Below are 144,179 nucleotides of genomic sequence, written 5' to 3'. Positions count from 1 at the left end.
TGATAACAGTGGAGAGTTATTTCGCTGTATTGCCGTCTGGCGCAGTGATAGTCAACTACCGCGCGGTATTTAGGACGACGGCGGGAAACATAAGACGACCCGCGTTATGAAAATTAACATTTTATTTATTTTAATCAAATTGTTCAGAATGTGATGACACGTGTAGTATTAACGGTAAGTTAATAACTTTAGCGACTATACAAAAATATCGATCTCGTTTTACTTTCCCATTTTAAAAACTAAAAGCCGTTTCGGAAAGGTGGTTCAGTATTAATGAGCAAAGCATATAAAATATATGGTATTCAGTTAATTTTCATAAAAGTAGTTGTCTGCTTGCCATTTGAGACACTCGTAGCTGACTATGCGAAACCACAGGGATCTGAGAATTAGTTACAGTTTATTTAATTATGGTCCCACCAGAGTGCCCACAGACCATTTTTAGATGTTTTAGGGGTCTGTTTATGTAACCGTAATCATATAAACTGTGACTAATTCTCAGATCCCTGTGTGCGAAACGAGAATCTCATAACCAATCATGGAACAATCGCATGAGTTACACAGAAAGCTCAAACCTTCCTAATATGTCGATTGTTGACACATGGGTTAGTGTAATCCAACCAGTTATAGAGCTTATTACTTTTGGGCATTCGTAACTCCTCTGCCAGATTCGCGCGATACATTCGGAACACAGATGGCTACTGTTCTCATTCATGTCCTGATATTAGAGTGCCTTACATTTGTCTGAGAGATGAAGTGACGTTAACGGATTTCAAATGGGTATGATCATTTATCAAGGATTTATAAGTGATATCTACGTCCTTGGTATGATAAATATCTTTTTATCCCTTTACGTTGGACAATTTTAAATTTCATTTAAGTGATATGTATATTAAATGTGGTCAGTAGTATGAATACAACTAAAAGATACAGGCGCAACCAATCATTATGTGGCGCAAGTTCAAGTTGGTGACAGAGAGAGTAATGTTTTTTATACCGAAAATCAGATAGAACAGGTGTCATATTGTTTCTGAGCAACCACGGCTGCCGAGTGGTTAAAGTGTGCCGACAATATCGACTACTAGCCATTCAAATCTGTGTTGCAATTGTGAAACCCACGTATGACAAGTTTCCAAGTACAGAACGTTGGTCGGAGGCTTTTCTCTTGTACTCCGAATATCTTTCCAAACTCAGGCGCGTCCTTAAACCGAATTGACACGAATAGACTATATTACAGTACATGTAATGACAGAATTACAGAAGTGAACTTTTTCATTGCTCTTCCACGGAGAACTTTAAGTTAAGGAACATTCATGAAATCGGGTCAAAAATATTACACATCCGCAAGTGTATATTTTCCATAAACATTCACCACAGTTAGATCCTGTATACAATAGCGGTAATCCCTCTTAACTGTTTTTATCATCCATAACAAAGTAATAAAATTTTATATTCCATATGTAAATTAAATTGTTTGTGAAAATCATTTGACCAGATGATTGGCGTGTAATTTTCCGGTCACCACCCCTGTCAGATAGACTATATAGATATGTATGTATAATGTACGTGTGTGCGGGCCGGATGTCACAGCAGGTCAGCGACAGTACAACCGCGCAGATAATTATCCTAGCTAGATGATGATAACGATGAATTACAATTCCATTAAAATATAATTAAACCTTGAGTCTATGTATAACTACGCCAGGTCGACTTTCACTTAAATAACAGTGAAGTTGTCACCATATATCACCGTCTGGGCCGGTATTTGAAATGAGATGCATTACATATTTAATCTAACTGGGTTTATTTGAGCTTGGCTGCATTCTTTGACATTTAATATACTGGTAATTCGACGGTATAAAGAGAGAGAGGAAACTCGAGTAGCCCTGCCTAACAGTAGTGTCAATAGCTATCATGAAACAGCAGATCTTCTTTATGGAATCTCGATTTCAAGTTCCAAGGTAGCGGATTCCATTTTACAGATCCGGTGAGGTGACACCTGCCGAATGTTAAGACATGATAAATCCTCGTACCTGATATCTCATACGTGATAATCTAGAGAGAGGCTGTTGATAGGGATACACGCTGCATTTTGTATAAAAATAGTTTTCAATGTTTTTGACTTAGATTAATTTCACAGCGAAAAATAAATAAAACATTTCGTGTATCTAGCCGAGGATGATAAGTTTTGCGTGTTACCGGGACTAGATCTATATTTAAACCCTATAGACAACAACCATTGCTTGTATTTCCATGTAGGTCGTTATTGTGATACATATTGTTTTACAGCAATATCGTGGGCAAAGGTGTCAGAAAATCAGACAAAAAGGAATTTGTTCGCTTTCTGCCATGCATCTAAATCATTTTATATACATGTATATTTTTTCTCTGTACATATACATGAGCTGATTTTTAGAAGAGTTCAAGGTTAAATTGAAAACATTTCTATCTGAAGATATCTTTTGATTTACGTTTACCAGTCAAAGATCTATAAAATGTATAAAAGAAATCCGGATATATTATTCACAGTTGTTTTTCACTATTACACACCAATTATCTTGACAGGAACCGGAAGCATAAAAGCAGGCTATTGAGAATGCTTTCAATTAAAACTCGCTGCAGGTTTCGCCAATTAGAAAAAGAATTTTAAATGGAAGACTGAAACAAACCATATCAATCTCAATTTGCTTTCTCGGTGGTAAAGTTAGACCCCTTTGAACATTCCAGGCATTCCAGAGGTATTTACTTCAATCCTTTCTTCTGACTGTAAAGATTTGGCGAGTTAGGATAAAAATAGAACAGACAATTTGGTTTTTTTTTTATCTAAAGCCTGGATATATACAGTGCGTTAAGCCCACTTTGTTGTTAACATAGGGGTGTTCCTTTTAGCTGTAGGAATAAACATGCAAGGTCTTAAGGCTTTGACACACAATACGCACATGAATTACACAATTAGTTAATATAAACACATGAAATGCTTGCATGATTAAATTGTTGCTACCCCAGTAACATCCGGCACGCGAAGGCCTACATATGAAATAACACCAAATATATGGGTAAACGGTAAGCGAGATCATCTACGAACAGAAAACGTCACAAAGCAAAACATAGCCTCACGAGAAATGAACGATATCTTGGCGAAAAAACAACACTCTTGATCAATAGGAAACTAAATATCAGAACAGGATCGTGATCAAAATATCAGAAAGATATATAAAACAAAGTTGAATTTTTCTAAACCAAACACTAACAATACATGACAAGGCAAGGGATACGAGCATGGTCAATGAGAACATGAAACAAGAGCAATGCTTAAGAGGACATGCCAATGCCAAATTCCAAAGAGGACGCGGAGTAAAAACCAAGGTCAATGAGAACATGGAACAACGCAAAAGAGAATATCGGACACGAACAATGCCATAGAGAACATGGAACACACGAACAATGCCATAAATAACATGGAACACATGAACAATGCCATAGAGAACATGGAACACATGAACAATGCAATAGAGAACATGAAACACACGAACAATGCCATAGAGAACATGGAACACATGAACAATGCCTTAGAGAACATGGAATACACAAATAATGCCATAGAGAACATGTAACACACGAAAAACGCCATAAAGAACATGGAACACACAAACGAACAATGCCATATAGAACATGGAACACACGAACAATGCCATAGAGAACATGGAACACACGAACAATGCCATAAAGAACATGTAACACACGAACGAACAATGCCATAGAGAACATGGAACACACGAACAATGCCATAAATAACATGGAACACATGAACAATGCCATAGAAAACATGGAACACACGAACAATGCCATAGAAAACATGGAACACACGAACAATGCCATAGAGAACATGGAACACACGAACAATGCCATAAAGAACATGTAACACACGAACGAACAATGCCATAGAGAACATGGAACACACGAACAATGCCATAAATAACATGGAACACATGAACAATGCCATAGAGAACATGGAACACACGGAAAATGCCATAAAGAACATGGAACGCACGAACGAACAATGCCATAGAAAACATGGAACACACGAACAATGCCATAAAGAACATGGAACACATGGACGAACAATGCCATAGAGAACATGGAACACACGAACAATGCCAAAAAGAACACTGAACACACGAACATTGCCTAGAGAACATGTAACACACGAACAATGCCATAGAGAACATGGAACACACGAACGAACAATGCCATAGAGAACATAGAACACACGAACAATGCCATAGGGGACATGGAACACATGAACAATGCCATAGAGAACATGGAACACACGGAAAATGCCATAAAGAACATGGAACACATGAACGAACAATGCCATAGAGAACATGGAACACACGAACAATGCCAAAAAGAACACTGAACACACTAACATTGCCTAGAGAACATGTAACACACGAACAATGCCATAGAGAACATGGAACACACGAACGAACAATGCCATAGAGAACATGGAACACACGAACAATGCCATAGAGAACATGGAACACACGAACAATGCCATAGAGAACATGGAACACACGAACAATGCCATAAAGAACATGGAACACATGAACGAACATCCCATAGAGAACATGGAACGCACGAACAATGCCAAAAAGAACATTGAACATACGAACAATGCCTAGAGAACATGTAACACACGAACAATGCCATAGAGAACATGGAACACACGAACGAACAATGCCATAGAGAACATGGAACACACGAACAATGCCATAGAGAACATGGAACACACGAACAATGCCAAAAAGAACATGGAACACAAGAACAATGCCAAAGAGAACATTGTACACACGAACAATGCCAAAGAGAACATGGAACACACGAACAATGCCATAGAGAACATGGAACACACGAACAATGCAATAGAGAACATGAAACACACGAACAATGCCAAAAAGAACATGGAACACACGAACAATGCCATAGAGAACATTGAACACACCAACAATGCCATAGAGAACATGGAACACACCAACAATGCCTAGAGAACATGGAGCACACGAACAATGCAATAGAAAACATGGAACACACCAACAATGCATAAGAGAACGCCATGGAATACGAACAAAAAGAAAATAGGACACGAAAAACGACATAAGACATGTATATTGTTAACAAAAACGCAGACCTGTCACCTGTTTACTCCAGGGGAACCCCTTGAATATCAAGGATGCTGCTTCTCGCTAAAATTTGGATTTGTCCTTTTTGTCGCTAGACATTTCCGTTTCTTAAGTAAATAACCTACAAATTATTGGAAGATAATAACATAGTTCAGCTGGGAAAATTTCATCACAAACTTTTGCTCTAGGGACTAGTGTTAACGAAACATGAAATATTTCCAACAAAATGAAAGCACGAATAGTAGTTGGCGGAACATAGCCATGGAAACCTTTGAAGAGAACACGAGTCAAACTGAACATGACGATCCATGCAACGAGCAACACCTGAATCTTTCCATCATCCCAGGTACAAAAGAAAGTGCATTTTATTGCCAGGTGGTCTTTATACACAGATTGGCCATTTATGAGCCCGGGAAAGTGGTTATATAAAGCAGGTGGTCTTTATATAGAGGTGGTCGTTCAGACAGATTTGACTAAATGATATATATAGCACAGATGCACATGATTCACTAGCCCAAGTACCCAACAGTTAAAGACTGAAAAAAAACATTCATACAATAATGCATCTGTATTATTCCTTACGTTACAGTGTATATAACACAACCTCGAAGAATTCATTTGAACAAATCAAACTGATGATGTCTGGGTCATATGTCATGAGATGTAAATGCCCCCTCCCCTCGCGCCATACGCCCGTCCCACCCGTTGCTAAGGCCATAAGTCACAAAGTGCTCGTGATTTCGCATGTGGGCGTAGTTATCATTATCCATGGTAAGTTTTACAGATAAACATTTAGGTTGTAGACGATTGTAGTGTTTGAGAAACCAAATGTTACACGGACAGCACGTGTCTGTTAGGGAGGGGGAGGGGGATGTCGGATTACAGGCTCTCGTCTGCTATCCTCATGTAGCCAGGTTGTTTACGGCGATTTTACATTGATAGTAAGAATAGTTATATTATTATCGGTATGATCAAACGTCATGACGTCAAATCCAAGAACCAAACCAGACACCATATGTGTGTTATTTAACAGACAGGCTTCTGTTTTAATGGTACTGTATGACGAAATTCACACGAATTGAGTTAAAAAAACATCCTGATACTAAACCAATCTAAACAGCTCAATATCTGTCAAATCCCCCCCCTCCGTAACTCCATTCTTTCTTAAATAAAACCCAGTAGCTTAATCAACCAAAAGTAAAGCTCCGTTGAATCTTTGCCAAGAGTGTCATTTCGAATTCTTCAAGTTATTTTGGCATTAAAAACAACGTTTTGATATTCCAACTAAGATATTGATACCAGCGATTCTCTACCAAGTGACGACAAAATCTGGTCATGAGCTTCGAGGAGGGGTCGGTCTATCCTTTCTGACGACACCATTTGTCTTATAGTCCTTTACACTAACAATGGACACATAAAAGTATACGTACAATCTGATGTTATAATTTTGGTTGATGCTTTCCTCCTTCAGAAGGCATCGATCACAGTATTAGACTAGAACATAGTAATTGACTAATAGAACACAGAACATAGTAATTGACTAATAGAACACAGAACATAGTAATTGACTAATAGAACACAGTATTAGACTAATACAAATAGAACATAGTAATTGACTAATAAACACAGTATTAGACTAATACAAATAGAACATAGTATTTGACTAATAGAACACAGTATTAGACTAATACAAATAGAACATAGTTTTTGACTAATAAAACACAGAACATAGTAATTGACTAATAGAACATAGTATTTGACTAATACAAATAGAACACAGAACATAGTAATTGACTAATAGAACACAGTATTAGACTAATACAAATAGAACATAGTATTTGACTAATAAACACAGTATTAGACTAATACAAATAGAACATAGTAATTGACTAATAGAACACAGTATTAGACTAATACAAATAGAACATAGTAATTGACTAATAGAACACAGAACATAGTAATTGACTAATAGAACACAGTATTAGACTAATACAAATAGAACACAGTATTAGACTAATACAAATAGAACATAGTAATTGACTAATAGAACACAGAACATAGTAATTGACTAATAGAACACAGTATTAGACTAATACAAATAGAACATAGTAATTGACTAATAGAACACAGAACATAGTAATTGACTAATAGAACACAGAACATAGTAATTGACTAATAGAACACAGTATTAGACTAATACAAATAGAACATAGTAATTGACTAATAGAACACAAAACATAGTTATTGACTAATAGAACACAGTATTAGACTAATACAAATAGAACATAGTAATTGACTAATAGAACACAGAACATAGTAATTGACTAATAGAACACAGAACATAGTAATTGACTAATAGAACACAGTATTAGACTAATACATGTAGAACATAGTATTTGACTAACAGAACACAGTATTAGACTAATACATGTAGAACATAGTAATTGACTAATAGAACACAGAACATAGTAATTGACTAATAGAACACAGAACATAGTAATTGACTAATAGAACACAGTATTAGACTAATACAAATAGAACATAGTAATTGACTAATAGAACACAGTATTAGACTAATACAAATAGAACACAGTATTAGACTAATACATGTAGAACATAGTAATTGACTAATAGAACACAGAACATAGTAATTGACTAATAGAACACAGAACATAGTAATTGACTAATAGAACACAGTATTAGACTAATACATGTAGAACATAGTAATTGACTAATAGAACACAGAACATAGTAATTGACTAATAGAACACAGAACATAGTAATTGACTAATAGAACACAGTATTAGACTAATACAAATAGAACATAGTAATTGACTAATAGAACACAGTATTAGACTAATACAAATAGAACATAGTATTTGACTAATAAACACAGTATTAGACTAATACAAATAGAACATAGTAATTGACTAATAGAACACAGTATTAGACTAATACAAATAGAACATAGTAATTGACTAATAGAACACAGAACATAGTAATTGACTAATAGAACACAGAACATAGTAATTGACTAATAGAACACAGTATTAGACTAATACATGTAGAACATAGTAATTGACTAATAGAACACAGAACATAGTAATTGACTAATAGAACACAGAACATAGTAATTGACTAATAGAACACAGTATTAGACTAATACATGTAGAACATAGTAATTGACTAATAGAACACAGTATTAGACTAATACATGTAGAACATAGTAATTGACTAATAGAACACAGAACATAGTAATTGACTAATAGAACACAGAACATAGTAATTGACTAATAGAACACAGTATTAGACTAATGCAAATAGAACATAGTAATTGACTAATAGAACACAGTATTAGACTAATACAAATAGAACACAGTATTAGACTAATACATGTAGAACATAGTAATTGACTAATAGAACACAGAACATAGTAATTGACTAATAGAACACAGAACATAGTAATTGACTAATAGAGCACAGTATTAGACTAATACATGTAGAACATAGTAATTGACTAATAGAACACAGAACATAGTAATTGACTAATAGAACACAGAACATAGTAATTGACTAATAGAACACAGTATTAGACTAATACAAATAGAACATAGTAGTTGACTAATAGAACACAGTATTAGACTAATACAAATAGAACACAGTATTTGACTAATAGAACACAGAACATAGTAATTGACTAATAGAACAGATAACATAGTAATTGACTAATAAACACAGTATTAGACTAATACAAATAGAACATAGTAATTGACTAATAGAACACAGAACATAGTAATTGACTAATAGAACACAGTATTAGACTAATACAAATAGAACATAGTAATTGACTAATAGAAGACAGTTTTAGACTAATACAAATAGAACATAGTAATTGACTAATAGAACACAGAACATAGTAATTGACAAATAGAACACAGAACATAGTAATTGACTTATAGAACACAGAACATAGTAATTGACTTATAGAACACAGTATTAGACTAATACAAATAGAACATAGTATTTGACTAATAAACACAGTATTAGACTAATACAAATAGAACATAGTAATTGACTAATAGAACACAGAACATAGTAATTGACTAATAGAAGACAGTATTAGACTAATACAAATAGAACATAGTAATTGACTAATAGAACACAGAACATAGTAATTGACTAATAGAACACAGTATTAGACTAATACAAATAGAACATAGTAATTGACTAATAGAAGACAGTTTTAGACTAATACAAATAGAACATAGTATTTGACTAATAAACACAGTATTAGACTAATACAAATAGAACATTAGTAATTGACTTATAGAACACAGTATTAGACTAATACAAATAGAACATAGTAATTGACTAATAGAAGACAGTATTAGACTAATACAAATAGAACATAGTAATTGACTAATAGAACACAGAACATAGTAATTGACAAATAGAACACAGAACATAGTAATTGACTTATAGAACACAGAACATAGTAATTGACTTATAGAACACAGTATTAGACTAATACAAATAGAACATAGTAATTGACTAATAGAACACAGAACATAGTAATTGACTAATAGAACACAGTATTAGACTAATACAAATAGAACATAGTAATTGACTAATAGAACACAGTATTAGACTAATACAAATAGAACACAGTATTTGACTAATAGAACACAGAACATAGTAATTGACTAATAGAACAGATAACATAGTAATTGACTAATAAACACAGTATTAGACTAATACAAATAGAACATAGTAATTGACTAATAGAACACAGAACATAGTAATTGACTAATAGAACACAGTATTAGACTAATACAAATAGAACATAGTAATTGACTAATAGAAGACAGTTTTAGACTAATACAAATAGAACATAGTAATTGACTAATAGAACACAGAACATAGTAATTGACAAATAGAACACAGAACATAGTAATTGACTTATAGAACACAGAACATAGTAATTGACTTATAGAACACAGTATTAGACTAATACAAATAGAACATAGTATTTGACTAATAAACACAGTATTAGACTAATACAAATAGAACATAGTAATTGACTAATAGAACACAGAACATAGTAATTGACTAATAGAAGACAGTATTAGACTAATACAAATAGAACATAGTAATTGACTAATAGAACACAGAACATAGTAATTGACAAATAGAACACAGAACATAGTAATTGACTTATAGAACACAGAACATAGTAATTGACTTATAGAACACAGTATTAGACTAATACAAATAGAACATAGTATTTGACTAATAAACACAGTATTAGACTAATACAAATAGAACATAGTAATTGACTAATAGAACACAGAACATAGTAATTGACTAATAGAAGACAGTATTAGACTAATACAAATAGAACATAGTAATTGACTAATAGAACACAGAACATAGTAATTGACAAATAGAACACAGAACATAGTAATTGACTTATAGAACACAGAACATAGTAATTGACTTATAGAACACAGTATTAGACTAATACAAATAGAACATAGTATTTGACTAATAAACACAGTATTAGACTAATACAAATAGAACATAGTAATTGACTAATAAACACAGTATTAGACTAATAGAACATAGTAATTGACTAATAGAACACAGAAACGCAGTATAATATAACATATAGTAATTGACTAATTGAAAATCATTACAGAGGAACGACGACTGTTTAATTATGTTTTTAATATGTCCTTGTTTGTTTTGAGACAGAAGGTCAAATTTACAGTCACATTTCATTGTTCTGAGTGCCGAGGATTTACTTCAGAATTGGTGGATGTATCATGATCTATATACAAGGTAAACATAGCTTTTCGTTTTCTGAAGTTCGCGAAACACAAACATTGCGATTAATAGTAAATTAACAGAATATGACGTTAAACAGCCATGTATTCTGGAGTAAACTGAGATTTCCAGACGTACGTAAACGAGGTCCTTTTACAAAACATTCTCCTCCAACTGTTTACGTGTTGTAGATCTTCAAAAAGAAATTCTCTATTTCGACTTTTATGGCCGAGGATGAGATGTGAAATGTTACAAACCATGTGTGGAACTCTGAGTACTGGGGCTGGGCCTTATCACTACGCCTTTAAAACTAATAAACCAAAACAAACCAGCATGTCACCGGAGTCAGTCGGTACATGTACTTGTAGAATGTTGGACTAAAAACTCGTGGTAGGACCACACAACCCGGGTTCAGTATACTAAGAATCTACCAGAAATTACGACCTATTTATAGCTATCTGTGACAGATGATAAGCAAGTGAAGTAACTACATGCATTGACAAATGTTTTGCAAAAAAAAGTAATTTCTAGACATTAATCATATTCGTCTAGATACCCCCGTCGCCTGTGAGAGATCGGCGTCAAAAATTAAGTTGCTAGAATCGATCCAATATAATTTGACGGAGTGTAATGCCATTTCGCGTTCGCGACGTGACTATTTTTTTGAGATTTATATAGTTTTTTACGAAATTAAACAGTCTCCTGTATACTGATTTGTTAACAATATTCAGTGTAGCACTTAATAAACGTATTTCGTAACTCTTTTCGCATTGAACATATTTTGTGTATCAGTTACTTCCCTTCGCTTCATGTACTGACGGAGCGAAACAAAGGGGAGTAACTCTGACAGATCAAATTGCACCTGACACAGAACGAAATGACTAGATGGTTCCTAGTAATTGAATTGTCGAGTATCGTCATGAACTAAATAAGATATAGAAGGTAATTAAAAAAATGAAGACTGTTGTATTTTTGGTACTGTATACATATTTATCATCTGTGTAGCTCTCCATCTGACTACATCTTCACAATTCCCAGCTGACCGAACAAACTCAAAATATGATCACTATATGACGGCATTAAAAGAAGGACAGTAGCTCTCGTTTATCAAATCACTCGGAGTATGGTATATTTTATTAGTTTAACGTCCTATTAACAGCCAGGGTCATGTAATGACGTGCCAGGTTTATTGGTGGAGGAAGCCAGAGCTTCCGGAGAAAAAACACCGACCAGCGGTGAGTACCTGGCAAATGCCCCACATGGGATTCAAACTTGCGACTCGGAGGTTGAGGGCTTGTGTTAATATGTCAAGACATCTTAACCCATCGGCCACCGCGGCCCCGTATGGTATAGACTAAAATGTTTTATGCTATGAAGTGAATATAAGCTACACATTTTACATAACTTACTTGCGTAAATATTACCTTATACAAAACATTCGTACTATACAGGGGAGTTTGAAGTGACGTTGATGATGAAGGAATGTCTTAAAAATAATACACTATTGTTTTACGGGGTAAATTTAGTACATATGCACACCCGGTGGTTAGGGTAGAAGTTGACCCTTTACCGTGAACTTTAACGTGTACATACTTATAAGGTGATTCAGAAAAACTCACGCGACATTCCCATGAAAGTGTTTTTTTTTATTATTAATATTATATAATATATGTTAACAATCGGTGATTAATCAACATATAGTATCGACGCTGTAGTTCCCATACGCCAAACAATAGAGTCTGTAAGAGATTATGATTTCCCCTACCTACATCGTATATGACTAATTTGTACAGAAAACAATAGAAACGTGTATTGGTTACGAGGGAAACAATCGGCCATTGACTGAGGTATGTCGGGGCATAGCTGTGTGGCGAGCTGTCCCCAAGTCGACGTCTCCCAGCCACCGTATCCACGACCTCGCTACTGTTGGGCATATGTTTACACTAACCTTGATAAATAACTTAAATCATCACATTCCTGTGGCCTTATTGTTTGTAACCCGTCGGAAACATCAACCCATGTAGAAATATTTAATAACGACATGGGAAATGAATCGCGAAGGGAAAGAGTTAGGGCCTCTTAAAATTAAATTGGTAATACATGTATGATAAGATAACCTAATTGCACTTGAGCCAAATTACATAAAATATGGCAAAAAGGACACATAGAAGAAATATAGGAAAGTCGTTCAAGTAGGATAATCTGACAGTAAGGATGGAGGATATGTATAATGATGGAATGTTCAGTGACAGCTCAGATTAAATAAATTCGTTTCAGCGCTCAATTGTGTAAAGATTCTGACTTAAACACATTTCAAAAACTTTACGCATTTTATTTGGTGTATTCAAAATTTAATGTAAGTGTAATACCTACTAAATAAAACGATTCCGGATCTTTTGGACCTATTCCTGAACGTCCGTGTTGTGGGTTAGAAAACCTTCTACCTGGAATTGGTCATAGATCGGTCACGAATATTATATTACATTTTAGAATTATTAAAAAAAAGAAGTAGAATTTTTGCTATTTACAATATATCTGATTCATTTAAACAAATCTAGGAGAACAATCTTAATGTAAAAACTTTTCGGTGCCAGACTATCAAACATGCGCACTTGCTAGCGAAACAGAATAAGAACAGTAATTTAAAAGTTTTGTAGACGGTTTTTGTAATGACTAAGGGTGCAGAATCGTTCCATGTCTGGATACATATATCGTGTCTCGTGCTTAAATGCACGTGCAGTGCGCATGTTATCGGGATGTAGCTAGGTTACAAACGGATTATATCTATCAAGTAGGGTAGAAACTTGAACATTATAATAGCTTTTTGAACATCCATTATACGAATTTCTAAGTCATGATGTTTTTTTAATCTCAAATCTGATTTAAAACAATGATGAACACTGTGAAATGAGGTATATATGGTTACGTTCTAACCTAGGCCGCGAGCAGCTCTTGCTTGAGTTTAAAATACGCTACAGGTAAAATGTCACGTGATGCATTATGAACCGTCCAGTTTCGAAATAGAACATCGTGATATATGTTTACGGCACACGAAACAAAAGCAAAATATCTAATTCTGAACAAAAATAAATAAGTTAAAGTTAATTTGATCCGTTTTGACTAGCTCTTAATTCCATTCCCAGGTTGACGTGCCGCATTGTTTACAATTTATCTTCAATAAACAATGTATTCGGAAAGATATACAAATGTTGTTTAATTACAAAGAAAGCTAACTGAAGCACCATTGAATAATTCATTTTACCTATATAATGCCAAATAAATTATGAATTTGCTTCCAAAGAGGTTGAAATAACTAAATGCTTTCATATCGATACCCTTGATTAGAACCACGGAGTAGAAACACGGATAGTGTGAGAAAATTTTCATTATCTCTTAAATATAAGATTCGATTAATTGAGACTATCATTTATGCATAGTGGAACTGTTTTTTCATACTAAATTGAGATTTGTATATATAATTGAACTTCAACCGAAAATGTCTAAGTACAAAATTAGCATAGATTTGTGGTCAGTTTAAAAGTTCGGCCACTTATTGGTCAGTATAGCCATTACACGGACTCCTGACTTTTTCACATCGAACGAATTTGCCAAGTCTCGCCAACAAACGTAAACATCGGAAAAATGGTCTGCATTCTCCTATCTGTATGTAAGTAGGGGTGACTTTGATTATAGAAAAGTATACAAGATAGAGAGACAGATAAGAAAGGAAAAGATAAGAGGAAGAGAGAAACTGGAATACGGTGAAGTTTAGATTATTTTACAACCAACCGACAGCTTCATCTTAAATATATCCAACTTGTTTAACGAAAAATTTAACCGCATTCCAAGACGAATTGGTATGGATCGTTTAATTTTAAGCGGGGCTGTACGAACTATACATGTTGTGATTTCGGTTTTGCTTGTTTGTTCGCAGTGAGTCTGATTTTTAAGTCGAGTCTGTAGGCAGTCCTACCACTTAGGTTCCTGACGAGTGAACGTGCCCTGTGCTATATTTAGAAAAGAGAAGATAATGCAAGGCACGTGCGTGTTGGAATATCTACATTCCGGAAAATGTACACTAGACAGGTTTCTACGACTGTGCTTAGTGTGTAACTGGTATATATATATATATATATATCTGAACCCCTAGACATAAAACCTAGATCAAAGTTTAGATGTAAAGCAACATAAAAGACACTGGGAGTTAGGAGCACAGAAACATCGAGCAGTATGTCACTGTTTATTATACAATACGATCATATAATATTTCCTGTTACCATGCAGCTAATTTATTGATAATCAGACATTAGTTCTGTATTATGCCACATCATCCAACTTAGAAAACCCAACCTTATCTGTTGATGCTATAGCTGAAGTCGTTCTGAATCACGGGAAGGGGGTAAAAAGTATATGATTGCTCCAACAGTACTGATCCCTGGAAAGTATGACTGCTTCAATAGTACTAAACCCCGTGGAAGTATGACTGTTATAACAATAAGTATGACTGCTCCTATAGTACTGAACCCTGGGAAGTATGACTGCTCTAACAGTTCTGAACCCAGAGATAGTGTGACTGCCTCAATAGTATTAAACCCTGGGAAGTGTGACTGCTCCAACAGTACAACACTTGGGAAGTATGACTGCTCCGCTCCAACAGTACTGAACCCTGGGGAAGTATAACTGTTTCAACAGTACTGAACTCTGAGTTAGTATGACTGCTCCAAAAGTACTGAACCCTCGGGAAGTATGACTGTTCCAATAGTACTGAACCCTCGGGAAGTATGACTGCTTCAACAGTACTGAACCCTGAAGAAGTATGACTGCTCCAACAATACTGAACCCTAGGGAAGTATGACGGCTCCAACAGTACTGAACCCTCAGGAAGTATGACTGCTCCAACTGTACTTAACCCTGAGAAAGTATGACTGCTCCAACTGTACTGAACCCTAAGGAAGTATGACTGCTCCAACTGTACTGAACCATGGGGAAGTATGACTGGTCCAACAGTAATGAACCCTGGGAAGTATTCACGACTGCTCCAACAACACTGAACCCTGGGGAAGTATGACTGCTTCAACAGTACTGAACCCTGGGGAAGTATATCTACTCCAAAAATACTGAACCATGGGGAAGTATGACTGCTTCAACAGTACTGAACCATGGGGAAGTATGACTGCTTCAACAGTACTGAACCCTGTGGAAGTATATCTGCTCCAACAATACTGAACCCGGGGGAAGTATGATTGATCCAACAGTGCTAAACCCTGGGGAAGTATGACTGCTCCAACCCTGCTGAACTGCGGGGAAGTATGACTTTTGACCCATCATAATGAACTTTGGTGAACTGGACCCAGAACTAATTGGATGTCAATCAGACGATCTGAAACTAGATGGTTATGTTACTTGGCTAAGGGGAGTATTATTACTCCAATTATTTCTACTTAAAACGTAAATAAAAGATAATTTGTCTTTTAATTATCATTGCATACCCGGGTAAGAAATCATTTGTTTCTATTTCGAGCCAAGAAGGAAAGCTGCATGTTTATGAACGCGCAATGAAGTAACGTTTCAATAGAATGACGTAATTCCATATGACTACAAGCAATTTTGATGACGTCACACAGCAATCAAGCTGACAAGCAAATAAGATTTACAAAGTGTTCGATGTATTTACACTGTTTTATATCAGATAGTAGTCAACAGACGAAACACTTGGCCTTACTATCAAAACCACCGACGGTTATAGTTCTATACACAGATATCTCTTGTTTAACACTTCACCAGCCCTGCCCCCTCCCAAACATCCAACATATGCCGGCCTTAAGTGATCTTTCGTTATCAAGATTTGGAAACTGATCAAAAACCCAAATAACTGTTTTCAATGTGTTTATAGACAGAGGCCGTAGCCATGGACAGAAATAACGGACGGAAACTCGTTAGTACTGCTTACTGATGATAATACCATATACATAATATCATTAATTATGTAAATAAGGTGACAGCTTTAAATTTATGATACTGATTAAAATAAGTTTTATAGTGGTATTTTAACACATATGTACTCTATCTGACAGATTTCATTTGTTCTTAGTCTGAATTTCCTTTGACCCATATAACAGAAATTATGACACTTTGACGGACACGTAACTTGGACTTGGACTTAACATTCGAGAATCACGCTTGACGAAAAGTTTTGATCCATTGGAAACAGATGAATCTGAATCGCTTTATCATAAAAGTGTGAATTCGTACCTAAAGAATTTCTTGAAACTCTGAAACCCGTCGGTTCCAACATAGGCGACCAAATAAATTGGCGAAGTGACTAACAAATTAATCGAAAACGTCATCAAACGATACGAAGAAAACAACAATATGTTTGCCAGTAATTTATTTTTTTATTTTTGTAAAGACATTCTACGGAACATTCACCGAATTACAACGTTTTTTATTCTTCAATGAAGCAATTTATGTTTTTGCTGTGGAGAACTTTAACCGAAGATGTCAGTCAAGATTCAAGGGAAGTGAAATAAAAACAGAGACTATCACTTGATCCCGATAACGAAAGAAAAGTAAACATTGGGCTACGATATGTTGTAAGTGTCGAGTAACGGGATTGAGTCATCCGTGATGGGGGAAGGTCTCTGTATGATGATAAACTCATGATATCTGTGTGTGTCACCTGTGGAAAGGGGAGATAACTAGCAGGGAGACGTGAACTGATGAGGGTCGAGTGTCCTGACCTGTCACTTTTCAAGTAGACGATTTCAGGCCCACCTCCTGTGTAAGCCGACCGGATCCCTAAGACCCCCCCCCCCCCCCCCTTCCGACCCCCTCCCCCCTTCCGACCCCCACCCCCTTCCAGGATCCTTCGATGATACTGCACACATCTGGTATAAGCAGTGGGAAGCAGTGGGATGGGATCAACATATGTTTGTAACATGACACTCTCAGATACACATCTTATAGATAACACTTTACATTCGCCCAGTTTTCAATGATAGTCATAGAGTATAGACGACTGCAGCCGGCTTCTTCTGATTATATAACATTATATATGTTTCTACTAATAGCGTTAAACTCATCATAAATATGCAACTTAAAAACAGTCAAGGCTGGCAAATGGATATATTTTTATTTTCGTAGGGGGCCTAAGTTATAACAATTTGCCGTCTACATGACTTTACTGATTGCTAGGTTTTGTCTCGCCGGATAAATATATAGTCAGTGTTCTGTCTGCGCACGAGGGCACGGGAAATATATATTACAGTCTCTCTACTTGAAGCTATCCAAGTATCTTTAGTACATCTTAAAGTCAGGCTACTTATAGATCTAGATTAATGCACAGTATACCTATTCTGGTTGATAGGATGGTTAAATTCTTGATTGACATCTGGAGTAAATTACTAAATACTTACCGACGAGAATTAGCCAATTTAATCATTTTTAATACAATATATTTGAATATATAATTCGTTTTACATGTTTATGGTCACAACTTTAATTGATCTGTAGTACAAAAATGAATACATAGGCACAGTAAAGTAAAGTGGTCTTAATGGACGGTGTTAAAACGCGATGAATCCTAGATATATATCGTGATAGTATATATGTACATATATTTTATTGCACTGATATATGAAAACAATAATGCTAAAACACTTTAATGCTTTGCCCCTAGTAGTGAAATATGTAAAATGTATTTAGATTTCACACAGATGTTTTTATTATTATAATTGTTGGCTGGCTTGCCTTTGTGTTTCCTTGTATAAATTGGATTACATGGGGTCTCTCGTGAATCTCAGTACTTCAACCACTTCCCTGTGTGTCGAAACCCACTTGGCTAATCTCCACATTAAATCTCAATATTTAGAAGGGAAAAGATTCCCCTACATCATCACACATATAAACAATGATTCCATATGCTAGTATTTAACACACGACTATACACACGTAAATACTGTACCCAGCATGTGCACTGCCATATATGGTCGTCAGCAGCTGTAGCACAAGGGACGTAACTCTAATACAAGCATAGGAGTCGGCGTCGCTACGCAAATAACTTTTTCTGAAATTAACTCATGTTAAACCCATCAGTGTTTATTTACACAATGTTATGGGTTTCATAAGCCCTGTTTCTGTATCAACATCACAGGACAAAGCCGGATATATGTTATGACTCAATCTACAACATATCGTTCAGGCTTCTTTACTTCAGAGAGTACGTGTATATTATAAATAACAACCAGCAAAACATGTTTTTTTTATCTTTTCGATAACATAAAGGAAGAGAAGAAAATGTTATATTTACCTTTGTGAAATGTTGATTGAATTTTTTTGTAAGAGTCCCGTCAGATTCTTGACAAAACGCAGAAATGTCCCGTTAGCGGTGAGCTCGGCTCTAATATAACGAGTACCTGTGTTGGTAGCTGATTAAACTAAACGGCCGTTCATGTTTAGTCAGCTTAACGTCTTAGATAAAAAATGAAATAAAAAAAGAAAACATACTTTGAAAAAAACCCACTTCAATTTAGGTTGATGGGAGTAAGTAAATGCATTTTGATAAGTGTAAATTTATCAATCATATTTATCAATTTTCACATACGTGAACGACAACAATTGATTGATGGTGTAGGGTTCAAAATGAAATCTAACTAGCAAATAATGACTGGGCTGTTAAAAGGGGATTTCCAGGTAGAACAAGACGAAATTGTAAGACTTTCTTCTCGCATTCCAACAGCTTAAAGTAATTTAAACTTTTAAATTGAGTGACACACGATAAGTGTTATTACGTGTTTGTGAAGGGACTAGACTTACATTGATATATTGTCGGAGTCTCATATTGATATAAAAGAACCATTAAAATTCAACAGGTATATGAGATATGTGTAGAAAAAGGCTTTTAATAGTCCTTAATTCGATATACCGTATATATGTTCCAGGTGTTAGAATAGATTGTATGGTATTTCGGTTTGTGTCCGCCCTTTTCTAGGTAATAACATTCAAAGTTCACTAAACGTTAGGAAAACGTAATTAGATCAATCAAACAGTCAATTAATTAATCAATACAGCCATCGAATCCATAAAAAAACCTGATGAACCAACCAGAAAAACACTAACCGACCAACCCATAGGGACTTGCATTTAGTTTTTTAAGTATAGAATTACCGTCCAACACCCATGTTCAATTAAATAAATTAAGAAAATATATCAATGCAAGTACCTGCAGTTTAGCATATAGAGTAAAGAATATCGTAGGTTTGAATGGGTCCCTGTGTTATTTTAATGACGTAATCCAACAAGTCTTCATTCATGTTTTTGAACTGTCATCATTCATATCAAAGCATCAAATTAACAGCATGCAATGTCTGGAATGTCATAAAAGGTGGCTAAAATACGTCAGTCGTTAAGATTCCTCTGTTGAATTGTTAAACATTTTATTTTAGTTTTTTTTCTTTCCAATAATACAGACGATCATATATACCGTAGAACGATAAGGTGTATGTAATCTGATAAATAGTTGTGGTTTTCCTGTTAGACAAATTTATAATTTAGAGGAAACAGCTGATAACCTTGTCTGTCTGATTTTACACATAGACCGTTCCTGGACACACTTGGCATTCATGGACGTATAAATAACATTTTGATATTCAATTACATTTGATAAAAATATAAGGGGGCTAATATTTTTCTCTTTCTCTCCATCGTTCCCTCTCTCTTTCCACCCCACTCTCCCTGTCTGACTGACTCTCTCTCTTTCCCTCTCTCTCTCCGTCCCTCTCTAACCCTCACTCTCTCTGACTGTCTGACCCCTCTCTCTCTCCTTCCCTCCCTCTCTCTCCTCCCCTCCCTCTCTCTCCTTCCCTCCCTCTCTCTCCTTCCCTCCCTCTCTCTCCTTCCCTCCCTCTCTCTCCTTCCCTCCCTCTCTCTCCTCCCCTCCCTCTCCTTCCCTCCCTCTCTCTCCTTCCCTCCCTCTCTCTCCCTCTCTCTCCCTCACTTTAATTCTAACACTGTATTTACGATGACATAACAGTGTTGAAAAAGCGATTTGTAAATTTTCAATCTGATAAAATATTAACAATAATCATAAATCGGGGCTGTGTATCATCACTAGTCTTTCACCTCGGGATTACCTAGATGCGTGGAAGATGTCAGATATTTCTCCGGATACTCCGGCTTCCCTCCGCCTCCTAAACCCTGTGTGTCCTTAAATAACCATGGTTGTTAATAGAAGTTTAAACAATTTCAAACCTCATTAATTTCATTTAAGAGCAATTAAGAGCAATGTTCTTTAAGGAGTGTTTAAGTAAATTCTAATCCCCGGTAAACCCCCGGATCTCCTAATCCGGACTGCAATCTGGCTACAGTGTTTTAGAAATTCTCGAAGGTGTCATAATCTTAGTCGTAACCATATATACACGTATGTGCCTATATGCATGTATGTGCCTATATTTGTCCACACTGTGGCTTGTTTACACCTGTGCTATACTAATTAGTGATATACACATGCGCACTTTGTTAATTACCTTATGTATATAATAACCGGAACCGACCGTCTTGTACGTGTACGGGTACAGATGTATCATACAAAGCCATAATGATTGCGATATGTTTGTCTTACGAGTTCGAGACCCATTACTGTACATATTCATTTACACGTACTCTGTAATAGCAATATTCTCTATTATCGGAGAGTAATCTGCTCTCGGGAGTAGATAGGAGCATAACGTCATTAACGACGTTTTATTTTCCGAAAAATAAGACAATGATTACGTTCATGTTCAGACAAACGAAAGAGTCGTAACAGTTAATATCTACTCACCAGGTACAAATAAGTTAATACCTCATATATAATTATTATGCAGTAACATGAAACACCAAGGCAGCTTTTTTTGGTATATCATAATACTCCAATTTAACATGAGCTATTCTGGCCCTGACACTCAACTTGTGGATGATGAATGGATCATATTTATAGAAAAAAATGTGTAAGTCTGGTGCCAGGACCTGTATAACTCGGTCTGCACACTAATATGGTGACATAACCAATTTATCATCATTATACAATCTTGTATCAATTGATTTTATGTCAGTCTTACCATGGTATTGGCACAGTGAAAGAAGGGAGATAACATTGAAATAAGAATCACAAAGTCTTTGCTTTGAATGCCAATCCTCTATGAATTTTTCTAGATCTTGCTTAATTGAATCTTTTGGATCTCTATGAATTTTTCTAGATCTTGCTTAATTGAATCTTTTGGATCTCTATGAATTTTTTCTAGATCTTGCTTAATTGAATCTTTTGGGTCTCAGGGACGTTTTCTAGATCTTGCGTTGAATCTTTTGGATCTCTTAAAACTTTTGTTCTAGACATTTCCTTTGAATGAAAATAGGAGGGGCGTTAAAGACCCAATACCTTTCCAGAGCAACATTTAAAAGTTTCTGAAAACATAAATAACATCAGAAAATACATATCGATGGCCTAAGATGAGGTAACAACACCAAACATATGTAAGATTTCCTGCGTAATATATGATATTGGGGATTCATTTTACTGTTTAGCCGTCTGGCGCAGTGATAGTCAACTACTGCGCGGTATTTTGGACGACAGCGGGAAACATAAGACGACCCGCGTTATGAAAATTAATATTTTATTTATCTTATTTTTTTCCCCAGAAGATGATGATGATGATGAATGTAGTGTTTAAAGGTAATTTAATAACCTTTGCGACTCTACAAAATTATCGATCTCGTTTTACATTCCCATTTTAAAAATCAAAAGTCGTTTCGGAAAGGTAGCGGGCCTTTATCGTTTGAGCTACATGTATTTACAATTGAAAACTGTTCAAAAAGACATTTGGAAACCAAACTATCAATTCGATCTGTCGACAGCACCAAAATATTTAAAGGATAAAAGATATCTCATTATATAATCCACAAGGTGAATAAGGTTCAAATGCATTACATGTAACACATTAATTAACAATGATACACACCAGTTGGTATCGCTCAACCTCGACATTCTAGGGGTTACTTTCACTGTCGTTATATTCACGACAGTAGAATTTACCCCTGGAGAATCGAGGAAGAAGGATGGATGTGACTTCAATCATTTGATAACACTTTAGAATAGAATAGAACATAGAAATTTCTAGTATAGGAACTACTTAGTTCTTCTACATCTTAAACTAAAACTTTATTTGGCGATCGAGCAAATTAAATTTATGATTTTTGTACTTGAGTGATACCATAATTACTTACTGAAATAAAAACGAAAAAATAATAGAGTCATTTAAAGATGCTCCACCGCCGACAGAACATAAATGATATTCATCATTTAAACAATAATTGGTGTTAAATCGTGTATTTATATGTCTAATTAATAAAAAAAATAATATTAAAATAATTTATTTCGCCTTTGGTGCATGCGCAATCAGTACTTCATCCCATATAGGATATAGTGACACGGAATTTTTTCGGGATGCAATTAATTATTTTTCATATTTTAAACGTGAAGTAAAATAAGAAGCTCAAACTTTTCAATGGTGGTAATGGTGTAAAGTATACTAAATCGTCTTCTTCTGTTTTTGAGAGTGAAAAAATACAATTTGTCAGCGATGGAGCATCTTTAATATATATAAATAAATAATTAAATATGTGGAAACATTGGCCTTTGAGTGTGCTCCTTTACCAAGAGTTTTGTAAACTACTAATACGCATACTTTTAATCATAATGCCTTATCAGTACGGTGTCCAGTACTTGTTTAGAGGAAATTGTATATGTAAACAACACGTTTTAGCATAAGACAGTCAAACCGGGTAAAGGGAGATAACCCATGATACGTTACAGTACACGCATGCTGAATTTATCTCTCTTGCTACAAGCCTCACAATATCTATAGTTGTTACAACAATTCGTTGTAAAATAGATGTAAACATGTGTATTTAATTATCTGTTTTCCCTTAGAAATCTAAGTTATATTTTTAAAAAATGAAAATCAAACATGACAGAGTTACTCCCCTTACACCGGTTCTGTAATATATTGATGTCCTGCGCGATTAAGTTTCAAGCATATTTCTGAGACAGTACGAGTATAAACATATAAGATACAATTGTTTACCAAAATATGTGTTCTGTCCGATTGATACCATCAGTCGTGTTTAAAAACGTTATTTAAAATACACACGCAATTAGGGTTAGGTGATGGATATTTACTTTGCATGTGTGTGGGAATACATGTGCATGCAATAAGTTATTGTTTGAACAGCTGTTTTCAACATTGCGAGTAATTAAAAAAGTAGATCCACAACTTCACTCTTTTGTTAAACTTATTTATCCCCAGTCTGACAAAATCCCTAACCCCACCACCCTCAGTCTATTTTTACTTTTATATGCCGATGATTTGGTTCTTTTCTCTAAATCTGTCGAAGGTTTACAAAGTTTGCTTAATTGTTTATGTGATTACACTAAAAAATGGAAGCTAACTGTTAACACTGAAAAGACCAAAATTGTAGTTTTTCGAAATGGTGGGAATATTAAGGAATCGGAATCATGGACATATGAAGGAAAAGGTATTTCAGATGTTAATGAATTTTGTTATTTAGGCGTTTTACTACGATTTAATAACAAGTTCAAAACCACTATTAAACACGTAGCTAGTCAAGCTCGCAAGGCCGTTTTTGCCTTGCGGGCAAAGTGCAATCAAGTAAATTTCAATATTAAAACTTTATTACATTTATTTGATACATATATTGTTAGCATCCTTCATTATGCTTGTGAAACATGGGCGGGATTTAAAGCTGATGAAGTTGAAAAGGTTCATATAGAATTTTGTAAAAATATTTTATGTGTAAAAAAATCAACTTGTAATGCAATGGTTTATTATGAACTTGGTCGTTTTCCCTTGGTAAATCAACAAATCTTCAAAGCCTTCAAGTATTGGTTTAAACTATTGAATAGTAATAACTGTATTTTGAAGGAAATATATCAGTTCTTTTTTAAGGAAACTGAAAAAGTACATCCAAAACTTTTTAGTGTTTATTAAACAGAAACTATCTGAACTTGGGTTAGGTTACATATGGTTAAGGCAGTCTCCTGCTGATATCATTTTACTTCCGTTAATTAAACAACGAATTGATGATCAGACAAAACAACTGTTGTTGGCAACAATAAGCACTTCCAGTAAATGTGATCTCTTTAGATATCTAGTAGATGACGTAACATTACAATTTTATTTAACGAAGTCTCTTTCAAAACAACGTAGAATTTCTGTATCCAAACTCCGTCTTTCAGCTCATAATCTTGCAATCGAGACAGGTAGATATAGAAATGTTGAAAGGAATAATAGATTATGTAGAAACTGTGAACTCTTCGAAATAGAAGATGAATATCATTTTTTATTTATTTGTCCAAAATTTTCAGATATTCGGAGAAAATACATTAAAAACTATTTTTGGGTAAAGCCATCTGTTTACAAAGTTATTGAATTGCTAAATACACATAACATAAAAGATCTTAATTTATTAGGCAAGTACATAATTGAGGCAAACAACAGCAGAATCACTTAATCACATATGTGCATTTCAATTTGTCTATGATAATTTAATGTTTACCCTTGTTGATTGTATATATGTATATTTTATGTTAATATTCCAATAAGTTGTATACTTACGGAAATAAAGAATTTCGAATTTCGAATTTCACCCCGCTCCCAATTCCCTCTCACCTTCCGTCCTCAACCAAATTGTACTTGACTTCATTTCACCCCTTCAGGTAACACATCACTGGTAAAAATTGTCATGCGTATACAGTATTTATTGTTTTCAGCCGTCATACACCTGGTATGGTAGTTTGTAGGGATATTGTGCCTTTCTTCCATAAAAACAGGAACACATAATTTGACATCAAACAGAGGGGAGACTTTACTGTCAACATTGTTAAAATTGTCTTCATAAATGTCTAAAACCACGAAATTCACAACTACTAACCTATTTGTGTTTCTTTATATAATTATATAACAAACCTGGTCTTACCATACCATCTAAGATATAGTTTCTATACATGTCTTCACGTCTTGTATGATAAGACATCATTTGGTCGATGGCAACATCATTAGTGTCTAACCATGAAGTCTAAAAGTCAGGAAACAGTCAAAATCAGATCTACCCTGAAGACGCATGTATACTTTTTTTTATGAAAAAGTAATCCTTACGGTGGAACGATAAGCTAAAACAAATGCAAATTAAAAAAATTGAATTATGATTAACTAAAATGAATGCTTTCATGCTTAACTAACTTGTACGATGTCTCAAATATCCTTTCATTATTGGAAGCATTTGTTCCTCCGTACACGATGGGCATTTGTTTACCCCAAATCGTGATAATTGTTGGACTTTTCGTATTCAACAGTGTCACCCATACTACGGAAACAATTGGTGCTAAATATGAAAAAAACATTGCGAAAATTGACATGTTGTGCAATTCGATCAGGAACTCTGTTTGATGCCCACGAAGTGAATTAATATGTTTTATACCGGGTTATCACGTGACGGAGCTAAAATAGCGACTACCGCTAGGCTTATTTCCGTAAAGAAATAATAGAGACCCCCCTTTCCCAGGCGAAACACTCTTATGAAACCTTGTTCCAATTGGAGCGGTTTGCTTCTCAATCTGTCAAAGTAGTGACAACACAGCGGACTCTTGGAGAGCACGTGCGGGTCATCAGATTCTTTGTAATACGGTCAGTGTCCTTTTATTCCGGCTTAAACGGTCAGTCAATCTCCGGTCTGTAGGAAGAATGTCCGTTATTTAATCGACGGGGACAAGATGTTTTGGTACCAAGAATCCAAAAATAATTTCGTGTCGTTCAGGATCGGTAGTTTCCGTTATTTTACCGATCGTTTCCGGAAACGGCATTCTGAAATATATGCCATAAAATAGCGCAAGTTTGCCGGTAGAATCATTTTTATAGCTTAAATAACTTAAAAATGATATTAGTTTGACATTATTACATGAAAATATTGCAGTTTGAAATAATGACCATTTTGAACCTGTCTGCATATAAGGACATTATTGTTAACAAGATATATTGATGGATGGTTCATAGCATATATATAAAAACGAAAATCTAAGGCTATCAGCGTCTGAATAAACGGGCTAGATAAAATTAATTCATACCTAAAAAAAACACGATTAGCAAAAGCAATTAAAACAACACGATTATTCACTAATAAATCTTACATTTTATTATGTAATAATAATGCAAGGAGATATTGTGTATAAATATTTTTGTTTAAAAAATGACTTTGCTTGTCTTTCTTTGTGATCGAAAATATTACTTTTAATATTTTGGTCAACTATCTTGAAGTCCAATTATTTGATGATGCCGTTTCCCACTACATTTACAAATACAATAATAACATTTGGATACATAGGTAAATGACTCATCAATAGCAGATAAGTAAAATAGTGTTTTACCTACATTTACGTATGCCATATAAGGCTAGATATCATTGTTTATATAAAGAAACGTAAGTGGATCTAGAACTGACCCCTGAGGCACACATTCTATAAAAGTGCTACTTTCTTTCTTATGCCTTCAATAGATAGCATCCGAGTCATGTTGTCAAGATAAAATTACATTGAATAAACTATAAAAATTTCTACGCATGGATGAATAAATATTTCCGGCTTTTCTTATCGACAGAATTATCCAATAATATTCCAACTGTATTCTATCGATTAATCCTCTAGTTATCTGTCAGTAAGGCGATGTTTCTTCTAATTCAAAGTCAATTTCAACAAAGTTATTCACTTATCACCTCATCTTACCTGTCAAATGCCTCAACATAAATGACCAACGTGTCCCCAGCATTAGTTCCTGTTGTGCGTCTTCCATATTGGCTGTTAATAGGACGTTAAAATAGTTAAAATTTCAAACAAACAAACAAACAAACAACAAAAAACAAACCATACGAAACATAATTCGCTGATTTTTTTTGTAATTTTAACAATTATTGATGAGGTGTTATACACCAACTGTGTAATGGTTATATAAGAAAGGAATCCTCTCCATATGTAGTTTTTGGATATTGCGGTATTGATGTGTTGTGTCTTCTTGCGATATTGAAATCTATCACCTACGATGCTATCTCCGACTAAAACAGGCTGTCATAAATACTACAACATGTGTAATTACAGTAGTTCCATACTGTTAATGTGCAGCAAGCAGAGGCAAACCTAATAATACCGGTAACTACAAGCATGGGACATAAGTATTCGTCACTGTCATTATTTGCCTAATATATAGTTCATGCATTTTCACATTTTTTCATTGAGCGTCCTTGCTTTATTTTTTAAGTTTTTATTATGCAATAATTTACTCAGATGACGAATTATCTGTTATTTACTTTGGAAAAAAAAAAATCTGTTCTATCATGAGACCAAAATGTCAGATTATTTTTCGGTAAGGATCTATACGAAACTGACTGCTCACACTAATAAACACTAATTTCCCAAATTTGTGGAAATTATGAATATTGCTGTCAAATGGTTGGTAATGTTTCAAATCTGAATAAAATACTGTACAGATACTTTATTATTAATACGTTTGATAAGATGATCTGACAACATCCCATTAGGGGTCACGTTCTGGTGACCTTTGAAAAATGGCCAATCAAATTGCTGCTGCCAGAATCTTGAAATTATTTTAAAAAGCTGTCAGATTTATGGTCGTGTACGTAGTCATCTCGTCCATAGAGCACAACAAAGCTAAATATATATGTATGCTGGAACGAAATGGCGTTTTCAATTGACGTAGCAATGTGTAGAAAATGTATGCGATCTGAAGTACACGTGGTAAAAAGGTCATCCGAACACGACCCTTATGGGATGTTGTCAGATCCTCTATTGAACGGAGTGGTTATAAGGATCTGCTTTTTAATCTTGTTGTGTGCAAATATTCATCAAATTGGACAGAAAAAAGATGACCTATTGATAAAAGATAGTGAAAAAAACACCAGTTGACGAATGCCAACTTATCTCCCGCCGACTTTACGACATTTATCGACTCTGCATGATTTCCGTTTTGACAGATGTTTTAAAACAGTAGAACCTGTGAAGCAATATATATACCATGTTTGAGTCAGATCATGAGATGTATTGTGACCTGGTGTACCTTACCTTTCACGAGTGTAAATTATATTCATTCAAGTAGATGCAACACAACAGCTTGAATGAATAAAACTACATCGACAGAAAAATGCTTCTGACCGCTAGGTCAACAACTTTATGCAGCCATTGTAGTAAACGTTATAGCGGAAATGTAAATAGATGTACTATATATATACATAAATCGTCATGCACAGCACGGCCAGACCAAATGAACGTTACATAAAATATCTCTCATCTGAGTCAAACATCAAACAACAAGTTCAATCTGTTTAGAGATACAGATCCTTATTATCACTACGTGGGATAAGATAATCTGACAACATCCCGTTAGGGGTCATGCCCAGGTGACCTTTGGAAATGGCCAATCAAATTGCTGCCTGCAAAATCTTGAAATTATTTTAAAAAGCTGTCAGATTTATGTTCGTAGTCATCTCGCCCAAAGAACACAACAAAGCTTATTGTATATTTATTTTGGGGCGAAATGGCGTTGTCAATTGATGTAGCAATGCGCTGAAAATGCATTTGATCTGAAGTACACATGGTATACAGGTCATCCGAACATGACCCCTTATGGGATGTTGTCAGATCCTCTATTGAACGGAGTGGTTATAAGGATCTGTATTCCTATCAGATTGACAACAAGATGTTCTATTTGTAACTATTATGAAGAACAGTAAATATTTTTCGATAAAATACCGACTTTCATTAAAGAGAATATTTTTATTTTGTTAAATCCATGGTAACAGTAACAAATTATTCGTCTGATAGTAATAATACTTTTTTTCTATGTTAAAAAAAATCTATCGGTCTTTTTCTCTATAGTTATATTTTGTACATAATCTGTCAGTAACAGTTATGGTTAGCATATATATAATATCACATCGTTCTGTGTAGAAAAGGGGTTGCTTAGTTGCGAAAATGTTATGATTGATACATTTGTAAATTCATGACAATAAAAATGTTGGAGCTGAAAACATGTTTTCGTGAACAACAACAAAAAAAAAAAGATGTGAACTTACCCTCATTGCTACCACTAACCATTAGGAATTATTGTTATAATGAACTCATTGTTGTTGTAAATTCGTAGAGGAAGCCAAGATTCAATAACGAGTGTAGAAGGTGGGCAAGTTGAGGTTACGCTAATGGTCACATGGTAAACAGTTTGATACCGTGGTATTAAAAAAGATATCAATAAACTCGAATCTGGAGTACAGTAATGAGAATGTATTTTTGATACTGTCTCATATAAGAAAAATCTCCCATGGAACTTATAAATATAACAATTTACTACGAGAAAACATCTTTATTTCTTTCATTTGTTTGTTTAAACAGTTTGAAGTATATTCTGTTGTTGCGAAGATGTCGCATCCCCCGAGTATCAAGATCGCTTTCGCTTCAAAGGTTGTCCAAATCAAATGTCATTGGCAAATAATCATGCATTTTTTTGAACGTGCATAATAAAACATTACGTTTCTTTGTCAATGAGGAAGTCGGCATCCTTTTAGTCAATCCATTTCAACTTTATTAGAACTTTTACAATTACATGTGCAATTCAATGGCTAAACAAATGACAGAAACATGAACAAAATACACTTTAAAAAAATCAATCCGGATGCATACCTGGCCTCCTCAGTTCAAATAACTGTTTGAGAAATAAACAGGTCTGAAGAATGATTTTGCAGTGTTTGGGAAAGTCTTCACACAATTCGTAATTTGCAATTGGTTTCATGGTAATAAAATCATATGATATACCTTATTTTTATATCATTTTATCTATCAAATCAGTCTACAATGACATTGTTTTGTTTGACTGTGCACATAAATAAATAAATAAATAAATACCGTTAAGTTAGTTCGTTGCTTTTAATAATAACAAGCAATAATGTATAACTATGTGAAATTCATTCTCTAAAAATATAATTTTCTGAAATAAATTGATAAACGACTGATCAATAAATACTAGATAAATAAAATGTGTATGGAATTAACTGTAGTAGTCTTATAAACAGATGTTCGGATGTTTAAGGTCCCTCAACTGATCTATCTACCGCAAATACTACTATCAAGGTTACAACGATTCTAACAAGGAATTATACTGTAGGTTTATCTGTAGACTGTTGATTATAATCCAGAGTATGATAAATATTTATCCAGGTTCCCAATTTTCAAGAATATTCGGTAATATTTGTGAGAGTTATTGAACAGAAACTGACAGAAATGACATTTTTCATTAATCAAAGGGCCATAGCTCCGCCAAATACGGTCCGATGTAAGTGCTGAGCAAATTCATTCAAGCCCTTGGTACATTTGACCATGTGACCAAGTTTGAAGAAAATCAGTTGATATTTATTACAGTTATTGTACCAAAGCGGCAGAAACTGACTTTTTTTATTTAAGCAAAGGGCCATAACTCCGCTAAATAAGGTCCATTGAAAGTCGCAATCGAACTTGGCCGAGCCCTTAAAGTACTAACCTTGTCACCTAGTTTGAAGAAAATTGGTTCACATTTGTTACAGTTATTGCACAGAAACAAAGTGTAACAGACAGACAGACAGACAAACCAAAATTAATATCCCCGTTTCGGAGAAAGTGGGGGATAAAAAAGTATCAATATATACCTTAAGCTGTGAATTAACCCTAGTGCTGATGAATCTTCTGATGAAATTTCCAATTTTATACCATACAAAGACACATAAGATGGTCTGAAGGTAGTCCCTTTGTCAGGTGTTGATATCATATTGGATGCAGGGGCCTGTCTCACTTTACTGTAGCTATCATAGCTAAAAGAAAAAACATACATGTACATGAACAGCTATAATAGTATTGTAACAGGCTGAGAGTAGTGTGCTGCAGCAGGACTTGAACCTGTGACCCCTGACTTACTGGTCCGCCGCTCTACCGACTGAGCTAAAGGGAATTTCCCCCTAACGCGAAGGTAGAAGGCAACCGTATCACTATCCATATGTACAATAAAATCTGCTACAGTATTAAATATGTACATATATATTGTATTAATGTAAATGAAAGATGTAGAAACACATGTAGCAAAATATATGACATTCAGTTGAAGTGATTATTACAGGGACACGCTAAAGATTTTAAGCATTCTATGGCTATATATATTACATCTAAGAAAGTGTCATATCAATCACATTCAAACTTTATTGACATCGCCATGCTCACTGTACGGTAGATTACCCCTAATCGAGCCCCACAATCTCTATCAATACACTGGTACTAGATGTTTTAATACACAATCTACATTGTCAGAGTCATTTCCACTCAAAAAGTAAATATATATCCACACTTATCGATACACGAGAGCGAAAAGCGATGATCACGTTATATATTTGCTGTAGTCATCTAGGATCTAAGTCACTGTTAACGATAACGATACTCACATGGCGAGGAAGAAAGCTGCTAACTTCATGGTGGAACTTGAGGTTTTCTCTTTCTTTCACCGAATTCCATTGCTAGATGTTTTCGCCGATAACCACTTTGCTTTCATGGCGCTGTTGTTGATATTCTAGTTTGATTTCCTTCTTCTCAGATGGCTATAGGTATGACGGCCTTCCACGCTTTCGTTTTGGAAGTGGGGGAAGCCATATTGTTTTTGTTTGTGACCTGCTGCTTTTGTCACGCATGCGCTGACAACATTAAGTGGGCGGAACCTATGAGTTTTAGCAGTACTGCCAAAAATCGAATTATTAATTTTGTAATTTAATTACTTTTAAACCAGTAACTTATTTGCATCGTAATTAACGAAAAGTTCACAACTTTTAATGTTTAATAATATATATAAAACTCTGCTATATTCGCGTCAGAGCTAGTTACGGCACATATACATGTAACTTTAAAGAAATCTAAGTTTATGTAAATGAAAATCAAACATGACAGAGTTACCTCCCTTACACACCATTTCTGTAATATATTGAATTGATGTCCTGCGCGATTAAGTTTCAAGCAAATTTCTGAGATAGTACGAGTATAAACATATAAAATACAATTGTTTACCAAAACATGTGTTCTGTCCGATTGCTACCATCAGTCGTGTTTAAAAACGTTATCTAAAATACACACGCAATTAGGGTTAGGTAATGGATATTTACTTTGCATGTGTGTGGCAATAAGTTAATGTTTGAACAGCTGTTTTCAACATTGCGAGTAATTAAAAAAGTAGATCCACAACTTCACTCTTTTGTTAAAGTTATTTATCCCCAGTCTGACAAAATCCCTAACCCCACCACCCCGCTTCCAATTCCCCCTCACCTTCCGTCCTCAACCAAAATGTACTTGACTTCATTTCATCCCCTCTAGGTAACCACATCAAACCGTTAAAAATTTAGTCAATGAGTAAACTGTTATTTATTGTTTTTTCAAGTTCGTCATATCATCCTGGTTAATGGAGTATGTGTATAGGGAATATGGTTTCCTTACTACCCATTAGTAAAAACATGAAGCAAGCATAAATTGACATCAAACAGAGGAGTAGACTTTACTCGTCTACATTGTATTAAAATTTGTCTTCATTTTATAAGAATAATGTTCTTAAACACCACGATAATCTTTAAATAGATTATATAACAAAACCTGGTCTCTAACCAAGTGTACTTCTTAAGATATTGCTTTCAATAGGCATGTCTTCTATGTCTCTGTATGCATAAGACATCAGTTTGGTGCCATGGCAAACATCAAAGTTAGTGTCATAACCATGAGCTCTAAAAGTCAGGAAACAGTCAAAATCAGATCTACCCTGAAGACGCATGTATACTTTTTTATGAAAAAGTAACCTTTTTTCCCTTACGGTGGAACGATACATAAATTAATAAGCTAATACAAATGCAAATAAAAAAATTGAATTATGATAAACTAAAGTGAATGCTTTTATGCTTAACTAACTTGTACGATATCTCAAATATCCTTTCACGATTGGAAGCATTTGTTCCTCCGTACACGATGGACATTTGTTTACCCCAAATCATGATAATTGTTGGACTTTTCGTATTCAACAGTGTCACCCATACTACGGAAACCAATTGGTGCTAAATATGAAAAAAAAACATTGCGAAAATTGACATGTTGTGCAATTCGATCAGAACTCTGTTTGATGCCCACGAAGTGAATTAATATGTTTTATACCGGTTTATCACGTGACGAGCTAAAATAGTGACTACCGCTAGGCTTATTTCCGTAAAGAAATAATAGAGACCCCCCTTTCCCAGGCGAAACACTCTTATGAAACCTTGTTCCAATTGGAGCGGTTTGCTTCTCAATCTGTCAAAGTAGTGACAACACAGCGGACTCTTGGAGAGCACGTGCGGGTCATCAGATTCTTTGTAATACGGTCAGTGTCCTTTTATTCCGGCTTAAACGGTCAGTCAATCTCCGGTCTGTAGGAAGAATGTCCGTTATTTAATCGACGGGGACAAGATGTTTTGGTACCAAGAATCCAAAAATAATTTCGTGTCGTTCAGGATCGGTAGTTTCCGTTATTTTACCGATCGTTTCCGGAAACGGCATTCTGAATATATGCCATAAAATAGCGCTAGTTTGCCGGTAGAACCATTTTTATAGCTTAAATAACTTAAAAATGATATTAGTTTGACATTATTACATGAAAATATTGCAGTTTGAAATAATGACCATTTTGAACCTGTCTGCATATAAGGACATTATTGTTAACAAGATATATTGATGGATGGTTCATAGCATATATATAAAACGAAAATCTAAGGCTATCAGCGTCTGAATAAACGGGCTAGATAAAATTAATTCATACCTAAAAAAACACGATTAGCAAAAGCAATTAAAACAACACGATTACTCACTAATAAATCTTACATTTTATTATGTAATAATAATGAAAGGAGATAATGTGTATAAATATTTTTGTTTAAAAATGACTTTGCTTGTCTTTCTTTGTGATCGAAAATATTACTTTTAATATTTTGGTCAACTATCTTGAAGTCCAATTATTTGATGATGCCGTTTCCCACTACATTTACAAATACAATAATAACATTTGGATACATAGGTAAATGACTCATCAACTGCAGATAAGCAAAATAGTGGCGTACATACATTTACGTATGCCATATAATACATTTATAGAGGCTAGATACATGTATCATTAATTATAAAGAAACGTAAGTAGATCTAGAACTGACCCCTGAGGCACACACTTTATAAAAAGTACTTTCTTTCTTATGCCTTCCATAGATAGCATTCGAGTCATGTTGTCCAGATAAGATTTAAATTGTAATGAACTGTTTAAATTTCTACGCATGGATGAATAAACATTTCCGGCTTTTCTTATCGACAGAATTATCCAATAATATTCCAACTGTATTCTATCGATTAATCCTCTAGTTATCTGTCAGTAAGGCGATGTTTTTTTCTAATTCAAAGTCAAAATCAACAAAGTTATTCACTTATCACCTCATATAACCTGTCAAATGCCTCAACATAAATGACCAACGTGTCCCAAACATTAATTCCTGTTGTGCGTCTTCCATATTGGCTGTTAATAGGACGTTAAAATAATCAAACAAACAAACAAACAAACAAACAAACAAACAAACAAACCATACGAAACATAATTCGCTGATTTTTTTTTGTAATTTTAACAATTATTGATGAGGTGTTATACACCAACTGTGTAATGGTTATATAAGAAAGGAATCCTCTCCATATGTAGTTTTTGGATATTGCGGTATTGATGTGTTGTGTCTTCTTGCGATATTGAAATCTATCACCTACGATGCTATCTCCGACTAAAACAGGCTGTCATAAATACTATAACATGTGTAATTACAGTAGTTCCACACTTTTAATGTGCAGTAAGCAGAGATAGACCTAATATTACCGGTAACTACAGGCATGGGACATAAATATTCGTCACTGTCATTATTTGCCTAATATATAGTTCATGCATTTTCACAATTTTTCATTGAGCGTCCTTGCTTTATTTTTTAAGTTTTTATTATGAAATAATTTACTCAGATGACGAATTATCTGTTATTTACTTTGGGAAAAAAATCTGTTCTATCATGAGACCAAAATGTCAGATTATTTTTCGGTAAGGATCTATACGAAACTGACTGCTCACACTAATAAACACTAATTTCCCAAAAAATATGGAAATTATGAATATTGCTGTCAAATGGTTAGTAATGTTTCCAATCTGAATAAAATACTGTACAGATACTTTATTATTAATACGTTTGATAGGATGATCTGACAACATTCCATTAGGGGTCACGTTCTGGTGACCTTTGAAATATGGCCAATCAAATTGCTGCTGCCAGAATCTTGACTGGGGACGAAAAAGTTTGAAAACGTTGTCCGAGTCATTTTCGTGTACGTAGTCATCTCGCCCATAGAGTACGGCAAAGCTAAATATATATGTATAGTGGAACGAAATGGCGTTTTCAATTGATGTAGCAATGTGCAGAAAATGTATACTATCTGAAGTACACGTGGTAAAAAGGTCATCCGAACACGACCCTTATGGGATGTTGTCAGATCCTCTATTGAACGAAGTGGTAATAAATAAGGATCTGTATGTTAATCTTGTTGTGTGCAAATATTCATCAAACAGAAAAAAAGATGACCTATTGATAAAAGATAGTGAAAAAACACCAGTTGACAAATACCAACTTATCTCCCGCCGACTTTACGACATTTATCGACTCTACATAATTTCCGTTTTGAACGATGTTTTAAAACAGTAGAACCTGTGAGGCAATATATACCATGTTTGAGTCAGATCATGAGATGTATGGTGACCTAGTGTACCATACCTTTCACGAGTGTAAATTATATTCATTCAAGCAGATGCAGCACAACAGCTTGAATGAATAAAACTACATCGAAAGTAAAATGTTTCTGACCGCCAGGTCAACAAATTTATCCCGCCATTGTAGTAAACGTCATAGCGGAAATGTATGTAATATATATATATATATATATATATATATATATATATATATATATACATTAATCGTCATGCACTGCACGGCCAGACCAAATGAACGTTATAGAAAATATCTCTCATCTGAGTCAAACATCAAACAACAAGGTCAATCTGTTTAGAGATACAGATCCTTATTATCACTACGTGGGATAAGATAATCTGACAACATCCCGTTAGGGGTCATGCCCAGGTGACCTTTGGAAATGGCCAATCAAATTGCTGCCTGCAAAATCTTGAAATTATTTTAAAAAGCTGTCAGATGTATGTTCTTGTATGTAGTCATCTCGCCCAAAGAACACAACAAAGCTTATTGTATATGTATTTTGGGGCGAAATGGAGTTGTCAATTGATGTAGCAATGCGCAGAATATGCATTTGATCTGAAGTACACATGGTATAAAGGTCATCCGAACACGACCCTTATGGGGTGTTGTCATATCCTCTATTGAACGGAGTGGTTATAAGGATATGTATTCCAATCAGATTGACAACAAGATGTTCTATTTGTAACGATTATGAAGAACAGTAAATATAGTGAACTTACCCTCATTGCTACCACTAACCATTAGGAATTATTGTTATAATGAACTCGTTGTAGTTGGAAATTCGTAGAGGAAGCCAAGATTCAATATTGATTTGACTTAAACATATTTCATTGCAAAATGTGCAATGGGATTGGGCACAAGTGGTACAACTTATATAAAGCCCATTCCCTAAAAAATAAAACATTCAAATTACATACACAAGATGGCATTTACAAGATAAGATATACATAATATATAAAGTCGTATTTGAGACAGAGAGAGAGGGAGAGAGTGAGGGAAGAGCGAGAAAGAGAGAGATGGGGGGAGAGAGGGAGAGAGCTATTTCATAACCAGTATGCTCCTCAAGGTGATAATTTCACTTCCTAATATACTATTATTTTAAAATCTACCCCTCCGATAAAGACGACACAAGTTCTAAACCAGTTTTCTTAACTTTCAACTTTTTTTCAACAAGATTCAATAACGGGTGTATTCAAAAGGGAACCAACTTCCCAAGAAGGTGGGCAAGTTGAGGTTACGCTAATGCTAATGGTCACATGGTAAACAGTTTGATACCGGAGTATATAAATATAACAATTTACTACGAGAAAACATCTTTATTTCTTTCATTTGTTTGTTTAAACAGTTTGAAGTATATTCTGTTGTTGCGAAGATGTCGCATCCCCCGAGTATCAAGATCGCTTTCGCTTCAAAGGTTGTCCAAATCAAATGTCATTGGCAAATAATCATGCATTTTTTTTGAACGTGCATAATAAAACATTGCGATTCTTTGTCAGTGAGGAAGTCGGCATCCTTTTAGTCAATTCATTTCAACTTTATTAGAACTTTTACAATTACATGTGCAATTCAACGGCTAAACAAATAACAGGAACATGAACAAAATACACATTCATTAAGTGATGCAGTTAAAATCAAACCGGATGCATACCTGGCCTCCTCAGTTCAAATAACTGTTTGAGAAATAAACAGGTCTGAAGAATGATTTTGTAGTGTTTGGGAAAGTCTGCACGCAATTCGTAATTTGCAATTGATTTCATGGTAATAAAATCACATGATATACATTATTTTTGTGCACATTGTGCAAATGAATAAACAAATAAATAAATAAATGAATAAATAAATAAATAAACCCATACCGTTAAGTTAGTTGGATGCTTTTGATAATGACAAGTAATTATGTACAACTGTGTGAAATTCATTCTCTAAAAATATAATTTTATGAAATAAATTGATAAACGACTGATCAATTAATACTAGATAAATAAAATGTGTATGAAATTAACTGTAGTAGTCTTATAAACAGATGTTCGGATGTTGAAGCTCCCTCAACTGTTCTATCTACCACAAATACTACTATTAAGGTTACAACGATTCGAACAAGGAATGATACTGCAGGTTCATCTGTAAACTACTGTTGATTATAATCCAGAGTCAATGTCTCGGCATGCTCCACATCTGTTTACTAGGCAAAACAAGCTTATCTTAGGGGTGTGATGTCTGATAATGGTCTATTAGACATTATTCTATAAACTGTGTATTCTCAATGTAAATTTATGTTATAAATTCGAGTGGGGAAAGCTATACCATTTGTCCCCGAGTTGACCTTTTCACCCTTCTGTTCAAGGTGATGGACTGAGGTCTTTACAATGCTACAATAGAACATGGCTCACGAAAAACATTTTCAAAACGATCAAAATGAGCAACTCTTTTTAGAAGGTATTTGTACTCCATGTGTCTTGATACATGTGTATGTATTAAAACTTTTGAAAAACAAAACAATTCAAAAATAAACCTTCTCTTTTGAAGGTGCAAAGAATTTGATAAAACGTAACATAGTGTTAATTAATTTACTCTTGACCTCTAAATTATCGATGACTTTGGCGAGCAAGAGCGAGTGAACGATTTGAATATGTTTATGTAAGTTGTTTATACCGTTATTCTGACAACTGTATCAAACAAACAAAAATCACAACGAAAAATAAGTCAAAGTGGATTAAAAAATATAAGGATGAAGGTAAAATGAAACAGGTGTTAGGACGAGATGGAAAATATTACACGGAAAATGAGACCCGAATGGTTAGCGTCGTCTGCTTCCACTAAGCTACACACGACACGAAATAATCTACACAACCACTGGACTGTGACAACAAAAGCAGTAGCAACAAAGCATCGACTACATTATTCTTACAATTATTGACCAGTTTTCAGGTAGATATGATGATTTATTAATCCAAAGAATTGTATAACCACGAGACTGTTAGGGAATGATAATACTGCCTGTTATCCAATCCTTTTGTTGACCAATACAATATTTTGAAATAAATTGAATGATAATACTTTATATAACAAAATATATAGTGTTATGAACATGATGACCGCATTTTTTTTTCATTGAACAAAATCAACCTCAATTCTGAATTTCCCACGATTTTCACAATGGAGACTGTCGTGTATCTCAGTCCAGAGCTCTAATAAACTATGGTACACGATACATTGTAACGGAGTTCTCAATAATGTACGATTGGATTTGATGACCACTTACGTACATCCACTGCCAGCTGGTAAGCGGTGGGATAACTGTACAGATTTATCAAGGGTGTCACTGTTAATGACTTTCTTTCTCACCTGCTGATGATGTTTATGACGCAGTATAGCACCATTAGTAAAATACCTCGGGGTAAAAGTCGACACTTCTTCTGTAAATCATACGTCCGTTTCATCTGTGACCTGTGCATCTTATGACATGGCACGCATGTACAATGGTTTATGACGAGAGTTCTTTTCCCTTTTCGTTTCATATCTCCATAACATGAAATTCAGTCTAGTTCCTTGAAATTACAAGGCATGTCGTGATAAGCAGATATCTTAATTATGGTCAGATGTTTACCGTATACTATTCAGAACACCTGGGGTTTTCTGGAAAACACGTATACTGCCAATTGGATCTTAAAATAAAAAGGTGACTTAATTTTGGATATTAATCTTTGTGGTTATCTAGATCAAAATGTATTAGATTTCTGTCTCATTTCAAACAAACATTATAAGATTTGGTTCTCAGACAAATTTTCCTGTTACTGCAAACCAGTTACACTCCCACACTATATGCCGTATTTGGTCGCGTTTGATGATCATGCAATGGGACAGTTGGCACAATTGTAATAACTCCAGTAGATTTTGCTTGATATTCTGTCACAAGACAAACTTACATAACTTAAAAACATGCTTTAAACACGAAAAAAAGAAGAAGAAAAATCATTTTCAGCAGATTATCTCAAGATCCACATATAGTGCTATACACCAATGTCAATTTAGTTGATTAGGTGCAATTCTAACATTTTATCTTCAGGATAGGTGTTGCTGAGGATTCTGTGACGAAACAAACTTAAAAGCATGCTTTGAATACCAAAATAAAGAAAAAAAAGACAATAAAAACAACAACAAAAAACAGGATGTAATTATCTTGAGCAAATCATGTCAAGATCAATATCCAGATGTAAAAAGAAAATTTTCAGCAAGATCAAGTAAGTTTTTAATGCTCAAATAGAATAAATGCTTAAATAGATCACTGTGATCTACTTCTTATTCAATGTTTCATTTGTTTTCTGAAATGAAATGAACAAAGTCATGATTTGCAGGCGAAAACTGATAACATATAATTTCTACTCTAATATATAATTAATAAGGGCTTAAACAATTGAAACATCAATTTTCAACTTTTGACTTTTGACCTCTCAAATTATAATGATTAAAAAAAGACGTTCTGAAAAGCATACACTGTACAGCTAATCCGAAAGTATCCTCATGAAAATATTGTGCTTATCGATGAGTGGCCATTAAACGGTCCACAGTGATACCTCGCCTTTCTTAGAGGACGAATTTGCCAATGAAATCATTACGCAATTTTATCCGACAATCTTAGACTACGTTACAAACAACGACGTCATATTTGCTACCCCTAATGCCTGATCGTAAAAGGCGACTAAATTTAGGATATTATCTTTTTTTTCTTCCTGCTTTACTTTCTTCTTAGTTACGTTTCCCTTGACACCACCTCACTTTTGGCCTTCTGTTGAGCGCTCGCTCCTATGAGGCTCTGGGTTCTGCCCCTTGACCAAGACACGCCGTAGTCTATAAAAGTGGTAGTTTCTGCGCCTGCTCAGCGTTCAAGATAAAGGTAGTGGGACGACTGGTTCGCCCGTTGTCAGTATAATGTAACCGGGTGAGGTGTGTTGCTTGGTGTCTTCGGCGGCATGCTTCAGTGATACAGCACTATAAAATGTCGAGAGTTCCACTATTCAAGAAGACACAACACACATATACCAAAAGCACACACCCACACTCCATACACGCAACACAACGCATACATTGGAGGCCAGGCATGACCCTGACTGTTAATAGTACGTAAACTAATCAAACAAACTAACAAATTGACGTTTTACGATGCTAGCATTAAATAATCAGTTAAACATGAATATACAGGCGAAATTGAATTATAACAAAAACCTTTTTTACAGTACATATGCAGACCTCAATATTCATATTTTGTGTCCTGAAATGACCACAAAGAAGTGTCTTACACTGTTGCATTCAACACACTTAAATCATGTTAAGGATTTATGGTGTAATTTTATTATATCTGGTTTCACTGTTCCATTGACTATGACCTATTGCCGACAAAATTCGGTTTACTGAAGTATATTAAATCGATCAATGATCAAAGCGATATGTATTAATATCTGTCGTACAAATCACTTAATCTATCCAAATAAACTACTTATACGTTATCTTTAATGACCCTTCAAAACGTCTATATGGCCAGACAAGAAATCTTGTTAGCACGGACACTGGTCATTTTACGTGTAGTATGGTCTGTATTTATATACATGTATGCGCTAGCCTTTTCAGATTTCCTGACCCCAGGCAAGCTATCCTTAACTCGCTCCATTCTCCGAGTTCAATGGTTTAAATGAAGAATGCGAGGAAATGAACCGATTATCAATAGCTAGGTCAAGTGTGTCTGTGTGTATATATAGGCCGAGCAGACTCCGGACAAATGTCATGTCCAGTAAGGTGAACGTGTACATGTATATATACATGTGTATAAACACTCATCAAAAGGATAAAACATACCCAAGGCATATAAACGTATCCACGAGCAGGATCACATTGTTTTAGACTATGTTCATAAGACTAGAAGTGAGATTCAACATAGATCAGTGTGGTGTGGACTCCGGGACAGTACCCCGTGACCGGAAGTAGTGGTGACGGGACAGTACCCCGGGACCGGAAGTAGTGGTGACTGGAGACTTATGGGATTTATCAGCAGCTGTATCTAAACGGATATTACAGGTGAGTTCTTTTTATATTACAATAGACAGTAAGGTGACTAGTGCATTTTCTCGTATGTAGCAAAGGTCAGTTGTAAAATATTCAATGTAATTAATGGTCATTAACAACAAGAAAAGATGGAGAAACATGTACAGTCAAACCTGTCCGTAAAACGTGTATCCAAGATGATAATAGAAGTATACCGATTGTCTCTTTAAATCAGTCACATTAAGTTTTTTTTATGAGCATATCAATAAACAAACAACTAAAAAATGAGCTTATCAATAAACAAACAACCAAAAAATGAGCATTTCAATAAACAAACAACTAAAAAAAGGCTCATTTGAGGAAACAAATGATTCGGTCTACAATGGAATAATGTGTTTATAACGAAAATGTCTTGATATAATATACAATAGATATACCGAATTGTGTTGAAATTTACGATTTTGGTCACCAAAGCATGTGGTCGTTTGTCTAGAACTTCTCAAATCAGTCTTACAGTAGTGTATTTACCTTTATACTGTAGCTGCAGCATCTTGTATGAAAAATGATTTTATCAACTTCTCGATGGTTATTAAATTTGTTTAACTTGTTTTACATGTCACCGACTCGGGTATGGGTATAGCATACACAATGGCACTAAGTCAACGGTATCAATAGTTAACATTGTTGTGGAATTTGTCATTTTTTTCATTCTATGTTTCATAAGGCATATATAGATCAATACATACATTTATATCATATTTTGCTTGGTGATTATGTAACAGAATAAGCCTCGCCGAATTGTGTCTTAAGTCGGTGACTGTTTACATATACAATGTAAGTACGTAGAAGCGATAGATGATGGAGCATCGCCTTTCCGCTCTGTTGAATATGCTGTGTATGCATCTCCATGCTGCAGGACATGCATGCCATTAAATGCCGTCAATAAACAAAAATACGTCGATTTCACTGACGACTCCGGTATTATCTGTGATATATAGGTGATGCGGAAAAGGGAATATATTAGAGATTACATTACGTAATGTTCATGAAGCAAAAATATCATCTTGGTGCTTTTAATTTTTTACAAAAATGTCTTATTCATAAAGAAAAAAATGTAACCTTCATATCGATTATCAATATAAACTTGAATTGCATAATTATTCAAATAGGAAACAGAATATTTATAATTATTTTTCTGTTTTCGACAAGTATGCTCATAGTCAGTCAGTTTAGCTCACAAATTCCTCAGTAAGGTGCAATTTAATGACGTCTATTTCGAATCTAATCCAGTTTATCTGATTGACAAAGTACATAGGTGAGCCTCTTTCTGTACGGATTTTCTTTTTGTCAGCCATTCTCTTTTTCGTTTTCATTATGATGGTATACGTATATCGTTAAAAGTGTTAGTATACGGCACCCCGCTATCATTCGTGTAAACAAACACTTATCGGTCTGTTGGAGGTATTTCATTTCAATTGTAAAAGTGTGAAATATAAAAACAGATTATCTGTGTTTGAAGTATTTACGCTTGGTTTTAGAAAGAGTCTGTTTTTCATGAATTTATCCAATGAATACGTATCAAGAGCCTCAAGCTGTATAGATTTACCTTCAATTTCACCAAACTAACGAAAAAAATACAATTTAGACATTATTATATTGAATGATTTAAAAAAAAATCCATAAATTAATGAATGAAAAGCGATGGGCAGTTCTTTTTAGCTACATTTTGATTATACTAACAATCATAGTTGATTCTATTACATGTACCAATTTATAAGTGACACATGGATAGTCCTAGTACTGTCTATACATAATTGTTCCAAAGGGAACATAATTTACACATCGTGTCGGACCTCGTAATAACAACAAACCGCGACAAATCATTGCTCGGTTGGCTAGTCGCGAGGCCAAACGGAATCTCATGGTTGCGAGGAAACAGTTCAAGGATATTCCAGATTGTAAGAACATTATGGTAAATGAGGATCTCACAAAGATGAGAAATTCCATATGTTTTCACGCTAGAAACTTAGTTAAATCCAAAAAGATCCTGCAAACCTGGACTATCGACGGGAAAATCTTCATAAAAAATCTCTCCGGTGAAAAAGTCTCTATCCGACGCGAGGGTGATCTTGTACCCTATGGACATGTCCACACAACTGTCCACAATGGTGTCTCGCTTACCAGTGAATGACAGGTAGGGTGAAATTCTATCTATGACACTGAATGTAGTCACTTACCTCATATAGAATTCTTATTGAATCCTGTTTCAACTCTCTACGGACATTGGAAGGGAGTTGAAACCAGTAATCTTCAAGCACGCTGAGTTCTGGCAGCGTCATTTGAGTGTTGCATCCAGTTGCCGTACCATGTTGTATAAGAACTAATTAAATATGATTGATATTATCAAATTGATTAAAAAATGTCCTTGCTAAAGTTGAATGTACAATAATATTACTTACCTTAATCACTCTATGGTGCAAAAATGTCTCCATATCTTTCCATTTATGTTTCTTTTTGTATATATATTTTGTTGTTGCTATTGCTGTTGTTGTTGGAATGCTAAACATCCGGGTACTGATCATCAATTCTTTTTTTGCATAACTTCTTATCACTCACATTTTTTTCCTGAATACTTTATTGCAGAGGGCGCGGTTTTTAATACTTACCTTTTCTACATGTCTGGTATTACCTGATGCCGACTGATGCAATATGCCATCGAATTAAAACCGGCGCCTTCTATGACAAATCCGTTACCACACCATTACATAAACGCGTAGATCCACTGACTGTATATGCGGTAAACCTAGTATTCCTCTATCAATGGAAAGCCTTACCTGTAATTATGTGCATTTTTCTTTATATTAATGGTATAATCATAAAAGGGTCAAATAATACTCATGTCCATGAACTACCTAAGTTATGGTATGTCTTCCTACTTTCTATTATATCATTAAACATCCTCTTAAGTCTGCTCGATCTTCTTGTACAATGTGGAGATATTGAACAAAATCCAGGTCCTCCTTCAGACGATGAACATATAAGTCTTGTGCACTACAACGTACAGAGCATCCTACCTAAAATTGATGTGTTATTTACAGAACTTAATGTGTTTGACGTGCTGGCATTCACTGAAACCTGGCTAAACCCTATGAACGAGTCGTTGAACGACCTAATTAATGACGATTTTTATCCTCCTTTTTGTCATAGCAGGCAAGATAGAATTGGCGGCGGCGTTGCGGTATACGTTCGGAAAAAAATAATTGTTAAACGGCGTACAGATCTCGAGGTAAGGAACATCGAAAGTGTTTGGCTAGAATTAAAGCTAGGATCACAGAAACTTTTACTCGGTACTTTTTATCGCCCACCAAACGCTACCGACCAATATTGGGATATGATCCACTATTCTCTAGAATTAGCATTTAATATCGGCATAACTAACATTATCATTACTGGAGATTTGAATGACAATATACTCTCAACGAGCAATAGTGCTCTTAAAAACATTATGCACCAATTTGACCTAAAGCAGTTAATTACTGAGCAAACACATTTTACCGAAACTTCAAGTTCCTTACTTGACGTGTTCCTCGTCAACAATTGTGATATTGTTGAACATTCGTATGTAGGTGATCCATTTCTAAATTGCAACCTGAGATATCACTGTCCCATATATGCCTATTTGAAATTTAAACGACCACCAAATAATAAATGTATTGAACCTCGTATATGGCTATATAAAGATTGCGATTTTTCCAATTATCGTGATAAATTGAGTAATGTCAACTGGAACGAAACAGAGGCATTATCAGTTGATAACACTGCAGATTGTCTTTCTATGACGATATCAAGAGTTGCCTTAGATACTATACCAAATAAAGTGATAATACTACGAAAACATGATCCTCCCTGGATACATAATAATATACGTAAATTAATCAGAGCTAGAAAAAGAATTCATGCTAAAGCTAAACATACACAAAATCCTCTACACTGGGAAAAATTCAGGAAAGTAAGAAATGCCTGTGTCGATGCTATCCGCAATGCAAAAAATAATTACTATAATAGAATATCCTCCCAGTTACAATCTACATCTAGTTCGTCCAGAAAATGGTGGAAAACCCTGAACTCCCTAACAAAGTTCTCATGCAAAACAACTGACATACCAACTTTGAATTAAAATAATATCGAATACACCACTGACAAAGAAAAGGCCAATATACTTAATGACTATTTCGTCCAACAAACTGAACTTGACGATTCACATCAAACCCTACCGAATATTAATGATAATCATACCTTTAAACTTGATGAAATCAATATCACACCCCAAGACGTGTCTGACGCCATTGATATGATAGATGCTTCTAAAGCAACCGGACCCGATATGATTAGTGGCAAATCATTAAAAGAAGGCAAACGACAATTACTAGGACCTCTTTGTAATCTTTTTAATAAATCATTAAGTAATCAATGTTATCCCGATGTATGGAAAAGGGAAAACGTAATCCCCATATTTAAAAAGGACGACCCAAGTACTCTCTCCAATTATCGTCCAATCTCACTAATAAGTATAATAGGTAAAGTTATGGAAAGGTGCATTTTTAAACATGTTCATAACTTTCTGCGTGATTCTTCCTTTTTCACTGAGCACCAATCAGGATTTAGAAGTGGTGATTCTGCTGTAAATCAACTGTTAAATATCACTAACGACATTGGTAGAGCATTAGATCACGGAAAGGAAGTACAAATTATTTTTCTAGATATAAGTAAAGCGTTTGATCGCGTTTGGCACAAGGGATTACTATATAAACTAAACAATGCAGGCATTACGGGAAACATTCTGGGGTGGTTTAAAAGTTATCTCTCTAGTAGAAAACAACGAGTTGTAATTAATGGAGAATTTTCAGATTATAGCACTATTAAATCTGGCGTTCCTCAAGGCTCCATATTAGGACCTTTACTGTTTTTAATATTTATTAATGATATAGTATCGGATATAAGCAGTATCATCAAACTATTCGCCGATGACACTACTCTTTATCTAGTGATAGATAATGCAATTAATGCAGCTAATGTTATAAATAACGATCTCTCCAAAATTCAATCATAGGCCACTCAGTGGTTAGTCACTTTTAATGCAAATAAAACAGAATCGTTATTAGTCAGTAAAAAGTTACAAAAAGTAATCTCCCGCAAATAAGTATGAACAATACTAACGTAAACCCAGTTATATCTCATAAGCATTTAGGTCTATATTTTAACACTGATTTGAGTTGGACTAATCATGTCGACAGTATTATTTCAAAAGCATCCAAAAGACTTGCAGTATTACGAAAACTTAAATTTTGTCTTGGACCGAAACACTTTAGAACGTATATATTTCTCATATATTATGCCTATACTTGAGTATGCTGACGTCGTATGGGACTCTCTTCCAACTTTTTTGAACAATAAATTAGAATCAATACACAAGGAATCAGCAAGAATAGTTACTGGGGCAACAAAATTAGTTAGTATTGACCTTTTATATAAAGATACAGGTTGGGACACACTAGCAGAACGTAGGAAAAAACACAAAATAATAAAGCTTCATAACATAGTTCATCATCATATTCCTCCTTTTCTTTCAAATTTACAACCTAGAAGAAATTCTGAAGTAAATGTACATAACCTAAGAACTAGGCAATCAAACCTTTTATACACTATAAAGACTAACACTAGTTCTTATAAAAATTCTTTCCTTCCTACCACTATTCACCTGTGGAACGAACTTCCAACTTCCATTAGAGATAACCCCTCCGTAATTGCCTTAAAAACATATCTTGATAGAAATAGAAGTAAACCGCCTAGTTATCGATTCTGCGGGAACCGTAAATCCCAAATATATCTTACCAGACTTCGATTACAATGTAGTAGCTTAAAAGCACATCTCTTTGATAAAAATCTTAACGATGATCCTTTTTGTACATGTGGATATATTGAGGACAACTTTCATTTTTTGTTTGCTTGTGAAAAATATATAAACTTAAGAGAACGATATATTTGGACGCTGAATTATGACTTAAATACCACTTGTTTACTATGGGGAAGTCCAAACCTTACTGTACAACAAAATGAAGAGATTATCTTGGCTGTGCAACAATTCATTATAAAGAGTGAGGGCTTTGGCTAATCATGTAATTACTCTAATTATTTTATGATGTAACTAAGTAAACTATGCCAAGCATATACCTTGTCAATATCCGTATTCATTAAGTCCTACATGTCATAATTATATTTTATTTATACATATGTGATTGCAACTAGTTGTAACCTGTTTACTATAAAGTAAATGCATGAATATATGACTCATATAAATATATGTATAGATTAATCTACCTTGGTCAATACTTGTGCTCTATTAAGGTCTTACATGCAATTTTTATATTTCATGTTTGCATACGAATGATTACAATGCTCTGTATTTACTGTACATAACTAAATGTAGTTTGTTTACTATAAAGATAATTTACACGAGTGAACTGTACTCTATGAAGGTCATAAGCTTAAAGTTTACAGTTTATTTCTTTATTGTATAAGTGTAATTGTAATGATTATAATTACATAAACATGTTGTATTTTGTGTATTATAAAGTCAAATACAATATTCCTATTGTTCCTTTACTAGGTTTACCCCCCCCCCCCCCTTTTTACATATGCATACGTACGCGTACGTACAGATGGTTCGAGATACAATGTATATATTCTCTGTCTATAACCATACCATTTACATGACATAGGATATGCTATTTCTGTACACAATTGTAAATAATTATGGAAATCTGGATCAGTACCCGGATAGTTACACTGTTGTTTATCCATAGCTTTCTTTTTTACTACTCTACTTTATAAGATATACGCCTACCACAAATAAGGAGATGGTTTTACATAAGCTTAAAGCTTGTTACCAAATCCTAATGTACATCATTGAATTGTATTCTACATGTATTGTCTTATCTTTGAATAAAATATTGTTTAAACTACAATTTACAAAAATCGTGTAATACAAACAACATCTACTCCAAATGTTCGGATACATAGCCTTTGTCAAATGAATGATTATGAATACATAAATATTATTAATACATAGAAATATGAAATTAAACACTCTAGTTTACGTTTCAAGTCGCCATCTTGCTTTTTTCATAATACTGTCAATCAATTCATTTTCGCGTGCGAAGCCATTAGAAATGAAAAAAAGCTAATCGCCTCAAAACTGTTCCAAACAAAGGTGTAGTGCTGCTAGAACAAAATGAGTTTAAATCGCAAAATGAAGTCGATGTAAAGCTGTCGTTTGACACGAAAATGCGAAATAAATTCGCCCCGAAATTAAGTTGATATATAGTAAATAAAGCCCACGTTGATAGATAATAAGTAAGTCAACATGAACGCATGCTTGTAAATAAGGTAGCCCATTTGTACCTCATTTTTCATGTAGGTTGTATCAATGAAAATCTAGACGCCGTAAAACTAACAAGTACAGGACGAACAATGAGAGTTTTCCGTGTAAACAGTACCTTCATAAGGAGAAAGAAAGGTGTTCTAATAATAAACAGATTCCATAAAACGATATATTTCAATTAATTCTTTATTTGCTGTCATAGTTAAGCTATTATTTCAAGAATATTGTTTGATTGTACACACGGAAAGCTATATGCCAAGCAGATCTCAATGTATGAATAAAGATTGCTGGTGTACCTGCATCATTAATGGAGTGCAAGAAAAAAAACAATTTTTCAAATACTATAGTAGTCAGAATATTCATCCGAAATCAGAAATACATTTAAGATCAGTTATTTTCACATAGAAAAGTCTGGTTTATTCCAACTTTATTGGTATTCATCAATCGTTTTGAAGTATCAAGATTTCTTTTCGCTATCGCTTCATACAAATGTACCGTGGTTTAAATGCTTTGTGGTATGTGCTTTTCCAGAGATAAAACAACATCTATTGTAAACTATAATTTTTTATCGCCTACTTTTGCACTCGGTATTTATCAAGTGAAACGACTGGTTCCCAAGTCGGCAGTATAATGATATTTTTACAACATTCACGGTGACTTCATTTAACATTTAAGCCAAACTAAATTTTCATACGAGATATTCTTTCAGTTCAGAACCGAGATTGGCTATGTACAGACTAGAGCAAAACATATCTTATCGATTAAGAAGCACTCCTTTGTGTTAGTGAGAAAAATAACATAAAGTTTGGAGAAAACCAAGTGAAATGTTTAAATTTTACCTTCGCTTTGAGAGGTGATTTAACGTAATTCTAAAATGGACAGAAAAAGGCGCGATCGTGAGAGGGATGCTATGTGGAATGACAGGATGGGGCATTAGAGTGGTATTACTCAATGTTACATTATTTTAACATAAAAATGGCATTCGTGTATTAATTATCTTCTAGGGATTGGTTGACACGTAAATCTCTCTTAATTAAAAGACGAGCTTTAAAAATCGAATTTTATTCTGGTAGTTTAAAATCTGCAATATCGGTTTTTCACGGCATGTGATTGAAAAAAATGGCCTTTTTAGAATGACAGAATTGTTGGTGTGATATCAAATTATATTTACATATGCCCCTATATAGTCAACGGGAGGGGAGTTGCGTTCAAATTAGCGTAAACGCAATGACGTATGAATACAAACGCAGTGCAGGTTCGGACTACTTCTAGTTCACGCTTCGATAAGATTTTGCGTCATAAGTTGACGGATTTTAAAATAACAATAAAGAGTTTTTATTAGATCCAATTAAATATGTATTTGACATCAAAACAAAACATGTGTTCAAGCATTGTAACGGTAATAAACTACAAAACGAATCGCTGGTCGGGGCTACAACCGGGGGGCTTTCCTCAGGAATGTTCGGGGAATCCCATAGTTACGTCAGATCTACATGTGTGTACGGTCACTCATCTCACCTAAATATACAGAACATCTGATTGTCGGTGAATAATTCTGGGAGCGTCTAAGCGAACAATAGGTTAACAGATCATATACAGGTTTCCAGAAAAAAAACATTACAGGTAGCCTATCCGAAACAGTATCATCAGCTTAAATGGCCCCGTCTTTGCATTCAAAATAGGCCTACACACACGCAAATACTTGTCTATCCTCCGTACAATAAAATAAAAGTCATGACTGCGAAGAATTTAGTGTATATCGCATTCTTAGAACGATACATACATGACAAACATTCAGCAGCTCAACGGTCATACCATCAATAGGCTTTATCACAGTCACTTTCCTCGGTTGAAAATCAAATATGGCGGCTCGCTTCACTTCGGACCGCATCACTACCCTGACAACGATACATACCGGTAGTCGTTCCGCCTTGGTTATCTCAATATTATTCGAAATGGACATTATTAATATATATTATCAAATGAAAAAAAATATATGTTGAAAATAATTGAAAAGTGTCATTGTTGTATTTCAAACTAAACTGCAGCTATAACATTCAACAATCGGAACTATATCTTCGGTCATCCTGACTACCGTAGTTACCCAACTTAGCAACCATCACCGTTTTAAATTGTACGTAAAGGTAGATTTATTTATGTAAATATATAGATTGAACAGTGTTTTGATTGCGTTAAAGGTGGTATGAACGCAATGGGATACAGACATATTCTACATGTAGCGCTAACGCGCTACATTGAATATGTCTGTATCCCATTGCGTTCATACCACCTTTAACGCAATCAAAACACTGTTCAATCTCTATGTAATTGCTTTTAATGAGATTCTTCTGAAATGACCAATTAATGAAAATCCTTTAATAATTAATTAGCCTGTTAATGATGGTGCTAAAACAGCCAGCACGACACTCACACAACAGTTACGGAGGATAGGAGAAAAAATGGCATGGCATCTCGTCCAAATCCAATATCAAACAGATATGAACCCAAAACATACAGGGTTGTTGGTAATACTGCCAGGACAAATAACCAAACTCTGAGGACGACACTTACAACGTTACGATAAATAAGTTTCTGTATTTGCTGTTAACATTACCAAGAATAAATATGAATGTTTACAAGTGCCGGTAGTTTTTGGTTCGTTGCTTGATCTGTTTAGCGTCCTATTTACTATAAATTTCCGTAAGGGCCACTTCCCCTGTCAGCAATGCCTTCCGTTAAGTAAGTGTGTGGATGCTTTGGAAGACTGCAATATCTTCTTGCAATAGAGGAAGCGTTTGTCTTTTTATATTGCTTTCTTTTTAAGCATATTGCTGAAGACACCGAACAGCACACCCCACCCAGTCCCATTATAACGACAACGGGTAAACCAGTCGTTCCACCCCACGCCGACAGAACATTTATGTCGGTGAAACAAATCTTAGAAATAAGCAGAGTCATGTAGACAATAAAACAATTACTAACTAACCATCTCCTTTTATAATAAACGTTAAGAAGGCTCAGAAACCATTTTATAGACTTTGAAGCATTTTGGCATGGGACAGAGCCTAAACATTCTTAACAGAGGCGAGTGCTTATGTCAAGAATAAATATGAACATCGGCTTTTTGGGATGAATTATAATTGTTCATCAAATCGGCCGTCTGTATAACTTTTATGCATAATGAACACGCTTAAAACTCCTTCTGTTACTTAAGTATGTGTACTTTAGACTACCTCACCTCACAATCCATGTTTTCCCCGACCAATTTATGTCCTCTGAGGCAGCTCTGCTGCCACTTTGGTTACATTATTGATAAATCTGTCTCCTGTAGATTAATTTCTGAAACTTTTTCGTTATCTAATCTGTATTTCAAAAGTGATTGACTTGCACGTCTGATCCAATATCCAATATTTGTCTGGACAGGCTTTGTGTTGAAGCACATACAGTCAAAGTGATTAGTTTGGCTCTTTGTCTAACCGATATTTCACTTACCGGGGGAGATACATGAAACGTCAATGTGACGCTCTTAGATGAGGAGTGTTTAAATCGAAATCGACGCGTAAAAATGCAAATGCGCCGAGCAGGATAAATAAATTTACTAAATTGGAATATAAAATTGACATCAATATGACTGGCAGTTCAAATGTGTTGTTATCCCCCGCCCAACGAAGTTGGCGGGGGATATACAAATGGGTTTCGTCCGTCCGTCCGTCCGTCTGTCCATCCGTCCGTACGAATGGTTTCCGGAGCATAACTCTAAAACCAGTAGAGATATTTCCACGAAACTTCATACACACATTGGTCTTATGGTCTAGTAGTGCCTTTTGCTATTTTTAGGTTTTCATTTTTTGCATTTTTTCCGTAACCATGGAAACATTGCTGAAAATATCATATTTTTGTACCAGGTTCGTTTCCGGAGCATAACTCTAAAACCAGCAGAAATATTTCCATGAAACTTCATAGACACATTGGTCTTATGGTCTAGTAGTGCCTTTTGCTATTTTAAGGTTTTCACTTTTTGTACTTTTTTCTGTAACCATGGAAACATTGCTGAAAATGGCAGTTTTTGTGTAAGAATCGTTTCCGGAGCACAACTCTAAAACCAGCAGAGATATTTCCATGAAACTTCATAGGCACATTGGTCTTATGGTCTAGTAGTGCCTTTTGCTATTTTAAGGTTTTCACTTTTTGTACTTTTTTTCTGTAACCATGGAAACATTGCTGAAAATGGCAGATTTTTGTGTAAGAATCGTTTCCGGAGCACAACTCTAAAACCGGCAGAGATATTTCCATGAAACTTCATAGACACATTGTTCTTATGGTCTAGTAGTGCCTTTTGCTATTTTTAGGTTTTCATTTTTTGCACTTTTCCCGTAACAATGGAAACATTGCTGAAAATATCATATTTTTGTATCAGGTTCGTTTCCGGAGCATTACTGGAAAACCGGTTGAGATATATGCACGGAACTCCATAGGCACATTAGTCTTATGGTCAAGTAGTGCCTTTTGCTATATTAAGGTTTTCACTTTTTGTACTTTTTTTCTGTAACCATGGAAACATTACTGAATTGGCAGATTTTTGTGTAAGAATCGTTTCCGGAGCACAACTCTAAAACCATCAGAGATATTTCCATGAAACTTCATAGACACATTGTTCTTATGATCTAGTAGTGCCTTTTGCTATTTTTAGGTTTTCACTTTTTGTGCTTTTTTCTGTAACCATAGAAACATTGCTGAAAATATCATATTTTTGTAGCAGGTTCATTTCCGGAGCATAACTCTAAAACCAGCATAGATATTTCCACGAAACTTCATAGACACATTCTTTTTATTGTCTAGTAGTACCTTTTGCTATTTTTAGGTTTTCATGTTTTGCACTTTTTCCGTTACCATGGAAACATTGCTGAAAATATCATGGTAAATGGTAAATGTTACTTTGCAAAACTCCACCCATCTTTGTGTATAAATGTCAAGGCTGTATACCTGATTCAACAATTGCAGCCCCCGCTCTACTTGAATTATACTCCATCTTTCTTTAGCTCAACTTCCTTTTTCCTGTTTTTTTTTCATACACATAAGTCTCCACAATCAAACTTACTTCAGCTTTGATATCTCCATTGGCGGGAGATCTGAATGACTATGTCCTTGTTGTTCTTTCGATCGTCTTCGTGGCTAGATTGTATTGAGCGAGTCCTATACAAATGGACAATAGAACATGCTGTGGTCAAGCGGGCCAGACTTATGAAGACGATCATACAATGCTAGATTACAAGAAATCTGTCCTTGGAAAATGTTTTTGGTGGCCTATCTATTGCTTGATACCTTTGATTATAAATCGCTTTCATCCTCTTTGTATGGGAGTGTTTCAGGTATATCTCTATGTCTAATAATATTTAATTAAGGAATGAGTTTATTTAGTAAGATTCCATTGGACAAACTCACGAAGATATTCTATACATAACAGATAATCGAATAAAATAATAAAACAGTAAAGAAGGCCGTAAAACCTTCTTTTCTTCGCCCTAGCTCATCAATCTGTAAATCCATGGTAACAATGGAATAGTGATTCGTTGCTATGGCGATGACCGTCTACCAGGGGTTACTGCTGATGATGGAAAAGCCCCGATCGTCCTCTTTTAGTTCTATTGTAATTGATCATGTCTTAAGCCGTTGAAAGCTTGTCAGGTCTGTGTATATGACTGATTAGAGTCTTTTTTACGTGTGTTGTCTTGTTGGGATATTCTTTACATGTATGACATGATGAATTCTATGAAGTTGCAAAAAGTTCATGTTGAATGTCGAATGCCGTGTGTCGGGCCAATTTCACAGAACTGCCAAATTGATAAAAATTAAAATCCATAGCAGTTGACTGAGTCCTGCAATCGGGTATATGTTCACGTGTGCATTTTTTTTCGCATAGTAAGTTTTAGAATTGTTTGCGATGAACCAATTTTCGCTCGTTACAACAATATTTGTATTTAATTCATTCTCATTCAAAATTTACATCTGGCAATGTCTTTGGAGGCGAATATTTTTTTGGAGAAACAGAAATTCGAATTAAGCGAAAAAATCCACTCCTCTAATAATTCCACTTTCACAATATAATTTACTGAGTGTATTTGTGGTGTTGCTCATAGCACGTCTATGAGATAAATCGTGGTATTTATCATTTCCATGTTGGATGTTACGAAATATTAGCCTCAATCAGATAGTGATTTGATCAGGAAAACTTGTTTGAATTTTATATCAAATTTGTTGCACATGGTTGAAATCAATAGTAATGTTTGTTTCAAATCTTATGTGGAAATCAGACACACATCACGCTTTCGTGATGCTAACCCAGATTGTTGGGATAAAGATAGTTTTTTTTGGTTACTTGTAATATAAAACGTTGACCATCACAATGCATAAATCGGATGTATTGAATACTGTGAATGCATTTATTTCGGTGAAATCTTATTTTAGCGCAAAAGTTATTTGGAACAGATTATCGCAATGAGGAATTAGTTCATTTATAATAATTATTATACTCACGCTACGTAGAAAATACGATGAGCGCAATAATACTTTTAATATATTTTAGCGGAAAAAGGTTAGAGCGATAAGCGATAAAATATGGTTAGATATAAAATTTGAAAATCTACAGTATACAAAAGATTTAATATGTTCTTTGGAAATTTTTCGTGTAGCTAAGGTTTACCTACAACATTAATTCAGATAGGGCACACACACGAACAACCTGTATATCCCACACGATAAAAACGGTATGATATGTTGATGAATCCATATCTGTCACTGTTCATTAATATCCGTCCTACAAAGGGGTACATTGTGATTGATATAGTTACTTTCTGGCCATTGACCACATGCAGGAGACCTAATTGTCACAAATGATTCACTGGGAATTGGTAAATGATGCATCCAAACGACGGCTCATGTCCCTTCGAGACTGCTTGATGCATGTTTACAAAGCTAACGAACAGACAATGGGCGTCAGTCAAATGAAAAACAATGCTTATTCTGTACCATCAATTCCATACCTTTAGATGTATATACATTACCCAGACCAGTGTGCCCATCCCAGTGGGGGAGGGCGGATAGGACACTATACCATATAGTAGTGGACTAGGAGAAATCGATAGATGTGGAAATATAGGACAACTCATTTTTATTGTCTCAGTCACGTTTATTATGGACTTGTAAAATGATTCAAATATACATAAATTTATCCTTTAAAGAAATATTTGTTTTAATTTTTTTGTCCAATGTTAAAATGTAAAATGACTGACATCTCTCTGTAATGGGTTTTTGATGAGGCCATGCGCCACGTATCAGGATGATATAACACTATGTTGACCGAAATCAAAGAAACTATAGTTTTAGATGAAATTCTTCATTATACTGCTATCAGTTGTTATCATCTTGTGTAAATATGGAATTAATATATGATAGTGTGACAAGTTGTCCATTACATGAACTTGACATGAACTTGACATATGAACTTGACATGAACTTGACATGAACTTGACATGAACTTGACATGAATTTGACATGAACATGACATGAACAAAACTATCAATGGAATTAGTTCATTACTTTATAAGAAACAATACACAATTAAACTAAAGTGAGTAACATTTTGTTTTCATTTCTGTAGACCCTTTTTCACATCTATCACTCATATTGGAATAAGAAAACCGTAAAGAATGCGTGTAACTAGCTTAATAATGAAAATCTCGGCAACAGTAGGACAACAAAAAATCTAGTTTACTTTAAAGAATAAAACACAACACAGAATAAATTAAAGCAATATGCGATTCTAGTAGTGTGGGATATGTTTATGATTTCATTTCTGCAATCAAAAAGTCATTTTCATTAGATCGCAATATGACACACGGAAATTGTGTTACCAGAGGGTGGGAATAAAAGAGACCTGTAATCGGAACAAAATTATAAAAGTGCGAATTCCCGAGGTCGGTGTGTGGGTGGTGAGGATTGAAGCTTTTTTTTGTTCAAAGGAATATCGCACTGGAATGCATAACATAGCCTTTAATCTAGAAACGAAATATTTACAGATGTAAGTTGATGAATTAATGATTTTTATTGAGGAATATGTTTTTTTGTATCGTTGATGTGATATTTGGGTTGTTTGACGATTTTGTTCTTTTACACCAATAATTGCATTTTTTTGGTAATACAACATAATTTTATCATATTTCCTCAATGTTAAAATTAATAAATGTGTTTATCAATCAGTACACACATACTTTTCTTGACTCCTTTGATATTCTGAATTAGGAATCTTTTCTTCTTTTCATTTGATTTCATTGACAATTTGTTTAATCTGTTTAAAGTTTGGAAGTTTGATCGCTCTAATGATAACCTCCAATATCTCCTTAGTATTCAGCCTTAAGGATCGCACCAATGCGTGGGGATCGTCCAAGCTCCTCTACCTTACTTAGGTAAATTAGGAAAGTTAATAATGTTTCTTTATATGCTTATAGCAAAGCAGACAATTCTGTTGCCTGAATCATTTTTCTCTAGGACCCTTTCTTACCGGGATATGGGTGCGTTTCATTCGTATAAACATTTTGAAAACTATATCCTATTGCCATGCCAGATTCCGGAGTGATGTTAGAATTGTATGTGTTGATCTTAATATCGTATGATAAAATGTACAAAGGTCAACTTCAAAGGCGAAACATCGCCTTGACCATGACTTGATTGTCCGAGGGATGTAAAGATCAAGACGAATCATCGGAATCCCGTAAAAGCATGTCTCGCCTGGTGTACACTACAGTAAGTGCATGTTGTTTACATGATGAATGCCGGGAAAATCTTGCCGGAAACAGCGTCTGCTTCCGGGAAACGCTTAAAAGTGTCAGTTATGGTGGTGTTCTGTCTTAGTGTGATAAACTAATCTTGTCTGAGGCAATATTGTGACGTCTATAACATAGACACAATCCATAATGAAATCTTCCATTTACTTCCATTTACTTTCTGTGTTCATTACTTTATTTATGTTAAACATAAGAGGTGTAAGAGCGACAAAATGTATTTCTGATTTATTGGATAGTTTGCTGCCTTCGCTTCAACATAAGTTTTTTTCTGCTGTTTTCATTGTAACGGATATGTCAATTTGACGTGTCACCAGTACATACAACAAATATACAATTTATTTCAGATGTGAATGATTGTGTCTGATCGCGAGTGAAACTGTTTTTATAGGCGATGACATACGTGTTATATAAGTACGATTTATATGTACCATTCCTTGCAAGTATATTTTACAAATGTTTTCACAGCAATGTCCGAGCTTTAGTGAAAGGTTGTTTACATACTTGTAATGATAAGCATTACTTTAACCCTTTAATGCAATATAAATCAATCGTAATAAGCATAGTTAAAACGCACCACTTACATCATATTGTAGTCAACTAAGATGACACACGCTGCCCAGAACAAAAGCATTTATTGTTAATTCTAAATGTTGACGAAAACAGCTTCTAAAGTTTGCTTAGGAATTTGTTCAATTTTGATAAATCAAGGTCAAACAAGTCTCCATACATGTCTTTAGGACAGTCCGTGGATCGCAGTAATAAACCGTCATCACCGAGGTCGAAAAGCTAACTTATGTATCCCGGCATCATTTGCATGATGATTCGTTTTTAGTAACGGCTGATATCTCTCTAAAGATGTTGAGAAGTCTATATTACAAATAGAAACCCCGAAAGAACATTCAATACATGATTGAGATGATATAACTTGAATGATATTTCGGAAGTTTTCCTTTGTATTGAATTATTTTAATTTTTTATTCTAAATAAACATTCGTAGAAACGAAAGCAATTGAATCCAGCTAATATTTAAACAAATCTAAGTGAATTCGAATCTGCCTTAAGTTTACATAAATCAAGTTATTCACAGAGATAACCGTGTCTTCAAATATTCTGAAACGCAGCATTCGCAGCAAAAAGTACAAAATGTAATTATTTCTTCCAATATTGTCTGTTACTGATGCATTTGTACTTCATATACACGCTGCAATCTAAAACTTTCTCTCTGAACGGCGTCACAAAGGTCGAGATATTGCTATATTGAAATTAAATAGCAATCATATCTGATAAAACAATTGTTAACGAATATGAAATATTCTGCATTCTCTATGATGATTCATGGAATTATTTTGATGTTCAACGAGGGAATACATTATTCGTACCTACAATATTTTACGAGTTTTTATTCTAACGTACTTGCCTCCCGTGGCCATGTCCGAGTTGAGTCCACGCCTGGTCAGTCAACTGGTCAAGTAGCTAAAACAATTCATGTCTTATGTCTTTGTCCTAAATCAAATATTTGTATTATAAATCTAAGGCCTGGTTAGTGTTATAGTTGTCAGCTGTTTGTTTTAATGGTTTATACGCTCATGCTGTACTGTATGTCGATTTTGCCCCCAAACCAGTTCCTCCGAAATATATTTGGAGGGTAAATCAGGTCATTGTTTCATTTGTCTCCAAATTGATTTTCTGTCCTTTGTCATTTCGCACCACGAGATAGAATAGTTGATACATCCCTCGGGATTAGCTAGATGACATTACAATGCTAATTCGCCAATTTTATTTTTACAGTAACTTTATGATCAATATATTAACTTTGTATGAGGTATTCATTTTGAATGTCTTTGAAAAATACAAACATCAATTTACAATATATAAATTACTACAATGCAATGCAGAGTATTCCATTCAGTATAAGAAAACAGTTACAGGGATCTTGGAAAATAATACATTTTGCTCCCAGATATTTTCTATAGTAAAATGACATTTGTTACAGCTGGCATTTAGTTTTGTTATTTCAACATGTATTCATGTCTTTAAGTCATGTCAGAGGTTCAATTTCGGGTCTTGGGGGGGATTTGAAAATAAAGCTTGTCAATGGAATCATAGGGATTGCAGGAGAATAATAGAATTTTACACGGGTCTGTCAAGTGAACAGGGATATCTCAACTCGAGTGAAAGATTTTGGCTAATCAACCCGAGGCTTACCGAGGGTTGATGGTCAAAAACTTTCACGAGGGTTGCGAACTTGCGAAGCCACTTTGTATACAAATAACAATCCTGAAATAATCCCCACAACTTTTGATATTTCTCGCATTTTTAAACAAGCGGCATTCACGGTAACGTACGTCAATATAAAGAAATCATTGGAAATTTGTCAATAAACAAACTTCACAGCATTTTCCGACCTGTTTGTACTTAAAATATATAAATTCACATTCACATCATTATTTTTATTCTGATAATCACACTTCAAGGCCACAGACAAGAAAGTCAAACTGAAGCAAAATGCTAACCATTTCTTTCAATTTGCCGCCATTTTTGTTCTTGTTTGTTCTTTATGCTTCTGCTTTGCAAGTGGTGTGAGATTTTGTTCCGATAACAATGTCCTCGTTTCAAGTTCATTGCATTTAAGCGAAATATGTATCAATAACATGTATCAAGGACGACCTAAGATATTTACGTAAGTGATAAATTGCATAGAAAGTTTCGCGTTTGGTTTTAAATGCATTCGTAGTGCTGTATACTTTGATTTAGTTTTGCTTGTTAGATTAGCGTCCTATTAATAGATATCGTCATTTAAGGACGACCTCCCCTGTGTGTAACGGGTTACGGTGTTTGGAGGTCTGTATGTTCAGTACGTACGATGCTGGGCGTAGCTTCAGATGAACTGTGGTTAGGCGATGACCGTGCTAAAACTAATTTGACTCCGGAGGCTCCCTAGGGCTCAATAACGAGCACAAGAGTTTAACTGGTTGTGGGACACCAATAATGCCTTTTGAACCAAAGGCGTGACAGTCGGGTCCTCTGAATGGTTATTTAAACATGCCGGTTCTAATAAAACTACGATAATGATATCAGAGATCACGAGATCATAAACGCAACATTAGGATGGTAACGGGGTCACGAGTAGGCGAGATTTGGCACTATTTAATGGACAGACATGTAACGACCTCCCGCGCAGTACACATACCCAGTAATCACAAATGAATATATCACTCCGCACTCTCATAAAAGAAGTACCGTGACGTTTTAGTCCAGGGTTGCTGATCGACCATTCCATTAATGTTACCATTTATAGCATTGATGTGAACTGGAAAAATCTCGGTTTATGCCAATGAAATGGCGGGTTGCCAGATAAATACCGCGCAGTTCGTTTCAGTACACCAAAATTATGTTGTTTTAGTTGAAAGGCCTAAATTATGCTGCCTTCTTCGATAAATCTAGGAGTTCAAGCGTTGATGTACAAAATGTATGTGCTCCATGACATGGTTTCTGATAGGACAGGGTGTTATAGGACTGTCGGTTTGTAATCATTCAATAAAATGTTCATACTACTGTCCTGCAAGTAGGGTTATTGCATTGTACCTGCTGCTCCATTGGGTGATCGTACAGGCGACTAAATTTGGTATTGAAACTTTTTTCATCCTTGGTAACTTTGTTCCTCATGGCGTCTCCCTTAAAACTCGTGTCTCCTTGTGATAGTGGTAGATTTTCCTATTTTATAGTGCTATCTCACTGTAACATACCACCGATCACACCACATTATGGTTACTTTGTTATATGAAATTGACATCGGAGTCACTTGTCGCTTCGAATAACTATTCGTTTATCATTTAGCTGTCATCATGTTTTCGATTTGTTGCTACCATGGGTGGAAACAAACTTATATGTCAACTTAAGTGATGTCAAAATATGTAGTGACAAAACTGTCCATATCAATGGATATAACTTTTTTCTAGAATTCCTTAATAAGGAACATTGAGTAATAGTTAAATTGATATCTTCTGAACGACAGTGTCTGTTTTGTATAGTGACCCGATGATTGTTGTGTATGCCGAAACCTTGCCGTTTTCTGATGATCTGAATATCAGATAGTTATTATTCCGAAATACGAACGACTCCTTAGCTCTTGCAATATCCACACTACAATAACTTAAATAATAGCTAATAATCGTAATAAGTAATTTTCATAACTGTTTCCCATATTCCTTCCAGATAATGTTACCCTTTTACAGTAGATACCATATCTTTAATCATTTGTCCGTATTGTTTCTATCACATGAGATCAGGGAGGTCATCTTGTTTGCTAAATATAGTGACATATCGTGTCATTTACCGGATTCAGGAGGATAACAGCTTGACCTCTGTCCCCTCCTGTATGCCGGTATGGACTTTGTTACCAGAAAGCTATTTAGAGTAAGGTCCTGATTTCTTTTGAATTAGAACCCCGCTAAGAGTTTTCAGGCTTTCCATGAATACCAAATGACATCTTATCCTAGTAACCTTTTGTTTGATCAGTAGGTCTGATGGTCAGTTCCACAGGGTCAATACCAGTTAAGGACCATTCGTGATCACTATAGGTAATATAAATTCCAACGTGTAAAACACTGTAAGAATTCCTTGACCTATGGATACTAAATTAAGACCGCCCTTGATTTTTCTGATGTCATATCATGCTACACGATCAACTACCAGCGTTCAGTACCTGACAACTGCCTCACATGGGATTCGAACTTGCGACCCGGAGGTGGAGAGCTTGTGGTAACATGTCGAGACATTTTAACCAGTCGTCCTCCGCGGCCCCAAATGAACCAATTTAAGGTCGTACACAACCATGGCAATTGGTTTGACATAACACTGTTTTTCCAATATTACTTAGGTTTTAAAGGTACACGTACACAGTGTTTGATTGGTTAGTTGATTAGATTTATAAACCGCAAGGATCATTTAAGGACGACCCCAGTGTATGTAGTGATTGGAGTACGTACGTGTGTTTTTGTAGACTGCGGTATGTTCGTTTTGTGGGTTTTTGTATAAGTGTAACTCTTGCCCCTATTACTGGCGATAGTGCAGTCAGCAGATAAAGTCTTAGGCCCCATATGCATTATAGGTCAATATTTACAGTTTGCACTGACATGGACTCAATAACCATGCTTTCTAGTATTATCATTATTAGTGTATAATGTTAGCACAACACGCGCGGCGGTTCTATTGTTACGGGAATAGTCGATGGCGTAGCAACGTGGGGTAATGACCCCACTTTTGGCGGGAACATTTGAATGACTCGATTCCAATCACCTGTTAATTCGAATTCGTTGACGATGACGGGAGAGAAAAAATATGGGTATTTAAATAAAAAAAAATGTGCAATTGCCGCGGGAATAATTAATATTCATTTACTTGAAAAACTGTAAATATATGTTTATTTTGTTGAGGTTATGAGAGTATAATGATAATGGAGCCCGCCGGGTTTACATAATTTACACGTGCTCCATTATCATTATACCCTCATAACCTCAACAAAATAAACATCTATTCCTTAAATAACATATAAACAATTTTGTATTAAACATTCATATTATATTGTTTTGCAAATCACTGTATAGGCTTGGCGCCAATTTTACAATGAACATTAATCATTAAATACATGCATTAATCTTTCAATTGTGGGATATCATTAATTGCACTTGCCATTCATCAAAATCATCAAATTTCTAATGAAACAAAAACGTTGCATTTCTCTGCGTTATTTATAAACTTTGATAAATGTCATTTACACTCTCAAATCAAACTATAAAGTTGGAGTTAATTAACACATGCTATTGATGGTATTTTTAAAAGAAACTGAAGTGTTCAAACAGTTTTCATTACTCATGTTTTGCAATTAAGAATGAAAATGATAAAAAAAATACTGCTATCATAATTGGAAATCTTCATTGTATTGAACACAGCTTTCTGAAGATGCACAAGCTATCAATAATATGTAAAGTGAACTAAAACAAGTGTGATAACTATCACACAGAGTATAATTTGGCAGTCTAAAACCTTTAGGGTGACTATGGACGAGAACAGTCGAGAATGATGATTAGAAAAACAGCAGAATTAATACGTATTCATCGTTATTCCTGAAGTTTTCTTTGAGATATTTATAGAAAGGTTGTCAATTCCCTATACCGACCAAATTTTGGTCTTTAGATGAGAAAGGTTCTTTGTTCCGATTCCTAACCAACACACACCAGTCTAAAAAGCAGTTTCAACTTTTGTTAAACGCTCTGCCGAAACGGAGTGGGACGACTAATTCACCGATTGATAGTATAATGTGACCGGGTGATATGTATTATTTGGTATCTTTGGCGGCACTCTTCATTGATATAGCAAGAGTATTACAAGGAGACACAACAAGAATATACCGCAGCCTCTCAAAACATATAGGCCTCTACACATGCAATACATTATACACAGGAGGAATCCGATTTATTTATTTGTCAGCATTAGAATATATCCTGGTAGGGTATACGTTTTAGTGTCTTTGTCACTGAGTTTCACTGACAGTTGAAAGTTAACCTTTGGTTCGAAATATGTTTATTTGTTACTTTTTCTTTACACGATAAAGGTTTTTCCGCTTCCCTGAATGACAATAAACACAACACTTCATCCTTAATTACCTAAAATACAGTCCATCCCATTCCCCATTTCCTAAAATAGATATCGTATTTACAAGATGAATGCAATGAAAGGAAATTACAATTTTGTGGTAGTTATCTCACCAACTCACAATTTACATGCAAAATACATATCCTCGATATGTATTTGAAATCAAATCACAGGGATTATACATTAATTCCGTTCTCAGTAATACCCAATCTGTTTCTATTTGGCCGTATTTCCTTAGGTACATTAGCCGTAGCGTGAACTATGTTGAGAGCCGAGCCCTTATCGCAGGGTTATATCTCGTTCTACCACTGCGACCTCCACTATGGGTGTGTAGGGAGTCATTCTCAACACAGATCAGATTTAGAATTACTTTAGATGATCATGTGATCGATTACTCTAGTTTACCAGAAATTAGATTTCAGAAAGAAAAAAAGTAATCAAATTGCTTGAAAATAACGCAACCACGTGACGAGGATGAATGAATCGAACCTTTATGAAAGAAAAAATCGTTCTTTTATCTTGTGACAGAACTCCCTCTGACATTACTGAGTTTTTAATTTCCAGCGAATTATTGTTTTAGTCATCATTAACTTTAATATCTGAACAGATTTCCAGAAAGTCAGATACCTCGGAGTCATACACATGCCCATATTTATCTCTAAGACAATTACGTAGAGAGTTTGTGTCACTCATAACAACTGAATTACTCATTTTATTGTCACTTCCAGTAATTCGTGATAACATCATGAAATACAAAATATAACTCATGATATCACTATGGAGAGGTTTAAAGTCATATTATGAAAGCCCAGTGGGAATTATTTATGGTACCAATATTTAATTAGAATCATTTGATTAACCTTGAAAACATATGTCTCCAAGGTCTTTATCCACGGGTTCCATCCTGGCCGTCATTTGTTACTGTTCAGTTGGGATTGGCCATATTTGAAAGTTGTGCATTGGTGATACAGTCTGGCTCGAGGACGTTTGCAGTTAGAAAGAGTTCAAAGTCGTCGATTGAAATAGATTTGATTGAAGGGATACCCTTTTCAGTGGTCAATATGGTTTCCTGTTGGTAACTGGAACGGCTTCTTACGTGATACTTCATCATTCTTTACTACATTCATATGAAAATGAACACATTAATTAATCTTATTTTTATAATTAAAGGTGGTAAAGATTATGAATAATTAATCAATGACCGATAGAATGTTACATGACCAAAATACAACAATAAAAAATGATTATCCATACCCAAGTATCAAGAGTTACTTTTTAAGCTTGAAATACAAGCTGGGATATCGAGAGAGGAAAATAAACAACCGTTTACATTTGCCGTTGATTCTTTAGAACGCCTTCCTTTCAATATACAACTTTCACCATAGACGGAATTAAACGAACATAACTAAAGCACGGCATACTCTGCAAGTGTTATTCGTGTATCATCATTATTCATCCCGAAGGACCTTTTTTTCTACAACTTTTAAGCATATTCGTAGAACAATTAGATCAATTGCACAACACACATCAAATATCATCACCTTCCCCCGAAATAATATCATTCAGCAGAGTAAAGATGAATTACATTTTATCCAACAGCTGTTTTCATTTCTAGGAACCGAGAGATGGTAATTGTCTCACGCGTGCATGAGAATGCACAATAACAATTCAATTTATAACAAGCTAAAACTATTATAGAAGGTCAGACGAAAAGACACCACATGTTAAAAGGAATACTGTAGTCTAAATGCGTTCATTGGCCTTTCAAAAGTTCTCAGATATTAATACGACGGTCAAGTTATGCTTAGTTTCCCAGTTCTGATCATTAAAGTAAAGAAAATTTGAAAGCATTGAAAGCGAGGCTGCGTGGAAATGTAACCACGGACATAGTGAGCCGGGAGGACGTTTTAGAATTTCCATACTTTACATTAATTTCTTCGTACGCAGACAGATTTTGACGAGAGATTTTATTTTTCCATTTCATAAGAAATAATACTGGATACATTCACACCATTTTTACCGACTTTAGCCATCCTTGCCCGACTGTTCACTTTAATTTTGCGATTTCTATTTCATTATTATTTTGGGGTATAAATTATGATGCAAGTAAATACAGTACAAAAACAAAATATCGTTAAATCAAACAAGATTAGTAGAAATAACAATGGGTATTTTGCAGCAGTGATTTCATTTATGCAGTTAAAACGCGATTAAGCATTTCATATTATGACATTCAGTCTGAAATTTATATACCACACACAAGGAAACGTCGTAGGCAAATAACAATATAATTATACAGTATTCTTATTTTCGTTTTAAAATGATAAAGTTATTCTTTTAATTTCAAATCATATGCGTTATTTAAGGAGATTAGTTTCAAGTTTTTATTTGTTGAACACAGTGATTATGTTTTTTATATGAAGTAGATGTCACATAATGCTTTCGTTAACGTCTATGTACTATTATAATTGACACGTTTGACACGAGTAATCGATTTAACATATTCTTGCAGTGTCTAAAATATCATTTGATATCTCCCAAAACATTTTTCGGAATAATTATGACAAAACTGACATATCAAATAGTTTCAGATTGCGTCTGACGTTAGAATTAATCGTTGCTACAATTGGAGATCGTTCTGTGTAACAAGGAATAGTCTAACAAACATCCTGTAATATCTGGATTCAATTTTTATCAAAAATCACTCTTCTGGTTTTGATTGAAATAACAGCCTTCGTGTCGACGTGCGTCTAGGTATCCCAGATCAGTGTCATGGTTATGGGGAGCTGTGAACCGCCTTTCTTTCGCGTGCGATTTATTTTCGTAAATTTAGCAAGTAATTTTGCCGAATGTTTATCGACTATTCACTTTAATAACAACATCACTTTTATCAATTGGGATTTCCAATAAATGTTTATATAAGCGAAAATGTTTACAACATAGCATAAAATAATAAAATGTATCACATTTACACTCAAACAAATAAAAATGAAATATTAACCAAAAACAATGTACATGTAATATTATATGTTTGTTTTGACAAAACGATAAATGCTGCGTTCAAATAGGGGAATTTTGAGTGAAAAGATCAGTTTTGATATATTTACCATAAAACTTATATTTCACTTTGCAAAATGTAATAAACCTAACCTATTGTCAGGTTCAATGACCAGGTCAGATGACCATTATGAAAAGTCTTGATTAACAGCGTTTACAGGAAGTGGTCCGGAGGATATTAATTTATAGCCGTGTCATCTTGTAAATTAAGTCGTTGATGGGTATTCATACCACGGGAACTGCGTTTACTATATAATTAGTACTGCTAATTAAGGTACCATAATAAGAAGAATCATCAAACAAGGCCCATTACAATATTTGACATCACCGAGAGCGATAAAAACGTTTGAAGTATGATGCCCGATGATGGTCAACAATAACAGGCATCTGAGATACATAATGGTTTAGTTTTGAGATGGCATTTCGTTTGATAAGATTTTGCTTCGCTCACTTCGTGGCCTATAAAAAGAAATGAGATCACGTTATGAAATATGATTATATGTTAGAAAGACGGTTCATACGCACTAGACAATGACGTGACGTCATCAATATATGCGGCGACCATTGCCGACGACGTCATTAATTTTGACGCATTTCGACGTTACTGTGAATAGTTTTCTACTGTGATGAGATTGGAAAATGTTTCTGAATAACTGGATTTTTACAATTTGTCGGTAAGGTTTGAGAGGAAAGGAATCAAACATGGGTCTGAAAAGTAGGCAGACACTTCTCTTACCACTGACAGGGATGCACGCTAAGTTACTAGTGTGAGATTTTTCTATCTCACCAATGGGTAAACACAAGATACACGATACCTTTGCACGTGCTCACATTGGGTAACCAATCTTGGAATGAGACAGGAGATCTCAACCTTCGGGATAAGATTCTTAAGCTGTCAAACACTCTGCAGAATCTCGTGACAACTTAAGAATCCTAGCCTCGTGTTGAGATTCTCCTGTCTCACCCCAAAGTGGGTAAAATATTTTCGCCGTCAACCCTTGGCAAGACTCGCATTGGACACAGCCAGTCAACTTTTACACTTGGAATGAGATATCCCTGTCCTCTTGACAGGCCCATGTAAGATTCTATTAATTCTATTAATTATAAAGACATACAAGACATCTCAAATGTAACATCATTGATAAATGCAGGGTGACCGCGACGTTTATTGTCGTTGATGTCATCAATGTCGACGCATTATAACGTCGCTGTGATAATGACTCAATGAAAATACTTCAGAACAACTAAAATACCATCATTGTTCTTTTAGTATGAGAGAAAAATAATTAAACTTGGAACAGACTGTCAGGTGGACACAAATATCTCAAGTGTTTCTGTCAACACTCGACGCGCCACATATTGACTAGCGAAAATCTTACACTTTGGTTGAGATATCCATACTTACATGACATACCTATTATCTTACTCTAATCTTTTATCTAGAACAAGAAATGAAACTTGCACAGTCATAAATATGTAGATATCCCTGTCAAGTTTAAAATATAATTATGTCGTTTATAAATTCATTCATGTTCATATTGTTGTTTATTTTACGATACCGATACGTAATTTTAACATTCGTCAGCTGTAAAAATCAATTGTTACCTTCGTCAATCTTAAAATGAAATTTAAAAGTTCTTTTTAGTAATATCAAAGTACTATATGAATGTATTTGAAATGAGTAGTATACACATGGGGACGGATAATGTTAACATCCGTATGAACGTGATGTACTGATAAATGTACTTAGATTCAATCATGTATATTTCCTTTATATGAATTAAAACGGAAACATGTACCATTTATATATATTCCGGCTTAGTGCAATGTCATTCATGAGTTTGTATTTTTCTGTCTCAAGATTATATTACTAATGTGTCGCATTTCCGATTTTATTAGAACATTTTTATATCGATAAAACTAACATTAATTTTCATTATATTTTTTCAGAAGATTCAGTTATAAAAATAATTTCCATGATCAGCCCTTCACAAAATATCTCTCAATAAAAATAAAAATAATACATTTTCATTTTATAAAGAAAGGATACAAAACCAAATTGGACGTTAGTACACACAAACGGTCGACAAAGTAATGGCATAATCACAGAAATAAAAAAAAATAGAAGGCTATTTGTAAATTCGTAACTTGATACATTTAGTGGTGAAAATTCTTCGAATGATTTGTTATGCTTTGTGGGATTGTGATTGTACGTGCGCCCCAGAATGTAGTAGAATATAGTAAATATTTTAAGAATGTGGCTTATAATAACCATCAAACAGTTTTACCTGTAACTACGATTGTTGTCTTACGAACACACAAAAAAAAATAAAAAAAAAAAAATTCAATGACTTGTCGTACAGCCTGGTGCCCCGATTTTTACCTTCACTAGAAGTCATCGAAACGTTGCACATATATATATATAGCTTGATTGGTCGAATAAATAATCGAGGATCACGATCTTAGAAAAGAAAACGCAGAATTTAAAGCTGACAATCACATATCTATAATATAATATGTTTATACAAATCTGGGAAATACAAGTGCATACTGCCTTAAAATCTGAACAACAATTAAGGTTAATCAGCTATGATAGATAGCCCATGTACATCCGGTTTCTTATTTTGATAGTATTACTTCCGGTCGAGCTATTTCAGTAGTAGTTATAAATATGTTCAAGGTCAGGATGAACTTGCAATCGCCTCCCCCATCCTTTGAGAAAAAGAAATGATAGAAGACCGCATCATAAAGTTATTTTTTCGTTTAATATACAAAATATATGTCTTATTAATGGGACAGCCATGTAAGTAGATGAAGATCAGAACGGAAACCAGAATGAATAAAAGCAATGCACATACCTGACACTAAACATACTAAAATCAAGTTTTAATTATCTAATGGTAAACAACAACAATACAGAAAATATCACAGCGACAAAAGGCATTATGTTGCTGACGGAGGATTCAAATGAAGGCAAATATCTTGCTATAAACGCACATCCGTTAGGACAGCCGAGACACACCATAGTCTGTAAAAGTGGTAGTTTCTGCTCCTGCTCGGCGTCCAGCATACAGGGAGTAGGACAACTGGTTTGCTCGTTGTAAGTACAGGGCTGTATAATATGACCGATTGAGATGTGCTTGTTCAGTATATCGGAGGCGGTATGATTCAGTGTGATGGCACTTTAAAAAGAGGAAAACTACCACTATTGCAAAGAGGCACAACACAAAAATATTAGTCTCCCAAAATATGGACACACTTCACACATGCAACATGCAATGACCCTGGCTTTGGTATAACTACATTTTGAGACCCTCGGATAGAATATTCCTAGCCTTACTTTTTCATTTATGAAAGAGTTTCATATTACATAGCTAGCACCGAGAGGTCAATCGTTAAATAAATAGCAAGGACAATCTCTGGTAATGAACAATACAAACTACTAATTTGTCCATATTTCGAGATTTTATGTTTATTGCTCTATCACATTGTTATTTTAGCACTGACTGAGGTAAAAAAATCATTTTTCTTATAGGTAATCAGTAATACATAATCGGTCGATTTACCTTGGATGCCAACGAAGACACTAAGTCAAGGACTGGTAGTCGTAGAGTAACGGTTAGTGGTAAACATTATATTAGAAGGGAATATTAAGACTATATACAAGCCTGGTCTGTTACACTATTCTTATGACTAATATCTTATCAACACAATTTGTTGTAATGAAATAAGCATTATTGGGGTGAGATAAAAACTGTGGGTTGCCTGAATCTCTATTTAAGTATATATTAAGTATCTCTGACTGTTTCATGAAAATCAATGTGCAGCTTATTCTTTGCCATGTTTGCAACAGTTTGACCGTTGCATTGTAATGTTGCTTACGCCGAAAATATACATAGAAGACTCCCGTTCTGAGACAATATTCAAACATATAAATAAAGATTTCTGAATTTCTTCTGGTAATACAAACAAACATTATTTAAATAGTGTCGGGTTATAAAGCATAGCTACTTCAGGGATAGTCCCTCAGATCTCTCCAGCTACTTCGAGTCAAAGATTGACTGTTCCCTCGGTACCAATGACCCAAATATATAATATTATCTAAACTCATTAAGTTTTATTGGTTAAGTAACAACACCTAAAGAACAAAGTAGTTGTTGCTGACAACATAGCCGAGATTTGTTACCGATCATGTATTCTTTGGTTCAGCAAATCTTACTCCGAATTACCGAATGAACCGAATACCACGTGTTTGTACACAGTATCGTCTCGGCGATGTACTATGTCATTTCAAAACGGAAATTCAAAATTTTCGCAAATCTTAAAACATACAAACATGATAAAACATGTAAATAATTAGCCTTTTATCGCGAACTAATATATTCGTTAATTATGAAATTAACGTAAACCTGAACTTGGAATATAACTAAAGTGGTATACAATATACAAACTGATAATTTAAAACCATTCCTCAAAAACTTCCTTGTAGAAAGGTGTTTTATTAGGCACTCAGACATTCGGAAGGTGATATCCGCTACATTCTTCTTGTTACTATGGAGACTATCCTGTAAAACCATTGGTACATAACATTAAAGTTCAGTTACCCTCCCCTTAATATTGTAGTCTGTGCACGTGTCGTTAAACAGTAATCTGATGATAATCTTCCTTGGCGATGTCTTGCTCTTCCTTTAACCATCAATATTCATTCAAAACCTACACCGGCGTTCTCCCAGGCATAAACAAATCCCACATACGTAGCTTTACCGGCTTTGATGTGAGGATGAAAACAGATCAAGTCGTTCTCCAAGAGATAGGTACATTTCTATATCTAAACAGTAACACATACTTTGTATATTAAAGTAGCATTCATCAAGCAATCTGCGCTTCATGATTTGGATCATGAGAACTTAATGGATAAAAAGTGTTTTAAGTAGCTTATATAGATATTTTATTGCAGTTAAGTTGATGAGTACTTACTAAAGTGAATAATAAAGATCTTTTAATTATTTTATCATCCCACCCATATCTTACTGTTGATCCTAGTGCATATTTGATATTTGCGAATACACTGCCTTCCTACATGTGTATTAGACTGGTAACCATACCCTAAGTTGTTGATAAGATTTTCTCAGCAGAGTTTCTTTATTACATATTATTCCCCTAGTTTAAAAAAATAGAAGTATAGGATCAGGCATTAGAAGGGATAAAAATAATCGAGCCAAATTTTAGTGTTTGTTTTCAATATTCTAGAGACTGGTGGCCAGTCTACATTTATATATTATATAATGTTGTACAGTAGATATCTTGACGATTTCATAGGACAATTTAACTTTCTTGATTTTTCAACAAATTCGTCTCCGTTTGTACTAGCTTTCTTCGGCATAGATTCGTCTCGGTGTAAATGGGAATTTGTTCATTTAGATGGTCGATTCTACGTTAAGTCCTATTTATACTTATATTTATGTAACAGCGAATGTCGTCTGTATACGAGGGTTTGCATTTGATGTCTTCTTGAGTGTTAAGATAGACTGTGTAAAGTTCGTACATTGTATTGGGTATCCATGTATTAGTTGACGCTCATTATAGTGCTGTCTCGCTGAATCATACTGGCAAAGACATTAAACAACACACTCAACCTTTGTAAAAGTTCATTATCAAAACCCATTCATATATGAAATATTTCTTCATTTTTTTAAAACTTGAATAGTATTTAATTCGTTGAATACGTTTTATTATATGAACAACTGTAGAAATTATCTAGATTATGTTTGTTGTATAATTTGTCAGAACTTTGTCGCCAACTATTCCCCTACACCCAGCTACCTCTAGAATATCATACTACATTTCACTCGCCTTTAACTCAATCGTATCTTCAGTGGTGAATAATTTAAAAGTTTACTATGTTTTATTATTATTAATTTACACTTTGACAGACAACTTGTATCACAACGTCGCCATCGATAGTATCATTTAACATAAAACGATACGATCAATTTCACTCTTGTCCCATCGCCTCATATCTCACTTAATATCGAGGGGAACACATGTTAGAGAGTGATTGACGTGGCACTAACTGGTCAGCAATATTACGATAAATACTGGTCCTAAAGTACTCTACGCTAGCTGCAATGACAAGATTATTGGTGCCTTGTCCTATTTTCTAGTTCCTGTGTCTAAATTGGCATGGTTATTAGAGGCCGTCATTTAGTCGTGGAAAATATCCAACCTGTAGGACTTGTCGCGATGGTGCGTGATTTATTTAGAAACTGTGTAAAGTCAATAATTGAAGCATGTTTACACCTACGCCTGGTTTGATAGTGTGCGGTCCCCTCGACAGGTAGATTTGTTACAACAAAGTGTCATAGACAGTGTAAATACCAACGTAAGTTCTAACAACCGTCTGTATACCACATGTGTACACCTAATACATTAAGTTGGTATATATATTGTTTCCGTGTTTATGAACATTTGTGACCTTCCTTAAAATGCAATTTTATTTTTCCTTTTTGTGTCTTGATAGAGTGGCAGATCGCCTCGAACATTCAGCAATATTTTGTACACACTGGTGGAGTTATTCCTTGCCCAATGTTTACTAATTCAAGCAATTTGTATCCTGCATATGTTTGTTATAAGGATCCAGGGCTTTCTGGAATACAACCGTTGATATTACTTCTATTACTTCTTATTTTATTGATATTATTTCTGCGATCCATACGTGGCGTCTGGCTAGATTATTGTGGATGCAGTTTATTAGTCATATTTTACTGGTAGTATAAGTGACTTTAGAAGTTACATAATGGGCGACAAATACAACACAATGCAACAAAAACAAATACAATGTACCGTATTCTTGTGACAAATGACAGATGTAAATAGGACTGATGGGATACCACGCGCCACCTTATTCCGCCATTTATTGGATTAGACGTGAATATTTATACTGGTATAATACTACTTTGAATAAATTACATTTGCATATAAAAGAGCAATGTACTTTATATGAAAAAGCAAAACAAAAACACGACGTTTTGCTTCCGCGATCCGCCGGCTGTAGCCCATAACCCGGTCATCACATCGAATATTTTGCTGAAATTTTTCATTTTTTGTGGCTCTAACAACATTGCGTGTATTAAAAGTTGTCTGCTATGACAAACATAGTCTCCTTTGCAACACGAATCTTTGTAGCAGGGGGGCATTTTGTTGTTCACAGTCAGCATGGTTGTCGTTAGAAGTGATCTGTATCTTTTTCACTAAAACGCCATGTCAGTTAGGTATTGATCTGATCAAAATTGAAAAAAAGATCGACACTAACCTAGTCTTAACTTTCTACAAATCTCTTGTCAAAACATACTGATTTATACTATATAAACACACGTCTCAAGTAATTTAAACTGCCCTTTCCAACTAGGATTTTTTTCATTAGACATTTCCCTCTACCCATCAAACTAAGCTCTGTATTGCAGCATTCAGTTTGTCTGTCTGTTACTGAGATCGAGTTTTAGTTAAATAAGACTAATAGTTTACACACCATGCGCTTTCCTATCCTAGAGATATTGTTTTGACTGTGAAATTACTTTCACATTTCATCAATGCAATATAGCCAGTTATGGGATTAATTTGAAATATCAAGGAAATTAAGCTGGAAGCTGAAGCTAATCATTATTTGCTTTTGAAGATTTTCATGTGTCCGGTGAGAAAAAACGTTGGAAGTCTTATAGTTGGCATAACGATGTGACCTTTGCCGTGATGATAATCTTCGGTTCTAGGTAAAATCTCACGACTGTTAAATAAACGTCAGCGGTATTTACACCTGAGATCAAGGATACTTCTTGATATGCCTTGTGGCGCTGTTGTTGTCATTCGATTCTGATCTGAGATTGTTACCTGGCAGTCATACCAAGATTTATATCGAGGCTTTTTTATGGATACTAGATCGCTTAGTTTTAAGGAACATCTGGTTCCGGTTATTATGATTGATTGGGTATTCTTAACGTCCTATCAACAGATGAGGTCAATTGAGGAGACTGATATGTTCGTGGTATGGCTTTATATCACGAACTTTACATGTGCGTCTCGGCTTTGTATGTGTATCCTATATTGTATTGTTGTGCCACTTATTAGCTGTAAGGCTTCAAACAATAAAATATCTAACAATGAAAGTAATCCAGACGTTGTGAGGACGAAAAACAAAAAGTCTTTAATGACCATGTACAATGGACAGCAGGCAATATTCCAACGCCCACCACGAATGTTATTTCCCTTCACCGTTTTGAGGAGTCCCGTTTTCAAAAAAATACTGTAAATCTTTGACATTAAAAGTGATTTACTTTTTTATTGATACTGATTTACTTTTTTTTATTAACACTTCAACAACGGGGTTATTTATATCTTTAGACCATTGATACGATTTCTAATCTGTTTTTGAAATATTTCACTCTTCATAATTTGTTTTTAACGGCATTCAAAAATGTCCTACATATTATCCTGTGTATAACAAAGGCGTGAGAACACTGAATGACCAAGAGTCAACGATCGTCTACCAAGGTATCCTATAAATGTCAATCCGGTTTGTTGTCGAGACGTTTAAGATGTTAGCGTAGAAAACAAATGGAAACCTATTCACGTGTGAATATCACTGCCAATTGCGTCTACGTGGTATGGCTGCAATGACCAAGGGATGTAATAATGATTAAGACACGTCTCATAATAAATGTCTGGAGCCTTACACCTTCATATTGATAGGCTGGTTTGAAGGTCTTCTGGGAAAGTTTTCATGATTATTTTGTAGATTGATCTTCCAGCGATTTCATGCGTTTTTGACTTCGGGAGGTTGCGTTATTAAAACAATGCTATCGAAGGGTTTCTATAAGAATGAAGTGTATTCTACGAAATATTACGAGGTTGTACGCATTAAAAGGAAATTTCAACAAGGCATAAACATCATCTATCAACAAATCCAGACGACAAACGCTTTCTTAGTTGAATACTGCAAGAATGCTTAACATCTTATTGATAGCTAAGGTCAAGGACCGCTTCTCATGTAACGGATGAGATATCTTGTGATCTTTTTGTCTCCCTTTGCTTATTTTATAGTGCTATCCTATCGAAGCATACTTCTGTGCCGATGGTATTAAACGGCTTGTCAAATCAATCTTATTATATTTGTCAAGATCACGTCAACACTACGCTTATCTATATGGACAAAATACATACATGTAACAAGTATAATATTACACGTTTGTCTGTTGATCGGACGAACTAGACAGCACCATGTTTTATATGCGCAAATTATAACTGAAAAAAGGGTTTACGAAGTGTTGAATAGTGACACATCTGAGGCAATCCGCATTTATTCGATGTTGTTGATGACGTGTGTCAATTCTTCGACAAGGCGAATTAATGTAAGCTTGATCCCCCAGCGGTTCTCGATCCTCGCTAATGCTGTCCTGTGATAAGTCGACCGTTTCATCTTAAATGCCAATGGCAGAATATCAGGCCAGATACCAGATATATTATATGCGACGTCTGATTCCGGCCTCGCACTTAAACACTACAGTCCCGATCTAATGTCTCTCTCCCTCCAGAAATGTGATGACCCTTACAGCCGGCACCAGTTTTAGTAATATGAAGATGTTCATGTCTCGGAGAATGATTATGTTACATTAGATGCTCTTTATTTGCGAACGCGCCCACCGGAAACTATTTAATTTCTGTTTCCGCTTCCGGTGGTTAGTCGAGGCCATGTCAGATGAAAGTGCTGTTTACTAAGAAATGTTCGTCTTGTCTTTGTGTAGGCCTATGTAATGAAAATATTTGCCATTGATTTATAACCTAGCGTAAAAAATTCCCGATATCTCAGGGATTACTATCAATGTCGCTAACAACCAAGGTCCACTCCGCTATCAGAAGGAGACACATAGAAGTATACCACACGCTGCCAATCATAGGGCAGTTTGTCCTTAAATAGCCTTTTAGATATGGGAAATGGAAATTGTTCGTCTAGTCTATAGGCCTATGTAATACAAATATTTTCCATTGATTTATAACCTGACGTAACGCATTCCCGATATCTCAGGGATAACTATCACTGTCGCTAACAGCCAAGGTCAATGACATCCGGTTATGATAATGTGTTCAGGTGTTCTGCTTGGTATCTTTGTAACAATGTGTTTTAATGAGACAGCACTACAAAGAGTTCCCGCTATCACAAGGAGACACCGAAAAGTATGCCACACACTGCCAAACATAAGACAGGCAGTCCTTAAATAACTTTGTTGATATGATATGAAGCAAATGGAAACTTAACCATGTTATTTAAAATGGTTCGTGGGTAATTCAAACATAGATTGTTGGATGTGGCCTTAGATAAACTTGAAATAGATAAAAGAAAATTCTCAAACTGCGAATAATGTGAATTACAAGATATGGCAAAGTGACGTTATAACGTCCATCATTGCAATGACGTATGTATAAGGTTTATATTCATTGCATTGCTATCTGATATTATTGGTAAAATGAAGCAGTGATTCAGGTCTTCCGAGGTGACGGATGACCAGTCACTGATGACCGGTTACTGGTGGCTTTAGAAGGTGGACAGGGAGACTGACCATCTGAGATTTACATATTTGTGAGTTGTATTGATTTGTTGTCACAGTGGATCGTCGGTCACCATTTGGGCCGTCAAATGTAAGACTGTTTTGGCAAGTTTCTGTCCATTGGGATAAAAGGGACACAGACAATCGATCCGCTTAAGTCTTTCTTTTGATGAACAGATCGAGGTCATGTTGTTTTCACAATAAATGATATCTCCCTATCATCTACCCTTGTCGTTAGCAGTCCCCACCTTCCGTATCCCTATAGAATGCTACAAAAGGACGGCATACAACCCTTTGTGAATGCAAGACAAAGAAAGATATTATCTCCCATACCTGACAGGATTATCCTGCGGTTGCTAAGAAAAAAATAACTTATTTTTTTGGTATTGCGACGTCCCTGTGATGACACCGCATTGAAAATATTTCAAAACAACTGATTGTTCACCATTTATCTTAAAGTATGGGAGAAATATAATCAAACATGAATCTGCAAAATGAACGGCGATATCTCAATCCCCACGAAAGATTTTGGCCTCTAACCAGCCAAAATCTTTCCCCGAAGTTGAGAGATCCCTGCCCACTTACCAGACCAATGTAATATTCTATCAATCAAAATGGCCATTACTATAACAAATATCTAATTTTCTCGTCACCTTCTACCTTCTTCCGACCTTGAATAATACAACCTGGCTATTTGCAAATTTCTAATAACTGGTAGAAGATAATGCATTACATAATACTAAAACATTTTTTCTTCATTGTAAATGTTTTGTTCTTTTTTTGATTTTTTTTTAAGTTTTAAAGGTAAGTTTCGACCAATGAAATATAAAGACTACGAAATTGAAATTTATCCTGTACATAAATATAATCTTCAGATTATTTTTGATGCATACAGCGAACAATATGGGTGGTCAGTTGACTAGCTTGACCAGAAAAAAATACTCCTCTAAAATAGGGAGAAGTCAACATGACGTATTTTTTTCCAAAACGAGGTCGCATCAACAAACGGAGACGTGCAACAAAATGTCAGATAGAAGTGACAAGAAATAAACAAACAAAAAACAACAAATCGAAATGCGAAGTATTGTGAATTCATATCATATAATCTATAATACTTCAAGTTACTTATATACGCTCGCTAGCTTAGCACATCAAATATATCTGTAGTAAGTCTGCCGATGTATGTCCGCTGGCATATGTGATGAAATTTAACTCACCACGTGCAATACGAGTCCCAACAGAATCCGGGCAAGTTACGCTTGAGATGTGGCATCTGTTTCTACTATTGTTATATGCCATCTCTGAATTTCATTCCCTAAAGATATCCTAGGGTGCTACCGATTCCATTCTAATTCCCTCCTCTTTGTTGTTCAGAAATTAACTTGAGGTATTTTCAATATGTTTTTTTCACCTTTACTTCCGTTTATCGGATTTTACAAAAGAAAATATTGATTTGGTTGGGCGAAACCTATCTTTAATTTGATTTTTTTCGCTATTTTCCAAGCGCTAATTCATGCACATCGCTACATTAGGGAATATCAAGTATTGAACCATCACAATGCATTGATTTCAATCTGATTAAAATACGGATCCTTATTATCACTACGTTTTTACATTATTAAAAGCTTATGGCATTTGTGCTAATATTTGACGGCGATAAAATAAGAAAGTTCAGATTTGAAAATATTTATAACTATGATGACTGTCAACGCCATTTAGCCTCCTATGCTATTGTTTTTCATTGTCATGGATGTTACCTACACTACATTGATTCATATCAAATTACTATTTATAACGATATTAATAGTCGTAATAATTAAATGGGTCGATCAGAGTTCGGTTCATATAAACATCCCGGTCAATGTAATAGGATAACGTTGTTTATTGCGATAGTGTGTGCCAATAATTGGAAATTCATGTATTTTAGATCAAGTGTAGATTCAACAACAACATAAATTAAATCAAACGCGAAAGACAAAAACGACATAAAATTACACCATCGAGCATAACAATTGATACGTAATGTAATAAGATAGACGATATATGACGATGTTTGAGTCGGTAGGGTACGAAAGACGTATGCTTCTTCTTAATGCATGTAATAAAGCAGAAAAATAGTCTTATCGACGTATACAGCAGAGGACGGGGTCGGGAGGGAGTTCGGGTGATAATTACTTTCCCACTATTATGATGTGAACTACGCAAATGGTTTAAGGTTCTATTTGATAGTTTTGCGTCCTATTTATGATAATAGCGTTAACTTTGCGACAAACATAAACTATATATCACCAACAGATAAAGTGTAAAGAATCAATTTTAAATACGAAACATATTAACATTCTTAACTCCTACGTCACATGTATTGTCCATAGATCCGTCGTAATCTAAGTCATCAGAGAAGTCCGTCATTAAGCTGACTATACAAGTTAAAGATCCCGACGAGTGGTGTTTTTGTGTGCTATCAAAAACCTGAACAGACGAATTAATATTTGTTTTCTTCAGTCAAAAAATCCTTACTTTACACCAATACTACCATTGAAACGATTTTAAATTAGATTTTTATTTCAATTTAAGACATAAATAATTAATTGTAAAATCCATGGCACTATGCCTTATATGGAATTAAGTGCTGAATGTGCATGTACCAAAGGCAAGATGAATTATTTTAGATGTATTTTTTGTGTTAATTAGACACATTTAAACACGATTATAAATAAGTTATTCTTCAAATGACGGATATCGTTTATGCTCTGTCGGCAGTTGATTATCTTTATAAAATGCAAGCAATTGAAGTAACCTGTTTCAAAAGTCATTTCTAAGACCCCACCCCTTGTTATTCACATTTGAATGTTTTAACGTGCATTGTCAGCCTTGGTGCAAAATTTTTTGTTTTGTTTAACAATTTATTAACAGCTGAAATAACAATGTCATTGTCTGGAGTACTGATGGAAACAGCTGTGTTTAAGAGTACCTTTTTTTCTGAATTATTTACATATTATTTTCAAAAGTGAAAACAAATGTATTCTACTGATATTGTTTGCAATAAACATAGTTAAAGCACTAACATATATCGGTAATTATTTTTGTTTTACTTTAGACCCATTTTATTACATAGTAATATTGCCTTCCTTTTGAATTCTAAATTTCAAAAAATCATCCCACGCTTAATGGTTAACGATTTGGACAAAAAATTGAATTGCCGATATGTTGTCAAATATCCAATAATTTGTATCTTCATATTGTATATTGCCTTGAGTATCTCTTAATTATATATGATAATATACTTATAATATACATAATAGACAATTACCACAAGAGTTGTATGACATTAACAAATCAAAGACGAACATCCCCGAGGTATGGCATGAACAATGAAGCGTAAATGTTCGATATGATATTCTGTAAAATGGCAGCGCGTTAGGCTTGATTTATTTGTCTACTTTTAGTAGTATATAGCGCACACTAATGATTCTAGTTCTAATAGAATGTTAAGTCTAATGAACGAACCTAACGGTATTTTTTATCGAGATAATACTATCAATGGACAAGAGTTTCCACAACTGCAACGCCACACACAACACGAACATACCACGGCCTCTTTAACATATAGACATCCACACACGTAGCGCACTGTAGACAGGAGGCCGTCCTTACATGACATTGGCAGTCAATAGGACTTAAAGCTTTACCAACCAACCAAATAGCCAAACGACCAACCTACACTTTGGCTGATATATCGAATTTTAATGTTTTAAAGATAATTGTTTGATGGCTTTAGTTGTCTATAGCCCATAAAACATAAACAACAAACAAACAGACTCGCTATGTACAACATGATGATCTCTCAGATATTTGTGTCGGTACCATGTTTGTTTTTCACAATATCACCTGGTCATTTCTATTACCTATTATGTAACGTATAATACCAAAACACAAAGTATTTGCCCCCCCCCCCCCCCCCAAAAAAAAAGAAAAAAAAAGAACAAAAACAAAATTGCTTTCGGTTGGCTTGTTGAAGCTCCGGGGACTTGATTTGGTGTTGTCATCTTCGTATGTCTTTGATAATAAACATATAACCCAACCTTGTGGTAAAAAAATTATAGACGGTGATCCAACCTTTCAACTTTATATAATTTTATGTTGACCATAGATAAAGGTTTTGGATTATATTTGTTTAAAAAAGGGTTCTTAAGCGGTAAGGAGACAGAATCAATAGGAAGAAAGACCCAAATTTGATTTTGACGCCAGAAATGAGAAAAGTATTCGAGAAGAAAAAATGGATATTCCGATATCTTATTTCCAATGTTGCAGGGCACTTTTCATAGATATCAATTATTTCTATATTTCAAAATTACAGAAGGAAACATAGGTTACATGTGATCACAAATATTGTTGACATGTTTATTATTGTTAAAGGCAAATGTTCTGTATTAGACTGATGTAAACCAACAAATGTATCTCATTTAGTTGATATCATATCGTGTGCTGATCATTATTGTACACTTGCTGACTACATTGAGCATACTTAATTTGATAATCTGTTGTTTACTTAACCTTTATATCTATTCCCATAAACAATTTGTGGGTTAATTGCGATCTGGTCCCCAAATGAAGCGTCATGCTGTTCACAAGTAGTAGATCTATGTATCAGGGTATGATTCTGATAATAGTAAGATTATACGAGACCAGTCGGCAGGCAGCAGACACCATGTGGTGTAAAAGATTTATTCTCAACGTCTGACTTAGTAAGTGTTATGGACAAACAGTACGAACAAACGGTAATTTCAAATACAAAAAATGCCAAGCATAAAACTAGATGATGCATATCGAACTTTCATTATAAATGTTTATCGGCAATGTCGTCCTACAAAATACGCTATGGACACTAGACTCGGGGATAAAAATGTCATAGCGTGTTATCATAAACGATGTAAATACGAAACGTATTACTGCTGCGGCGACAGCTTTTACAAGTTATGGATATCGAATGGAAGACCTTTGCCAGCTTACAACGTTCATTATCACTTAAACACAAAACGTCATTTTTGGAGATGACAGACAATACTAACGTTATAGCAGATACGAATAAGAAATATGGTATCTTTTCTCACCGAAAAATCTCACAAGGGGCCATATATTTGGACTTTGTCGTGTCGTCTCTCGTAACAAAGCAACACATTTGATATTCTTACTGTATTCACACTATGACGTAGTCTTCATATTCTGTTGGATGATTAACTTGATTGATGAGGATAAACGTTCTAATAATGAAGCCTAAGGTCATTAAAAGGCAGCCTCGTTCGTATAAGACGTGTTGTAAGAGTGAATGTATCTATCTTATGGGAGGCTGCGGTATATTCATGTTATGTCTCCTTGTTACAGTGGGACACTTATCCATTGTATAGTGCTATCTCACTGGAGCATACTGACAAAATCGTCGAACAGCCGATACGTACTATAAAGAGTCTATACAATTTATAATTAATGCTCATATTTAACGTCTGCCATCAATTTAGACTAACACGAGGATATCTCGAAATGGAGACTGAACCAGGAGTCTTCCTTAAGGGGACGAATGTTGATAAATTGTCAAACGTAAGCCGGTGTTTCGGGAGCAAACTAAAGAAGATGATCGTTTATATAGAAAAGAAATATACTAATATATAGTGGTATATTTTGATTAATACATAGGGACAGCGAATCTAATTCTTAATTAAACCATCTAACTGCAGTTTTATTGATAAAAACATGGCGAGAGAACTTCTTATAAAAGTCATAGGGGAATACAATCTATCTAAAGACAAATTGTGGCTTTAACAATTTATAATAATGTAGCAAATATTTCAGTTTCTGTTCAATAATAGATTCATTACAATTATTTCCCTCCATACATCAAGTCCTTAATTCAGGTAGGAGGAATTGTATGTGACGTGGAAGTGCAGTTTGAAGCACGTTGGCGGGGTTTTATTGTGGCAGGTGTATCATTATGGAGTATCCTGTTTGATTTCCATTACACGCCAAGACAGGCTGGGATCTGATAAACCTTAATGCATTATCAGCACCACACGGAAACGTATACACGACTTCACTATATTTTCTCAATGCATAAATGTCAAAACGTTGATAACTGTACTTTAATAATACAAAAACAAACGGATGTACAGCAGAGGAATGAGAGAATGCTTAAAATCCAGAAATCAAGAAAAACACAATTAAAGAAAAAATATATTGGTTAAATCATATTATAGTGAGACTTGCGTGCAATGCGAGGAGAAATCACGTTTATAAAAAACCCAAATTGATTGTTTACAACCACTGAATTAGTGTGTTATTTGTTTCAATCAGGATGATAGCAAAAATGTAAGTATTCAATCATCTCTTCTCCGACTTAAGATTTAGGTTAATACCTGATAACTGCCATACATGGGATTCGAATCCGCATCCAAGAGGTGGAGGGTTTGTGGTAATATGTCGGGACATCTTAACCACTCGGCCACCGCGGCCCAATATAATTAATTTCATTTGATTATTTATTTGATATAATTATTCAAATAAATAATCAAATAACTAATAATATTATCAGTCAGCTGAATTCAAAGATACCAGGTGATCAGAGAGAAAGCATAAAATGCAAAAAAGCCCCGGAAAATCAGACACTTTAATTTTCACTTCATACTTTAGACAAAACATCCACTGGATGTGAAAATGCAAAACCCAACGTGCATGATTGCTTTATAGCATCGGTCGGAAAATCTATCTAAAGTGTCACCGTCTCTTGAATTGTTGGGGAAACACTTAAAAGCTCACGTAGAACCGCGTAATTTGTTTCAATCTCCTATCCAAGCCGGATCTCTGTTTCCAATCATCTAACCCAATGTTACAATACCGGCTGACAGCTCGATATATGTATCCCAAGTTTTTACTGGGTCGACAGGCATCGAACTTGGCCTAATATGCGAGAAATAAGGCTTTTTCGCCAAAGGCCGTTTTTATCGACAGCGCGATCTAAATTTAACTGGCTGATTACACATCTCTAAAACAATTTCCAATTTGTTTCCTTTAAATTACGAGCAGGTCGATATGAGAATATACTGATAATAGTTAATGGAATAATAAGGAAACTGTATTGATAATATGGCCTGGAATTGCTGTAGGTTATTTTTGTTAAGTAATATGTTACGTAAGTATCATTAAAATAGTTAAAGTTATCTGATTACATAAATACGACATCTATTGCGCAGATTATATATTTGATTTTTACTATGGTTATGTGCTTTCTTGTTTAATTGTTCCGATTTAATTATTGATTGTTACACTGTATTACCGGAAATTATTTTAAATGGAATTCTTATCTTAATATTTTGTGATGAAAGCAACACAAAACAACATAACCAATAAAGTATAGCATGATATGTATTTAGGTGCATTTCGTGCAGTGGAGAACTGATATGTGTGTAATACGTCACGCCATGTGACGTATCACACAATTGTTCTCTCTGCTAGAGTTAATTTCGGTCCCCGTATTTACCATTTGTGATACGGAAGACCTAACCAGTAAATTACAATGGCCGTGCCAATTTGATTAGCTAAATATATCTTCTCTTTATTTACATTTTGTTGAATGTAGGTTTTGAATCATGACTTTGCTATACAATCAATATTTGTTGTCTTCAGAAACTCAAACATGATAATTGGGCTTAATGTTCTATCAACAGCTAAAGTCATTTAATGATGGACTCCTCTATATGCAATATGTTAGCGTGGATGTTTGTAAGTTTTGGGAGGCTGCGGTAGAGCATTTAGGCGTTTTATATAGTACCATCACATACCAGTAGTCCGCCGAAGACAGTGAACAAACGCATCTCACTCGGTCACAGTATATATACAACTGCAAACCAGTTATCCCACTCACTTAATTCTGAGCGCTAAGCAGAAGCAGAAAGCATCACTTTTCTAGACTTTGGTGTGTCTCGGTTATGGGATAGAAGCCATGCAGATCCTTCTTCACAAGGGCGAGCGAGGGTTTAATATAAATTCTTTAAAAATATTGATCAGTGTCCCAAATCTTTTTCTCAGTTTATATATCACAGATCTGATTTGAAGGCGTCAATTTTGTTTCTCGATATGGGAGACGAGTGATGCCGATGCAAAAGTAATAATCCAGCTTACGATGTCAATCAGCAATGTTACAAAAACCAAAGGGAGTTAGTTACACAGTCTAAGTCATGTTTTATAGGTCAAAAGGCGATTAAACTTCCAGGACAGGTATTCTGTCACATGAGTTGGCAGCGGTCTGTCGATTACATGTAGATGCTGCAGACATTATTAAATGCTATACAAGTTATCTTGATAGATATGTCTCCGAATCCTGTCTTATTCTTATTGAGAGAGAAGGTATTTGATTTTAAATCTTGTTACAATTTCGGCTCTATAGCCGGTCTTTTGATCGAAACTCTCTCTCGATGGATTGAAAATTGTCGCATTAGAAACTCGCGAGTATAGACTGACAATCTATAGGACAACTGTATACCTTAATTCAACATGTGTCAATTTGTGTAACATTTCACAGCATTTGGACGTAAGTATGTCATGTGTGATATTTCTCCGTCTGAAATTTAGAGCGGTCTTTTGATCTATATTTTAGACGTTAAAGAAACTTTAACAAGTCGATACCAAGCGAAAAGATTGTATAAAATGTATGATGTTGTTAGTGTCACCTGACAGATCAGAACTGGTGTTACATACGTGTATATGGTATTGTCCCATAAATCCTATGTAGACCGGATGTAAGGATGATAGAATTATTTTATAATCTATGCAATATATTGTACCTTAACGTGTGGCGCTTTTTTCATAAATAAAATATTTGAATCTTTAATTGATCTTCGACGAAGTCAGCAGCTCAGGTCAATCATGGGCCAGGAAATGTCCTGTATGTAACACCATTCCTTAAAGTAATTAAAAGGATACTAATTAATTGTGATTCTTATCGCCAGAACAATCAAAACGTGTTTTGTTTGATTTTTTCTTTGTTTTGTTGGTTAATATTATTTTATCCCAGTAAGTAACAAGTAACCATTTGATAAGGCTTGATTGTGTGCTATCAATGTCAATATCAATGTATATTAACGACCCTAACGGAAACATTACATAGATTGTACATTTTACAAAACCGGAAAATACAGAGAATCTTCTTTGAAAAGAGCGTTGTTTTTATTATTACAGTTTCGCTACTGATATGTTCTCATACTTCTGAAGCTCTTTACAAAGACTATCCGAGATAACATTAGCCAAAGTAAATTGACATCGTTTGTTTTACCACTATTCTAATCACTGGAAAGATTAAATATTTCATTAAAGCTAATATAATATCAAAATACAGTACTAATATAAAAAGCAAAAACAACAAAAGAAATGTTGAGGATATATTTACATTTGACACGACTTCTTTTGCTGATTTATCTCTTAAAGATTTTATTTAGTAGATTCATCTATGCAATATATGCCATTTGTACGTGTTTCTCCTAAGCTTTGATTCTGATAACAATTAGATGGTGTCAATAAAGTATTAATGATCTAGCTTCATAATCAACAGAAAAAAACATTAATTTGTCTCACAGAGAATTATCCTTCAGCTTATATTTTTCCCCGAATGATATATATGTAGTATTTTTTACCATCACTAACCTACCAAATAGCAAAAATGCCATATTCAGAATCGAAAATATATATAATCATATTGGAAAATTTCCTAAAACAATTGAAAATATTCCCCTGCTCTTGAAATATCTTTATGCACAACTTACTTCAGTAGCATTAAATAATTCATGTGAAATATTACTCAGTTACTGAGCCTAAGTTATCTAATTTTATTGCGTGCACATTAGATAAGAACGATGACTAGCAATTCATGTTGCTACGTCACTAGTTTTTGTGCACATATCACCCATGCGTAGTTTAATTAGTTGTACTGTATGTAGCTGTCCTGCAATTGTAAGGCGACATCTGTTTGTTGCACACTGAATGTTTGAAAAATTGACTAACCTACCAAATAGCAAAAATGCCATATTCAGAATCGAAAATATATATAATTATATTGGAAAATTTCCTAAAACAATTGAAAATATTCCCCTGCTCTTGAAATATGTTTATGCGCAACTTACTTCAGTAGCAGTAAATAATTCATGTGAAATATTACTCAGTTACTGAACCTAAGTTATCTAATTTTATTGCGTGCACATTAGATAAGAACGATGACTAGCAATTCATGTTGCTACGTCACTAGTTTTTGTGCACATATCACCCATGCGTAGTTTAATTAGTTGTACTGTATGCAGTTGTCCTGCAATTGTAAGGCGACATCTGTTTGTTGCACACTGAATGTTTGAAAAATTGAAAAATTAAATAAGTAGATAAAATATTTGATGCATCTGTATCCACAGGCTTTACATTGACACGCTGAAAAGATTTTTTTTAAAAGGATGTTGATGGATAGAAATGCCACTGATACACTATCACGCCTCATTTGAAGGCGCATCGGAAATTAATCAGCATAAATTTCATTAAACTTACAATATGTTACCAGATATTAATTGATATGTTATTTCATCGGCCAGTGTACATTTAACACATTTAGTAATTTGATGAATTGGTAGAGATCAAAACATTAATCTGAAACAGGTTGTATCAGGTTAATGATATCGGCCCAACCTTTATGCAGATTATATAGTTTTTAAAATGTGTAAGCATTAAACAAATCATCACCTTTGCCTACGAGCTATTGAAGCGACTGCAGCTTATTTAAAATTGTACTTTATTCAGTCTATCAACGCTAGCAAACCTTTATGATTCATTTGAACTCGATTGATTGTGCCATTTGGTCTCCGTGGGGATTTGTTCGCACTGTGAATGATCACCAATATTTGTTTTAAATCATATCTTGATATTTCTTTAAAAGAAATGTGAAGAAGCTCTACACTAAACTAGGATAGTGTAAAATATACAAAGACTATAGAAACCTTTAAATCATTCTTGATAGTGGTTGGTTTGGTGATTGGATTTAACGTAGAAAAATCTAGTTGATAACAGCAATGACAATGTAGACGTACTTGTAAATATTGTCAACGGTCAAGGATAGACTTTGTCATTACTCTGTATGATTGTATACACAATGTACAGACACGTGTCCTTGACGAGTCATCATAACCCCGTCAATCTCCTTCAACCTAGACACTAACGTCTCTTGAAGATATTGACGCGTAATAAGTAATAGTTCGTTCAATCAGCAAACTACTAAACTATTCTCACGTTGTTCAGGAAACCCCAAACGTACACGAACAACTTTGTCGCCACTAATAATGAAGATATATCTTAACAATAATGATTTGCTGAATATGTACTTGAATGGCATTCTTAATAGGTCAAACAAGCGAAATTGAGTTTATTTTCAATTTGAAGTCCAATTATCGGTTGTTGCTTAGTTTGTTATCCTAATAACAGCTAAGTTCATTACAGGATTGCCTCCCCTGCGCGCACTTTGTTGCCTGTTCTGAATGCGATTATATTTTAGAAAACATATACAAACGAACAAACAAACATATACTATATTGGATTTATTATTGTCTTGAAAAACTGGCAATTCATAAATACTTAATAAATAAATTATAGTGCTATCAAACTGAAATATACTGCCAGAGACACCGAATAGCACACCCTGGGTAAACTATACTGCCAACGGGCAAACCAGTCGTTCCACTCATTTTATGTTAAACGTTAATTACGAGTAGGAATGAAAGCCACTGCCAAGAAACCAATCCCTCTAGGGCCACCGCCCAACGCAATACGACAGGTGAAATAGTCATTTACATTTACGCTCATGCAATGTAGTCAACAGATGTAATTCTAACGGACCGTCTACATTTGACCATTGTTGTTAATAGGGCTTATTGAATTTTTAGTGTTATTAGACAATTCATCAACATTTCGTGACAAATCTTTAAATCTTGTGCAGTGAATTTATTTTAAATAACTAAACGTATTTTTGCTATACAAAACCCACATGGCGCAGTTGAGTGTGGTTGTCTCTCCTCGACTGAAGTATCCGTTGGACTATTAACATTTTCATTAAGACTTCCGATTGCTGACACTATACTGTTAGTCCGTATAGAATTGAACACTAAACCAAACATCTTTACTGGAAGAAGTACTAAAACATGTACATTACAAGGCCGTGGAAAGTTCTTCTAAACTTAAGAAACGCTAGGGGGAAGAAAAGTAAAGAGTAATGTAAAGAGGATATCAGTAAAAACTAAGAGATTGTTCGATTTGCGTTGACATTTGTACTTTTAGAATAGCAGTGTGGTTTGGTATATACGTTAAGAACATAACAAGACATGTAATGACGTCAGACAATTAATGCTGTTCAGATTGATTTTGCAGAAATGTTCTTGTGAGAAAATCAAAATCCGAGACAACGCTATTAAGACATCGTAAAGCCTTCATGGAGATTGTAGATAAAAGTGCTACGTATATGAAAAAACAACACAATTATATTCAGCAATGTTCTAATAACTCTCTGCATAGGGTTAGTGCCATTTCAGTATCCCATAGGTGTCGGACAGCTCACGAATACAGTCACTTGTTGTGGGTGCTCACGAATACAGTCACTTGTTGTGGGTGATCCACGGCTACGCAGCTCCACAGAGAGAATAGGGCACTATAGTCGTTCTTCTGAAGCCATCTGTAAAACTTTCAACGGTACAATTGTTTGTGATCGGACAGGGTACTTAGTTCAGACAATTAATTAAATTAAGATGTGAAACATTTTGTCCAACTGTATTGAAGTACATTTTAAATTGCCTAGACTAGCAATCGAGATTGAGAATCTAAAGTACAAATGTATTTCAGAGATGACAAAATGTCTCTTTTCAAGTTAAATCATAACTATGTCTTATTTACCCATTTATACAGTTTATTCCATGTAAAACAGGTGGGGTGTGTTGTTCGGTGTCTTTGGGGGTCAACTGTAGTCAGATAACACTATAAAAAGAGCAAGAGTACCACTATCACAATGAGACACAACACTAATATACCACAGCCTCCCGAAACACACTATTACAAGGAGATACCACACTAACATACCACAGCCTCCCTAAACACACTATCACAAGGAGACACAACACCAATATACCACAGCCTTCCAAAACACACTTTTAACAAGGAGACACAACACGTGCATACATGGGGGGTCTTCCTTAATGGCCCTAGCTGGTAAATATGACATTAAACCCAATTAACCAACACCATGTGTATTTAAAGATTTGAATTTGGATTTACGTTATATGATATCAGTATTATTGCCATTTTTCCAAAGCGAAAGAAAGTGTGAACGTTAAAATATATGCATCACTTAATATCATGAGATATATATTGAAACATCACAGACATTTCCATGTCTGCATTAATTTCCGTATAAAGAGAAATCATTTCTTATCGAGACGTATCCCCCGAAATATCATGTTTAATACGTCATTCCGATTCATGTTACCACGAAATGCCGTTGCCCCAATATCGACAGTTCTATTTACGATCTTAATAGTGTTAGTCATGTGATTAGATCAGCACAAAACCACATCCGAATGTGTATTTCAATTTTAATTACTTAGGCGCGGTGGTCTTCCAAGTTACGTCATTTAAAGCAGATATAAAATTTATTTATGCTTGTATTCAAGGTCATGCATGCCTCGTCATTCATAATCATTAATGAACGAACTAAATGAAAAACCAACATGATTTTTGTAATGGAGTTTAAAAGAATTTATTCGTTTCGATACAATTAAGACCCAATTAATGAAATCAGCAGAGAGGTTCTGTAATATGTCAGAAAGAATCTGAAGATGATCCAACACACATGAATTGCTGTAGAATAGCATGTATCATCTCTTTAATTACTTTAAGCTAAGGTCGGATTTCTTTAACTCGATAATTCTGTATCAAAATGACTTTGATTAATCCTGAGTTGATGCCATACGGTGCCAAGTCAGAGCAAGATTCCCAATACTACGACGCCCACCATGGTGCACTAACGTCTTCTGTCGGCTTCTGAGTTCAGATTAGACATTTTAAAGATTTGTTGTCGGTAAATATATCCACTTGATGTCACCGGGGTTCACACAGGACAGTTTGAGGGCGAAATCGTGCTGTTGGGCTCCTGGACGTTTATTAATGTCGGTAGGGGCGGCTTGTTTCTTGTAACACTATTACTGAAACAAAAGTCACATGGGATGCATGTCAATAACAAAATCAACTCGCAAATCGATTGATAGAGGACATGAACCGGAAATTATGTTCTCAGAATAAAGGTTGTGTGAAATGTTTAAGGATACGGAGGTTATGTCGAAGTGTGATTTATTAATACGAAGAGCAGATGAAAAAATAATAGCTTTCCTGAGAACTACAACTTACATGCACGTGAATGAAGTGTTAAGTGTTGCCCAATATAACTGCTCTAGTGTAAAGGTAGATATATTAGCGTGCGGATATTTGTTTATGTCAGCATTAATTTCATTCGCCATGTGCTATTTTCGCGCTGCTCATCCTAATCTTTATTCATATTTGAAAAATTACACTAGTTAAAACGATCGCCCGTGAGAATATCCGCGGACATTTCATGAACGTGGACTGAAGTGAAAATTTCACTTTATGAAAAGCAAAACATCTTATAAACCTGGATGATGACGTAAAACATGTTAATAAAATTAATAAACATTGAATAGTTTGATGAAAAGAAGATGGTCATGCTTGAGAAATTTTACAATGCATGATCTATAATATTGTTTTACCACTAATTAACATCTTTATCCGCATTTTCTCACCTAATTGTGTTTTGGCCTGCTGATCCATCCGACGTTACATAGCCGACCAAAAACGCCATTTTGTGTGTCGTAAGCGCTACATGACAAAATTTAAGCTAACTTTGATAAATATATCAAGATTGTTTTATCGTGATAAAGTTTCTTGCTCTGATCATACTCACACTTTATAGGCACGAACGTGGTTCGTTGGGATGGTTTTCCAGGATCGAAGGTCAAAAGTCACATTTCTAAAATAGAAACTTTGATTATATGCTGTATATTGCCCTTGGTCTGATCAAAACCAAAGGTATATTAAATGTTTTCTAGAGACAGTGCTTGGGATTATTTATAGGTCAAAAGGTGAAATGTCGAGGTCAATTTGCTGCAAATAGACATAAGGGTTTCTGTGAGATTAAAATATTAACCTTTTGAACTATTTTAACACCTCTTTAACTCAAAATATCTTAATTTATATGCGACGATTTAAACTGTTTTTTTCATCTCACGATTTATATCGTGCATTTGAATAATTGATCAAAACAGAAAGATTTAACTACACCTTCACCTCTCGGGTAGCGCACAACGGGATATTTAGATATTTAGGTATCTATATCCGTAAACAAAATGACATGTCATCACTACATCCTTAATTTACCGCAGTTTGCTTGTGACTTACTTTCGTGAACAAATTTTGTCTCCGCGTTATTTTCATTTCATTGAAAGGTATTTGTGTACTAATGTTCTTTCCGCGAAAGTTGATCTCCGTTTTGCTACGGAATTCGAGAAATTTTAGTCGTGAAAGTCAAAGGATGGTTTTCCATAGTTCTTGCATATAATGAAACCTAAATACAATACATTTAAATATGTCTTTAAAAACACTCCCCAAGGAACCAAAAAAGAAACGGTGATTATTAAGAAATAGCCACACAAATTGTGTTTGCAATTACCCAAGAAAAGTGGTCAATGTATGGTCGGGCGCTCAGTCAGGATATTATGTATTGATATAAATTAAGCCTTTTCTAATTAATGTGGTTAGTAGATATTAATATTTAATGCTACCAAGTCATGAGAGAATTACTTATTTGATACTTTCACTAAAATGAATGACATTACGTGTTTATTTTGAACTTATTTATGTACATTGCACTTAATCGATATAAAAATAACGCTAAAAACATGTATGAATGACGCATTTTCTCGAAACTCCCTAACACTTACATAATTACAACGACACGATTTCAGTTTGTTTGCTGTCGTATTTGGGGGTCTGATTTCTTTGGATATGTTCACGTATCGATCCCTACCCCCACCCTCATTAATCTGAAACCACTGCTGTCATTGTACTGGGTGTTTATAACCGCGCTCTCGCTTAGTCTAGTTACAGCTGAAAGTGTCCGTGGTACTGTATGCTACTGGTCATAGAGGCCACAACAAGTCCAACTCTTACTTAGTAGAACTATATAGTAGTATATTGTCAGAGTGGTGCTACGGGATAAACATTTACAAACATACCAAGTACTTTTTAATACTTCAGTGATTTCATCAACTCCAATACTTTGACAATATTCACCAATAAAAGTCAGCATTGTGATTTCATCTTGGAATTATTAAATTCGCGGAAGTAACGTTTTACTGTTTATGAAATATTCTTTAGTCAAGAGAATGATGAATCAACTTGTATTGAAAAACTAACATTACTTCCGCCAGAGAGAATAAACAGTGCCGGTGTGTAAGAAGGAAAAATAAACATCTATTTGTTTGGATGGGAGGACTTCTATAAGTTTGAGGTAGGTATTTATTTCCTTATTATTTTTTATTACATAAAACACCCAAATGTTCTTACGATGTTTGTGAAGCTGTAATGTAATATATTATTTAAGAATTTGAATCAAGAAACGTGGTAGTTTTGTGCAATGAAACAATTTTAAATGCTTGCTTACCGTAGCATTGTGTATATACATCTACGGTATCTACAGATGTAGTTGATCACATGTGAGATTTTAAGTGACGAGCTGTGTACACAATATGCATATATTGGATATATAATTAGGCACGCATGTTACAGTTGAATGACTTTTATGTAAAAACTACAACTAAGATTGCTCATCTCTGATTTTATTATTTGACTTACAATAGTAATAATTAATGTGGTCTAGTATGCGACAGTTGTCTATCATCATTCACAGACAAGTCAATACAAATGTCGATAATTATGACGTATTCGAGGGTGACGGGTTGTTTCTTTGTAACTTTATACTTATAACTAAGTCACAGCAAATTATTAACTCAAAGGACACGAGGTTTACCGTTATTCATGTATCTATGTAAATGTACTAATTAACGATAATTAATTTGTTTATTCCTTGAAAAGTATGGATAAAGAACATATGTTTGTATAACTAAGCTACTAATGCCATTAACCGATTATCTACCATTGACCCAATGCAATTCTTAACGTAATGAAATCACGAAAAATTAAAGTCAATTTTCTCACACTGAAGATGACAGATTGACAGATACGAATTTTATGTTGAATTCGCATTACTGTAATCTTGTAAATTTAGGAAGGGTGTTTATTTCGCTAATTATACGGAAATTAAATGACCGCGAAAATTTTATCACGCTGATTTTGCATTCAAGTTTGAAAAGAAAAGATTACCATATTCAGGAATTATATCCACACCATTAGTTTTGCTGACTTAACTTATGACTATATGCATAATGACTTAACGTATGACTATATGCATAATGTCTGTCGTAATTGTGTATCCAAACAATAATTTGAGAGATAAAAGGCGTCGAACATAACGCTGAGATAACGAGAAGTACCGTTATCAGAACTGCGTTTGGTGCTTACGGGTTAACTAGCTGTCATAAATAGACGTCTGATGGTAGGGAGCACTTAACACTAACATACATACTGTTTTATACCGACCACTTAACGTTCCGTTTTGTTGACAGTAAAGCGGGGGTCACGTATTGCTGTATCAGGTTTAGTTATCTCTTCTCTCAATCATATCAGTTTACTATTTTATTCGAAACTTTGCTGTAGACAGCAGATATCTAGATACTAGTCTTAAATTTTAATTGAAATTTAATTTTATTTATTTGAATATGTGAATAAGAATGTAATATTTCAGCAAAACCTGCCCTAGTAACCACCTCGGTATAAAGATAATTTCTAGGGTCCCATATGGCCACTTTAAACACAATTCAACCTGTGTATAAAGACCACATGGTTATAAAGATCATTTTGCCTCTGTCACTTCGATGGTCGTTAAAGACACTTTTGGCTATATACTTATTTATTTTCTACTGAAATGACCGGCGAGATTTAAAAAACCAACATTATTATTTCAGTGATGTCGCCGTCAAAGAAAACATTTCATATTGAAATACAATTCTAAATTTCAGACACTGTCTTACGGCAAAAACAAATATTATGATGACATTTGTAAGCGTGGCACGCGATAATCCACTTTGATATTTAGTGACACTTAGTATTGACGAATGTTTAGTTATCCTGTCGTCATTCTGACACAGTCGCGATGACCACGCGTAATGAAGTGTCAACATTATAATTAGTCGTCTATCTTTGGATCGGAATTGATATATATTCACGTAGGTAAAATACTAGGTCCTTACCGTAATTGGATGGGTTTTCTCCGGATACTCCTACTTTCTTCGCCCTCAAAACATGCCTTGTAACAATTGTTGATGTTTATAACCAAATATTCCCACTTAATGATTGTTAGATTTGTGTAATTCTAGTAATTTACATACAATATTAGCTAGTTGGTAATTGTCTTTTGGGATGTTTTTGGATGACAACATTCGCGTGGGGAGGTGTTTGAACCAGACACATCAACCAAACTAACATTAATGACAGCGTTTACCACCTATATGATCATCATTATCTACGCATGCATTAGGCTGTACTGCTGTAGGAGGATGGTGTCTTCACCGTGTATGATTGTGATTGAAGTAGATATATCATTATAGTAAACGTAAAGCAAAACCGGTGAACCAAAAAATCAGATGTACTACTTGTAAGAGAAAAAAAGGGAACTATAAAATCCATTGATGGTAACTATGTAAGTCATCAAATTAAGCTGATAAGGGTTCATGTGAACTTACCGACGTAGGAATGATTGGAGTTCACAGAATGTCCACTGAGGAAAAAGAAACTGTAGAACCCATCAGATGTCTAGGCCATTAGGCTGATCCTCATCTAATAAATCCCAATATATAGGATTCCGCCGAATATTTCCACTGATATGCATCTTGCTGATAGAACGCTATGAGACCACACACTTCCAGGGAACTATACTCCTGATGGGAGGTTTTGGAGGGGGAGTAGTCCCATGGTAATCACCCTGGCACGTTTGTAAGTTATTATATATTATTTAGTGAAAGGGAAAGATACGTATCCTTCATTATTGACATGTTTTCACAATAAATCACATACGTCTAAATATTCAATATCCTCCTTAATATTGGCATGTAAATGACTTAGCAAGGAATATTGACATGTGACGTATATACTTTCTATTTCTATGCGGTATTCATGTGATAATGTCGAAAATACCGACAAGTGAAATATCATGACAACATTTTGGGTACTTCGAGGACATGTTGTTATCATCCTGCATTACGTCATTTTAACTATATCAATCACACCAATGGGGATCTGATGTTGGGTGGACAATCTTGTTCGGATATTTAGATACTATGCTTTCAATCAGGCTGTTATCCAAAGATCAGGCGAGAGACCAATCCCCGTAAGCAGATAAAGTCTAATATCCAAATAGCCACCCACAAATTTCATCACGAAATGTTTTGACACCGCATGACGTAATATCGACAATAATTATGTCATTCTGACTTTTTTAAAACATTAAGTACAAAATGTAACACGTTGGCAGATTTCCATAATTTGAATTTTAGAATGGGTGATCATATGATAACATGACAGAATTGTGAACCGTGAGGTAACGAGAAATTTTCTCGATTTGGACTTAACATAAAAAACGAAAATTTAGAGGTTTTTTAATTTGGGATTTGGTTATAGAGGTATAATTCAATTTGCTTGTTACGAGCATTTTGATTGGCTTAAAAATTTACTTTATCAGCCCATAAAAAATGGCGTCGTCGTTTTGTAACGTTGCTGCTGATTGGCTGAGATGACGGCGTAATGATTTCATAGACAAAAGAGTCCCAAAATGAATTTTGAATATTGAAGAGATCATCTTTAGTAAATTGAATTATAAGGATTAATTTGAATAGAATTTTTATGTTATGGAGATATAACACAAAAATCTGAGTGTACCTTCAATTTAAACCGCTTCGCAGTTTATTTAGAGTACACTCAGATTTTTGTGTTATATCTCCATAACATAAAAATTCTATTCAAGTTACTCCTTAAATATCTATAATTAACCTTTTTGTCAATTTATACATCAACAAATATTTCACGAGAAAGGGACGGATGCTCTTGTTCAATGCTGCACGAGGCCTCATCAGAGATATACTGTTTTGTGTATTTACTGAAAAATTAATAGCTTTCGGCAAATGACATCTTGGAATACAACTCACAAGCATGGGGATATTGATTATTTTTTAATTACTTTTTGTGTTGAATATTGTTTACATCAGACGAAATTGAGATTATACTTTTTTCAAAGCAGTAATATTTCTTCCAGCAACTGTCTCCCCCGAGAAACTTTAGACCAATCAGCACTTAACCATGATAAAAGTGTAGTGTTATTCAAAGCAACACGTGTTTTATCAGATATAGATAAATACAGTAGAGTACATGGTTATTATAAAACATTCACTAATGGGGGTTTTAACTGCTAGGTGGTATATTTTTTCCATAAGAAAATATATATCAGTGAGCACATTTGGTGTTTATGCAAACTTAACTGGAATCAAAGTCATATTTCTAATGGAAATCGTACATACTCACGTAAATAATACATAAAGGAGTTCGGTTTTCTCAAAACAATCAGTGAAGTGTTTAACACGCTCGATTGAACATTAAAATACTGCAGTCAACATTACTAAAAAGCAACAAAGGACAAGTATCATCGAATATAGAGACAATGGATCATTGAATGAATCAATGATCCATATCTTGGTTTAGCGCTGGTCGAGACAAAACAGCGGCAATCTAATGGTAGACTCTACTCGTCATTAAGGGTGGAACACAAGTAGTCTGTCTATTATCAGTAAAGTCTAATGGTAGACTCTACTAGTAATAAAGGGTTGGAGACAAGAAGTCTGTCTTTTGCCAGTGCAATATAATGGTAGTCTCTACTCGTCATAAAGGATGGGAGACAAGTAGTCTGTCTATTTTTAGTATAAAGGGTTGGAGACAAGAAGTCTGTCTTTTGCCAGTGCAATATAATGGTAGTCTCTACTCGTCATAAAGGATGGGAGACAAGTAGTCTGTCTATTTTTAGTACAATCCAATGGTAGTCTATACTCGTCATAAAGAGTGGGAGACAAGTAGTCGGTCTATTGCCAGTTCAATATAATGGTAGTCTATACTCGTCATAAAGGATGGGAGACAAGTAGTCTGTCTATTTTTAGTACAATCCAATGGTAGTCTATACTCGTCATAAAGAGTGGGAGACAAGTAGTCGGTCTATTGCCAGTTCAATATAATGGTAGTCTATACTCGTCATAAAGGATGGGAGACGCGGAGTCTGCTTGTTACCGGTACAATTAAATTGGTGAAATATAGTATTTGCTGTCTTTGGTAAATGTTTCATGAAATGTCATTTCCGTCTGGACAAGATTTCAACTGTTACAACAAGAATACCGCTGTCTTCCAAAACACACTACAATTCATACAGGCGATTTAATTGATTGGTTGGTTATTTGGTTTACCGCCCTATTAATGGCTTATGTCATTAAAGGACGGTTGGTTCCCCTCCATACAATACACTGTATATAGGACTATCTGTATGTATTAGCAGGGCGTGATATATCCATGTTGTGACTCCTTGCCATTGTTGAAAATAAACTTTTGTCCGTTTTATAGCGCTATCTCACTGACACATACCACCAAAGACACTCCACAATATACATAAGGCTTCCAATATATTAGTTTACCTGTACATAGTGCGTTAATATATATAACAGTAAAAATAAATCAAAGTCTTGACAGAACGCAAGACAAAAAGCATATCTCATGAAAACGAAGCTAACAAAGTGGACATTTTAATGTTGTTGCAAACCTGACTATTGGAGGAAGTAATGGTTCTCGACCTTTATGTACTAGAAATGATACATTTAGTCTCACAAATACCGTCACTCCGTGGTGACAAACTGCCAAGGACACCAATAATAACGCTAATATACCCTTAAAGCATAAAAATAACCTTCGAGAAGTAATAACAAACATATTGGTTTCACATCGCCACGACAACACAGAAAGGTCAGCGTCATTGATGTTGATGAATCTGTAGTATCCCTTCTTTCATTAGGTTTGCAATCAAGCAAGACAATTTGATATGCTTGAAAACTTTATGTAGGATGGACAAAAAATCGAACTTTTCTGATATGAAAATATTTCGATTTCAATCATCATATGTTTGTTAAATAAAAACTTGTGAAGTGTCTGTAAATTAGATTCAAAATGTAATTTGTAAATGTAAAAGGTTCAAGATGATAGTTTCAAGGTAAGGAAGACAACTCATGTGGTCACTATTTAACTATAAGGAATTTTGGGTAATGTGAAACTACCACCTTAAATACTGTGCGTCTCATGTTGGTGAAATGTTACAGATAAAACCAGATACGAGCGAAAACCCGTTCTGCAACAACACAAATAAAAACAAACTGAATAGTATATTGGGACATCCGGTATATAGGAACATCCAATATATTGTAGTTACTACGTGGAAAATATTATTGCTCTCGAAGGGTAATGACCTCGCTTTGATGACTTTGGATCACCCTTTGGTAGATAGGGGTCATGATTGGAAGTTATTATATCGAATACGACTATACATGTTTATATATCATCAGGTTTCATGATTTTTTATTAATAAAAACAAAACCAAAATAAAACCACCCATAAATCGAAGAAGCTAGTAAGAAAAAATATCGACCAAAGAACATTCTCTTAACTGTTTTGTAGAAAATTGATGTTAGTTATCAAATAGTCAACTTAGCTCTTGTAATAAATTTGGTTGATTTTGTTAAATATGTAATCAAGATGGATATATATTATATACACGAGGATGACGCTATTTGTACACGGAATAGGGTCGCTAGTAGCTCACCACCAGGTGTAGGTCAACAGAATTATCGACCAAGGATCTCTACTACTGACCGAGACCCGTCTGTTGACGAATTTCTCTGGACCGGAAGAAATACATCAATCCGTTCCAGTAATTCTCATACAAATTGCTTCCGAAAGTAATCAACAATTATGGAATATTGTCCTTACTGATTGAATCTAGGTCAATACAGGTCATAAATGGCGCCAATAAGTAAAACTGATGGACACTCACTCGTCTAATGTTATAACGAAAACCATCATTCTGTTAAGATAGGGAATAATTAATGATTGAGCTAATATATTTATAAAATTACATCACATTCAGCGAAGGATTATCCTATGTCGGAGTGTTGATGTAGTTATATAGAACTTAACGTGACGTGATGGATTTATTTCATAACGTAAAATCATATTTATCCTTGTCTTTTCTTTTCTCTTTTTAATGGTGAAGGGTCAGCCTACCTTTAAAACTCGACAATCTACTCGCATTGTGTCTGCATTGTCCCATATGTAATTGTGTTATATCAAAGCTGTGTCTTTTCGCCAATGTGGTCCTGATTTTTTCGCGAAAGTCGCGAAAGAATTTATAACACCAATATTGATATATAGCTCGAATTGTATTTTTATCTCACCTGGCCCGAAGGGCCGGTGAGCTTATGTCATGGCGCGGCGTCAACATTTCCTTTAAATCTCTACTTGTCTTATAATTCAGCATGGATTGTAACCAAATTGGCCACAAACATCCTAGGGAGAAGGGAAAGAGAACTTATATAGATTTTGGCTCTGACCCCCGGGGGCAGGAGGGGCGGAGCCCAATAGGTGTAATAGAGGTGAATTCTATAAATCGCTACTTGTCATAGAATTCTGTATGGATTGTAACCAAATTCGGCCACAAATATCATGCGGGGAAAGTGCACAAACTTTATATAAATTTTTGCTCTGACCCCCGGGGGCAGGTGGGGTGGGGCCCAATAGGGAAATTAGATGTAAATATTTAAGTTCCATCAGAAAAGAAACAATGAACCTGTATTCAGAACATTACTTGGCATTACAAACCAGGTGACGAATACAGGCCCTCTGGGCCTCTTGTTATTTTTATTTCTGTGAATAAAGTTACAAACAATGCTATGAAGGTTAATCGAGGTTAATATTTAGCTTTAGAAATATATCAGTTACATGAAACTCGCCACCGATGTTTAAATACGATTTCAGTATCTATTTTATTGTCGTAGTAATTGGCTATTACTCCACAAAAAAATTTAAACCATATACAATCTGACCACTGATTCGTTGGTATGGAGATAGATAAATCACCCAGAGGCGAACAATTGTCCTTTTATAATGGCAATCTAAACTGTGCAGCATGGATTACTGGTTTTTGTTCATATCGAAGAATTATTCAGTATGTTAACTTATTTTGTTGTGATTCCAATCTAGATAAACTAATACTAAATAATTTCGCGAAGGGATAACGCAATAAATTCATCTCTGATTCTATCTGGACACGACATGACTTGTATTATTGAGCACTCAGTTTTGTTTTGTATGTTGAATTGATTTGTTTTGGTAGTACGTCCTATTTACATACAGAATAATTAAAATACGTACTAGGTCGAAAACGAGAGTGAACCCGGAGTACCCGGAAAAAACAAACTCTGACCAAACGGTCAGTGTCTGACAACTGCCCTACTTAGGATTCCAACACGAAACACACGAAACACACGAAGGAGAGGTAGAGGGCTACTGTTCGTTCACTTGAACCGCTCTGTCCTTTCAAATGCATGCTTAATATGCATATACTTTGTTTTTGTTTTCTTGAATACCTGTTGTTCTATGACTACACTTTCCCCTAACAACATTAAAAATACACAGAAACAAAAGACTTAAGCGCTACTTTCTTTATCGATTTAAACCTGATAGTCTCCAATCGTGTGAGTCGAAACGGTGGTCAATTTCAAGATGTTAATATTCTCGTGCAAAGCAGAAAAATAACTATACCCCTCTTACTAATAATTATCGACATTATACGAGGTCATAAATTCGTATAACAAGATATTAACACTGTTATATACCAGTCAGTCCCTTTGGAGCTATTCAATGGCGAAAGTTGACACTTGAAGTGCGCTCATACGCCATTGCCAAAGTACTACCAATTTGAGTCAGGGTCTCTCGGGAGCTTGAATTGATAGTAAAAGAGAATGCAGTCATTTGTAAATCAAACATTTACCATGTGTGAGATTTAGAGGCTACAGATGCGCGTGCTGTTGTTTTTCTACTCCAACTCAACTTTCAAAAACACAGGGGACATGGAAAGGGAGTGTGCTGACGACCTAGCCAAGGTTTCATACTCAAATGATAAACAACTCCGAACTTTGATTCTACTGAATACTATAACGACTTTGTCTAGAGGTCAGTGGGTTTGTGTAAAGATAAAGTTGCACGCGGTACTTGTGTTCAATTTTCATTATCTGAAAATATTTTCTGGAATTTCCCATTCATTAGGTTTGCAAATACCAAATTTGTACAATAACTTGCAATGACACACAGGCGTTTTATAGTATATGAAGCCATCGAACAAAGAACTATGGTCTATATCTGGAAAATATCTTAAGTAAGTTTGAACTAAGAACCAGAGATAGAGTGCCAGTGAAAGAACGCTGGCACTTTCTTACCAATTAGTTTTCGATGTCTCAACGTGCAATTAAAACAAAAGAATGAATTTGGTCTGTTGATTGATAATGCACAAATCTCTTTTGATTAGTTAATTAATGGGATAGAAATATTATCTTCCCTGTATATAATGTGTTGCGTCGGTGCTGAAAAGCCATAGTTTATACTATAATGCAACACTGTCAGATATTTGCTCCTTTCCATTCCATCGGTTGACGTTAGGAGGAACTCATTATTCCGCATTTCGTAAAAGAGAAAAATGCGTTCAAATATAATTACGCAAATGTGTTATCTGTATGTTATGTTAAGATACACACATATTGGTAAGGAACCAATTAATCATTACGCTTAGTTTTATTTTTCAAAATAGCTTAGAGTAGAGTCATAGAAACAATTTATATGAACATTCAGAGGGAATGTTAAACAATATTAACGGTCAATAATTGTAAATGTGTTTGTCATAACCGCGTTTTATTGACTTTACATATTCTATTTACAAGATCATTACAAAGCTTTCATACTCGTGTTTTGCAGAATATATACGAAGGTGTTTTCTCATTTACAGAATACTGGCGGTTGTGTTATGTTTGCGCTGGTTCTGTCCGCACCAAGCAAGGAATAGCACGTGCGTTTTACTGAGTACAATTCATTCCTCAACCAAGCAAGGTGAGTACAATTTATATTTACATGCTCACCTGTCTGAAGGTACTCATATTTGCATTATAAATATTATTATAACATTTAGTAATTTTATTCTTTTTTTTCACTAGCTGTTGTTGGATATGACGAAAAGCGACAAAATGAAATTATCTTCTTTCCACAAAATAAAACATGGCGCATTTAAAGTTGATTGACAGCTTATCGCATTATATTTTGATTTAAGCAATTATTAAGCGAGCATTTTTGAAACTCAATCGAAAAAGTAAAACTATGACATATGACCTCATCAATAACTGTATAACAATGATTTTCGAGGCAACCTTTCGGACAAGGACCAGCTTTCATATTATATCATCTGGTTAAGGATTTTACTCTATTATGAGGGATAAATCAAAGCTATCTAGTCAAATTTCACAATCTGGCTTAAAAATAAGCATTAAAGTAACTGCTACATGGATCTAATATTGAGGAACTTATCAATGTACTGCGAAATCTCGAATTGATCGTCTCTGCGAAATAACCGTCTATATGGTTTTGTATTAGTACAAGGATAGCATTACTAGTGAGCTATTGTAGTATATTCACGAAAAAATAACAAAGAGTAAGTCATGGTGTTGTTTATATTATGTGATTCCATGGAAACATGCAACATTCTCATTATGTTCCCGTAGATATACGAAGGCAAAACGAAATTATGTTGTTAACATTGCTGTGTCTATATTACTTTGCGTAAGGTTAATGTAAGTAATGCAAAGACATTTCAGACATGGTGACTCGACATTTTGGTATGTCATGTTTATATGTTACTATCACTACTTCTATGTCATAGAACACTATATTTTATGTAAAGTGGGTATGTGGGCTGTAAAACATGTGTCAGAGAAACCTACCTACTTTGATATGGCAGTTACTACTCTACTGTTGGGTGGACTCCAGTAACACAGTAATTTTCAGAGTACCTCAAGAATGTTGGACACGCCTTTATCATTAACCTTTACAAATGTAAAAGCAAAATAATTGTTTGAAATTTATAAGTATGGCATAGAACATGGAATAAGTCTTGCCAATCAATGCGACCATTTCAGACATGGTTAACAATGAGAAAACATAGCTTACAAACGTTACTTCTTGAGCATGCCAAATACTGCAACTGAATGAATTATTTACAAATAATTTATAGCTATGCATATTTATCTAATACGCCGATTCCGGGATACAACATTCAGTCAGTTTAGTCATGTGACTCTCATCACCACGTGACTTAATTTAGGGCACATTTGAAGCAAAATGGCGGCATATGTAATGATTGAACACGGGTGGAAAATTACATATCATGATAGAACATTTAACATTAATTATCAGAACTTATTGTATCAAATTTAATCTAAATATGCACGAAAATTGAATTTCATAAGGAATGACATGTAAATTACGGCATCAAATGGAGCTGTCGCCTAGCAGTTGGAAATCAGCGGTATCTGACGTCTCACTCACAAATATTTCATAACTTACCTTGGTGCATTTTCCCAAAAATCAATAACAAATAAGAAACACAAAACATAACAGTTTATCTTAGTTCCGTTATCGAGCAAGTATTACCGACTATGACCTTTACCCGGACATTGGTATTCTCTGCCTATAAGTGTCACCGCCATGACGGAAAAAATGTGCCCTAAATTTTTCGCGGTCACATGACCAAATCAATGTTTTCTACCTCCTACCCAGAAGAGTTCATTGTATCCCGGAATCGGCGTATTGAAAAGCATTAAATAACAACTCGAGGCATTTAAATAGCAGTTATCAATTTAAATTGTTTAGGCTCTTTAAACCCAAGTGGACTGAGCTGAAAATGGCTAAGATATACTTAAGGTTATGGATATACATCGTTAATTTGGCAGACATGAACATCCTAAATTTTAGCGCTGTTATGTGGTTGAATCATCAAGTTGTCAGCTTTAGAAGGTATCTATATCAAAACTCCTAATTACAGAACCATGGTATGTTGTTCTACGGTTAACAAGGCGGTGAACATTTCTGATGGATTGGTCTATAATACCCAGCATATGTTTCCTCAGTGTTCAGACAATAGTTATGACCGCTCGGAGCGTGAAGGAACGCGTTCAGCAACAGTTGTGTAACAGAATGCAGTCAAGTAATGTCTTCTACATATGTCACAACACACAATCTGGATATCAGGAATTTATTTATAATATCAGTTCTATCTAAAAATACAGTACAACCTGCCGTAGCGACCACCTCTGTTTAATAAGAAAAAAAAAACATTTGTTTTTTATTTATTTTATATAGATTGCATAACAAGTTATATAACTTATATAAATCATCCTCGGTTTAAAATGACCACTTTCTGAGGGTTCTAAATGACCAATTCCAATACAACTAGTATATAAATTCCATCTGGATATAAAGACCATTTCGCCTTCGTCGCTTGCGTGTTCTTCAAAGACAAGTGTGTCTATATCAACGAACTTTCTCTTTTGCCAATAATGCGCAAATCTGTTTTCATACTCGTTCAAGGTCACATTTCTACTGTCTGTCTTCCGCTGGCTTTAGCTGCCAGCACAACATATGTTGCACCGAATACCTTTCCTCTCCTGGAATAACTCGTGTTCGTTAATGGGAAAATTAAGGCTGAACGTAACTGTAAAAGTATTCGAAAACAAGGGATTGTAGCCTTGTTATTTGTCTAAATATCTGTATCACTTACATCTGCCCTTTATTGAGTAACCGGTTGTGGCAGCTGATAGTGAGACAGTTTTTTCCCCTGGCATGCACGCGGTCTCAAAACTGACAGAGCCTTCCCTCAGAAACACACTTTTTCCTGTCGACGGTTTGAATGACTTTTGCCATTGGTGATTGACACCTCTTGCATAACTGTTAAATGGGACTATAACTAACGGCCGGGTTCTGTTAGCGTATACAAAATTTCGCCTCACTGGCATTGTGTGCTCGGCTGTACCGTAATTTGTCACGACAAATTCCCTTCACTCATATGTTCTCTGATAAAAGCTACTTTCTTGTATCTCGCGTTGAAACTGTTTGTTCGACGCTTCCTTAAAAATAACATTTACGTTCTTCTTGAGATGGTGATTTCAAGTAATGTGTTGCATTGATTCGAAACTGAAATTGAAAAAGAATAAAATTGGAATATACAAAACCATTGATAAAAAGTCGGAAAACACATAATAGCAGTTTTAAGCCGAAATTGTGTCATAAAGCGGAATAGTAAACTTAATACACAGACATCATGTCTTCAGGTAAATTCAGGTCACTTTTAATTGAAATTTCTCAGGTCAAATTGACCTGAAATTGACCTGAATTTCATATGAAGAATATTTCAAGTCCTGAAGTTTTCTTCATGTGAAATTGACCTCACATTCATGTAAATTTCAGGTGAATTTCAGGTTAAGATTTTTTCAGGTCAAATTGACCTGAAGATATATTGTCCGTGTATGTGGTGATAAAGATATCCCTATTATTAGTTTCATTAGCATTATCTTAATTAACTCTAATCATAATTTCTTTATTAACCAACCACTCAATCGTTCAAGATTAAGACACTATCCAAGAGTTGATTTCAGGCATAATTATGCCTAGAGATAGTGTGTCATTTTTGAAATTTTAAGTTCTCTGCCTACATGTTGGAACTAGTAATGACTTAAAGGTCACGTTAAATAACCCATACCACACGATTATTAATTCATTAGTAACGTAACAGTGTTCAGTGTTTGTGACGTCTTGCTTCATAAGTAATTTGCTTAATCTCTTAGAATATACATGTATAAAGGGCTCTCAAATAGATATCAATTTAGTTAAATAATGTTCTGTATCGAATGCCATGGAGAGGTTCTATTGCAAGGTAAACAACGATCTCAGATAAGTCAAATTTCTTTGCAATGAAATCGCACATTGGTGTCAGATATTTTCTAGAATTTCTTTATTTCGTCATCATTTACCAGTAATATGTCATTCTTCGTGAAAATAAATAAAACAAAAATAATTAAACAACAGTACAACAAGATCAAATATCAGATGGCGCCAATGGTATCTCATGTGTTTTTCAATTAGAAAAATTGAAAAAAGAGGAAAAAAATTAATTAAGTTTTGTTCAGAACAAATCAATCGTTTGTATCATATTGTTTAGTGTTCGTACTGTTTCTCGTCTTTACGTGATGACAATGCATATCATAACCTATTGTTGTTGAGTACACAATGATGTTTAAAAGTCGAACTAATGGGTGCTTGGCGGGTTCTTAAGGGTTGATTAAAGCTAGATGTTTGGTGATATCTATAACGGACAATACTCACACTTGAATGATCGTCACACTTGACTTGTTTTACCATATTTTACTTCCGGTTATATATACTTTACGGAAACGAGTAATACTAATTTACGGAATAAATATTTTACGGAATCGACATTACATCACTGGCTGAAGGTTCCGTTTTGTTCCGGGTATTCCGACCAAAATTGTGCAAATTGCAACTAACGATAGACTTTTATATGGGATATATAAGGGTATGAAAAGTCTTATTTATAAGATCAAAGTATTTGCAACTGGTACTACTCCTTAATCATCTAAATAAAGGTAATATAAAAATTGAAAAATCAAAACTTTTCTAAATTCATTTTCTTTCTTCAGAGCCTGTGTATGATTGGATTTGGTATAAAAGTAAATATCGGAGACGAACATTTTGCAATACATTAAGTGAAAGATATTAATCTGTGATAAAACAGTATTTTTTATCACAGATTTTCGTGTTGAGATATTATTCTATGAGAATTCCTGATCGTATCTCTTATCTTATTTGCGTGCATTGAATTTTCATGTTAAACGTTATAAACTGTGATAAATACAAATCTCAAAATCGTGGGGATGAGAAATTGTAACCTTAACCCTACAATCGCCTTCCTTTATTCAGATCAAATCGTTCTGTTTGGGATGTCATCTCATTTCCGACTAATTATTTTCTTTCTAGACAGTCGTAAAAGGACTAGATTGTAAGTCGTGACTCCGATGACCAGAGAGAACAGTTAGGAAATTGGCCGATTTGTTAGGGAGCCTGACTGTAATTAAATCGCATTCATTACTGACCTTAGTGAACATCGCTTATCCCAGCTAAATGACAGGATTCACACATCGCTCGATAATTCCTTTCGCGCAATATCGTTTTACCATTAAAACCTCATTTGTGTATTTGAATAGAATAATTTGTGTTGAGATAACGAAATTATCGCTAATACGTCAGTTATGTATGATACTCTAGTAATTACACATAGTTAGACATACATTATGCAACAACTGATGAGGTTTTGCTGGATAAAGTTCTTGTCCTCAAGTCTTGCTCCTAATGAAAATTATTATGTTGTCCAAATGTAGAACTGATGTACGCTAACACATTTGGACATGGGCACTACAAATACCAAACGAGCTCACATTCAATTGATATGCTGAGATGACTATTAGGGAGCACATCATTGGAAATAGGGTTTCGCGAGGACATTGACAACTCCAGAGACCCCCTTGTCGACCATACATATCCATTAACCCGTTAATATGACAACACGTTGTAGACATGGCCGAGAGGGACTTCCTACAACTGTCAGGTTTCACTCAGCCTTCGTTACATTGTCACTGATAATGGACAGTTGTATATGTTATACTACAGACGGCGTATCTCCATCTCTGCGAAGCATCACCCGTTAATCCTAGTTAGTGTAGCATTAATACTGGCCACTTTAAGGACTAGAGAACTCGCACGTAGCCATGTCGTCAGGATGAAATTGGGTATCTGCGAAAGCGCTTACATGAACTGGAAGCAAAACCCATCGCGAAAATGCACATTCTGTGATGATACCTTAAGACACACCTCATATCTATATTTACAATTAAGTTGTACAGGCTATATACATAATCAGAAGGACAGTGAAAAATGTTAGCTAATTACTTAATTAGAACTCTTTTGCATTTCACAAATGCATCTTTATGTTTTTGCGCTTACATGTACTATACATGTTTTAATTTGCTGCCTCTAAATTCAAAAATTCCGATTTCAATATGACAGCATGTTTACGTCATAGCTAGTCTTTAAGAATGTGGCTTTCACTACGAATGTATCACCAATTCACTCAGTGAACTAGACTTGACTACGAACCATTATAAATTCTTTTGAGAATGAGTATAATTGCCTTAAGGTCATTTTGATATTAAAACTCTATCTTAAAATTGACGAAGCTTTAAGATGTTTACTTGAAGTTGACCTTGGCGGATTTTCATGTGAGTTAACTATTCTGCTCGCGCTTCAAGTAAATAAAACTCTAGGTCAGATTCAGTTAGGAATGCCTGGTGTAAGCTAAGATATGCAAATCTATTTGCTGCACTTGCCTCTTTGTAATTTGACGTATTCCAGACGATACCCCAAACAGAGAAAAATATACTGCATCACAAAAGTTGCAATAACAGCACTGGTAAGCTGACATTTTTTTTTATCTTATTTTGATTTCCGACCCCTTTTTTGAAATAGAACCCCTTTAAAAAATTCAACATGTTTTCTCCGTTCACTGGATTTCTTCATCATCCATAGAATAATATCCAATTCAGTTTTCTCATAAAACCATTTATGATATTATATAAGATTAAAATACCATTCCTCTTAAGTCTGTTATAAATCAAGAACGAGAGGAAAGTATTTTGACGATATTCACTCAAAAGTACAGGTTATGTATCAAAATAATAAAATAACAAAGTATTTCATAGAATGCAGTTACAAATCTTCGCTATTATCGGATATATCTCAAGTACACATTAATTTCCGTACTGAAGAAATGAGTTCATTTAATGTACTGTTAAAGCACTCTTGTCCACCGGCAACTCCTCTTCCTCATTTATAAAGCACATATCGAGATACAGTTGAAATGCAGTGCAACCAATCCAAGGGCTATCTTTCATTTTACATAATTAAATTTCCCATATCTTCTAACACGTTTGGTTACCAAGTTAAGTCCTTGTAAGAATGGTCTTGTGATACTATGGTAAAGCATCTATATTTGTCCGCGACTGACAAGGTTGATGCCTGATTATTAGAGTTGGTAGAAGGTCAACCTTCCGGAATGCATGATTTCCCCCTTGTTTAAATGACGCCTACTACCAACCTAAAACCGCATCCAAACACAGCCGCTTATATCTTACGTATATTTTTTTCCTTATTGTACATAATCGAGGAACCTACCATGACGTGATTTTCATGACATTTTTGTTTTTGTTACTACAAGTATATAGCCAAAATACATTAATAGAACTTGTAAAATATTGAAAAATGAATTTATTGAAATATAAGATACATTTAATCACTATATGTGTTTCATTTATAGTGAAACTGTCTATTTTGTTACGTTGTTGTCATACACACAATGTATGATTTACTTAACAATATTTGCATTTCAATTTTCTCTTTGCTTTGTTACCCTTACTAACTGCGAAATCGTTTACACTTGCGTAAACGCAGTGGTTGCCGCGCAAGGATACACACACCAAAACACTGACCTCCGCAAGTAGTGTGAATGCGCATCCGAATATGCCTATTGTATGTGTATGAAAAATCTTCAACATACTACATGTATGAATGTCATGAAAATCTAAATTATACATCAGCAAATAAAATATTTTAACAATTATTGTATAAATAGGATGAAAAATGATAAATTTAATGTGGAACTATATTTTTGTACTCTCTGAATTTGACAACATTTCCCGCCAAATTGAAGCCAGCTCGTCATTTAAATTAAATATCACTTAAGGAAATAGAGAGAATTACACAAGGAATGTCAAGTCAAGGATTTATACTGTCCATATATCTAGTCCATCCCATGGCCAGCCGTATTGACCGAACCGATAAGATTAAGGCAACCACTTCCAATGACGCAAGCAATTGTAAGCCCTTGAAGCCTGCGCTATTTTCAAAAGAGGTTTCAATCAAACGAGGAAGTCGATCCCGGGATCTTGATTGAGGCTATCTCCTACTTGACCCGTCCCTAGTAAAATCCAATTAAGCACAAAATACTCGTGTTATAAACTTGTAGTCTGTAATGGTGTATCTGTTAAATCATATAAGAGTTCCTCTAGAGGATCGAGTATGAGGGATGATACTTATAGACAAGTCAAAACGATACGCAATGGTCATCAGATATATAGTGTGGAATACCTTGTTAAAGGATTATTATAACACCATGTAATGAAGCATTCTATATTTGTATCCTAAGAACTCGAAAATAAGACGCGGCTTACTTTCTGCAATAGTCCAACATTATAGGCTTATTTACAAATACAGACTTATTTTCGAAGACAGCTTAATTTTGCTAGTGATTTTGTGGTAAACAAATCGATCAAAACATATTGTCGAGATTGTAATCCATGTGTTCTATGGCTAAGCATTCTACAAATGTATCAGAGTTACTTTCTGAAATACAGCTTGTCACGTTCAAATGTTTTGGGAGACTGCAGTATGTGGAACTATCGCCCATCTTGTAGTGCTACATGTATATAACATAGACATACTGCATCACATGCAACAAGTAACATTCGCATATTGACAGCAAGAAAAACGGTTAATGCAAAACAACATTGATTTACCTTAAAATACTGGGATAAGTTTTCATATTTATTTTATCTAAACGTACAATAGATATAATGTGGAACAATTTGTTTATTTTTAATTTACTAAGTTACCACATTATAGAATCATCTAGCACTTTTCCAATTTTGTCCATTTTATTTTTGTTTTGTTTTGTTTCATCATATTTCCCCGATTCTATTGCTTTATAAGGAGTTATGAAAACCAAGTATGACCCAATATTAAACATGTCTTCATCAAGTCGAAGAGAGAGATAATTACAATTGAGTACAATTTACATGTCCAAGACTTGCTGATATCAATACTTTATGGAAATCAAGTTTTCAAGTGCGCTGAGTCAAGGCTAAGAAAGAAATCGTGCATGGTTGACATAAAAATTGCCGAAATCCAACTCAAAAGAAGAAAAAAGATATTTTGTTTTTAATCGCATGCTTTCATTAAATAAATATAGTTTTAATCGGGTGTTGCTGCGAGCGTAAAGAGAAGAAGAATGTTTGATTGCGATTAATGTTTTGATGAGATGATTTAATCCAATAATTTGTGTAGATGTGCCGTACAATTACGAAGAACGTGACTGTGAATAATTGTTCAATCTCGTAAGCATTATATACATGTACCTAACTTTAATATTCAACGTGAAGCAAATAATACATTTCTGAATTCATATTAAAACTTTATGTTTTGTCGCTCGATTCATAGATCAAATGCATGCTGATATATTCATATAATTAAAAAGAATTTTTAATTAAGTCAAACCCAGTACTGAATTATAAAATATTTCACGTATCCGGCAATGGATTTATGTCATGACAACTATATGATGAAATATGGTGACAATTCCATCGTCGCCCGTCTCTTAACCACTGTTCTTGGAATAATCCTGGAATTTGTCTTCCGGACTTAGTACGCTATATATTATTGGTAATTGCAGTTATAAAACATCCAATATTGGCTTCTACATGACCATTCCTGAACGTTATTGTCTGCTTATGTATTTTCAACCTAGTCAGTGGATATTCAGTTCCGTGCAAACAAACGCCAATAACATATCAACGTATCAGTGCCTTCCGTGTTCGTGTCTTTAAATGGTCTTTAATCTCGCATTCGATTGACCTATATATGTCTATTTATAATTCAATTTCCATTGTTTAAGCAGCTTCTTCATATTCAAAACCCATGAAGTGCCAGAAAATCAAACACCCAACCCCGTTAACTTACAAGAGAAAATAACTTTTGACCAGCAAATTTGTTTGCACTGTCGGTGCGTTCGACTAGACCGTCGCCACCACGCATTGTCTAACCCTATTGGGTTGGCACATGAACATTTGGATTGCCCCAGTTACTGATACATAATCCTAATGCATTAGTATCGGTCTGTTTAGCGTTGATATAGCGTCCTTTCCTATACTTTATCACAATTATTTCTTCCCCGACGTTTCGCTACACGCCACATTTGATCATACGTAATCAAGTGAATCATATGATATTGGAAGATGTTATTTCTCTCCAGATCGCTGAGCGACCTAACCTCTGTTAATTTATCTTTATGAACAATTTGATGCAAATATACTTTATATTTAGTGTAGCTGAAATTTTATGTTATCGTTAAGAACACTTTCACATATACAGCTCATATTTATCCAGTTTGTAAAGCTACCAACATACAATTATATAGTTGTTTGTGTTATTGTTTGTAACGGCGGGCTTAATATGTGAAAGAAGTACCTACATTATTCCATAAATTGAAATCAATTTTTATCACACCCTTTTGTTGTCGTATACTGTGACAGAGTGGGGTCTTTTGTTCGGTTTTTTGACGGAATGTTTCCAATATGACAAGGAGACAACGTGAATACCACAGCCTCTTTAACATACAGACATATGGAAGGGTATCCTTCAAAGTCACTGGCTTTCAATAGTTGCTGTGGCCTAGTGGTTAAGATGTTCATACGTTATAGCACACACCCTCTAATTTTGTTTCGGTCTTGTGAAATGGAGACCGTTCTTTAATGACTTTAGCTGTTCATATAATAAGAACGTTACGCAACATAAAGTAACCAACCAAATTTATGTGGAAACATGGAACAGCTTTGGAGTGACACAATCAAATAATGTTTTGTGCTCTTTTTGCTTTAAAACTAGTCTTTAAAATGGTCATGATCAAAACATTACGCAATCAAAGCTAATGATATTTCTAGGGAAACCCTATTGCATTACACAATACAGGTACAAAGCACTTTTCTTATTTCACTGACATGAAAGTTTTGACAGTTCGAGTACAAGTGTAATTCTAGAGAAGGGGTCTGTTTGTTCGACGTTTTCGACGGCATGCTTCCAGTATAACAAGGAGATCAACATGAATACCGCAGCCTCTCAAACATACAGACATTCACAAACCACAACATATTGCACATATTGCAGGTTATTGTAATAATGAGATGTTTTTTTCGTGAACGGATGGAATGTCTTTGTGGACGAGCAGTTAAGATGTCTCCACTATTTTAGGTTGAGTCGTGTGAGAGACCGTCGTTTAACGACTTTATATGTTAAACTAATATGGACGTTATGCATAATGAAATAACCAACCAATCTAATCAATGTGGAAACATTGAACAGCTTTGAACTGAAATAATCAAATAATGTTTTGCTCTTTTGGTTTAAGAACAAAATATCCCTAGAATGCATAATTATGGCTCAAACAAATTTAATATTTTATCTAGGGAAACCCAGCTACATTCAACAGTACAGGTACAAAGCACTTTTCTAACTTAACGGACAATCGAGTGCACGTGTAAATCTAGGGAAGGTGAAGTGCAATTTTAATAAATTGCTCAAAACATATAAGGTATGATCCTTCAATCGGTAATGTTTTTTAATCTAACACTGAAAAACTTTCACAGCAGTCATTATCGCTACCAGCGTAATTTTATCAATGCATCAGCAAACAATTAATGAATGTATCTATCATTGATGTTAAAAACATCCAAACCAAATTGACCATCTGCTGCAAACTACTGATTTATTATTCAATTAACGTGTCATCATAACCTGTTATATATTAAACCCATTTATTGATGATGTCACTATGTTATTTTTTCCGTTCTCATGTCCGTATGTCAGCGTGCCAGGATATGTATTTCCTGTAATGTATCGATAAACAAAAACATGATCATACGTAACCGGAATTATGATATTAATCAGTTTCCCAGTTTTCATAATCAAAAAAGTTGACTGTATTGCCTTCGGTAATTCATTCGTACGGGACATGACAATGCTAAGAGGTGAATATACCTTTATGCTAATGAGTATACTTATACTTGTCAATCAAACCATGTTCTGTAAACAGTAGTCCTACTTAGCGCTCGTCATAAAGGGACTGGAACGACTGGTTTACCCGTTGTTAGTATATTGTGACTGGGTAGGGTCTGCTGCTTGATCTTTTCGGCTTCAGGTTTCAGTGAGAAAGCACTACAAAAAGGGCAGGAGTTTCCACTATTACAAAAACACTTATATACCGTAGCCTTCCAAAATATATAGACATACACGCAAACACATTGTACACATAGGGCCCGTCTTTAAATGACCATGGCCGTTAATGGGACATGTAACTTACTAAAACAAACCAAATCAATCAAACCATGTTTTATAGCGAGAAATCAAAATTGAATCTGTTATTTAGTGTGTAACATAGCAATTATGTCTTATACAAGTGTACAAGATGTAAAAAGATATACAAATTATTTTTATAACTAGTTATCAGTGAAACTGTTATCTCTTACAACTACTTTATATCCATTTAAGTGTGTCAGTTACAATGTGGCTGGGGTATCAGTATCTCATAACGGTGGTAGAGGTTGGTACGTATGTTAGCGTGGTATCTAAATGTTTGAATAAGTAATGTCCCCGTTGTTAAAATGTGTATAATTACATTCTGAGTGTTTCGTCACTATATGAATCAACCAACTGACGAAAACAAACATTTGCGCTCCACGGTCATGTAGATAGCTTCTGCTATTCATAGCAGCTATGAAAGTTAGAAAAATACATTCAATCCCTATGTACTTCCCTTTCGTATTAAGCTTTGTATATCAGCAATGAGTATAACAAATCGTGAGTAAGTCAAACTCTGTAGCCGACATATTTATATTGGCCAAGTGTTACAAATTGGTCATTACCTATCATTGTATACAATGCAAATATAGGGAATTCTTAATACTATTTTTGTTTGTTTATGTACTTTATCAGACTTTCTGGCTGATTCTGAATAATCTTTTCTTTTCATCTCAATGTGAAAATAGAAATCCGAGATTTGCGCGAAAAAAACGTCGTTGACGTTGCTTATCAATTTCGGAAATCATTCCCTGAAGTACTCAACTGATTCATACATTTAACGTATTTTCTTTTGTCAAGTAGAATGAAAAAAAAAACTGCAGGCATTGATTTCAATTTGTTTTCTTTTCAAATTACATCGGGGTATGAATAAACTGTTTGTTTGCAAGCTGTTGTGGGAATCCTAAAGTTTTTGTGAAAATCCGTTACACAGTACGAAACAATTTTTTCATACATGAAACCCGAAAAAAATAAATACATTGTAGTGACATCAATGCAATGATACTTGTATAACATCAATAAACCTTTATAATACGTTCTCGTATTAAGCGCGCCCTGTCAAATTATCCACCAGAAACAGAAAATTACTATAAAGAACGGTTAACTATCTCTATTTGTGGGTGAATAGGAAAGCTGTTTGATTTCACGGGCTTTTCCCCTAGCGATATACATCTCAACATTCCGTGTTTTGTTTAAAAGCAACAGATTTTTTTTGTTTAAGATATGACAGGAATTAAGATTGAATAATTCGATAGAACAGTCAAATGGGACTAGTGCTTTACTCAAAGCAGAATTATTTACACCCTTTCGATTTAAAACCGCTGTGTCTTACTTTCCTTTTTTACCAAATTTTCATTTAGATGCCTTCTTGATAAATCCATAGGCGATATAAATTTTATTTTAAAGATTGTTAAAGTCCGATCTATTATCTTCAAAGAAAGAAAAAAAATAATCATTGGCACATAACTGCTGAAACGAAAAATAAATATGTGACTTTATTGTGAAAGATAGGAGTAATTACTGGATATTTTGGATGTATTTTAACGGACTTATTGCGTTCCCTACTGCTGTCAGGAAGGTTCTTATATCTGTCTAAGACACGCCTTTTATATAATATATATATATATGATAGATTCTGATCCTGCTAAAACTTCCTTTGGAAAATTATCTGTAAATGAAATCGTTGTTATATTGCTTTATCCTCTCAATTATGAAATGCATCTATTTAAAAAAAAATATGCATGATTCCTTTAACAATATACGTGGTTGGTTTGCTGGGTTGGTTAATTGGACATAACGTCCTAAAAATTATGGTCATTTAAAGATGTCCTTGTACACAATGTGTTGCTTATGTGAATGTATATTATGGGGGGCTGTGGTATGTTCGTGTGTATGCTGCTCATGTAGTCTTCGGTACTATACAATTTTTTTTATCACACACCGACGATTTGCAACAAATTCCCAGCAATGCCGTTTAATTACAAAACTGAATATTGCGAATATCAGTTTGTTCCCAATCATGGATTTGAGCTGTCGCCATCGCTATCGGCTCAGCTCTCTCTGTGATAAGGTCTTGTCAGAATTCCATGTTCGGTATCCTACATATTTCATCAACGCTAAAAGATATATTGCATAATCATGTTATTACTTTAATAAGAAATGTCAGCTTGTTTTTTTTTGCGAATTAATATATCCTGTCAGATATAAAATTGGAAAGGCTATGTTACCGGCAGTGTTCATGTACTTTTATCAATTTCAAAAGGATATGTTAGAGGAGAGAGAACAATTATGCTAATACTAGTCTAACACCAACGCTAGGACACAACATAATTTGACAAGTGGAAATAGTCGCCGTGGTTGTGAGGGAATTTGTTGACAAAAATCATGTTAATAAGGTACAAATTTAAATCAATCTAAACAAAACTTGTATTTGTTATATTGTATTTGTATTGTCTTAGATAACTGATTTACTACAGTACCATACATTTGAACTCTGAGATCGATATGTGTGGTCTATTGTCTAGACCTTACTTGATATAATCCTTGGTGACCCCTACCCAGTACGTGTGCGTGTGTGTGAATGCGTGTGCTGGCTGCATCTGTGTTTTAGGGGACTGCGGCATGTTTATGCGGTATCGCCTTGTGTTAATTTGAGTGATTGTCTATTCTTAATTTATCAAAACAGTGCACACTGCCGGATACCTCGAATTGAACACCACATTGTTCTAAAAAAGTCCATCTCATTATATGCTGATGAACGACCACTTCTATAGGCCCAGGTATGCTTTAACTAGGGAAAAGCCAGTCTGCAATTACGTTGCACCAGTTTTGAAAGTTTAGCATTCTTCAGAAATAGCAAAGTAACATTATCTGCTAATTAATTGGCAAACCAGTGGTTAATTCATGTGCTATTGGAGTAGCAGTAGGGTCGACACGTATAATTCTTTCAGGTGATATATGTGGCTACCAAATGCTGATTGTTGCATAGGTTTGCGTTTCAATATTCCGTCTTTGCATATTATAGAGTTAGCTCCCTTGCTGGTAGGTATCGATTGTTACGGCATTATTTTGTGAGCGCAATATTCACGTCGTTTTCTCCTAAAGTATGATGTTACGCTCGTAACACATGACGTCACAACAAATTCCTACCCGGAATACTACATTCCCCACTGCTTCACAAACAACGGTCTGAGTTTCGTTACATCTAGCTCTTTATTTCAATAGAGCACTTAATTTCTGTTATGAGATGTAAACTTAAACTTAATCAAACTCTTGATTAACAGAATAAATTAAACATAGGGTTATATAAGCATACCAAAATAGTAAATACACATTTACCGTGTACCTGCTGTTGTTCTATTTGTGTAGTGCAGTATCATTACATATATATAGCATCTTGCTAAAATCTCATGAACATCGTCGAAACAAGCTATCCAGACCTCTTTATTGAATTAAAGCACCGTGCGATGTACAAATCGTTATTGAGTAGGTAAAAGCTCATTAGAGCGTATCTAAACGCTATATAAACGTACCAGTTTGATCTGTGTACCGAGCACTGCCTAATCACAGCTGACTGTAACATGACGATCTAAAACATAATCATAGTTAGCATCCACTGGAGTACATAAAGATATTTCTGAGAGACAATAGTTGAGATTCCTAATAGGGTCAGCATAGACACCTCAAGTGGACGTCATGGTTGAGGAAATACTTACTTATTTTTACTTTGGTCATAGCGACCTCGTACAGGTAAGTGAAAGTAGATTTACTGATCGGTGTTTTTAATTGACATGCTTCGTTGATTCTGGAATTGCACTTTAGAACATTCTTACACCGTATAAATGTATTTTTCATGATTAAACACACGTGTTGTTCAATATATTAAAACATATTTTTAGTTATCTATCATGTATGGATTTATTTGCTTTGTTGACCATGTCGATTTGTTTACAAATATATAATTATGGTAATGATGAGTGGTATTCTATCACGATGTGTAAGTGATACACTCTGCGACATCATCTGTATCTCCAAGATACATGTACAAATTAAAATTATGCATGTAAAATTGTAATTACTTTAAATCACAAAACAACTCTATCTTTTCTTGTCACACCACTTTAAATAAATGTTTATCATTATAATCCATGTACTAATTTATAATTTTGTTATCGCGTCTCAACAAATACATCACCTTCCCGATAACGTCTTGCAGATATGCTTTCCAAATTGTATTGGTAATAATATACATGTACTATAATAGATTGTATATGTTAGTATTAGATAAGCATGGTGTTTAAAGCGTGTACAACAAATTGGTACTCACGCACTTGCAAGTGCAAGTTTTGTAAGATAGGCGACAAGATGTCTAGAACGAATATACGTACCCGGCCTAGTGTATCTTTCGGCCGGGTACGAATTGGTCCCTATGTGTCGTAGTGGACCACTGCCTCCGAAAATCAATTGGGCATAGTTTTCTGTACTTTTTTGTAGGTTTCCAATTATTTTATGCGTATACATGCATTTACATATTATTTTTGTCCAAAACAAACATAACTACCATTCTTAATATCTACCGTACCGCTCACAAGACGTCAAATTCACAATTTGTGGACTTGCCGTATAAATTCCCTTCAGAAAGACCTTCATATGTATTATGTAAAAAATAATGCCTCGATGAGAATTTGATATTTTATGTGGTTCAGTTTTATTGCCTAGTAGGTAAGCGATATCAAACAAGTACGATAAAAATGCAAACAAACGTTTTATAATGGTTTGCATAATCATTACTTTGCTCCATTAGCAGTAATAGGCACCAATTGTAGCTCTAAAGACGACACCATTTTCTATCGAAAAGTCTTTTGAGCTACAATATTGGAGCTACAAGATTTCTAGCTTTGTTTTCTGACAATACGTAATTCATCGCATGTCACAATATATACGCAATGGAATTTTTGTATGGTGCAATATGTCATACGAATGTTGCTTTAACAATGAGTATATATTATCCATATAACAATTCTAAAGTTAATGACTTGAAATAAGAATATGTCTTACATTAAAGTAATAGATGCAGTCAGAATAAACCATATAAGACCTAAACTTAATTAAGCTGTTGAAATTGTGAACATGTGATAAAATAACATTTAACACAATACCGACCTTACGATTCTCGTCTTCGTGAAAACCAAAACTTTTATTTCTCCTTATTGATACTGCACGTGTACAATAACTTTGATTATGTTATTTTTGTTTGTTTATAAAATAGAACAATATGCGTACAGTTGTTTTTGTGTATATCCGTGCCCGTTATTATGCATTCCCTATTTTTGAATTAAAATTTACTTTGTAACCAATGTGACATTTTTCATATTCCAAATTATGACGCCGCTCCTATTGTTGACTGCGTCACAATCGTGGGTTCTTCATGATTGATTTTTTTGTCCCGAGCTGCCTTCAATTAATGCCAAAATAAATGGCATTTTTGTCACGATTCAGGCCAAGTGTGAAGAAAAAGTTTCTCCTTTTTGATTTGTTACATTAAGTGTTGTTCACTGTTTGGAATTTGGAAACAAATGAGGACATTTAACTATCATGGTCATCATGGTATTCTGGCTTTGATGACTATTTCATTCTGTGTACGAAGCGGTAATGGTGAAGATAAATCAGGAATCATCACGATTCACTCTGGTTAATTATGCATCCAAAATTGTAATTACTCGAGATTAATACACCAAAATAGCTCATCTTTTTCTTGTTACATCAATATCATTACTTTAATTATTTTTTATCTTTACAACCAATGTACTAATTTCCGATGTCGCTAATACGTCTCCACCAAGGCATAACCTTACCGATAACGTCTTGATGTTCTGTTTAACAAATTATATTGGTATCCCTGTACTAAAATAGAGTTTAGATATGACTATTTGATATGCATGATGTGCGTGCAACAAATTGCGTAATTGCTACTTGCATGTGAATGCAAGATATACGACGAGATATTGAGGTTCGGTTGTTTTCCTGGAAAACCTAATATTACTTAAAGAGTGGCGTCGCTAGCAGGAAATGAATGTGCACGCAAATTGTAGTCCGAGCGCCGAAGGCGCGATAAATTTTGGTATTTGGGGGTCAAGGGCGGTCCCCCCTCCCCCCTGGAAAAAAAATTGCGATTTAGAATAACTGAGATGAATTTTACGATGTATTTTTTTATAATTCTAAAGCATTCTTTACGTGGTAATTTTCGAAAAAAATAACATTGAAAACGGATTAATTCATATTGCAGATTGAAAGTTACCTACATTTAGAAATTATAATTGCAAATGTCGTCGTATCATTATGCTAACATGTACTGAATTTTGCCAAACACGGCGTGTCTTTGGTGACTGTCTTACTACACTGCAATTAAATGGTAGGCCTAGAGCAATTTTGATAATTTTGTAAGAAAACAGAGTTTTAATAGATTTTCAAGTCAATTTCTTTATGCATGTAAGTGCTGATACTCTCATTGGATCATTTCTACACATGAAAACGCATAGTTAAACAGTTCAATTGAATGCACGTCTATGGGCATGTCTTGGTGCATATGTAACAGAGCCAGAACCCATGCTCGCAAGTTTTAGGGCCCTAAGGCGTTTCATAACACTCTAGTATGTTTCTTTCTGCTGTTGCCGTTGTTAGTGGCATGGTTCTTACTCCTGCGATACGTTGATAATTCCTGAACATTCATAAACAATTCATGAGTTATTCATGAATAAAAACAATTCATGAGTTATTCATGAATAATTCATGAATAAAAGTCAAGAATATTCTTCAATTATTCATGAATATTTCCATGCAATTCATGAACTTAAAACTTTATGAATATTTTAGGAATAATATTTCATGAACATTCATGAATCCTTTCATTCATAAATTCATGAACAATCATGGATTCATAAAACTTCATGAAGAGTTCATGAGAGTCATTTGATTCATGAACCACAATCTGCTAGAAGTCTTGAAAGTTCATGAATCATTCATGAATATCCATGATGTCATGAATACCATCTCGCAGGGGTAAGATCTGAAAGATCTTGTGTGTATTGGGATATAACTACTACTGTCTTGTTCCTGTCGGGTTTTCGGCTTAAAAACGTCAATTTTCTTACACGACCTCGCACCAACTTTTAGCGAGTATAATTGTAAACCCTGGAACGGAAACATAATTTTCCGGAAAAAGTTAATCTAAAAAGTAAAAATAAAAGGCGATTCGGATACCAAATTAAAATGTATAATGTTAGTCTCGGTAACGTGTAGTTATGATTTTTTTTAAATTGATTGATGTGCACGCAGTTGCGTTTTTGCGTCAATGGTAGCTACGGGCTATATGCTGATTTCATCAAATGTACGCTATTATCTATTCCTTCTTTTTCAACTAAAACGAACAAGCTAATGTGACATTTTTCATATTCCGAATTATGACGCCACCCATTATTGTTGACAGCGTCACAGCGCGTGGGTTCTTTATGACTGATTCTATTTTCCCGAGCTGTCGTTGAATAACCCTTCAATTACTGCCGTAATAATTTTTTAGTTTGTCACGATTCAGGGCTAGTGCAAAAAGATGTCATTTCTCTCTTTTGATATGTTAAAAGTGTTTGATGTAAATACTGTATTCTAATTTTCGGATAATATTTCGCGATTTACTTTTAATCCAAGACAGTACTTAGTATGTTTTGCAGATTAAAAAAGAGTTAACATTTTGCAATATAGGTTTTAACTTGTAAATAGTAATGTGTAGAGACACACCTATACCAATTCTCGTTGAAACTCAAAAACTATCCCATTTCAATTGTTACATAATTTTTGTAAACATGCAGCTGTTTTTCTTCTGCATTGACGTATCAGAAACTAATGATATGTATTTGGCCTCTATATTCGTTCCTTTTACTACGACATGAGAATAATTCCATGGAGATTTAAAGTTTCCAAGGTTTAATTAAACGGTGTCGAGTGTCGACTCACTGTCACTGGCATTGAACGACATGGTAAAAACAGAAACACGAAACAATTGATTTAACATATTACAATGGCAGATAACATCAAATTGAACATTTCCCCCGCCATTGGTGCTTCTCTCAGCAATTAAGGATTTTTTTTTTCGTAAGGAAATCCTAAACGTCCTTGACCTATTTTGCTTTATTTTTCATTCATTGTTTTGGTAAATTAATCGTCAATGATCTAAAAGTCCCTGAATGGTTTTGTGTCACGAAATAATATCTCTAGAGTAACAATTTACTAAAAGTTAAAAAAGGGGACATTTTTAAATCTAGCATGTAGAAAGTAAATTTTGTGTTTAAGTGCTTTATTTTGCTGCCTTTGGGGTAATATTGATTCGATAACAGGACCTGCAAGGTTTATGGCAAAGGGAAAGTTCGAGTGCCCGGTAATTAATTATATATCATTGAAGAAACTTACATGTTTGACATGAAATGACGTTTTACTTCGTAAGCTATTTGTCTGAGTGATTATTTCCGCCGATTCAAACGAATCTAAATTTAAATGACATTTTTTTTAATAAATTCTAATTTGGCGATTTTTGTATTACGTATGCATATTCACTTTCAGTACTATACAGTTATTACTTTCGCGAGATATCGCTGGTTTTAAGTATATAGACATATTTATCTATTGATATTTTACCCGAATATATCGATACTTTTATATTTGTTTTTTTCCGGCAAGTTATTCATCAGCATTGTTGATCATTTTGAATGTTGAAGGACCAAAACCATCTATATTTGATCAGCTTGGCATAAATAACTAGTTAATTAGCGATTAAACACAGTCAATTAAAACGAAACTACGTGGGAAGTAAACAAATTGCCCAAATAAAATCCCGACCTAATCAAAAATAGATTAAGTTAAGTGATAACCAATCAATCTTTTTCACATTGAATCCATGGATTTGTAAGCCAGCAAATAAGACGTATTTGCGCAATTCCTTAATATTGAACTGGCATATATTTATCAATAATGAATCTTTGATGAGGTCCATATTGTGTTATAATGTCCTGGCAAAATTAAACAATAAGCGAAGGCGTAACCCGATGTCATTATTTTATATTCTACCAGGGCGTTAAACACCAAATGGATAAAATCAAAGGTCCTTAAATTTTATATTTGATATGCAGTTTCTTTGGCCGATGTCAAATTGATTATCTGATGTGCATGTAACATGTTAACTACAGTAAGAACAATGGTCATAGGACGGCACCCTGAAGAACTCTACGTTTGGGTAATATAACTCACAGGTGCAATATCAACCAAGATACAATATTGACTCAATGTTTCTTAAAGTTATATTTCATGCTTTCACTGTAACGGTTTTTCGCTTAAACATTTGAAATTTGAACATGCACATGTAACTTGATGATTTAGCTCCACAAAAGTATGTCGGCCTATAAAAGAGCCGAAATCTACGGATCATATATGGCTGGTTTTGTATCTTTAAGTTAATATATAAAAGAACAAGGGAACCAACGGCTCGCTTGAAAGAGGTACACCTGCCTCTACAAAAGTCGCCTGTATTCCGTTAAACATTGATATTTATATGTACATATTAAATACCAATATATTCTTAAATAAATTTTCGACATGGAAAACACAACTTCAAACACGAAATAATATATTAACATACCTTTATTTCACTATGAACGTGGAAAATGCATTCAGATTTCCTCACTGTCGTTATGCTTGTCCACTACCTAGATGGAAGCTGTGGTATGTTTGTGTTGTGTCCCCTTATTAAACTTGTATAGTCTATTTTATTTGCAATGTTAAAAATGAACAAGCACAAACAAATTTTCATAAGCATAATATATAATTTTGTACAAACTACGTTTAATGCACTTAGTCTTGTACATGAGTAGCATACGTCTTGGTAAACTACCGGTATGCCTACAGACCTCAGACTTCATTTTTTACCTAGATGGCGCTTCACACATTCTACCATGGATAAGCTAGCTAGACTCCTCCGGTCAAATGATCTCAATTAACAAAAAGAATATTGCTATCTTTATTAAAAAGGCAAATGAAGAGAGGTCAGAAATTAGGTTATATACATAATATTATGGATCATAGATCAAACCAAATGTCTATATGTAAGATATATTCGTTATTTACATTTGTTTATATTAATGTCGAAGTATTCTTAAACGGTAATATAGGCTGGAGGCTTTTTTGTGCAAATAACCGTTGTTATTGTTATTTGTATTGATATGCTTTCCAGGTGTCAATGTTTAAAACATGCATTTTATGATATTATAAGTCAACCAGCAGTCCACGAGGACATCCATTTCGTTAATTTTGATATCACGTTATTTCTTAGTGCTGAACCTAAGCCTAAACTATGACGTATATTTAAGTCAGAATTTAATCTTATTTCTTAAATGCTTTACGACCATCGATGTATGCAATTACATCTCAATCATTGTTTTTAATCTTTAATAAGATATGCTGTATAATTATCTCCTTCTATAGAATGCGTTTCATATACTTTTATTCAAGAGGTGTTGACATTGATAATTGTGTTGTATACGATTATATTAATAAATAGGCTTAGTGTTTCTAAGCAGATTTACCGATAAACTAAAAAATTTCAGTGGTTTGCTACACTCATCAAAGTGAAGAAATCGCGAATGCTATGAGTTGGTGCTTAAAATACTGCAACATTGATTGCACTCGATTACGCTGAAGAAATTAGGTTCTTCAAAGTGTAACTCTTATAACAAATGTGTGTTTGATAGTGCTGTCCACATCTTCTACAGAGATCTACTCCCATCCATTTATGTTAGAGATAAGTTAACACGTTTGACAGCCTCGGTGCGTTCGGTTCGCACGTTCCATGGCCTAATGGACCTATATAACGAACATTTATTGCCGAAAGAATAATGAGAATTACTAATAGTTGAAGTTCGTTAGTTCAAGAGTTCGAGGTGAACGACTTAATTATGCCATCCCTGCAGAATAAAAAACGTCCATTTGGGAATCGTCGGAACATTTACCGAAGATGGCTGCACGTATCTTCTGGTACAGTGGTATTACTATTGCTTTCAACAATACGACCACTCTCCGGCACCATAAAACTTTCACAGACAGATTTTTACTCAAGTCTATGTCAAATCATACATTTGATTGAGAAATCAGTCAGTGAATAGTTTTATGGTGCTGGCACCGGGTTTCGATAATACCAAACGTCAATTGTTATTCATATATAAGGTTACGTGCTCGGCAACAGAGTATTTAGATTTGTTTTAAATGGAGATTTGTATGTCTTCCATTTGAAGCAAGTTATAATTACACACAATTTATTCATTTAAAAGATAGAACCGATATTTGCCACGACGAATGAAATCGGACTATGAATAGCTATGAACAATGACATTTTGACACATCACAATAATTACGTCAAAGCGTGATGCCACCGAAAGGTGGTATTAATTGACGGTAATTCTAATTCACTCACGTCGTTTGGCATCTTGAAATTGATGTACTGGTCGAATTGAGGAATGTACTGAGCGCACATAAAAGAATATTTGAGTTATGAGTTCCATACTCTTTTCTCATATTCAGGAAAAAGAAAACCATTTTCTCAAATAACTCAAAAGAGTCGCAAAACTGACAAATTAACTCATCGGCATATCTAATGTCTAATAGACTTCGTATATTTACCAATACCACATCAAATGAATCTGCTATGGCCATATACAATTATTAATTTACAGTTAAGCATTGGATGTAAGATAGGTAAGTTTTTTATAATGTTGGTGTTAAATAAAATATACATGTTCTTCTTGATTCGTCAGCAGGAAATTACAGCACATTTAACTTAAGAGAATAACTGCGTTTTTTACCATTATCCAAAATAATAGAGCTTTATAGAATTCATCAGTCATTGGGGATGTTTTAAAGTAAGTACTGGTTCCTAAGCAGTCAGATTTGTTTTTTGACGCACCGAATAGACATTTGAAAGGAGAGTTTATTTTTCTAATGAGAATACTTGTCGTAGCTATGATAAATACCACGAAAGTCCTCGTATTTATCATGCACAAAAGACAGATATATAATATTACTCTTTACGTGACCAAAACTCCATATATATTGAAATGTGCATTGCGTGAATGGATCTACACAAACATTAAAAAACACCAGCCCCGCAGGTAGGGCGTTGAAATTGTCCCTTCAACCCCGAATGCATAATTTTGAAAGGCGACTAAATATAACATATTTTTTTCTCTTCCTAATTAGGAGGCATCCTAATTAGGACATCATAAAAATAAACACAAAACAAAGAAAACAAAAACATGTTTGTTTCAAGTCCATTTCCGTCCACTCGATATGGGATCCACATGATGCCAAGGGTACTATCTACTAGGCTATACATTGTATTTAGGTCTACACTTGTCTGACAATCATTTTCAATTAATTCACCATCTGGGTCACCGAAACCGCGTGTAAATACCGACTGTTGCAGCACGTGGATACATTAATTCGAGTAATGACTGATTTCCTGGAAAGAGGGATTTGCCTAAGAGGTTGGCAACTGTTCAGAAGTCAATCACCTCTACCAATCATGCTAAGCATTAGGCTGTCAGGTGTTTATTAAAATCACGAGAAATAAGACGATTAAGTCTGAACTTATATCAGTTACAGCAATACAGGGCGATAGCCATAAAAAGAACTTATTATTGTTCTCAGTCTGATTCTCCGTATATTTTCCTCTTATAATCTTAATGACGGTACACGTGTCTGTTGTTAAGAGGCCAAGGACCATGTGGGTATACTTACAAGTGGTGTCTGATATGTTCTGATAACTTGATTAACAACACTCTCTCCGTTTCGCGTAAATTGTACTTCTCTTTTTTTCATTTGCAATAATTCACATTGCCGTACGTTTTTTGCATATTACCCGCGGGCTATACGTTTTTGGTCACATCTTATGTTGTCTTATGCGGGTTATCTGCAGATGCGGGTTATCAGTGGAAACTACATGACTTACCAAATGACAAATATGCGGGCTATACGCTGTAAGCTATTACAGATACACAAAAAAGCTCAACTAACACTCTTACCAGGTTACATAAATTAAGTTTTTAAGTAACGAATATCAAACTTCGATAAAGGTCTCGGTTGTCATGTCAAAAGTGCATTTCGTGACTTTTAGAATTTATAAAACAGGGAAATGTGGAATAAGTGTTAAATCAAATTTGATATCAATTGTTCACTTATCTATAAAGTGTTTGCATTCTATAGCTGGGTGACACCAAAAATCTTAATCAATGAATAGTGGCAGCCATCAAGCTTCGTTAAGTTCAGTATAACAATTTACGGTTTCTCTCCATCTCTCTTTCTTGTTAGGATGTATTTTTCTCCATGGTGAATGCTTCTAGGCGATGTGGATCAAATTACATTGGGACTAATAATTCCACAAAAATGTTTGCCTACGTTCATTTGAGATATGTCTCTTACGGTGTCTTACAATGAGCAGCATATTGATAGCTAGTCATTTAATTATACATCATCATCCCGATTGATTGTCTCTCTGATGAGGCGGTCGATTGTATCAGGAGAGACTTGAGCGCCGTCACCGTAAGTTTAATAACTAGGCCAAATTTACGTCCAGCTTGACAGACATATATCTGAGGCACAATTAATAGCTGTGGTTGTAATTAAAATATACAAGTGATGACGGTGGGATTAGATTATCATTTGTAACCAAAGTTCTTGTTTTTCGTGTTCTTGTCTGATTAATTATAGTGGAGTTAAAGCAGGTTATCAACTAAGTCACATGACACTATTGGTCATTCTGATAATCCCTTGGTCGAACATTGAGAGATACATCGATTGGCACAGTTAATAATATTCAGGAATACTTCAGATCACTGAGGGTTTCAGAACCTCTTGACACGATGGCATGGAACGGATCTACAATCTTATGCTGAATAGAAGGATCTTATGGTTCGCCTTACGAACCAGATGAACGGTTAATAGAGCAGCAAAAACAATTACCTCAACCTTGATAGCCCGATATACAACTGTGAAAATTAATTAAAGTAGTCCATTCCAGGGTATTGACTTCTTTTATTCGTTCGCTCATGGTTGAGGAAAAGAATGGCACGGCAGTCAGCACAAACACTTTGTGTGTAGGAACGTTAGACCAGAGGGACGCTGCGTTAGCTCATTGCTATAGTACCAGATTGCAAAATAGTCTCCATTTGATTTTTTCTTTACTTGGTTGATGATAAAAGCGTATGACCGTCATCAATAAAGTTGTAATGATGTAACACCATCATTGTCCATTAGAGGCAAAGGACAGCATTGTTGACGGGGACATATGGTACGCCGACACGAAAATCTGGAATATGTTCAGTCTTACAACGAAGTATTAATGAGAGCGCCGGAAATGGTTGTCTATTGCCAGTTTGTCTCCATTTACCAATTTGCCATTGTAGTAAATAAAAACGGCGATTTTAGAGTTAGCGGCGCATTGCTATTGCAGACAGCGGCCGTATTGCTCCGTAATTGTTTATGATGTTCTGCTAAGTGTTGTGATTCCGCAACGATTTCACTGGGGAAATTACGTCAGCATTGTATTTGATCTCGTGTATATTGAACTCAAAATACAATATGATGAACATATACAGTTGAACTTTCTTTAACCTGTCATAGTAAGTGCAAGGAAAATCTCGACCGATTTAAAAAGCGTTCAGTTTAAAGATGTGAACCTGAACATCACGATCCGGATATTGTCGACCAGAACTTGATTTATACTTTATATATATCAGGACATGGCTTGATATAATTTTGCTTCCCGAAATGCGGCTGTTTGTGTTTTGGTTGCATATTTCATATTTTATTATCTCACTTAAAAATGCTGCCAAAGACACAGGATATCACACTCCACCTGAGGATCCCTTCAATGTCCGACACATAACACTATTGGTCGTCTGCCATCCATTTGTTTTGCTATTGGAATACGTCGGAGAGTTCCGTTACTCGAACGACTACTCTTGTTCAACGTACGAGGTACTCCGCATGGGAAAACACGATATATGAGCATACCGTTCCGAGGAATACACTATACAATTTATTGCCCTGACGGTAGGGAGACATGGCGCTTTGTTTAGCCAAGGCATGTCATATTTACGCCTCGGGAATGACTTATTTACGCCTCGGGAAATATGACTTACGCCTCGGGTATGACTTACGCCTCGGAAATATGACTTGCGTGGTAAATTAAGCGTCATGTCTCCCTACCGTCAGGGCAATAGATTGTTTATGATACCGAACAAATAAAGTTTTTTTCCGCGCTAGATTACAAGTCTAACGTAATGGCTAGACTTTCAGTTGTTTGCCCAAAACGTTAACATTGTTACCGTATTGGGCTAACGTTACGGTTATTGTTAAATCAGAAGTTAGAACTACCGTATCTTTCAGCCAAAATCAACTCCCTTTTAGCATGTTACGTTAATTGTAATTGAGTTATCTATATCCTTTATCATAAGAACATTAAACAGTGCATTTCCTGGGACGAAAGCGTCGTCTGCCATCCATTTTGTTTGTTATCGGAATACCTCCGATAGTTCCGTTACACGAACGACAACTCTTGTTAAACTTACGAGTGTCTCCGCATTGGGGAAACATGATTTTTGAACATGACGTACAGCGGGATACACGATGTTTTGTTGCCATCACACATGACGTCTCTCGACCAATCAGCGACTGTGACTCATCAGTGAGGTATATTAAAATGTCTTATCGTTCTCACGCGTGACGTATCAGCGACTGTGATTCGTCGTTGAGTTATAATATATTTTTTTAACAGAGGGTTAAACAAAATTAGCCAACCAATCAAACTTTTCGAACGTCCTCCCTGTATAGTAAAGAGGTTTAACGATAAATAGTGTTATTTCTCTAATTCTGTTATTGGTCAAAGTCCGTGAGATTGGGAGGGATATATGAAAGTAACAGCAACACACCAAAGTAATTCTTTTCCTTTTCCCAATGTTTATTTTTTTGTAATTCATCTTCGGCATATACAATTAATCAGGGTAACAATATAAAGTATATTTTCCTTTGACCATGTCAACGTAGTTATCACTGTTTATTGGTTTAACAAGTTTATTAGACTTTTCTCATTCTCTTAACTACATTGGGTCCTACGACTGAGACCTCATTAGCGTTCAATGCAATGACAGCATGTCCCATAAACCCCTGTCGAATAGTGAGACTCCGAGTTCTAGCAAAATGAAATACTTAAATTGAAAACAGCAGATAAAAAGCATGTTTAAAACACAAAATGGGTGGATGAAAGCATTTTTACGGTCTAGATCGTAAATGCAATCGATGAGAAAACTACAAACTGGAAACTGAGGCCGGTATCAAAACAACTTTGAGTAGCCATCCTTGCACAAATAATTCAAAGTGTCTTTCGGGATGAGCGACTTTAATTGAAGGTAGCAACTTGACGTAGTGGCCATTAGCACAGAAATTCCAAACAGGTTCTGGCTTAATTTGTTGAAAACGACGTATATAGCATTTATGAAAAGGCAATACGTCATCGATTGGTAAAGCATGCAAACAAATCTATACCACATCTTAATTCATATACTTAATCACACTTGTAAAACGCAGGTAGTTACATTCTGATGCAGAACTTGAAAAGGAAATCCTTTTTTATTTGCGCCAGTGTCGTTTAAATGCCTTACGTAATACCTGCATCTAATTAGTTTATCATGTAAATTTAGGGACGATATTACTCCCTTATACAAAAAATTGTGTTAGGTAAGCATTCATGCCTCAGCAGTGTTGTATCAAGTAGTTTATGTCAATGCTCTCACAAGTTGAAGCATGCTACTTACTTTCTACCCTTATATATCAAATGATTGATGTCTATATATGCACACATCAAATACTTGATTTCACTCCATGTCTTGTCTAGTTGGGTTGGTCATGGGTGATTTGATTTGCGTTCACCGTCATTTATCACATGGACCTCGCTATGGATAACGTGTGTCTTATTTATGCAAATGCAGTCCAGTCAGGTGTGATACGTTTGATTTCCCAGCACTGTCAGATTGTTCAGCAACTTTTGTCAACACGACAGCGTTAATGCTCAAGCATTTGTTATACTGTAAAAATTAACTTGTTTCTTCATTGCTTTACAATCACGAGTACAAAACAACGAAATTTTGTAGTCCAATTGTCTATATTGCGATGTTACTGCATGATTGAATTACTGTCTCAATCGTATTAAACCTAATACTTTAAAAACCTAATACTATAAAAACATTATAAAGTGTGTATTTCTGTAAGATTTATAAGTGTATTTCAATATCACGTCTACACTGTGTGCTCGATAAGATGGTTGGTTTAGTATCCTATTAACATAAAGATTCATTTATCAGTTAATGAGAACCGGAGTATCCGAAAAAAATCATACGTATCTGAAATACCGAATACAACATATTCAAAAAATGTTTTAACTGCTATTATGTACAATTTAATAAACGATTTATCATCTTAACGTGTCTTCTTTATGTTTCATCTACGTCACTTTACTGAAAATGATGCTACACAAGGGGAACTATTGACACGACAGATGTAGTATTTAACACGTAGAACAATTAAATTGAAAGGTAACCGCATCAGGACGACTGTGATGTCACACCGTAATGTCAGAAACTATTTTTTTTTTAATTTTGGATTAAAATCGCTGTTTTTTTTATTGTTTATGATATATATCAACATCAAATGTTATTTAAGCGGATTATACAGATGGCGGACCTACTTCCTTTTATCTGAAACGTACTGACAACTAAACGAATGTGCTAACTTGTAAAATGATAATTTTTTTCATTTGAAATGAAAATAACCCAGTGAAACTAGCAAATGTTTGGATGGAATTCTTTATGCTTCTCTCTTTAGGAAATCATTTAACACGAAAAGGAATTTAAACAAGTGACAAAGGTAGAGGAAATCGTTTCCCTGTACAAAGATTTTAACGGAAATGGAGTTTTAAAAGCTGTTCAGGACTGTAAAATGGTCCTTTTTTCATTTTGAAGGAATACAAAATTGTAACCATCGGTCATAAATTAACACTTCCTTGTCGTATTAGGTTTCAAGATCGAATAGAAACGTCTGTTAATAATCAGAATAAAAATCAAAGGGTTTGACAGAATATATAAGTCATTTTGAAATATTCCCTGCTTAAATACCAATGGATTTGGCATATAGCGTATATTTTAGAGCCAGAAGATGATTTTTTCACATTTGAAACCTTCATTAGAGATGTATTTATAATTAATCTCAACAGCATTTCTTGATATTCACTATTGTTATTCGTATTTCGATACTGTATCGTTTTTCACTACCTTTCACCTAGCCGGCCGGGGTTCGATCCCCGGCACGGACGTGAAAAGGTTAGGGGTCACCTGCCCGATCATGTGGGTTTTCTCCGGGCACTCCGGTTTCCTCCCACACTAAGATCCCTCGCGCGCTTACATCCGGGCAATCAAGAGTGATTTACATAAGTTGTATAACTTGTTTCGTAATCGATGTAAAATAAATAAAGTTTATATTTATACTGTATTGTCTTTGGTAAGACAAGGTCTGACATGATAACCATTATGACATTGAAAACAGTAATTGTATTTGTTCATTAGCTTCCTTGGTCTTTGATGTTATGTAAAACAATATGTTTGATTGAAACAATAAAGCTCTGTTAGGAGTTACCATTTACAATTCTATAGAATAAGAAGTATATACTCAGGGGTTCGCTCAGTGTCTTGATTTTATCTTTGATTTACAAGGATTTTTTTTTTCTGAAATAGAATCTCATTACGTGATTTTTACAATAACAAAATTCACGTATTATATCAGAAACGCTACATGATAACGTTCTTCCGATACCGTTTTCTTCTCATTACATTTCTTGGTTGTCTTGAACAAGCAAATACTTTGAAACACGTGCTATGATGCATGTTAAATCAATTGCCTTGCATGGGTTCTTCAAACGTCGGTATGTGCTTAATTTATCTAACATTAACATTAACAGTGTGAAAGATCATTCTAAAAAATAATTGAATATGTCTAGTATCTGTTTAGGGTGATAACGAACGTTCTACTTATCTGCAGGAATAATTATTTTACTCACAAAACGAGAGAATCAAGATTAGATATCGTAGAGGGGCGAAGATGGAATGCTTAATCTTTTAACTTTATGATGTTTCCAGTCTACAAAAGAAAAGTTTTATCATTTTCTAGCAGACGAAGTCTTATATATAAAACATTGGGTCGTTCAAAGCTGGAACTGCTGTTAAGAATAAAATTGGTCTATAATGTTATTGACTGCCACAAGCCATTATAAAAACTATCGTATTTATGCTATGAATAATTAGCAAACAGAATAAAAAAATATTATCACAGTTGAGGATGTTTGTTGACGAATTCGACCCTAGAACAAAAAGACTTCAAAAAAGGAGATAGGCCTTATTGGCAGTAGATTACGGTATGGGTAATATCGACTGGTTTCGCTGACAAAGGACATTTATTCATGACGCGATTATGATGTCTGTGCATACAAATACTACGTGCATAAGAGGAGAGACATGATCTAGTATATCAGTGCAGCGTGAGACTGATAATTTCCCCAGCCTCATGGACAATGTATAACTAAAAATGAATAATGTTATAGACAGATTTTCCCTAGTTCCTCCCTATCTGACCAACGCTGTCAATGTGGCGACACAAAGGCATTTAAAAACCCACAACAGTACGGGTTCTATGAAATTAAGAAACTAGATTTATTAAAGGGGAGCCTGCTTTATACCTTACATTAACTTATGCGGCCTCTGATAAGTTTGACTTTAACCAATACCGTTTTATTTGTGGCAACTGAAGGAACAAATCTTAATAAAAATACAATATATATAAGGCTTTGTTGCACGATAACAAGTTCGACATTAAACCTGGTATCGTTATATATGTATGATTTACAGTAATACCATTGGATTGGCCGTGTATTTTGCGGATCTGCGTTTCACAAATCTGCAAACCCAATGAACTCAAGTCAGCAAGTGAATGAGATGTAGTCAGGAGATACTTAAGTCAAATCACAAATGAATGGCTCAATAGTATGATAACGTCAAAGAGTATCATGTGTGGTACATTTCACATCGGCTGTCGGCCCACCCAAATCGTTGTCAGATTTTCCACTTTACCAAATAAGGCATTGGGGACGTCAGCACACAACTTAAAACGGGCAATAACAGCCTGATCGAGAAAGATTACGCCTGATTTAATGCTTACAATGCTTACTGGATCTGTCATTACTAGAAAAGGTGCAGCATATCTTAACTAAGCTATCTTCATCCAAAAACAAGAAAATGATATATCATCGAATGCCCATCATTGTTTTATCAACGATAAAATCTTACAAAACTACAATTGATATTTATTTGAAGTCGCTTCTAATGTATTAGTGTTTTTAGATAACTTAAGCAGTATTCAATACTGACGTCTTTTTTATTTTTGTATTTTCCAGCATGGTAGTCTCTGAAGAGTAATCCAACATGAGGCTGGTAGAAATGATGAATTCCAGTATGGCAGAGGTGCCGGGATATAACTACAATGAGAACGCTACGCCCGAATGGCTGAAAGGGCCTTGTCCCCGCGCCGACAACTACAGCAGCCCTAGTTGGAACTGGTTCCTGTGTATCAGCGTCATCAACACGCCGCTAGCCTCGTTCCTGGATCGTTACGTCACGCCAATGTGGTTGCTGATTGGTTTTGTAGGAAACATAATCACGATGAAGATTTGGTCACACAGGCGGATGAAGCATATTAACACTTCTGCATTATATCTGACAGTTCTGGCGTCCACTGATTTGCTACTTTTGTTTCTGTACATCCAGCGGTACCTCCATTTTACATGGGGACTCCCCACCATCGACGTGCCCATATGGTGTCCTACATTCTTCGTGTTTTATATGTTCGCACAGTATATGAGTCCATTGCTCGTGTTTGGATTCACAACAGAGCGAATGGTTTCTATAGTAAAACCATTCAAAAGTGAACGATTCTCTCGGCATCATCGAGCACCGAAAGAAATTATCGCCATTGCGATATTTGCGTTTGGATTATCACTGCCACAGGCTCATGGATGGGTGTACAAAGATGGTGCCTGCGGTGGGTCACAGACGAAATTTTTCGAATACTGGACCTGGATTACAGATGTACTTCTCTTCTGTGTCATTCCTATCGCTACATTCTTTCTCAATATTTTTGTTCTTAGAGTTGCCGCAAAAGCGTCAGAACTGCGTAGAGAATCTACCTTGGGTCATTATGAGACCGATTCCATTTCCTCTTCACGACCATCGTCATCGACATCATCGCATCATCGACGCTCAAAAATAGCTCCGTCAACAGTTACCCTTCTGTGCATATCGTTTTATAGAATATTTACAACACTTCCGGTGGCCATTTTGTTTGCGTTACAGTTCAGTGTACCGGAAGGATCATACGATATTCCGGTGTACGAAATGGGTAACGATTCACAGTGGAGGGACTACTTCTCATGGTACACGGCCAAGACTATTATCGACACCATCGGATTGTCGCAGTATTCGTGTAACATATTTATCTACCTGCTCACAGCGAGACACTTCAGACATGAGTTCATCAACACGTTCCGTATCGAGGCGTGTTGTGGCCAAGAACAAAAACCTGGAAGTTTCCATCGACATACTTTCGTTACCAACGGTGGTGGTTATGGCGGAGCCTCCACTAGAATTACGGAATCGGACATGTGAGTTTGAATAATAGAATATGTCTAATAACTCCTCAATTGATCTCTAAGTGCGCATGCTCGACCAGATGTTTATGGATATTTAATTTGTACATGTCGGCGCTGGCTGTATAACCACTATCTGAAGCCGTCTGACCGTTTACAGACATAGCTAGTGCCGACCGTTTTACTTTTATTGCTCATCAGCATAAAGTAAAAACCTGCCTTAGCGACCACTGCTGTGTATAGAGACCACCTATTTAATCAGACTTGAATAAAACATCGATCGCAGTATAAAGACTTTCTACTTATTAATTGGGTAGTGTATATCCACAAGTTTAACTGTGTGAACATAAAAAGTGGTTTATTAATACTGTTTATTAAAGTAAAACGACTTCGTTTCAACGAAGAACATTGTTAACACAAGGTTTCTCGTCACTGGAGACTCAGGATAAAACATCAACAGTGGTTCCTACTTGCTATGAACATTTTGTATGAGTACTGTGGTAAACTAATTGTGCTAAATTTTATTGAACTGTATTGCTCTAGACGTTTCTATCTCGGTGATTTGGTGCATATCATACGTAAACAAAACAGCTTTTGATGGTATATTGCTCATCCTCATAGCAGATTTATTAATGGTAGCTATTTGTGCACACATATTGACTACTATAGATACCATATGCTTCTTGATATATGTGTTAATTTAAATGAATTATTCTCTTATCTATGTTTTGCTTGACCAAGTAAATTATTTGATTCAACAATTGATGTCTCAATCATTTAAATCGATTACATTTATTTCGTGAGTGTTTGCTGCATGTGATTCATAGCAGCATACACAACGCTGAAATTTCTATCAATAAATTTGTTATTTATCTGCAGATAATGTTCTTTTCTTTATGCTAATGGAATATTTCAGAAAACTATGAGAGTTCCACTATGTTTTGGTGCGGTATATCCGTGTTATCAAACAGATTGACAGAAAGACGGCCTAACGGATACACAAGCACGATAGAAACCGGAAGGAACAAATAATAACCGCAATATACGTACAAAAGCGACGACATGCTGCCGAGTTTAAGCAATTAATCCCCTTGTTACTTGTATTAGAGGAATATTGGTGAAAATATACCTTATGGGAAAATTGGCATTACTCTCTGACTATTAGAGATACACAGTAGCCAGATAGGTCATTTTGTTCGTCACAATTTAGTTGTGTTTTCGGAAAATTTAGAAGTACAAAACATGCTGTATAAGGCAGCAGTGTACAGTAAGACCGAATGACCATGGGTGAGATTTTTATTAAGCAGAAAGCCTCTGTTTTATTATATGCATAAAAATTCAAAAATATATATGTCCTAAAATTGGTGAATTCAATCTAGAGAATTATATACAGGCTTCACATTTGCATAAAGAAATTCAACAAAATGGGTTGGAAATAATGGTTAAGAGGGTATCCTAATGTGCGTTTTCGATAGAAAAACTCAATACTGTTGCAGGAGAAATTCATAGCCGCGGTACGAGGTAAGATTGCTCAAAAGTTTAATGTTATACCTATGTCGAAATAGGTTTAGTTCCACTATCACGCAGTGATGCTTGGTTTTAAACTGTGTTAAAGAAAAAAAAATCGCCTAGAGGGGGTGTAATTTTAGGTTAAAAATCCCATTTTTTTTCATTTGTTAAAAAAAACAAATTTTGTTACCAAGGTTTTTACAGGCTCACAAAACCACAAAAAGCAGAACCAAAAATAACTCTGCATAACAATATATGTACCTTTATATATGTGTCATTTAAGGTTAAAAAGCTGTGTATACATAATTAAAGCATGCACTTTATTTTGCTTATTTTTTCAAATCTACTGTACACTGCCACCTTAAGCAGCGGTAGCTTTAGGACAAAGAGACGATGTTTCTAAATTTCCTAACGACAAAACGTAAAGATTTTAAATAAATATCAATCCAACGAGTTACAGGCCTACCACTATTGTTTCAGAAATGTCTTTAAACTTTTAAACTGGCAATGTAAAACGAAATCAATAATTTTAAAGTCACAAAAAAAAAAATGCGAAGTGAGTCTTCTGTAACACAGATATGCAGGAAGTTACCGTATCTTAAATTACTACACGTTATCTTTGGTTCAAATTTTGATCCGGAAAGGTTCTTACTATGTAATATAAAATATTTTTGTTTGTTTGTTTGATACTAAGGGCTATTTACACTGAAGCATGCTGCGGTATATTCCGAAGCATCAAGCATGCACATCCAACACGGTCACATTATACTAACAACGGGCGAACCAGTCGTCCCACTTTTTTTATGCTATTGCTAAGCAGGAGTAAAAAACTACCACTTTCATAGACTGTGGTGTGTCTCGACTAGGGATAGAACCCAAAACGCTCAACAGAAAGCCAAAAAGGAACTTTAGGAAGAAGAGAGCAAGGTAGGAGAAAGAAAAGACAAGATCCATTTAGACGCATTTTTCGATCATGCAATAAGGGCAGCAGGTACAATTCTTGCATCCTACCTGCGGGCGAAAATGTAAAAAGAAATGTTATACAAAACATTAGATGGGCCTGAAAGAAAATGGAATCCGTTTAGTACTTGCCACTGTGCAGACGACATTGACCATTATTGACGCCTCATTTGCAATCCCCGTTCGTGCCCAATAAACAAGATAAAGCACATAACCACAACAAACTTTGTCTTACTCTTGTCTTGTCCATAACCAAATATTACTTCCCAGACATTCCATCTTTTCCTTTTCACCCTTGTTAATCTCGACATCCCATGTATGTTATAGTAGGTGACAAATCGTGGCTGCTGTGGTCAGCAAGTTTTTATCGACATCGATATCATATCAGGACCTGGACACACTAGTTGTTACCTTTATTGGAACTCTCATTCAACTCGTTCACTCAGAAATATTTTTGTTTGTTTGTTTGATTCAATTAATGTTCTATCAACAGCCAAGCTCATGTTAGGACGGCCTCCCATGTATGTGGTGTATTGCGTGTATGAAGTGCGCGGTGCGTATTTTGGAGACTGTGGTGTATTCGTGTTGTGTCCTCTTGTATGGTGGAACATGGTCCCCTTTTTATAGTGCTATATCACTGAAGTATGCTGCCGAAGACACCAAACAACACAACCTATCCAGTCACGTTATATTGACAACGGTCGAACCATTCGTCCCATTGGTGTGTCTCGGTCAGGGAACAGAGCCTACTGTACAGTGGCGAGCGCTCAACAGAGGCGGTGTCAAAGGAAACATAAGGAAAATGAGAGTAAGTTAGAAAGAAGAGAAAAGATAACATCCTAATTTTGATTGCCTTTTATTATCATGAAATAGGGGCAGCAGGTACAATTTTAACGCCCTATCTGCAAGGCAGCAGACATATTTTGAAATCAGAAGTCGATAAAGGATGATTTGTCAATACGTGTTACCCTGCCAGAGTTTCCGATGACAATACCCACTATTTTATAACTCTTGCGTTATTTACTTAAAGTGGGACATTTTCATATTATGTTAACACTTATTAACAATGCCTGTATGACGTATTTTCCGTCTCTAACCTATGACCTGTTCGCCCTTGGGAGAGATTCCGGTTGACCAGAACGGTCCTCTGCCCGAGACAACGTTTGATACATAGTAATCCCCATTGTCCAGAGCCCATCATGTCTGCCTGTTTTATTTACAGCTTTGAACAGGGCCAGACATTAATTGGAAACTCGCGGTCTTATTCCAAATGATGATTACAGTGATGGCGGACTATTCAGACGTATGATTATTTCAATAAGATACTAAATGCAGCTGTAATCTGGGAGAGGATACAATATCGCCGTTAATTTCTTCCGTGAACGTTTTGCTGAATGTTAACGAACTAAATGGTTATCATAGATAGAGGAACATGGTAAATAAGGACGATCAGTAGATATTTGCATTCTCAACACAAACTTGAAAATAACATTTGTTTTGATATTATTTATTTTTTCTCCGCATAACAATATTTTAATATTCAAA

General features: G+C 34.9%; 1 protein-coding gene and 1 pseudogene across 2 annotated transcripts; both read left to right on the top strand.

Annotated features, from left to right (window-relative positions):
- Positions 1 to 24,214: 24,214 nt before the first annotated feature.
- Positions 24,215 to 25,688, top strand: LOC138332650 (uncharacterized; annotated as a pseudogene).
- Positions 25,689 to 42,815: 17,127 nt separating this feature from the next.
- LOC138333629 (uncharacterized) lies at positions 42,816 to 141,039 on the top strand. 2 transcript variants are annotated; one of them, XM_069282115.1, is made up of 3 exons: positions 42,816 to 43,043; positions 105,978 to 106,078; positions 138,918 to 141,039. In XM_069282115.1, exon 3 carries the CDS (start codon positions 138,946 to 138,948, stop codon positions 140,182 to 140,184), a length of 1,239 nt encoding a protein of 412 aa, XP_069138216.1. In that variant the 5' UTR covers positions 42,816 to 43,043; positions 105,978 to 106,078; positions 138,918 to 138,945; the 3' UTR covers positions 140,185 to 141,039. The 2 variants fall into 2 exon arrangements, with proteins under 2 accessions (XP_069138216.1, XP_069138217.1); XM_069282116.1 differs by lacking the exon at positions 42,816 to 43,043 and adding an exon at positions 95,858 to 96,236.
- Positions 141,040 to 144,179: the final 3,140 nt, after the last annotated feature.

Source organism: Argopecten irradians, chromosome 10 (assembly GCF_041381155.1).
Source record: "Argopecten irradians isolate NY chromosome 10, Ai_NY, whole genome shotgun sequence".
Taxonomy (NCBI): Eukaryota; Metazoa; Mollusca; class Bivalvia; order Pectinida; family Pectinidae; genus Argopecten; species Argopecten irradians.
The sequence above is the reverse complement of the archived record's forward strand: the minus strand, read 5'-3'. Positions and strand labels throughout refer to the sequence as shown.

Bases quoted from the DNA above. Each gene is read 5' to 3' on its own strand.
- LOC138333629 (XM_069282115.1), top strand. From the start codon at position 138,946: ATGAGGCTGGTAGAAATGATGAATTCCAGTATGGCAGAGGTGCCGGGA.